The sequence below is a fragment of the Scardinius erythrophthalmus genome (assembly GCF_964197995.2).
Source record: "Scardinius erythrophthalmus genome assembly, chromosome: 9".
In the NCBI taxonomy this organism is placed as follows: Eukaryota; Metazoa; Chordata; class Actinopteri; order Cypriniformes; family Leuciscidae; genus Scardinius; species Scardinius erythrophthalmus.
Genome location: NC_138229.1, coordinates 6,802,050 through 6,925,681, shown reverse-complemented (window position 1 = coordinate 6,925,681; position 123,632 = coordinate 6,802,050). Strand labels below are relative to the sequence as shown.

The window sequence follows — 123,632 nt, the reverse complement described above, 5'->3', positions numbered from 1 at the left end:
TATAGGCTATCTATCCCCTAACCCTACCCATCACAGAAAACTTTCTGCATTTTTACATTTTCAAAAAATATCACTGTGTGATTTACAACATGTTTTCCCTGGACCAACAAAATGTATTAAAAAAAAGAAGAGAAAATTATGTATTGGTCTTTTAAAGGTCTTGACTTAACCAATTTAATAACAATTCATGTGTCAGGAAATTAGCAAGAATTGCACAAATATGTAGATAAAGTAACTTAGCCCGGAATAGCCTCCTCTTAGTTTTCTTTTACTGCAGGCCTATAAGCCATAACTTGCAAACAGCTTTTTACAGGAAGAAGAGTCAGTGTTGTTCCACTCAATGTTAATGGCTTCAAACTGTTCATAGTTGAAACATGTCCACCAGTTCGTTTGAGTTTAATGTGAGACCAAAATTCACTATAGGGTTCAGATTTGGACTCTAACCAAGTTAAAACATGAGCCTGATGGACTTGTTCTCAAGCCATTTCTTGGTTGTCTATGCAATCTGGGCAGAAGCATTGTCTTGTTGAAAAATATCTGATCATTCCTCTTTAGATAACTTTTCATTTGTGGGAAGCAAGCAATTCTGCAATATTCCCATGTACACCAAAACATTAAATTACTTTTAACAGTAAAGCATTTCACCAATGCCAGCAGCCAGGAGTGCCACTAGCAAGTTTAGGCCATATGAAAGAATGAGTTTGGGCCCCCACCGCACCCATTCCATTAATAAAATTGATTTCTGGAGGCCCCAAAAGTGTGTGGGCCCTTAGAATCGTCCTAAATTTCCCCTGCCAGCAGCTGAAAAGACTGAAAAATGAAAATGACACACTTCCTCCATGCTTCAATGTGGGATGCATTTATTATTATATTTCTCAGCAGGTTTTCAAAGACACCGCTCTGGAGCATCACCATACAATTGGTGTTTCATTGTGATTCATCACTCCAACACAACTTCCCTAATTCTACCAAAAACTTTCTGTCTTTGATGTTTTTCTGAAACAGAAGTGGCTTTCTAAGTAGCACATTTGCTTAAATTTAACTAATTTTCTGACTTTGTGGTTAAGACCATATATATAGCCAATAGGGTATATGTTTATTTTTTTATTAACCTATTTTTGCATACATAAATGTTTACCACACAATTTATAACTAGGTACTTCCTTGAGTTGTGTTTTTAAATAAATGCAATTTACAAAGCAATTTCTTTGATCAGTGTAATCATTAGTTTTAAAACACATAATACAGAAATGTTATTTGTTTGCTATTATATGCATTTAAGATGTTAAACTCAATTTATTTTTGTCTGCAAATCAAGAAAACAGCTTAAAATTAAATCATAAATGTTCTATTTAATCAGTGAACATCATAATTCTCTTTCTTCCTCTGGAAACATATCACTAACCTTGATAAGATATCATCTCTATCTGAAACCAAGCACGAACAGACAAATGTGTTGTGTCAGTCAGGCAAAAAAAAAAACATTTTGAGAAACGGCACATATAATACTTTAAAGTATCTACTCCATGTTATGTACTGCCCCCAAAACAGTCAAAACAAATTTCCTCTGAATTGTAATTGTGATCCTCTTTGCCTTCCATACAAGCGATGACGTATGTACGACTAAGTCCTTTTTTTAATCATTTATGTTGCCTGATAATTGCCTGTAATTCATATGCTTTTCAACCTTTTTTGTCCTTCCAGTGAACATATTTCAAAACATTATTTATAAATCATTTTCCGTCAGTTATCATTAGTCAGTAAAAAAAAAAAAGAAAGATCATTAGTAAGTTGTGTGTGATTAATTTTTTGAGACACTGATAAAAAAAAATTATATTAATGAAATTATATTTTATTATAAAATATTATTTATTAATATTTTTATTTTTTATTAATTGTGTGATATGCATTTTAAAAGAATAGTCTTGCATGAGCTCACCAAAGCCGCATGCTGTTAAAGATGAAGTATAGTATATATTACACCACAGGGCATGTTAACTTCCCAAAAGCATTTCACATCAACTATACCCATATGATCTGTAATTATACTGACTAAGAGAAAATGAAGTAGCCATACAGGCTAACAGGAAGATATCAGAAAAGTACCATAGCAATGTGTCTGTTAGCAAGGATGTGGTCACAGGCAAAACCTCTGAAAACAGAAGTGCTTATAGCATTTAGGGGAAAGTATCATCCTGGTAAGACACTCCATATTTAATTCAGCAATTCTTATTTTGTGTGTGTTGTGTCTGTGTGTGTGTGTGTGTGTGTGTGTGTGTGTGTGTGTGTGTGTGTGTGTGTGTGTGTGTGTGTGTGTGTGTGTGTTCAGGTCATAACCTTTTCATGAAGTCAGTTTAGACCTTACACAGAGGCATAGTTTCAGTAAATGTATTCTCTTATCCAGCAAAGTTTAGAAGATTGCTTGCAGGTTCATTGTAAGCGTGTGGAAAATTTTTATGAAAAATTGTTAGTAATATAGTCTGTAAATACCAGTTATTCATTATAGTGTACAGGTGGAACAAAACTAGACCTCACTTCCTGCAAGGGACTGTCAGTAAAGGTGATTTTGTGCACCAGACATGATTTCGTGAGAGATGCAGCCCACATGTCTAAAAAGGGGAAAGACTGTGGTTTATTGACACGAGTCTCAAGACTTAGATGTAGAAACATATGAAACGTCAAAAAGGTTTAACGATTCAGAGACATTACATGTATGAGAGGGACGCTTAAAAATTGGCTGTAGTTCATAGATAATGCAGGAAGAAAAAAGACATCCGTCAGTTTGTCCTGCTTAGGTCATGTTCAACGGATTTTGTTCTTGTGGTTTATTGCTTCGAGAAAATATTGCTGATCTTTGGCAGCAGAGGTACGTATCATACAACTACACTAATCTTTATGGGTGTTGTAAGATTAATGCAGGTTTTGTGTGTGCTTGTGTTTGCTAGCATGCGTCCAAAATTGAGGGTATTTTGTAATTTCATTGTTACACATTCACCATTTCCTTGCCAATTTTTTCTAACGGTCATATTTTGTTTCTCAACAAAGATTTTCTTCATGAGTGTGTATATACCACGAAAAACTACCCCCAGTTTCACTCTAGAAGAAATGTTACTTTGAAGTCATCAGCTAAGGTAAGAAAATACTAGAGAGCGGCAAGAATTATACGCAGAACAATTGAATGAATTGCACAAAACTGTCACTCATTACATTTGCTCATGTTTTTTAATAATAAATGAATATTCCCATTTGTCCGCTGAAGAAAATGTACGTACATTTGTATTATATAAAATTTGTCAATCAACCAATGATACAATATATACTATAATGATAAAAGTAAACATTAATATTAATGCAGCAAAGTGCTTGTTGATTGCAGCAAGTTATATTTATTCATCTTGCTAATATTTGAGTACTATATGAAACAAGAATGCATGAGAGTCAGATCACAATTTTTATTTGCAAGAATTTTCATATCTGCCTCATTCTGTGGCGGCTGGTATGATCCGAAAGAATTTTTACAAATAAAATGAAGGGTTTATCATATAGAGTAAATAAATGTTTATTATCAGCATATTTTGTAAATGAGTGGAAACTTGTTCAAAGTGAAAAGAAGAATAGAAACTTAGCCCTGTAAGAGGTTTGATGCGTCCAAAATATGAAACATCATTATGAGAAATACGGTACTTTCTAAATTCTGCCTGATCTAAAACCAGATATTTTTAACAAAAATGTTTCCATTACAAAAGCACACTTTTTTAAATATATATATTTAACTTTTATTTAGAAAATGAGCAGTTCTGTGTTTAAAAGTTTGAGCAAGGCAGGTTTAAAAATACATTTTGCATTCACAACATTCAATATTCAAAACACTGCAGAGTTGCTCTTTTTATTCTTGAAGACTACATATTCTTAAAATCTAAAATGAATTCATAAACAAATCAATATAAATTTAAAAGTGAAAAAAGAAAGCATGACTAATATTATTCTGCATGTGAGTTATACATTTCATCTGTGAAAGTTAGAAATTTCACACAGACGTATGTGTTATTTTTCACATCTCTCTATAGTTTCACTATGAAGAACTGTTCAACTGAAGATGTGGACACTTTGACGCAGAAGTTGGACTTGGTGATTTACGTGCCCGTCTTGGTGTTCGGCTTGGCGTTAAACATTGCGGCATTGGTGGTGTTCTGTCGGCTGCTCAGAAAATGGACAGAGTCCTCAATCTACATGACCAACCTGGCCCTGATGGACCTGCTGTTGCTGCTGCAGCTGCCCTTCAAAATTCATGCGGCACACCACAAGTGGGAAGAAGACAAGGTGTTCTTTTGCTCTTTCCTAGAAAGCCTTTACTTTGTGGCTATGTACGGCAGCATCTACACAATTGCATGCATAGCCATAGACCGATACATCGCCATAAACCACCCGTTTCGTGCCAAGCAGGTGCGTTCGAAAAAAAACGCCTTGATTATTTGCGTTTTTATCTGGGTATTTGTTATGGCAGCGACTTCACCCATCTACACCTTCCGGGGTAAGGTTAATGGTAATTTCACTTGTTTCCACGGATTCTCTGAGAATGGTTGGAGCACTGCAATAATTGTGTGCCTGGAGGTCTTTGGTTTCCTGTTGCCTGCCGCTATACTGGTGGTTTGTTCCATTCAAAGCATCCGTACTCTCAAAGCCTCAAAAAGCAGCAACCCCAAGAGGCAAGCTGGTGTGAGAATCATCTACAGCAGCCTAGCAGCCTTCCTAGTGCCCTTCACCCCCTGTCACATAGCCATATTCCTGCAGTATCTGGTCCGTAATAAAATCATTGCAGACTGCAGACATCAAAAGAACATCGCCCTCTTCATACAGGTGTCGATGAACATTGCAAATGTGACCTGCTGCTTGGATGCGCTGTGTTACTATTTCATCGCGAAGGAAGTCCGATCCACCAAGGACACACTTAAAATGTCCATCAGCAGAGCGAGAACCACCAGCACCTCAGATGCTTGAGAAGTCAAATTCAGTTTATTAGTGTTTCAGAATGTGTGCTGAGGGCTTTCCAGCGGGAGTAAGAGACCTCTTGAACTGATTTTAATGGTCTTTGAGGTTTAATGCATTAATGGACGTAAACAGACAACATATTACTCATCTCATTCCAGTTAAAAAGATAGTGTAGATCATCCCTTAGTCCTCGAAACCCCGCCCTCCAAAGCCATGGCAACAAACCCACACACGGAATGATTGTTGAGATCATTTCTGATTGCATTTCCGCTCCCCTGACCCCTTTTTGCTGTTTTTGAGTCTAGGGTGATTGTGATTTCTAGATTTCACGTGTGGTTTTCAAAATGCTTACTGCATTTAATAGAGTGCTGCAGGGATGACATATTTTCTAGGCCAAAACCCTCTACATGAGTTTTAGCACTCCCACAGTCCTCAAGTCAATTGTTGATTTTGTTGTTGTTGTTTTTTATGTTTTTTTTATTAAATGCCTGAAATAACACCATGCAGAACCTCACTGTGTTTATATTCATACTCTTGCAAACTACCTCAAACTTTCAGGGAAAATGTGGCTTTAAACAAAGGCTGAAAGAGTTGCCGTTGAAATCATGCGGCCTTGGTGTAGTTCGTTTATATGGTTAGCTTTGTAGTTCTGTCAAGTGTGTTTAGACTTCAAAATTCATACAAGTTGTGTTTATTTGTGAAGATAATCACGATGAACAAAACATGTAAGAATCATAAACTTTCTGTTGGTTACAGAGCTTATTTTCTGCAATAATCCAAAAGCCAAATGAAAAATCCTATTTGTGTTTGTCAAGGGAACTAGGGCGATGCCAACTTCCAGGTTGGCATGCAAAAATGAATTTTATTTTAATTCTGAATGAAATCGTTTCTGTCCGTTTGCGATGTGATCAGGATTTTTACCAAAGATTCTGTATTTGTCTTTATCTAACAGCTCACTGTCAACATGAAAAACTTGGTGTTCCTGCTCACATGCGATGGTCGTCTGACAAACCATCTTGAAACCTTCACAATGACTCATAAACGTTTCTGATGCAACACTGGCAATGGCATTACAAACTTCCCAATTATCTCTTTTGTTCTGTAGTCTGCCTCCTAAATCAGAAGATTAAAATATTTGTGAAGACTTGTCTTACAAGAATCAACAAGAATTTCATTAGTGTTGTGTTAGTGTAAAACAGGTTCCCATTGGGCAAGAGTTTTGTCATTGATTTCCACTAGTTGTGGGTAAGCATGTGTGGGTACAGAGCCATATGCCACTAGTTTCACCTAGTCAGATGGTGAGTGTCTTATATCATACCTTATCATATCTATAATTCAGCTTTGTCTATATGAAGTGTGGCAAGCGTAGGTGAAACACGCACTGTGCATGCATCCTTACGCCAGGTTCACACATACTCTGTTTGTAGAGCTTTCTTTTTTATTGAGTGTTTTATTTAGGTGCTTATGGTATTTTAATTATTGTTCTTACAAAATTTGCATTAAAAAGGACCAAAAACTTAAGAAACAATGATTTTTTTTTAGAGATGGAAAATATATGCATTTTCTAGCCTTAAATGAAGTCAGCATGTGGCCTAACATGTGCTAATGTCTCATTCACTTCCTTGTTGCCAACAATTTCAAGCACACTGCAAATAGATTTAATTTTATTGGCTGAAAGGGATGTCTTATGATATTACTAAAATTTTTGCATCATTTATAAATGACGATGTCACATGGACGGTTAAAATGTTTGTGGTTTTATCATAAGAAAAGTATGTTTAAATGTCTTGCCACTTGCTTGAGCAACTTAATGAATATAATATAGAAGTAATAAATTGAATAATACATTGTTTAAATTTAGTTTGAATGTGAATATGTCAGTGAATGATTGTATAACTGTACCGTGTACAAAAAGAATCACATTGCTGAACAAACTTTTGGATTTGAAATTAAAATAATGAACAAATGTTGTGTTTGTGGTACACAGCTGCAATCAGTTGATCACTGCAAATGCGTCAAATGTGAAAGAATAATGAGCTGGTGCTACTTCTGCACCGCATAGCCTACTACAATAACTTCAAACGGAGTATGTTTGAACCTAGCATAAGTCAGAAGTTACATGATAAACGGTTATGAACACATGCACAAACATGTTCCTCTTTCAGGCTAATCAGAATAAAACATTCTGCACATGCATAGAGTAATATAGGAAAAATACCTAACTGTGTTTTGAACCAACAAAAGCCTGGAGATCACAAAAACACCAGCTTGTGGTTACACCAGGACATGCTGCGGTATATGTTGTTGTTGTTGTTTAGTGCTACTGCCAGCTACTAAAATTACTCCTGATAGTCAGTCACAATAAAACTTTTTTTTTTTTGGATAATGATAAAGAGAAAAATAAAACTGGAGTTCTTGATGAAGCCATTTAGATCAAACTGAACTACTGAAGTCTGTGTGTATGTTTTGCATCCACTGTGCTTCCTTTGACTTTTTTAAACGGTTGCTCATACATCCTTGACCACATGCTCTTGATGCACTTTAACCTATTTTACTGCTCGGCTTGCCTTCTGTTTAGGGACAAAACTAGTAGAATGAGAAGCTTCAAAGGGACATTTTTTCGACAGTTGTTGAAGGTTTATGTGAATTATTGTTATATTTTAATCAAATTTTGTAAAATCTTTCAGTTATTGTCATAAAGCTTTGACGTGTTTGTAGGCTGTGCTAGTTCCTCCTTTTTATGGTATAGATTGAACGTTTTCTTCCTTCTATGACCAGCAGATGGTGCCGGAATAACATATATCTGAACAGAAAAAAAAAAATAGGCTACAGTAATTTAGAGGACAGGTAAAGTCGTCTTGCTGCTCCCTCCCCGTTCTGTGATTGGTTCCCTATAATACTAATGGGGCCCATCAACTGTTTGGTTATCGACATTCTTCAAAATATAATATTTTCTGTTCAGCAGAAGAAAGAAATTCTTACAGGTTTGGAACAACTTGAGGGTGAGTAAATTATGACATCATTTTCAGTTTTGGTGAACTAGGCTATCCCTTAAGGCAATGATATGCCGCCACCTATTGGCGGTTTCATATTTAAAAGTAGGCTATTATTTCATTTTATCTGAGATAGTGACGATTTAGCTGTTTTTGATTTTGGTCATGATTGTAACATATAGGCTAGTTTTGGTTAAAGAGACAGAATGTGTTTATAAATAGACTATTAAGAGTGAAATAAGAGATAGGCCTAACATTTAAAGGGCCCCTATTATGGATTTTTGAAAATTACCTTTCATGAATGTAACATAGCTCTAAGTGAATGAAAACACCCTGCAAAGTTTTAAATTTGAAAGTGCACCGTATATAAAGTTATTGTCTTTCAAAAGTAAGAGTCGACTCTGAGTCAATGAAATCAATCGTTTTTCAAAGGAGTCATAAGCAGTTCCCTCAAGACGAAACATTAGCATATTGCTCGCATATTGCTCGCCCACTTATTGCGCGTGCAGATTACCATGGAAAACTTGAACCTCAAACACAGCTGATTCCTGTGGAATAAGTGTAAGTGTAAGTCCTCTTCAGTATTTTGTTCCAATCACCTAAATTTGCTAATTAGCACAATTTGTCAGCCAGGAGATAGAACTAATTAGTGAAATAAACATATGGCAGGACTTTTACTTTCTGACCCCTGAGCTGTACACCTCTGCTGTTTTACTGAGGAGAAGAAACAGCTCCAAACTATTCATTGCGCATGTCCTTATGATGTTCGACATACCTGTGCAACAATGACCTCTAGGTGGCGCCACGACAACACAACTTTTCTGCAGTGCAAAACAATCATCTCTGGTATTTAACATGGCAAGTATACAGTATACTGCAATGTGACATGCTTTAAATTTAAAACAATTAAAAACATTATTTGATATTATGTAGGGCTATATTAATAATATTTGCTAATTTATTCTTTAAATGTAATTAATTATTAGAATGTGTGTGTGTGTGTGTGTATATATAAAAATATATATATATGAATACATATCTATCTATCTATCTATCTATCTATCTATCTATCTATCTATCTATCTATCTATCTATCTATCTATCTATCTATCTATCTATCTATCTATCTGTCTGTCTATAAAATGTGTGTGTGTGTGTGTGTGTGTGTGTGTGTGTGTGTGTGTGTGTGTGTGTTTGTTGCAGTGTTATCCAGTTTGCATTGAGCACCTTTCACCCACGACACTTTCAAAAAGCTCTCGCATCTGCGCTTGCATTGCTTAACTGACCTTTACATTATTGTCTATTGTGGTTAGGCAAGCCAGTTAGTTGTTTTTCTCTGCTCTGAAAGCAGATGTAAGATTGTGAGACTTTAGCCTATGCATTCATAAATGATTTGTATCTACAATTTTATCATGTACTGAATGTTGTCAGTGTGTATTGTGTGTTCTGTGCATGGCATTACAGCTAAACAACATACAAAAACACATCAGGTCTGAATAAAATAGTTCACATTCATGGCGACCATGCTGACTTTACCAAGCATTGTTTTGTTGCTATCAGTATACCTCATTTATAAAACCATTAGCTGTTATCTGCAACACAATCACTGCTGTTGACATGCAGAGATGTTTAACTTGTGCTTGACAGGGACATGTACATGCTGAATGTTAATCTCAGTTTCTAAAAAGTGATTTTGAGTCCAAAACCTGTGGTAAACAAGAGCATCCTTTAAAGTTTGCATCCGACACAACCTAATTTCAACAGTTTGCATTTGACCACACGTCAGAACATCTTTAACCTTTAATACTTTTCGATTTTTGCGTGTAAATGTAATTCGCATGCTGACGCCTCCCACAGTTTCCTGTTGCCACCAAGTGGAACTTAAAAAAAAAAAGGTACCTCACAGGAAAAAAATCGTTACAGAGCCGTTGCACATCTCAGCACAGCACTTCTCTTAAATCCGCTCGTCTCTTTGGAAAATGCAACCAAACAATACAGACTGTAGTTTAACACATTTTAGATATCCACTTTTCACTTCCACCTACAGCATTGTGCTGCTGTTCGGTTTTCCTCTGAACTCCGTGTCTCTTTGGATACTGCTATGTCGAAATGGCTTGAAGAAATCCGTTCCGGTGATCTACATGGCCAACCTGGCCTTATCGGACCTTCTTTTCACGCTCTCCCTGCCCTTTCGGATCATCTACTTTGCCACTGGGCGGTGGACGTTTGGAAATGCTCTATGCATGATTCCAGGCACCCTCTTTGCCGTCAACATCTATTCAAGCTCCTTGTTCATCACGCTGATCAGTGTGGACCGGATGCTGGCCGTGGTGTATCCCATAAGATCTCGGTCGCTCCGGACGGTACCGGTGGCCTGGGCGCTGAGTGTGACTGTGTGGCTGCTCATTATTGGTTTGGCAGTGCCAACTGCCATTAACCACCCCGAAAATGAGGATAAAGACTGTAACGTTACACGTTGTTTTGAAAAATACACACCAGGCGAATGGAAAAATGGCTTCATCATACTCTGCATTACCACTTTCTTCGGTATTTTAGTACCTTTCGGCATCATTCTGAGCTGTACGGTGGCAGTCGTGAGGCAGTTGAGAGGCTACAGTATGACTTCCTCGTGCAACACCGAGCTGAGCAAAAGCAAGATTGTGAATCTCTTTCTATCCAACTTGCTCATCTATGCTATTTGTTTTATCCCCTTTCACATTGCTTTCATCCTCTTAGGCCTGATCAGAAATAAATACTTGCCTGGAGATCAATCTAGCGATTTTTACTTGGACCTGCAAACTGTTACCATGTGCATGGCCAGCACCAACAGCTGTCTGGACCCCTTGATTTACTACTTCAGCTCAAAGAGAATACAAGGGAGGAGCAGATGCGATTCTTCGTCCAAAAGCATCGGCCTCGGCCTGGTCCAGAGCATGAGTTGGACAGGACACTGAAGCAACAAACTATCACAATAACTTGAGTTATTGAAGTAAACAAGAGGAAATGATTATGCAAAAAGGCCAAGCTTAAAACCAAAAGCTGACTCACGCAAGAGCGTGTTGCACATCTCCGCTCATGTGCATCGCCTGAAAAGCTGCAAATTTGATTTGTTCGCTTGGTGGGTGAAAAGGGAAGAACATGCTGAAGTGGTTCTCTTACAGGAATCAGTACCTGCCAATGTGACATACTTTAATGTGTATTTGGAAAACTTAATTGTTGAAAATGTAGCAAATCGTCAACAAAGCTGTATAGTTGCTGATCACTGAGAGCCTGTGAAACTCTTCGTATTTTGCTGTGGTTTCCTTTTTTACCGCATTAGCTACCTTGTATTTTCTACCAGCATTATCATTTGACATTTTTTGGTTTGTCTTTTTTATAATTGTTTCTGTGTCATTGAGGTGTACTGAGTTTATATTTAAACAAGACTGCATTGAGTGTTTTTGTGTAGACGCATGTATATACTTATACTTTTGTGTCATGCATTGTTAGCAGAAATAAACTGATCATACTTCTGCAAGTTTAATCAACAACTTTTATTTCTCCGATGATACCATCAATGTAATGGTTCATTACTTTAACCTGACTTCAACTGAGATGTATGTATGTATGTATGTGTGTGTGTGTGTGTGAAGCTGGCAAAGGAAATGAAAGTTGAATTTTTGAGTAAACAACAGGGTTAAACTCCACACCCACTTCTGATGTTCCACACGAGAGAACTTTTTTAGTTTTGTGGTTTGTTGGGCAAGTGTAAAAGGTCTCTTGCATGCAATCACTTAAAGTAGCTGTAATGATCAACAGAGCGCGAGTAGGGTTTCAGCAGTTTATTGATGGATTTTACAAGCGATTATTATTTACAAAGCGAGAGCAGCTGAATAGAGTGCATCAAATCAAACGCCTCATTTATTTCAGACAAAACTTGCTACACCAGTGTGTGGAAGAGGAACAAATACATATAAATGATACAATAAAAAAAAAGTGCAAGCAATATGAAATGATTCCAACTCAGACGAGGTCTAAGGATCTACAATTTTTTCATGGGCGAATCGTACATACAAAAGGAAAAGGAATAGCAAGAAACAGATTTTTGCACATCTGTGCCTAAGAAGATTCACCTTTAATGAAATTCAAAACAATATGAAACAGCCCATTTTGATCAGTATGGACACACTGCGTTTAGAGATAACAAAACATTTCAAACCAACATCTGGTGGCTAGTTTTTCACATTTTTCTACAAACTTTATTAAAGAGCAATACACATTTGAACATGATAAACCGCTCAGTTAAATCAACATTAATACAAAGAAATGGACGACAAGTTAGGAAATCCAAGAAAAGAAAACTTATATTGCTTAGATCACGTTCAAAAACCCACGCTATGACTTAAATAACAGGCTTCAAGTCATACATTTCGAAAATAATGAGGTATACATCTTTTGGCATTGAAGACAATTTTCTAATACTGGATTTCTTCTATATAATACAGGAGGAAATGAACAACAGGTCTGGACAGATGAAACAAACCACAGGAACTGCCATCAGTCTACACAAACTGAGGCTTTACAGATAAAGAAAAAGAAATAAACGCAAATCATTCGTCAGTGCACGGGAGAGTAAAGACAAGGCTGAGACTAACCTCACAGTTATTTTGGAGGAAACCTCCCCAATGACAAAAAAAACAAAAACAAAAAAAGCATAAAACCGAATAACCTGAGAGTGAAATAAAACTACAGACAATGTGCTTCAGAATATGCAAATCAAAACTTCATAATGTAATTTAGACAAAGACAAAACAACACATACCAAAGATGGCATTATGTAACATTATGTACAGGTTTATCATGCTGATAAAGTGCTGTTAAGCTGGACAGATGGGGAAGGGTCGCTTTTGGGTTTTGCTCAGTAGAGTTGAGGAGAAAGGAGTAAAACTACAGCAGGAGTCGATCGCAAATCATCGTCTCCACCACAAACGTGTTCTCGAAGTGCCGGATGCTGTGGCAGTTCCTGGTCTCTCTCTTATCGATGTCTGAGGAAGAAGCAGATTCAAGTTGTATTAAAACGACGATATCTTACGGGACTCGCACGCTATGTAAGTGTTGGATCAACATCATAGTTAAGGATGGATTTTTGTGCTGCCTAGTTTGAAAGTATGTTACACTAAAGTTTGGGTCTTTTAAAACTGGTTTTTGAAAGAAGTCTCTTATATGCTCACAAAGGCTGCATTTATTTGATCAAAAATACAGTAAAAAAAAAATTTGTGGAATATTATTAAAATTTAAAATAACTGCGTTTATTTTAAAATGTAATTTATTTCTGTGATTGCAGAGCTGAATTTTCAGCATAATTTACTCCAAACTTCAGTAGCCTGGTTCCATTACAGATTTGCGCAAAACTCTTTTTTTGTATATATATATATATATAAAAAAAGTGATATTTTCTAAATGTCCATACAAAACTATTGCGAAATGATGCCGTTTCTTATACGACTAAATTGTAATTTTTCATTTTAATATCACATGACCAATCAGAAATCCCTCTAATATGCTATTTGCATTTCTTTTTATAATCAAAGCTGAAAAGAGTTGAGCTGCTTCATATTTTTGTGGAAACGGATGCAGTTTTTTCTGGATTATTTCATGTTCAAGAGTTCAAAATGTCAAATGTCTTGCCACTTTTCATCACTGTAATGGATCATTGCTGAAAGTATTAATAAAAAACAAAACCCTTACTGACCCTGAACTTTTGTTGTGTATTTTATCCATAGAGAAATGTTATGTATAAACAATTCAAAACAGGCTTCCATGACTTGTCAAACAATAGTAACCACTACTAACTAGGCTACTCTGAAAGAAATACTAGACTACCCACAATCCTGCAGAGATCCAAATCAAAGAAAAGACTTTGCAACCCACCTAATGTTAAATAATTCTGCCACCTTAGACTATTACCTTAGACAACCAATTTGGTTTTAAACCTAAACATGGCACAGATATGGCCATATATTCCTTAAAGGAAATTGTTAATACGTATAGAGATAAGAACTCCTCAGTTTTCTAAATGTATTGTGAGAATTCTGTCCTACTGGTATGCCAACTAGTCTATGTTTATAAAATGGGGCCACTGTGTTTCTGCCCCTTTTGGGGTCAGGAACGGGGTCAGACAAGGTGGAATCCTCTCCCCTATTCTTTTTAACATGTATGTTGATGAGCTCTCTGTCTGCCTGAATTCGTGTAACACTGGGTGTATGATAGGCAACACTTTAGTGAATCATATTATGTATGCAGATGACCTTGTGGTCTTCAGTCCTAGCAGTGCTGGTCTTCAACATCTTGGGCATCTCATTACAGACCAGCTGAAGGATGACCTTGACGTTTACAGGCAATGCCGTTCTTTATATGCTCAGGCGAATAGTTTGGTGGGTGCACGCACGGATAGAGTGAAAGTTGCTTTGTTCAGAGCATACTGCACTCATCTTTACAATGCACACTTGTGGTCTAGTTTCAGCAAAGCTAGCTAACTCCAGGTAGCTTACAATGATGCACTGAGAATTCTGCTGAGAAGACCACGCTGGTGTAGTGCCAGTGAGATGTTTGTGGCTGCGGGTGTGAATACACTGCAAGCCACATTGAGAAATGTTATGTACAAATTTATATGTCGGCTGAATAACTCGGAGAATTACATAATTATGGCATTGACCAGCATCAAGTTTAGCACTACACAGTATAAGTCCAAGTTATGGAAGCATTGGTATAGTTGTCTCCTCTGAAGTTTTTATTGTATTGTGTGTATTGTCTTGTTTTTATTTGGACCTGTGAGTCTGTAATAAAGTTTATTATTATTATTATTATTAAAATCATACATTTAAAAAGAAAAGGAGTGATTGAAAGTGTACACTGTTTTGTACCCATGCCTTTTTATTTCTTTTTTCTTTAATATCTTTTTGTGTCTTAATCTCTGGCCTGGTCGTTTGGAACACAAAGAATTGTGAAATTTCTATGTAAAAAAAAAGAAGCTTTTTTTGAGAGATTGAACTAAGGTTACATTCTTTGTGTGGCACAAATCTTGCAAGTCACTGCATTTCTATTTCCTGTGGTCTCCCAGACACCATCTACACACAGTGGAGTGAGAAGTAGCCCTTACGGAGCCAAACTACAGCTCCCACACTGCATCACTACCCACACCTCGGCCTCTGCATCACACGAGAGAGATGCCCCTCTGATCCGGCAACTCCCACAATGCATCAGATCCCTGACGTGCATCACATCCCCCTCTGTGTGGTTTCCTAACTGGAGACGTTCTGTGTACTATACAAACGTGAGTCACACTCGCACACCCACGTTCACACGCATAAATCAGGATCAATGATGCCACACGCACCAGACTAAAAGGAACGCAGCACATGCCCAATACCCTCTGAATGCAATATTTCATATTAGACCAAAGTACTCCAACTCACAAAAAGAGGAAGATGTTGCTGTTGTTATCGGGCAACAGTTCATGTGGTTGATTTTCGCAAGATAACTGGACGCACAGAAAATATGAAGAAACAGGAACGGGAAGATGAGCAGATAGACCACAGTCACATCTGTGTGTGCGTGCGTGTGTGCGTGTGCAGGTGCCAGTAACAAATAATGTATGTATTACAATAAAATAAAAACCATACTTTTACATCTTCTGAACAAAATATCAGTGGGGCTTATATGCGAAAGCTTGGATGTTGTTATACATTCACTAGGATGTAGACTTTAAAGCAAGCCTTGTGGATTTTTTCACTCTTTTTATGGCCATGCAGGCAAAAATGTTTTTACTTAAGAATATTCATTAGCACATCTTTTCTCAATAAGCCGAATAATTTATGAGATCATTCATCTATCAGAGCACTTACAGAGCAGAATAAAAAAAGTAGTAGGGTTACTTGTTTGGAATTATAAAGACTTCCTTTATTAAAATTTTTCTCTTCTGCTCACCAAATATTTCTGCTCTTCTGCTACATTTATTTGATCATAAATACAGTAATATTGTCAAATAATATTACAACTTAAAATAGGCATTTTCTATTTGAATATATTTTAAAATGTAATGTATTTCTGTGATGCAAAGCTGAGTTTGTGGATCACAATCCTTTAGAAATCCTTCTAATATGCTGATTTGCTGCTCAAGAAGCATTTCTTATTATTATCATCAATGTTGAAAACAGTTGTGCTGTGCTGTGAGTTTAGATTTAAATGAGTGAGTTAAGATGTTGAGTAAGATTAAAAAAAAAAAAAAAAAAAACAACACATTAAACTAATCAAAGGTGACAGTAAAGACATGTATAGTGTTACAAAAGATTTCTATTTCAAATAAATGCTGTTCAATGAACTTTCTATTCAAAGCATCCCCCAAAATTTTATCACGGTTTTCAGCCTTAATGAGCATAAGGACTTTTCAAAAACATTACAAAATCGTAATTATTACAAAATATTTGAGTGATACTGTAAGTTGAACACCAAAGTTTAATACTTAGTTTTAAGGGTTTGCTCAAATCACTAACACAAAGTATGAGCAATGATAATAATCATAGTGAAGTTTGACTTAACAAACACCATAATAAATAAAGTCATGAAACTCACGTTTTTGGCCACTACGGCGTCTCAGCCTGTAGGTTTCTTTCCCGTAACAGAGCCGGTGGATGAAGGGTCCCAGCTGACGCATGTTCCGAACGCGTCCCGTCACCACCATCTCCTCCTGAATGATGTAGGTCTGGGGCAAATACATCCCCCGCTGCAGAAACACAAATACATACAAACGGTCACATGAGACTGCAGACTTCATTCCATCAACATTGACACATTGGCTATGACGAACCAAACATTAGAAATCTGTGTGCCGCCTCTGCAAGGGAAGTGACAAGGGAAGTGACAAGGGATGCACACATTTTGAAAAATTAAATTCCATGATTTTTTCCCTTCATTTTTGGATTACATAAATTCAATTAGAAGAAATGTATATATATATATATAAAAAAAAAAAAAGTAAAGTAAATTTAAAACAATTTTTTTATTTATTACATTTTCAAAAAAATATATAAAAATGTCTATTCATAAAGGCATTTCCATGACACTACCCTGCTTTATCATTCCCTGATTTTTCCAGGTTTCCATGATCATAGGAACACTGTCCTTGGCTTGTGGATAAAAAAAAAATCCACACATCAAATGTGTGACTCACAAACTGAGACCATTTGTTCAGGAGTTACATAAAATGTTATACAATCTTGTTACCTTGACATTAACGAGCATCTCCCACAGGTTCCTGGGCGGCATGACGATTGTCGTGTTGAGCTCAATGACGTAGCATTTATCCAACGCAATGTCGTAGTAAGCTGTGAGTCCCTGTGTTAATGAGAAACACCTCCGTTAAAAACGACTCTAGAACTTGCTAAATAATCTGAGACGTTCATGTTAATGTTCAATACAGTTACAAGACTACGGTGTAAAAGTTTGGGGGGGGGGGGTCTTTTTACTCAGCAAGGACACATCTAATTGATCAAAAGTGACAATATAGACAATCATAATTTCACAAAAGATTTCCATTTCTAAAAAAATGCTGTTCTTTTGAACTTTCTATGCATCCATATAATGATTTCAACAAAAATACTAACAGTTTTCAACATGATAATAATAATAATAATATTTAATGTTTCTTGAGCAGCAAATCAGCATATTAGAATGATTTCTGAAGGATCGTGTGACACTCAAGCCTGGAGTAATGATGCTGAAAATTCAGCTTTGCATTTTGAATGGTAATAATATTTCACAATATTATTATTGAGTTTCTGATCAATTAAACCCATTTGGGAGAACAAAATGTTCTGCTTTGTACCAGACTGACACAGATTATAGCTGCCGGGGAACTTGGGAATGTGTCTTTCACAGAAACATTTGCTTGTACTCCTGTGCCTGGCACATTGCGCTGAATATTAAACAATGATTTCAGCAGACAAAAGGTTTCCTCAGAGATGGTTCACAGTCCATCTGGGGAAGCAGTGATGACTAACGGCGTCTTTTGTACAACCAAAGAACTAGAAGAAACTGTTCAAGAGCTAAATGGGCAGAACTTCACTTCAAGCGCTTCTTGGAAAGATCCTCACCCTGTGAAAGTCGTGAATGATGTCAGCCGGGTCACTGCTTCCAAAGTCGGGCACAGGCACGCTGATCTGCTCGTAGTTATCATCCAGGTAGATGCCCACGTTTTCCTCGATCTCCTGCCGTCCGAGTAACGGGGCGAACAGAGGGTCCTCGTACATCACCCGACAGTGGAACAAACTGTCCTCTGGGATCTGGGGAAAGAAAGCGGAGCAGATTAAAAGAGGCCACTTGAACTACTCTAGTGAATGGAAGACTGAGTAAAAGATCCAGCAAGTGTTGCTATGGTGATCGCCATGGCAATGAACTTCAATAGTCTTATTCGTGAATAAAAGATGATTAACAGATTCAGTGACGTCTAGAGTCTCACCTGAGGGCTGAAGTGGTATCGGTACAGGCATACAGATGCCATGATCAAGCCTGACAGGAAGATCACAAGGCCGAGCACGACGCACCAAAGGCCACTGCAGGGAGACTTCTTAGATCTTACTGGAAGCACCAACTCATCCTTCTGGGAAACACAAAACAAATTCAATTAGCACTGTGGATGCTTTTCATGGGATTTTTGGGTCTGGACTGATTCATACTTGACAAGACAAGTCAAATATACCATGCATACTCACTTTAATTTCAAAACGATAGGCACTGATAAGGCTTAGGGTACGTTTACACAACAATGATGTACTAAAAACTGAAAAGGTTTTCAATCGCATTATTTTTGTCATTTTTTTTTTGTTCCACAGACAATCAGTCAGTTTGTAAAGAAACAATACACACCTGAACACATAATACACATGTGCATTACATCACCGTTTTCACAAAATCAAGTTTTTGTAGTTCAAAAGGAGATGAAAATGGTATAGTACTCAAAAACTTGCACTTTAAAACCCGTTTTCAAAAGTTTTCAGGCCCCCAAAACACCATTCTCGTGCAAACGGCCCCTTAAGAGTTTAGCTACAGATCTCAGGGTTTTTTTTAATACCAAAATCTGTATGAGCAAGCTGCCAAATATCACTCTCCAAAAGATAATTTTCGTACTTTCTTATTCATTTTTTCCCAGTATAACTACCTAAACATTCTTTAATCATGATACATTTACTTGAGATGCAAAATGCCCTAAGATAACAGAAGGATGGTTCACCCAAAAATTAAAAATGGTCATGTTTGGCAGCAACCATCCCATAAAACTTTGGATAATCTATAAAACACAAATTAGGATATTTTTAATGAAAACTGGGAGGTTTTCCCTGTCCCTCCATTGAACGTTCAGGAAGCCAAAACTGACAACATATGCAATGCACAAAGTATGAGTGTTTATATGAGGATAAAATTAAAACTATCATCATAGAAATCTATTATTAATTATACATCTTATGACTTTTAATTGTACTGAAATCCAACTAATATGTCACTTGCATAATAATTTGGAACAATGAAAGCCATTTTTGCAGTGCTTTACTTTCAGCATCTAACTGCGCCACAAACATTAGTCAGAGCAGCGTCTCAAGACGTCAGGTGGCGTGAGCAATCCATCCGCCTCCAGTCTCTCAGAGACGCTGGTGCCGAGGACACCAGCTCGGATCAGCCCACGCAAGCTCTGGATTATCGTGAATCAAACAGACTGCTGACAGAGCTACTATCTCCTCCTGGCAGAGCGATATTTTTAGGCATATACAGCACTTCCAATCTACGCTCCTTATTTGTACAGGAGTTCCTCTCTACGTAGGGAGGACACACAGTAGCAGCGAGTAGGAGACAGTGTGTGGGTACCAGGCTGAAAATAACAGCTCTAGTATCAGATTAGATGAATCCACGTCATATTCACTCTAGTAGGGAAAATGAATGCAGGCACATGAGGTCAAATTGAAAATGTGACGCACTTGCAGCCTAAAGAAGGGAATGTTCTACGTCGCCCACAACATACGTCTATGTCCCAGTTTTTAATGCATTTAGATTTCAGTGAGCTGAATTCTGATAAATGGTACTTTGTTATTTTGGGTATAAGCCTTTTAGTCACAACCCCAACGATTTGATGCATATTAACAGCCTGCAGTGACACTGAATTGATGCATTCTCAGAAATGAGACAGCAGAAATCAGACAAAAAAAGAAATAAAAATGGATATCAGGCATCCATTTTGTGAAGGCAAAGATCCAATTTCACCCCGGCTGGCAGGATCAAGCGTGTGCCTATCTGGGTTGGAGCGAGGACTGAGTGTTCCAGGCACATAAAAACAAAAAGCTGCGGTCATCTGCTCTGTTACAGCTCAAGTCAAGTGGCGATAAAAGGATTTGCAGTTAAATAACCACTACTATCATGGGAACACACGGCAAGCATCAATATAGAGAACACACACAAATATAGCTCAAGACGATTTGTTCGGCACTAATCTGCAGTGGCGGCTACACGCTGAGGGATGATGATGATGTAATGTCATCCTGTCATGCATCTCAATACTGGCTTGCATCCATCAGCTTTAAACCAATTCAGAACTGCATGTCTGAGCCTGTCAAAGTGTTTAATACTGTATGCTTTTATTTTAATATATTTATAAATCTGTGAGCTGTTCAGTTAGAAATAAGCCATCTGATACTTATGATCAGTCTGTAATAATAGAATAAAGACAGAAACTCATGCATTCTCATAAATGAGAAAATTCTGAATTTTTTTTTGATTCAGCATCATTTTCCTCTCTGGCGATGAGACAAAAGAATTAATGTGTTCCTGTGCATCTCAATACTGGCTCACATCTATCAAGTGCAACCCATTGAAGAATGATTGATCTCCTAATCTTACTTTAAACATGCACAACAAGCCTAACAAAGTAAATAATAATAATATATAATTGCATTAATTTGATAATAAATATTAGTAATAATAGTATATTTTATTACATACCCATTACAGTTGTGCCTACTGAACGCCTAATTGGTTTAGACTAGATACAAAATAAAGGAAATGACAAAGCCCAATTATTACATTTTTTTTAAGCATAGTTAAAAATAAATAAAAATAAAAATAAATGCTTGTTGCATTTTCGATTCCGTTTTGCAGGGAGGAACATGACAAAACAAATGATGGTTTCACAGCAGACAACAAAACAAAGACAATAATGTATATAAATAGGAAGCTATAACTCACGTGAGAGTATGGCATGTGAATTTCCTCTTTGTCTCCATCGTTCTCCTTTTCCGGCTTCTGTACAGTTACTTGTTGAAACGATATCTTCACCATTTTGACGTTTCTTCCTACTTTTCTGCGGTTAGGACGTCCAGTAGTGATTGAACCACCAAGGACGGTTCAGAGCTGTGAATGAAACGCTCGACAGAGGGCGAACTTAAAGAGGATTCCCTCGCTTCCGGTACACACTTCAAAGTAAGAGTCCACCAATCGGCGTCTATCGTCTAAAATTAGTATCACTCACAATTTCCACATAAAAAAACAGGTCTAGTCTATTAACCCTTCCAATCCGAATTATGTTGCAAGGGACAAAAAATTATATGCTTTATTTTACTCTAAATGCAACCATAAATCATAATCTTCTTGGGGGGAAATCATTTTAATAGTTATTTCTAATGTCTATTAAAAATAAATAAAAAAATACTGGTTAAACATGCAGATTGTTATACATATGATTTTTTTTTGTTATCCCAAGAAAAGTCTTTTTTTCCCCACACAGTTCCACACCACCAACAAGAGAAACGCAGTAAGTATCCATGTACAAGTAGCCTATATGATCCATCTATCCAATCAGTCTTTCTTTTAAAATTTTCATTCTTCATTTTTCCCCATAAGATTTTTTACTGAGATCACATATAGCATTTTTTTCTGTAGTTTACAGAACTTTGTGTTTAAACGTAATAATAATAATAATATTAAATGTAACTCTTCAATATGATATTATTGGTACAGTTTAAAGATACAGTTATTATTTTCTATTGTATCATTATGCATTGATGTACTGATATTTTAATTATGTTCATACATTGTTGAGATGTACATTTAATGTGTAAGTTGTATAATTAACAATGCATGTGAGAATTCTTAATGTACCATGTTTATTTGCCAAATTGATTACCTTGAATGATATATCAAAAAGCTTATTTCACCATGAATGTGATCATACTTGAACAGGAAATATCTATATAATTTGATAATTTCCACAGATTTAAAATGAAATGAAAACCAGCTCTTCATCTCCCTCTGGTCACGTCTTTGACTTTTATTGTAGAAATCTCCACAAATGGATGTCCATTCCGGTTCTATTTTAGCCGTTTACGGTGTTCTACTACGCGTTCTGATTTGCATCAGACTGCCGGAAGTCAATAAATAACCTGACACTGAATAATGCTTTTTATGGCTATGATGCAGGTTATAATATATAAATTATAATATACAAACAGCGCAAATAAATAATAACCAAGTGTTTTCAAGCTATAAAAAAGAGAATCGTTTTGAATTTCATGTTTTATCTGAACATTTTAAAAGATTGATTTGGTGGGATTAAACGGGATTTTGTTGAACGTCCATTTAATTAACAAATGAAGTAAACAACTGCATGTCGTCAAATGTATTAAATGTAATATAAAATATTAAAATGAGGCAAACAATGAGATTTGCTATCTGGGGTTCATATATAGGCTACCCTATTATATTATTTATGTAAATATGATATTGAATTGTGGAGTTTAGTTTTCAGTAGTCCTACATGATTGTTGCATTTTAACACAACAGTAGGCTATGCTTTCCTATGATTTGCATTACATGTAGCTTCATGGATGGCCTCATAAACGAGCATGACGATGTCCCACATACGCACACTGCTGGTAAAGAAGGACATCGTGAATTAGATCAACTCCGCACTGATATAAATGATGCCGTGAGTGTGCACTGAATTCCAGTAGAGGGTGCATTTTTGCAATTTAGATTATGTAGACCTATTTGCCATTTAGGCTATTTGATTATAGGCCTATTTATCCTCTTAGTAAGATATAAGGTCAGGATAAAATAGGAAGTTAGAGTTTATTGTGTAGGGCTATACAAACATGTCAACCTCATTACATGTGACAGATGAAGTTGCTTTAGAGAACTACCTGTAGCCTACCATTTGCTTTGATAATGATAAATAATATCTCTACAGCTGAAGTTTCCACATTCTATCTCTTCTCATTTATGAGGTCACTTCTCATTCCATGTCCCTTTACCTTTCTGAAGAGTTTAATTTCATCTGTAATTTCCAAGGTGGCATCAAGTTTCATCCCTAAACTTGAAAACCTATAAGTTTGATTATTCGATTTTGGGAGTGAAAATAAATAGGCCTAAATAAAATGGTTCCACGGTTAAAAGCGAAATCATTATCATTTAACTTTGAAATTAATTTGAAGAAAATTTATTTGAAAAACTATAATATGCTGTTGGTTTCACCACTTTGTCCACTGACAGGAATAAATCTGAAAATCTCTAAATTTGACACAGTTTGCTAATACATAGCCTACTTATATACTAATACATTAGCTACTTGCAGTAGCTTCTTTTACCTTAAGAAAAATATGATCGAAACATAAAAATTAACAATAAACCATAAACAGTTTTTTTTTTTTGACAGGCGAATACAATGAAAAGTGTAACAAAGAAGCAGTGTCCAGGAAAGACATTCATTTTGTCTGTCAATAAATTATTCTAACTTATCTATCTATCTATCTATCTATCTATCTATCTATCTATCTATCTATCTATCTATCTATCTATCTATCTATCTATCTATCTATCTATCTATCTATCTATCTATCTATCTATCTATCTATATATCTATCTATATCCATCATCTATCTATCTATCTATCTATCTATCTATCTATCTATCTATCTATCTATCTATCTATCTATCTATCTATCTATCTATCTATCTATCTATCTATCTATCTATCTATCTATCTATATCCGCCTAATATTTCTAATCTAGCTAATCTATCTATCTAATATTTCTAATCTATCTATCAAGGGTACTTGAGCTTAATTTTATTCAGTAAATTGTCCTTATGGTCCATACAGGTTCACAGGGTGGGTTGGTTTACAGTGCACAGACAAAGGCATGGCTGTTGATTGGTTCCCAGTCGGTCCATTCACATGTAAATAAGACCTCATAAATGTCCCTCTTCAATCGCCCACTTTACACAGTATATGTAGTGCTTGTTAGCGCAGACTTTTGTCTCGAATTGAACCCGCCGACCATCTGCCCCTCATTCAGGCGTCCTCTCAGCGGTCTCAACTGCAGCAACATGGCCCCTGCGTCCCGCAGCAACAGCCACGAGGAGGACTATTACGGGATAAAAGACAGAAAGGTACGCAACACGTCTTTTTAATAGCACAAGGAAAAGTTTATCGACGGTTTCCCGCTACTTAACCGCATTTCTCTCTCCCCCTCAGACGAGGAAACCGCTGGTGGAGAAAAAGAGACGCGCCCGAATAAATGAAAGTTTACAGGAGCTGAGGCTACTGCTAGCCGACCCGGATGTAAGTTCATCTATCACTTCTTAAAGCATCTCTATCCACCGCCAACATACAGTGCAAAGAGAGTCTCACTAACATCGCACTTTGCGTCATTTTATTTAGGCGCAGGTGAAAATGGAGAATGCCGAGGTGTTGGAAATGACCGTGAAGCGCGTGGAAAGTATTCTACAAAACAAAGCGACGGGTAAGAGCTGTTCCAAGATCAAGTTTCACACAGGCCGCATTTAAAATGTATGTAGCCTATTTGGGTGCTGACGTCATGCCGCTTTTCTCCTCCGCAGAGGCTGACAGCGTGAGCCGCGAGGCTAACGAGCGATTCGCCGCGGGTTACATCCAGTGCATGCACGAGGTGCACACCTTCGTGTCCAGCTGCCCGGGCATCGACGCGACCATAGCCGCAGACCTGCTGAACCACCTCCTGGAGTGCATGCCTCTGAACGACGAGAATCGCTTTCAGGACATCCTGTCAGATCTCATGACGGACTCTAGCATTGGAGACAGGAGCACCTCCTCTGCCTTGTCCCCGGCCCCTTCAACCACCTCCTCCAGCAGCGATGACCTTTGCTCTGACCTGGATGACACGGACACGGAGCAAAGCCGCATCTCGGTGGATGCGAGGGATCAAGCGCCAAGCATGTACCTCACCAAGTCCATCTGGAGACCCTGGTAGACAGATGCGCACCCCTGTCGATTCATGAACATTTGAGTGTATTGTTTTTTTAGTTTAAAGCTATTAAAACCTGCAGTAGTCCAGGATTGAGCACCTTTGTTGATAGACAGTTCTACAGTTGGAATAGGGCAGCTGCAACGTTGCCTTTTGTCATTTGTCATCGACCAGTGGATACCCCTCAGAAAGCTCTTCTTGGTGCAACAGTGTGCATTTCAATCCAGTTTCACACAGTTAGTTAGTATTTTTATTTAATTGTTTTCTTTTGTATAAGCTAAGTTAAAACAACACTGTAAGGATAAATAATATTTAGGGAGTGTCTTCCCATATCTAATTATTGTGCACTCTTAAAATTAAAGGGTATTTATTGGCATTTCATGAAGAACCGTTAACATCCATGAAATCTTTCCATTGCACAAGTTTCTTTATAGTTTTTTTTTTTTTTAATTTTAAGAACTGTTCACTGAAACGTTCTAAATGTGGAACCCAAAGTTATTATATGACATCACTGTGAAAACTCCCTTTTTATGGAACCTTTATTTTTAAGAGTGTTGGTTAGGATGTAAATATTTCAATGTCGTGGCTGTAGATATAGATCTCTGACATTTAAACGTAGCCTATGTAATCTTTGTGATAAAGGAATTTAAAATAAATAAAAGTCAGATGTAATGACATTTAATGTGTTTTATATGTGATTGTGACTTCACCCTTCATTAAAATATCATTTTGATTTTCTTACTGTAAAGAGTGTCATGATATTTCTTTAAATATGCGTACCAGTAACACGAATCTTAAGAATCAGAAGTTATAGATTCTTTAGGCAGCTGCAGTTGCTTTGATGAAATAATAAGAGTATGTAACCTGTTTTTATCACACCTTCGTATACATGTCTTAAAGTGTGAATGTCCGCTTTGGGTTTTTGACCCTTCAGACGTGTAAAACTTGACACATCATGCCGATTAGCCACAGTATTGCGGTCAGAAAGAATGACTATAGCGCTATGTGTCGTGCTGCTGATCATGTCTACTAAAGACTAGCCTACGTGCTGCTGGCCAAGTTTGTCATAAAAAATAAGTAAAGCAAAAATAGCATTTGAACGGAAACTACGGTTGCCAAGGGACAACAATAAAACCATCATGCCAAGCCTAGGCTACTCGATCGGTCGCCAACACCCGGTTTCCCGTAACTTTCACTCCTTATTACGGCAGATATAGACTATTAGTATTAAAAAACATGGAATCTTCCAGAGTTGAGCACAGAAAAAATATATATTCACTATTGTCCATGATTTAAGATGATTTTCTATGACTTTTCCATGGCGTGGAGCGGAGGCCTCGAACATCTCTGAAGTCGAAAAAGGCTAGGCTACTAATTATAAACATAGCTATTTTTCCCCAGAACGGTTCAGTGGCTAACAATGCAAAATTAGCCTACTTGTCTACATATTTAGCTGGGCACTCTGAAAAGCAAAAGCTAATTGCTACAAAAGTCAGTGTTTTGACGCTCGCGAAGTCACTTCAGCTGAGTAGCGATACTCTCGCGGTTTATCAGACGTCGAAAAAACAGAAGTCGCACTTTTTAGGCTACGTTATATATCACAAATACTGCCTACCACAAAACCACTTTGTGTTTTATTTAACATGTGTAGAGATTAGCAAACTGCATGCTATAGGGCTGCGCGAGAAACAGAAACTGATTGCAGCTGTAAACCTGTAACGTCGACGCTGCTAAAATCACTGATGACTGATTAAAAAAAATAGCCTAATAGACTAAGTAGTCCAAATGAGTGACCTATAGTTCCGTCTTAGTTTATATAAACCATTAACTGCAGTTTTCCACAACCAAGATTAAAGCACGTTTGATGTAAATACGTATTAACTCTTTTAAATCCACATGTAAGGTTCGCACTTCGCAGACTGTTGACAGGTTGTATCACCACTGCTTTCATCGGACCAGGGCCGGATTTTCGGCGTCTGAAGGTTGTTGTCCTGGTAGGAGGCCTGCGAGAGCCATTCACACCTTATCCTCAAATTGGCGCAGGTGTGAACTAGAGGAACTAGCGCGCCTTTCATGTGCGGTGGCAGAGAGCCCTGTCTGGGCGCAGTGAGGAGAGTCTGGTCACATGAAGGGAAGCTGTGCGTCGGATGTGCGCTGTATAATAATAAAAACTGTTGTAACGGTCGTCAGACTTTGAACATATGGCGTAGGATGGGCCCCTCTGTACCAACGGCCCGTTTGCGCAAGACTGGGCTGTACACTGGAAAGCAAAGCTGTCTTATTCAGCTCAATAAGATACAGGGAATAAGCATTTTATTCACAAAAGTAGGCTATGGCATGGTTTAAAGCGAAACGTTATATCCTCCCGAGACCCAGAAAAGTTTTTTTTTTTTTTTTTTTACCAGCCTAGTTCTTCATGTCATGACGTTTAGAGTAGCCTATCATAAACAAATTGGGAAAAAAACATAAAAAAGTTTTTTTTTTTTCACTGTTTCACTGTAGTGGACAACAGGAGTTGTTTAAAAAAAATAAAAAGACATGAGATGACATGTATAGGCAAAATCAATTTTTGAAAAAAATATATTTTTATTCACCGATACATTTTTAAGTTTCATTATTTTATTTTGTATTTTTTTTTTAACAAAAAAAAATTGTTATGAATGATATGAATGATATAAAGAAATGAATTGATATACAATTTTACTTTATGCAATATGTGGACAAAATGGCCATAAATGGATAGTCCCATTGTATCCATACACTGTATTTAATTAGCATATTAATGTGTTCTTGGGGCAACATGTAATGAAAAAAGTTGTTAGCAATATTTTGATTAGAAACCACATAACGTTTTCCTGAGATGTTGATTTATGACAAACAATTTGAAAATTATGATTACAAAATAAGATCATATTTTCATTAGAGTGCTAAATTTGATCACTAAATTAATGTTCGTCATTTTTAAAGACCAAGGGAGTAGTTGTTGTCATGATAAAACCTCCAAACATTTGGTTAAAGCCCTGTGACGTGTATGGTGTCAGAGAAATTCACAAAAATATAATGTTAAAATAAATAAATAAATAAAAAATCTGACCTTTCATTTAATTCCATGCAAGATTCTGACTTTTTATGTGGACTCTGGAACTTTAAATAAATACAAAACAAAAAAAATAGTAAAAATCAACATACTCCGGGAAAATGCATTTGAAATAACATCTGATTCATATAAATGTATTTTACATTAAATGAAATAAAGTATATTGAACATTTATTTTTAAAATCTATATTTTTAATAGACATTTTAATGCTTATCTAAATGATTCACCAAAAAGTGGTCAGATTTAGCCTGTACTAAATTCATACACTGTATTTTAAATCTTGATAACCTTGAACATAAAGACACATGCAGCCAAGAGTAATTTCTTTCTAAAAAATAGACTTTATTCCAAATTATTAAACAACAAATAGGGCAGCATAAAGGAATACCACAAGTTAGAAAGTGACAGAATGCAGGACATTTATTTACAACATGGGCTAAATGTTGTGAAACAGTTTCCTCAATACTAAAAGCTTAATGCCAAGTTGACCTCCACATGGACTTTTGAATCTGATATTTAAACCCCATATGTTGTTTTTGAGCTGTAGTAATTGGGGATTTATGGTAATTGTGGTTGTACGGCAAGATTAGGTGGGGACAGTCAGAAAGATCAGGGTTAGACCTCAGTCTCAGTAGATTCAACCTACGCTTGAGCTTATAATAGAGGAGAAATTTAACACTGAGGTTCTATAAAGCAACAGACCATCAGACAGGCGAGCAGTCTGAACAAAACAATAGCACCTAAACTCTTTAGCCCCAAATACTTCTCAGATAAATTCACCTAATGCTACTAATGCAATGCACTTGAGCTCTTAATACATTCACTATCTGATCAAATAAGCTGCAAGTGCAAAGGAAATTGTGGTTTGTGCAAAAAATGTGGAGCGTCTTTCAACTGCCCTTGTTTAATAAAAAAACATCTCAGCTCATAAACTACAAGTCCACAGTGTAGAATTGTGAATTTGAAAGGATATCAGAAATCTGTCCCACAACACAACTATCAAACACCAGAAGAACTGTGTCAAGTGCTTATTCGTCTATTCAGAAGAAAATAAAACAAAATATTTTCCTTTTTTAGAAAAAGAGAGTTAAATAAACTAAAATAAATTAGTTTGTATATTTACAGGGAAAAACTGTCATGGAAACACTGACAAGAAAATATTATTCCACTGAACAGCACAAAGTCTGGCTTTAAAAACAGTTTAGACTGTCTGGAAATAATCGGTTTACTTTGAAATGGTCCCGCATTCAAGTATCATGTATTTCACTCATGTATTTACACATCTGTACACACTCACACAAACTAGCAGCCAGAACTAGTCTTCTTGAAGGTCTGTGGCTGCGGCAGAAGCATTTTCTCAATGCTAAAATGTCCGCATTATCCGATCAGACGAGGTCTGTATTCTTACAGGTGTAATAAAGAGGTTTGGTTCAGGTGACAGGACCCAGACAGCCATGTGCTTCTGAGAGTGCCGTGTCTTCACTGCTATTGGCCAGAGGCGCCGTGACATCACTGGTTTCTGATTCCCCCATGTGCAGGTCTGGTGGATCCTCCTCAGTCAGGGTTTCACTGACCTCTTCACAACTGACACACGCCTGCAAATAAACACTTGTATTAGCCAACAAGGAACCCATTTTACTTCCTTAATGTGATGTAGTCTCTAATCTAGATTTAAAAAATGTAGCGCTTGATTTTATCCACCTGGAATTAACTAGTGAAATGTGGTAAAAGTTATTATTTTTGATGAAAGTAATGCCTTATACTTTGCGCGTATGGTACGTACATATTGCGTACTTAATTGTTACGGATTAACCCCCCCAAAACAAAAATAATAATATGCTACCGTTCAAAACTTTGGGGTCAATAAGAATACTTTTATTCATCAAAAGTGATACTAAAGCTATTTATGTTACAAAAGATGTCTATTTTACTGTATTGCTATATTTTTGATCAAATAAATGCAGCCTTGCTCACATAATTTTTTTTAACTTTTGAATGTTAGTGAATATACACAATTTATGCATAAAAAATCGGTATAGATTAGATCAAATATCAACGTATCCAGACCTTGACGTCGATGGCTTTGGGCAGTCCGGCTCTTCTTATCCAGGGATGCACTTCCGCCAGCTCTCTCTTCTGCTCTTCTGTAAAGCGCGGCTGATGTTTCTGCATCTGCCGCAGCTTCTCCCTGTCCTCTCTCAGAACCGTCTGGATGTCACTGCAAAAGGGAACAATTTGTTTGGGATTTAATGCCATGCCAGCTTCCACAGTTATTATCATGGCAAAAATACAATACAAGATTAAAACCTATCCACCTTTTTCCTAACGAGCCTACTGTGTGTTAGATTATGGAAGGCACTTCCGATTTGTGGAAGTTCCACTCAAAAAGACTGAACAAATCATTTCAAATCATAAAAAAAAAAAATACAAAAAATCATTCTTATCCATCAGTTTGACTGAATGAGCAGGAACATTTTGTTCATGTTCTATTTTCGGATATCAGGAGAGTAACGTAACGCTTGGTATTTAAATGTGATAAGAACATCTATGGCAGGAGCTCTTTTCAGTCGCTGCATTCTTTTCCACCCGATCATATTATTCTTCTGTAACAGTATGAAAAAGGACAGCATATACTGTGCATTTGTGGTCTGCTCTCCTGATTTCCTGTATGATATATCCTAAATCCCCAAATCCTCATGTCTCGATTCAGGTTTGTTTACACATGCAGACGTCACCCCCCTTTTTGAGAATAGACGTGAAATGCACTATCCGAACTTGTAGATCAAGAATGCTTTGGAATATAGACCTAAGTTTGGTCTTGTTTTAAAGAAAACACTCAGCAGATTATTGCACTTCAAAAAACGAAAGAATGAAACAGTTATTATGGAAGTTTAAATTTACTGTAAATCAAATGTACTGTACTAAATATTTGTTACTTTACATAAAATATATATTTTACAAAAAAAACACTCTAAAATTACAAGAAAAATCAAAACCATATGTCTAACCAAGTTGTATTCCAAATTTGAAATTGATATCACAAAAATGTAAGTTCCTATGAGATTTTGTTTAGATGCTGTACCAAAAATAGCCACAGGGTGTCACCCATTGAATTCCATTGAATTTTGTTTTAATGCATTCTCCTGTAAAAAAAAACAAAAACAAAATGAAATCCCTTCTATTAAAAAATATGGAACCTTGAGACTCAGATCTTTCCGACGATATGCGTGTTGTCAAGATTAGAAAAGGTTTTGATTATAAAGTATTTCAAATAGATTTTGTAATATGAAACTGGACACCGCCCACTAGGGGAGGAGCCCGCTAAAATAATTTAGAGTATAGAGCTGGTAAGTCCCGCCCCTTCCGCTAATCCCCCTGGACCTCTAGGTTGAAAAATCGTCAATGCAAGTGAATGGGAGAAAATAATTATTTTCTGGTCCCGTTTGAATTGTGCCATGAATGTGAACATATGTTGTCTGTGAATTTTTAATATAATTTTTCGTGTAAAGAATGCTAGAATTTAGCGTGTAGAAGTTTGATACGGTTAGACTTTGTGTGAGAGCACTTTGTGGACTACAACTCTTCGCTGCTTTCGACGCGTTTGAAACGTCACCACCACTCGCACACGGACACTAGCTCACGGATCCCGCTAAACATGGCTGTGTCTTTGGTGCACTTCACCGCCTTCTTTCAGGGAGAGGACAAAATCGTTGAGGTTGGTGAAAACCACGGGTAAGTCAACTTTATGGGGTGACGTCACATAGGCGACATGTAGTCTTTCTCGTTATGTCTTTTCCACAACTGCTAGCCGAAGAATCATACCATATACTGTCAAACTCGTAACATGAAAAATTATATAAAAAATTCACAGACAACATATGTTCACATTCATGGCACAATTCAAACGGGACCAGAAAATAATTATTTTCTCCCATTCACTTGCATTGACGATTTTTCAACTTTGAGGTCCAGCGGGGTTTTACAGAAGGGGTGGGACTTACCAACTCTATACAGTTTCGAGACAGAGCGCTTTTAGGCCACACCCACCACGGCTTTTAGACATTGTTTTGTTTTTGTTATAAGTCAGAAATGACAAGGAGGCAGCTTCTCGCAATGCAGTCAATGGAGACAGTTGGATTGTTTCCCCCTGGTGGGCGTGGTTTTCAGATTATGAAGCGTGTCCCTCTGTCTCTATACACTGAAAAGGTATTTCAAACTTCTTTTTACCCCTAAGCGAAGAATGAAAAAGAACATTTAAATACCAAGAGCTCTGTGAGTATATGCCTTAAAGGTCTAAAGATAAAGGGACGGAAGGCAGGGGGGGGAGAGTTTACTGGTAAGCGGGCATAACTGGTAGTGGTGGGGTGTGTGTGTGTCTATTTCTCCCTTGTCCACTCACTCACCGAGATGGTAACTGATATGTCATCATAACATCTTCGTCTGCGTTAGCCATGAGCAGCCACGTTGGGTCCTGCAGTACATACTTCAGTTTCTCCTTCCCATCCAGCGCCAGCGCCACAGAGCGCAAAACAGAGCCTTGCCCCTTGGCCTTATGGGATTTCTGGGAGGAATCCACACTGCCGAAGTAGTTACTGCTGTTGTTACTTCCTGAGAAAGAAAAAAACAGCAGAAAGGGGTGGTGAGGGAAGTGGACCTTTTGAAAAGCACTATTTTATAAGCACTATTTTAATGGAAAGTCTGTATTTGTAGAAACCAAACATAATATGAAATAATTTAGAGGAAGTGGGAAAACATTTTTGGTACATTTTGATTAACGTGAGCTTAGAATATGGGATTCTTCCTTTTCTAGGGTTCCTTTCACGTTCTTGTTTATAAAGAATGTCAAAAAAACATATAACTGCATTATTTTAATCAAATTTTTGGGTAGGTAAGATTTTTTTTTTTTTTTTTTTTTTCAAAAAACAGTAAAAACAGTAATATTGTGAAATATTGTTACAATTTAAATATTTTTTTTCTATTTGAATATATTTTAAAATGCAGTTTATTCCAGTGACAGCAAAGCTGAATTTTCAGCATCATTACAGTCTTCAGTGTCACATGATCTTTCAGAATGATTCATTCTAATATGCTGATTTGTTACTTTTTAGTTCTTATTATTATCACTGTTGAAAACAGTTGTGCTGCTTCATATTTTGCAGAGACTGTGACAGTTTGTTCAGGAGTCTTCAAGAACAGCACTCGTAATATAACTTTTTGGTAACATTATAAATGTCTTTACTGTCACTTTTGATCAATTTAATGAATCCTTGCTGAATAAAAGAATCTTACAGACCCCAAACTTTAGAACGGTAGTGAATATCAATGTTTAATGTTTTAAGAAGTGTGTTCAATAGCATATTAGTTTTTGCTGCAGCATCAAAAATCATGACTTTTCTCTGATATGGCATAGTGACAACCCTGCACTACAATCTGCACACTACAAAGGACACTTCAGTTTAGCAATTAACAGGACACAAGTGTCATATCAGATCTACCACTATAAACTCCCATTCTCACCAGTTCTACTGGCAGATCCGCCACTGGCAGACGTTCCACAGCCGTTAGAGCCAGAGCGCATGGAGCCGGAGGTGGCAGAGCTGGTGCCGGAGTGCGAGTCCTCTGGGAGAATGTCCAGCAGGTCACTAGATGATGAGAACTCATCGCTATGTTGACCATCGACAGGTGACCCTTCATACTAGAAAAACAACAAAAACAGAGTATAACATTAACATTCATTTGACAGATTTATACACAGCTTTATGTAAAGCTAAATGCATTAAATGCACATGTACACACTATAGCAACTCTTCACTATTCACACATTCAGAACTATATTAATTGCCAATTTCTATCCCCTGTGTACCAGTTGTATTCAGAAATGATATACTTGAGGATCTAAATGTCCAAGAATGACCTCTGGGCTCAATGTGAAGTAAACAAAACTTTTATTCTTGCAGCATTACAGGAAAGTGGAGTTAGTTTGTTTTAATGTATTATTAAATAATAAATGAATTACTTATTAATACATTTATTTTTAATACAGAAGGACTTGGGTGTCACATCATATACTGTTGGGAGATCCTAAATAGGCTAATGTGAAGAATAAAAACTTTTAAGCTGCATGGTTTATTGCAGCACGGAAAGTGGAGTGGATGGCATAACATTTTTTAATTAATTAATTTATAATTTTTAAAAACAGATATTAATTTTGCAATAATTTTCATGCAACAATTTTGCATGCTTTAAGCCTAATGATGCAAGAATGCAAAGCTTAATTTTGGATAGTCTTGCTTACATTTTTTTGTAAACACTGCCACCTGTTGGTCAATCCAAAGTTTTGCATTTGCTATTTTCTGGGGGATTTTTTTTTTTTTTTCATGTTATTTGGATGAAACACATAATGAAAGAATGAGAAGTGAGAGTAAGAAAATAATTTGAAAAGGGCACCATGGTATTATCATGTAATCATGTACAAAAATGCACTGTAATATGATGGTAGAAAGTGAGAAAAAGAGTCCCAACCTGTTGCACATCCTTGTCAGTTTTGGTTTGCCCGGTTGCGCTCCCTGATTTCTCCACACTACTGCTGTAGTTGCCCTGCAGTACAACAGATGGCGCCGTGCTCTCCTGCCTCTCAGCACAGCGTTGGGTCTCCTCTAACTGTAACAGGTTGAGCTGTAAAGGCGAGCTGCAGCGCGACTGGAACAAAGGCGGTGATGGCGGGCCACTTCCTCCTATAGACTGCGGAGTGGGGCTTCTCAACAGCTCCTCCCTCAGCTCAGGCTCGGATGGTTTTGGGGGTTCCTTGGGGCTAGCGAACTGGAATGGCTGTGGCTGAAATGGAGCCTGTGAGGTAAAGAGATTCTGGGAGGTGAACTGGGTCTGTATGGTAAAGTTCGACTGCGGAGGGAATGGTGCCTGTGTGGTGAAACTAGGCTGAGGTTGAAAGGAAGGCTGCGCAGGGAAACCTCCCTCTTTGGTGAAGAAAGGCTGCTGTGGAGGGCTGCCCATCTGTGGGAACATGTAATTGGGCAGTACAAGCGCCACCATGGGCGTGACCAGAGGAGCCGAGTACGGCGTCTGGATGGGCTGCATTGGGATGCATGGATCCTGGCTGCACTGACTCTCCCTGAAGCCTGGCATCTGAGCCTCCACCCTGGGCTGCATGCCGCCGGCTCCTGGGTACATCTGCAGTGGGTACGCGGGCATCACAGCGGGATAGGCGATGGGGAAGGTGGATTGGGATGTGTCAGAGGGAGACCAGGAGGTCTGGTTGAGTCCCTGTAACTGAGGTCTGGGTGTCGACCTACGGCCCGAAGGAGTGCTGTCGGAGGACTCATTAGGCTTGATCCGCTTGGACTTGGTCTTCTTGTTGCGACCCCGGCGGGTACCGGTGGTCTCCGGTGCACCACGTCCACCATGCCTACATGAGCGAGCAGCAGGAACAGCTGGAGAGAAAGATGAGAAGCTGTTATTGACTTAAAATACATTTTGATTGAATTTTTTAGTTATTAAAAGTAGCTATGTAAAAAGTGTAGTTCGGAAGTACTACATGAAGTAAGGAACAAAACTCTGTATATAAATTAATTATTAAATGGAAAAATTAATTAATTAATTATTAATATTATGGTATTAAATGAAAAAACTGTTTCAGGTTTGCTGTGCTTGTTTGTAGGGCTGCACAATTTGGGTACAATGTAGTGATTATAAGTCAATATAACTATAAAATAATAATGTACTTACTATACCAATAAGAGAAAATTATACAAAATTACATGCAACTAATCAAACCCTAATCCTAACCCTATATTAACAACATGTTGTTAATATTACCAAGTACTTAAATGCAAAATTACACTGCAAAGTGTGCAGGAGACCTTAAAGTCTAACCATAATATATATATATATATATATATATATATATATATATATATATATATATATATACACAGTGCAATGCATAAGTGAATACACCCATGCTAAAGTTGACTAAAAAGAGGAATAAAAAATCATATTTTGGAAATTGAAATTAATGCCTTAATTTAAAAAATTAGGAAAAATCCAACCTTTAAGGACACCAATTTTCTTTGTGAATGAATAATGTATCGTAAATAAATAAATGTTCTTCCTTAAAATACATGGTGCATAAGTGAGTACACCCCTATGTTAAATTCCCATAGAGGCAGGCAGATTTTTAATTTTAAGTATTTTTTTTTAAAAATGTTTAGGATACTATGCATCCTGATAAAGTTCCCTTGGCCTTTGGAATTAAAATAGCCCCACATCATCACATAGCCTTCACCATACCTAGAGATTGGCATGGAGAACTTTCCATAAGATCATCTCTCGATGCAAATCAAACTAGCTATTAGGCTAACTGAAATAAAACCATGGCAAAAAATACTTAAAAATAAAAATCTGCCTGCCTCTATGGGAATTTAACATAGGGGTGTACTCACTTATGCACCATGTATTTTAAGGAAGAACATTTATTTATTTACGATACATTATTCATTCACAAAGAAAATTGGTGTCCTTAAAGGTTGGATTTTTCCTAATTTTTTTAATAAAGGCATTAAGTTCAATTTCCAAAATATGATTTTTTATTCCTCTTTTTAGTCAACTTTAGCATGGGTGTATTCACTTATGCATTGCACTGTATATATATATATATATATATATATATATATATATATATATATATATATATATATATATATTAGGGCTGTCAAAAGATTAATCGCGATTAATCGCATCCAAAATAAAAGTTTGTGTTTAAATAATATATGTGTGTGTACTGTGTATAATTAAATTTGTATATATAAATACACACACATGCTTGTATATATTTAAGAAAAATGTGTAATTTATATATAAAAAAATTATATTTATATATAATATAAATTATATATAAATATATACAGTATATGTATGCAAATAATTCTTAAATATATACATGCATGTGTGTGTATTTATATATACAAAATAATTATACAGAGTACACACACAAATATATTATGTAAACACAAACATTTATTTTGGATGCGATTAATCGCGATTAATCTTTTGACAGCCCTATATATATATATAAATATATATATATATATATAATTATTTTTATTATTATTATTATTTTTTATTATAATTACTAAATAAATATTTTAAACAAAATAAAAAATATTACAATTGTAATTGAAAAAAAGTATTGAAAATAAATTATATACAAAATTATTTACAGTACAACTGTAAAATTACAATATTGATATTCACAGCAGTCTTAATTTCTTCATTTTCAAATGTTAAACCACCAAGCATTTATTTTGGTTGGAAAAACACAGAAAGCCCTTAAAACATCTCGTTTGTTGACAACAGCTGGATTATAAGCACTTCTCATTCAAAGTGATCGACTGCACGTTGCATACCCAAACGCACATAAGCGACTCAAACTCAGAGCAGAACAGAGCTGCATTGAGACGCTAAAAAACACAGAATCACAAGCTGCTCGCATGTAAAAGAACACAGTGCTGTGCTTCACTCTGAAACACACAGTGCATATATTTATTTAAATCACAGTCTTTGCGATTTTACAATCACAATAAATTTGGTTTTATTTCGATTTGCCGTTTTAAATTCTCTATTCTGATGTTATACTCTATTTCAATGACACAAGCAGCAAATAGAAAATTTCTGTGAACACAAGAAGCTTCCACCTCAGGTTTAGACTTAAATCCTTCCTTACCCTCAGATGTAACTTGTCCTTTCTGTCTCTCCAGATAGAGGGAGCAGTCGGCTTTAAAAGCATGCACACCTCGCAGCTCTCGGAAGCGGCTGAGGAACGTCTGCTCTTCCTTCTGGGTGTGTGCCGCCAGAACCTGCTTGGTCAGGCCCAGTTTCTTGTAAGCCTCTCGCTCTGGATTGTGCGGCAAGAGTGCGGCCAGAGGGACAGCGAGACCCTGACCTTCAGTGCCTTCAGCGCTGGGGACGTCTTCAATGATCTCTACAAAGAACAAAAAAGACGTTTAACTCGACAATGAGTGCAGTGTTCTCTTACAGGTGACACGACCAGCACTTGTTTATGAGCTGCCTCACAGATTTCTCAAGTGCATCTCATGCATGTTGGGATGGGAACATGGGGAAATGCAAGTAGGATGCTCCAATCTATGGAGTCCTGCATGGCTGATTTGCACCTTTATTTTACTCATCAATTCAATCAAAAGTCTTTCCAATCAATTTTTTGTCCCCATGGTAAGATTTTACTAACTTTGCAAGTGAAGTTTGGAAGAGAATTCTTGCTTTGCAGAGATGTGTCTTGTTGAGGATACAACTAAAACAAAAAAGGTGTTTTACCAAGGAACAGAGAAAACACATACAGCTCTAATACAGATAAACGTATCCAAAACCTAGTGAGCTGCATAGGCAGCATATAGGCAATTTCCTACGCAGGCAGCAGACATCAAGGCAGCTCACTAGGTTTTGGAATAGAAACATTATTTATAAGAATAGACAGACAGGGAAGACAGACAGGCTAGACAGACAGAGACACACAGACAGACAGACAGACAGGAACAAATCAATTTACCTTTCTTGTCTCCCACGTGTACAATTGTGCTGCTGTAGCTGCACTGGCTGGTAATGGACACAACGCTTTCGGGTTTACTGGGCAGCGGGAGAGGGGTCAGAGATGGAGTCACTACACCAGAGCCTGGAGGCTTCTTAGATACATCTAATGACGAAAGGCCTGGTTGGTTCTTTAGATGGCCTGTCGCTGATTACAGCCAAAATGCAGAATAAACAAGTTAGCCGTCACTCAACAACCCTCACACAGAACTGTTGTAAATACAGGATTAACACCAAAGATGGCCTGATAATCCATTGTATATTTGTTATTCTTGTAAATGTTTTGTTAAAATGGTCTGATACAGTAACAAAATTGTGTTCATGAATTAATAACTGTCATGGCATAATATAGCAGTATTCAATTCAGATATTATTGCAAATTTAAAAATCAAATACACTTCTTAAGGACAATCTCCAAATAAAGAATAAATAAAATAATATTTAAAAATTAATTTTGAATTTTTTAAATAAATGATTGGGTTAACTATTTCTTTAAAATATCAGAGCTGGTCTGTTTTAAACATTTTATATGTTACTGTTGAAAATTATATCTAAATACAATATATGGGTTTTTATCTTCTTCTTTGGACCTTTCCATTACCTTCAGACTCTTGCATGGAGCTCTCGACTCCTCTCTGCTTGTCCTCGTCTGAGTTTGAGGATGTCGTGTTTGAGGAGGATTGGCACTTTCTCTTCACTATTATAGGCACGTTACAGCTCTCCAAATATCTGAAGACATAATCGATGGAAACAAGGTATACAAATGACTAAGCAGGATGAATGTAGAATAAAAGCATGTCTGATCTTCTCTGTGTTGTCTTTATAACACTGTTAATCATTAAGTCCCTAAAATAATGTTCGTTGTGATTTACGTGTACGACACAATCCTATTACTTTTGCTCTAATCTCTTCGAAACCCCTTACTGAAAATAAAGGTCTCCGATTACCCTACAGGAGGCAGGATGGGCAAATCGCCGATGAAAATCTCAGGTGTATATTTGTAGTAAATATTTGATTTCAACCTTTTTGAGGGAATTTTTTAAACTATATAAAACACAACATAGCCAAAATGCATTAAAACTGAGCATGGTGTGATTTTGTGTTACTTTTGTGTAATTTTTAGGCTATTATGCTGATGTGAAAAGGTGCTAATGAGATTCCACATCCAGCAAAACTTAATGTTCTCTGCCATCTCATGAAAACAAGTTCTCATTATTCTTCATAGCATGCTTAATTCAGTTGCTCATACTCTCTTTGCACCACAGGATCAATACGTCTATTGAATTTGTCGACACCATGCCCCATCAGTTCTCACAGTGCCGTGACTTTGTGTCTTTGTACCTGATTACGCTGTCCAGGCAACTAATCTGCTGATAGGAGTAGACGGTCTGGTCTTTGAAGGCCAGCTCCTCTTGCACAGTGGCACGCTGCTCCTCAGGAAACTCTTTCCCGATGGCGTGACACGCCGAGTCTTTGGGCCGAACCACTGGACTTTTCTGTTGAAACTCTGCAGGAAATAAAGTAGGGTTTTCAGAAAGGGTTCCACAATTAGTCTAATTAAAATCAGAATTGCTTTATGGCCTAGTGTGATTATTAATTATTGAAATTTAATTAAACAAATTTTATATTATATTTATATTATATTAAAGAGAATAGATATTAAATATATGCTTGCATTAAAAGTTTGGGGTCAGTAAGATTTTTTTTATGTTTTTTGATAGAATCTCGTATGCTCACCAAGACTGCATTTATTTGATCAAAACACAGTTAAAACAATATTATTGTGAAATATTATTACAATTTAAAATATCTTTTTTCTATTTTAATATATTTTAAAATGTAATTTATTCCTGTGATGCAAAGCTGAATTTTCAGCATCATTACTTCAGTCTTCTGTGTCACATGTAAAATAATTCCTGAAAACAGTTGTGCCGCTTAATATTTTTGTGGACACATGATACATGTCCTTTCAGGATTCTTTAATTAATAGAAAAATTCAAAAGAACAGCATTTAAATAAAATAAAAATGCATGCTTGCTGAATAAAAGTATTTATTTCTTCAAAAAAAATTGAATTTTGAATGATACAGTATTTTAAACGATATAAGTAAATAATATATAAAATAAATTATAATATATTAATTACATTATATCATACATCATATTGTATTATATTCAAGTTAAAATCATTAACATGTTGCATGTGACAACAGATGTTGGATGTTTTTCACTCAGAGAAAATTTTCTTTTTAGAGGAAAAGGTGTGAAGGGTTTTAACATGCATGATGTTTCAATGTGATTTGACGAATTTTTGTTCCACAGTTCAAATCACAATTGCAATACTTGTTGATATAATCTCACTATAATACTTTGGTACCATATCATGGAAGCCATAGTTTCACATTTCTGTTGCACACAAAAAGACACACAGACTTTGATGACAGACGAGGGTGCACAGATGGTGGTGGATATTGGTACATACTTGTAGGGCTCTTCTTCAACTGCTGCTCTTGGTTTTTCTGCATGTGAACTCCTTTGCAGATCTCCTGAAAGCTCCTCTGAGAAAACAAATGCATACAAACATAAATAAATCCACCAGAGCCCCTTTTGGTTCTAATTGCATGAATAAAAAAAGCTATGGTTAAATGCAGGTGACCGTGAAGCATTTGACTTGTAAAAATGGCTCCTCTGATAATTTAAAAACAAAAACAGTTGGGAACCAGTTATCTAGAATTCATCATGTGACTCACCGGTTTGGCTCTCCTGCCATCCTCTTCCTCTTGCCGCTGACGTGTTCCGTTGCCGTTACTGTCACTAGACGACGCCACACTCATCAGGTGATCGTTACTGCCCAGACTCCCAAAGCCACTAGAGCCGTTGTTGTGCACCGGCTACAAAACACAAAAACAAGATTTAACAGGTAATTTTAATTTCTCTCATTCTAAAGACTGGAATACACAACTCTAGGAGGTTTTAAAACACTAGGCATCCTAAACTTGTCGACTTTGGACAAAAACTGGACATCATACACTAAACGACTGAGGATCACGCACTACAAGACTTTCAAGGCGTTCCGAACACAACAAACTCACGCAGAAACAGGCATATGTGATAAAACTCTTTGTTTCCCAGGCTGTTACTGTCTATTCCACTGCCTTTTTATGTGAGAAGATGTCAAAACCCTCTTATTTCAATTGAATCCATTAATCTGCCTCTTTCAATGGTGAATGAGTTTCCGCACCTGCACCAGGAGTCGGTGAATTTGCTCAGTGATTTCCTGGATGTCTGAGTCTATGGATTTGCCCTCAGCAGTGGTCGGAGCTGCAAACACATCTTCATTCACTGGACCCCTGGTAGTATGGAAGAAAATCACAGTTACACTACCGTTCAAAAGTTTGGGGTCGGTAAGATTTTTTTGAAAAAAGTCTCTTATGCTCACCAAGGCTGCATTAATTTGAGTAATGTAAAAACAGTAATATTGTGAAATATTGTTAAGATAATTAAGATAAGATAATGTTTTCTATTTGAATATATATATTAAAATGTCATTTATTCCTGTGATCTAATTTTCAGCATCATTACTCAAGATTTGCTGCTCAAGAAACATTTATTATTATTATCAATGTTAAAAACAGTTCTGCTGCTTAATTTTTTAGCATACTTTGATGAATAGAAAAAAGAACAGCATTTATTTGAAACTTAAATGTTTTGTAACATTATAAATGTCTTTACTGTTACTTTTAATCAATTTAATGCATCCTTGCTAGATTAAAGTATTCATTTCTTTCCCCCAAAAAATCGTACAAACCACAAACTTTGAACAGTAGTATATATCTGCAATTATAATTGGATTTGTACAGAAAAGTGATACAATATTCTGTTACCTTGAATTTCAGCATTACATTTTTAAACAAATATTAAGCTTATCTTGGGACATTTAGACACATTCACCCTGTGCACTCACATGCGAACTTTGTGTCTGCCGATGATGAAGGACATTTTGCGGCTCCAGGGATTGACAAAGCTAGACCAGCTAGTGTCTATGGTGATGTACTCTCCATTCCGAGCACAGAAGCGGATCGCGTGATCAAACGGCTGGCCAGCATACTGCAAGACTGATGAGACAAAAAAGATGATTTTATTCGCAAATGAGATATTTAAAGATACACCATGTAACTTTTTTTGTTAAAAATCAAAAAAAAATTATATAACAAGTACATCATAATATCCATCGTCCATTGGATTTTGTTTTGTTTTGTTTTGTCTTATCCTGAATCACTACGGAACATCCATAATAAGTGTTTATATTCTGACTATTCAAGCTAGTGGAGTAGCTTGCATGAATCGTCATATCCTACATAAACAGAGAGAAGTAGCTCCGGCTACAACGTTCTCCCAAAAGACTCATGCAGTTGTTTATTAACCACAAGAGTGCCGAAAGTTACAAAGTGTACCTTTAAAACCCATTTTACTAATAAACAAATGGATCTGCCTCAATTTGTTCCAAAAAATTGGATTAAGATGCGATAGGAGAAAGTACCTTCCAATAAACATATTAACACATTCAATGAACAAAATGGGTACATTTTTTGGTTGCATGACTTTATAAGCTGTCTCTGCCTTTTCTTGTAAAAAACAAAAACAAAAAAAAACGCCAAAAATAGCACTCACTCTTCTTATGGATGCCTAGCATGGCTGGTCGATCACTGGGATGCAGGTGCAGAAGGACAGGTGTGCCAATCAAATCCTGTGGAAGATATCCTAGTAATGGAACAGCCCTACAGGAAAAAAACATCACATAATCAATTCTGATTAGTCTGAACAACAACTGTTTTTTGCCTTTAATATTCATGATTATGAGAAATGGAAAAAAGCAGGTGTGCTGGCACAGCTGTTGCATGAAACACCCTGTGCTTAAAATTTCCAGCTAATCTTCATCTAGTTCGTCAACAGTGAAGCATTAACACCCGTACCTCTCATCCACATCCTGAAACACACAGCTGGGTGTGTGTGTTGTGGTGAAGATTCGTTTGTCTGTGGGGATCCTGGGAGCTGAGGAATGAACAGTTTCTGACAATTTATTACATGAAAAAGTACATTTCCACATATACACATGCTGAGGAAGCTACTTTAAAACTGTGACTTGCCAATTTAAAAGCTAATCAGAATTTTAAGTAGTTAAGTCAACCTTTAGTTAAATATACAACAAGTTAACAAACCATAGCTGTCTACACTGAATCTATTGTTGTATATATTTGAGTATATACTACAATTCAAAACTTTGGGGTCAGTAATATTTTCCTTGTTTTGTTTTTGAAAGAAATTAATAATTTTATTCAACAAGAATGCAACTGATAAAAAGTGGCAGTAAAGTTATTTATAATGTTACAAAAGATTTCCATTTGAAAAATCCATTCAATTTTTTTCCCTTTCTATTTAATCAAAGAATCCTGAAAAATATCAATCATGGTTTCCACAAAAATATATCAAGCAGCATTTTTTAACATTGATAATAGTAATAAATGTTTCTTGAGCAGCAAATCAGCATATTAGAAAGAAGGAAATGCTGAAAATTCAGTTTTGCCATCACAGTTTTGAGTTGACTGTATTTTCAAATTAAATTAATATTTTTATATTAAAACATATTTATTTGGAACCAATCACAACACAAATAATAATCAATAAATTAATTCTTTTTTAACCATTATTCAAATGAATCAATTTGCTAAAATTATTGGTAGATTGTAAGGCTGCATGTGCAGTATAATATGATATTAATAAAAATGCACCACTTCTTACATGAAAAAAATATGTTGTACAAGAAAAACTTGTAAAAGAACTGACCTTCGTAGCCGGAGTGCACTCTCTCGGCCAGCAGGAGGCAGCAGAACTGATCTTCAGAGTGCTCTGTGTCCTGAACCTTCATCAGATACGGAGTCATTCTGAAGGGATAGTACTGAAGATCTCCTTCACACTCTTTACCACCACTGGAGAAGAAAACAACAGAGCGTTTCATACACATTCAACAAAAACCTGCTAATAAACTTTGGATTAGTCAAAACCTTTTTCTTTTCCTATCCATTCCAAAACAAAAAAATTTTTTTTTTTTAAACTTTTGAAAAGGAACTCATATTTTATGTCTACAAAACTAATTTCAAGCAATAAAGCATAAACTTTTAAGTCAAACATTCTTTTAAGGGTGTGTTCACACTTGTAGTTTGGTTCTCTTGGTTCTTTCAGACTTAGCATTTAAAACAATCGAACTAAGTGTGAAACAAGTGTGAACATACCCTAAGAAGCTCAAATTCGTAAACTGTGTCCAAATTGTGACTGGTTTTACTGTATTTTTTATTTATTTGCAGATTGTTTAAGATCTGGCCTGCACGTAAAAGTTGCCAGTTTCTCGGGTAGGGGTGAAGAAAGGATTGTAAAGTTACAGAAATCCTGGTAACACTTTACTATAAGGTCCCACTCGTTAACGTTAGTAAATGCATTAAATAATAATAATTAACAATGCACAATACATTTGATACAGTTTTTATTAACCTTTGTTAGCGTTAGTTAATAAGAATACAACTGTTCATTGTTAGTTCATGTTAGCTCAGGTACATTAAATTAAATAATATAAACAGAAACAACTTTTGATTTTAATAATCTATAAGTAAATGCTAAATTAAATCTGTTCTACCACCCAAGTGCTCAATCCAAGTTTTCATTAGTAACTGACTGCACTACTTTGCTTAAGAGTTGTGTCTACTGAATGCATGTTTTCCATTGTAATATCAAACGCATTAGTAATCAAATCTTCCTATTTACAAGGACAAAAGTTCACCAGAATTAATAATTAATAAGGTAAATCTATGAATAAAATCATGCCGAGCAGATGGTGTACAGGATGCAGTCAGTATAAATTTACTTTCTAACCCTCACAAACTCACCTAATACGACAGAAGAAGGATTTCTCCTGCATGCAGTCTGCCGGTGACGACTCTTTAGGAAGGGAAAAACAAGAGTGGGATGAGTTCAGGTTTAATTCAACAGCATGTGAATTAATGAATAAGAAACAGGATGTCTTTTGAGTCGTCTGAGCCTGTTTTGCCTATTGCTAGTTTAATTTGAATGTTTCTTAAGGTAATTTTGAGAATTTCCTTGGCAAATCAGAGGACTGTACTGTATTCGCAGTGTGGAAAATGGGACAGATTAAAGGGATATTTTTCTTATTTGTTTCACCCAAACCTGTATGAGTTTCTTTCTTCTGTTGAACACAAAAGAAGATATTTTGTAGAATGTTGGTAACCAGACGGTAGCCAGTGACCATAGTATTTATATTTCTTACTATGAAAGTCAATGGCTACCGTCAACTAAATATCTTATTTTGTGTTCAATTAAAGAAAGAAACTCATACAGGTTAGGGTGAGTAAATGATGACAGTGTGAACTATCCCTTTTAGGCCTTTGGTGTGAAACAAGTCTATATGACACCTGAGTTCAGATCGATTGGTTGGTGTGATGGTGTTTTTAAAGATGCTTAACTTATCTGTAGACATTGCTACTGATCGTGTGCATTTGTGTCATACCTGCGCCAGTGCACATGCTCCAGGATGGCAGTCTGTACGGTGTGGTGAAGCTATAAAACACGCTAACGTCCTGCGGTGTAAGAAACTCCACAAACTTAGCGTTCTTGAACACATCCCGCTTGCAGTTCAAGATGGAGGCGGCCTGGTCCGAAATGTAGACGATCTTCCCGGTGATGAGGGAGACCGCCACTGCAAAGATATCCTGCGCAACAAAGATCCCACAATACATTTTCTTTTTACAAAAGAGAACAACTGAAATATCCAATCATGCAAATGTTTCTGTAAAATAATTCAATATTGACTGGAACACCTTAAATAAATGAATGGATAAATAAATAAATGAATAAAATGGATAAATACATGCACGCACGCATACATTAAACAAACAAACAAAAAAACGTACTGTGTTTTTGAGGGTGTATTCAGATGTGATGCTGTCTATCTCCTCGATGGTATATGATGAGACATCAAGCCCTGATGGCTGACTGTCATTAATCATAAGCAGCTGATAGTATTCTTCATTTGCTGAAATAGAAATGCAGAAAAAAAAAAGATAAATTCATGGTGCAAATCCAATTCACAAATCTGGTGTAATGTATTACAGATTAAATATGTGACGTACCCCTAATAGTTAATAAAAAACAATGCAATGCATGTAAATTTGACTCTCAAAAATAAAAATTACTGTATGAAAGCTAAGTTTTGATTGGTTGCCTGTATTCTATGCACTAAATAACACATAACAAACAGCCTATATTAGATATATTATCATACTACACTAATAATAAGCCAACAAAGATATAAATATACATAGTCCTTTACAATAATTGATTATTATTAATTGAGATGAGAAAGGGGCAGATACATTATTAAATGTATCAGCATATTAATCACATGACGTGATGTTCACCAAGTAGTTCTACCCTGATTTGCTGAAATACTGCTTGCACTGCTTCCATGTTGCAATGCATTTGTTTGGTCTTAAAGTTGTTGTTTTATGTGCCTAGCTACATTTTCATTGTAGTAAAGCAAAATAAAACTCAGAAAATAGATTGATAATTTAACAGAATGTCACTGTGGCGAAGCAAGTGCTTCTGCATTATGGATGACTTGTGTAAAGATAATTTAAAGGCCTTGCTCACCCTCCACCTGTCTGACGCAGCGCAGGGCATATTTCAGAGTGTTGAGCGTTGTCGACTTGCTGCCCTTGTTCCGCTTCTCTTGCGGCAAATGAAGCTTCAGCTCCTTCAGAGTTTTGATCAACTCTTTCTGCGTCTTTGCCTTGGCAGACTCTTCGCTGCTGCAGGTGCGCAAAACACACACATGTCAGCAATAGAACCCATTTTAAAAAGCATTAAAATCAAATGTTAACAACATGCGTACAAATGATTCATAAAGTACGTAACTCCTCATTCCACCAAACCACTGTCTACACATGATTCTGCACTACTGTTAAACATAACTGGAATTGATATATATATATATTTGTGTTTGTGTATATATATATATATATATATATATATATACACACACACACACAGTTTATGTCTATATATGCAAATAATAAAAGATAAATAGGTCGTTATAATCTGAAAATAAAATAAACTGAAATATTATATTATATATTAGAAAATAATAATAGTATAATATAATATATTAAATCTAATATAATTAATATAATTACATAAAATATATAAAATATAATATAATGAATATATATTTGTATATTGTATATAAAAAATACAAATAAAATTAAAATAAAATTAATAATATTCCTGGTAGAAGGCTAGTCTGGTGTGTTCGTGTCTAACCTGCAGCCGCTGGTAGACGGGTTGTCTTGTTCTGAACTGGCACTCAGGAGGCTGAAGGCGTTTGAGCTGCTGGGTGGTGAGGGACTGTGAGAGTTAGAGCTGTAAAAAGAGTACACATACAATAAGCCATCATAAAACAAGTCATAAACTACAGACAGACACTTTATGACTAGTAATCAGGCAGATGCTATTTTAACAGGCATGTCTACCTTTGATTGCTTTACTATTGTGATTAAGTGAGATATAAAGTGAATTGCCCATCCCTCAAACCAATGAGGAATCGCACACAGAACATCCCTGAATTAATTGCAAACTGTTCAACATCTTATCCAGCACTTGGAAACCCTGCAAGCCATTGCAATAAACATGACGGCATTGCTGAGAAACGATTCATTCAGTATACCAGCTGAAGCTAGTCAGAACCGGCTGTTGCAAGAGAATAAAGTGACAAGAAAAATAATGCTTCAGTAGCTTCAGGTCAAAACTTCCTTCACACACACAACATTTTCAATCACTGTGGACAATGGAACAAGAAATGGGTGCTCCTCTTCCACATGGAGGTCACTTGGACGTTTCCGTCCATCAATCTTCATCTGTTTGCCCTTTAAAAACACTATGACTTGTGCCATTCCCAGCCATGCTCCATTAGCACGGCTAAGAATGGCTTGTATTGCAGGCTTCTAGTAACTGAGATAGACTTAGATGGATTAAACCGCTCAGTTTAGCGCACTGATACTATTGCGAGTCCAACAACCAGTTGCATAAATACACCAGGAGTAATTACAAATAGCCCACTAAGTAGCTTAGAATAGAAACAGGCTTCACATGTTGCAGCTATTAGCAGTAGGTGAGCTAATTATATAAAGCACATCTGTGTTAATCTAGCAGGGCAAAGTGTTTCGATGCTATTGATACAGTCAGTAATTTCAGGAGACTAATGAGATCGGAGAATTTGGCAGATTATTATACAACTGCACATGCAGGAAAGTTTCTTCCTTTACAAGGAATACATTTTTAGACCTTGAAGAGGATAATTTTGTGTAAAATGACCTAAATGGTTAAACCCAATGCAAACTAGCATGTCTATGAAGTTAAGATATTTTTGGAAAAAGAAGTCTACAAATCATTCATTCCTTAAATATTAATTTAATCAATATCCAGTAGCCAGTAAGACTGTTGTGCTTTCCATTCCATTATAGGCATTTTACCATGTTTAAATCCATCCATCTCCAAAAATCAGTGCAGAAAACATGACGAAAGTTTTCATCTCTTTAGTGAATTCTCAATTATCCAGTGACCTTACGATTACCCCAGAAATAGTCGGTAAGAACTGAGGCTAGAAATGACGTCAAAGATCCTTACACACGCAAGGACGCACCGACGGGGATGAATGGTTATACAAATGTTATGGTTTACTGTCTATTGCCAAACCAAAACAATTCCAGATGGCTTTAATCTTTAAACAAATCGCACAAGTGTCTGCATGCAACCTCTTGGCATAGAGCTGAGATCGTCACACAAACAAACGGTCTCCATGGTGATTAGAAACTGTGCAATCCAAATTATGCTTGGCTTTAAATAAATGTTACAGTGTAATGGAAATGTAAAAAAATATATTTTATTTTACGCCAACATCAAGGTTTGATGTTAAAATCAAATGTATCAGAAATGTATTTCTGAAGGATCACGTGACACTGAAAACTGGAGTGATATCTGCTGAAAAAAAATGGATGACTAGTAAATTCTGAAAAAAAACATAGGTTTTAATTATTGGACCCATAATGTCCACAATGGTGTGCTCTTTGATACTTGCTAATTACTTACCAAGTACTAAATGGTTTAGCTCCCCAGAACTTGAGCGAGCTACTACATGTGGTACATCCTTTTCCTATTTAGCACCAAACTCTGGGATAGTCTTCCTAGCCTTGTTCAGGAAGCAGACACACTAAATCTAGACAAAAACCACATCTCTTTAACCTGTCATGCACATTATCACATTTCTATAATTCACATCCGTTAAAGGATTGTTAGGCTGCACAAACTAGGTCAACCAAACCAGACACACTTCCCTTAACACACGATGTACTTGTTACATCGTAAGAAGAATGGCATCTATGCTAATATTAGTCTCTCTGTTTATCCCGAGGTTACCGTAGTCAGCCGTATCCGGTCGGTATCCAGATCAGATGGTGGACCTGCACCTAGACACGACCACAACGAAGCCCTGAATGTCAGCAGAGATCCTGCTACTAGACAACGACAGCCATCGGCACAGATCCTCAGCAAAGCCCACGAGAACCTGACAGGTCCTCTGCACAGACCTATGACCAGCTGCGTCTCCGTACTGGCGTGATGAATCCAATCTTCAAGAAAAAGGAACTGGATGAAATGTTGAATGCTAAAATCCACAATCTGAATTCTGACTTGTGATGCTGCCTGAATCACAATAACACAGTGTTCCTTCGTTAGCCAGAGATCTGCCCCTCCCGGACTGATCCTGGTTTCTCCCACGGTCTTTTTCTCCATTCTTTCACCTGAAGGAGTTTGGGTTCCTTGCCACTGTCGTCTCTGGCTTGCTTAGTTGGGGACACTTAATATTCAACAATATTATTGACTTGACTGCACTGACGCTGTTGAATGAGAACTGGAAAATGCACAATGTGCTTTTTTATGCACAGCTTCTTTAATCAATGATCTTTAAAACAGAACTGAATCAACACTGAACCGACACTATTTTCTTTTAGAGCTGCTGTACAGCCCAAATGAACTGTTTGCATCATTGAATCGCTTTCCTATTATCACTGTTTTGAAACAATCTGTATTGTATAAAGTGCTACATAAATAAAGGTGATATGACTTGAAAATTCAGCTTTGCCATTCCCGGAATAAATTATTTTAAAATATATGAAAATTGAAAAGATATTTTATAGTTTAATTGTTATAATATTTCACAATATTGCTATTATTGATCAAATAAATGCAGCCTTGGTGAGTATAAGAGAATTTTCATAAACATTTTACTGATCCCAACCTTTTGAAAGATGGTGTATACAGATCCAGAACAATCAGTTCTAGGGACGTTTATTAAAATTTCACCCACAAAAATATATTAAGGGCCCCAAAAATAATTTGGAAACTTAAGTGCTTGATTATAAATGCATCAGATTGCTAAATCAGGTAGCACAAGCACACTTTTTTGCAAAAAAATAAAAAAGTTTGTAAGGTATACATGATAAACCAATAGATATAATGTGCAAAATAAAGTTAAAAAGTATTGGGCCACTTTGTCAAAAGTTTTGTCAAAGCTGTCCAAATGGGTCCAAATATTTTCTGGGACCATTGCATGTCACAGACAAACAGAATATCACTAAATTACCTTTTGTTACTCTCCGATGACTCTATTAGTGCCGAGTCCTTGCTTCGGCTATTGGAACTCCCCGAAGACTCATTGCCATGGGACTCATTTCCATGGGAATCATTACCGTGGGACTCGTTACCATGAGACTCTGTTCCACTCCCACTGGACCCGCTACTCTTCATATCCACATCCTCATGGAGGGAATGTTTCATCTTCCGGTTGTTATGGGGCGAAGCGGGAGGGTCTTGGCTACTGTCACTTCCTTCGGACGCCAGGCCAAGTTCGGCCCCCTTCGCGAAACTGCCCATGCGATGCAACGTTGCCATCGAACTGCAGCCGGCTGCCTCGTTCTGCCCCTCCAGGGAGGAGAACAGGTACGGTTTGGAATCTGAATCCTCAGACATCAGACTTGGTTTGAAGAAGTGAAGCAAGTGTGTGTGGCGTTCAGAGGGAATTCAGATGAGCACACGGTTTGCTATGGGAATAAGAAAGACAAAACATGAGTCATTAAAATTAAATGCATTTTTCATCTGAAAACATCAGGAAATCTTGTCTATAAACCACAGTCAAACTAGACTTTGAGAACACTTTTTTTTAATGGAAATTGCAATGCTCACAAATTCACGAGTTCACAAGTCTAAGTACACAAACCTGAACTTTGGAACGCAGCGAAATTCAAATCTGAATTGATGTCAATGGAAAGTGTGACCATCCCTTTAGACAAAGGAACAAGATGATGCACTTAAGCACGTCAAAAGAAACCAGGGCAAGACGGGACAGAGAAAATCTGCATGCCATCCCTGTACAGGAGATACAATCATGTTTTAGTTCCACAATCTTCTTCTATAACAGCAAAAGTTGAAAGTCAAATTCATGACTATTCATCACTAAGCCAGATCAAGCATCAAAGTAAAGCATGCAAAACACTGTCTGATTAAATACTGAGGTAAAATCTATAGGCAGGTCGGCCTCTGTCTGGACCCAAAGAGTTCAAAGGTGGACGATCCTGGTGTCCCCTTGTGTCCTTTAACTAAACAGATGTGGCATTTCGGCTTGTAAACACGGCCTCCTTCAAAGGATTAATCCCAGCATGTGCACATTAAAGGTGTTGGCCTAGACAGGACCAACAGCAGGCCATGGCTGGTTTTTATCCCTTCATGTTTCCATGAAAATGGCAGGGGAAAAAAATAAACTCTTATCCCTTTACTCTAAAGAAATAAATAGCTGTCTGAACAGAGTAGAGAAGACTGAGCCAAGTTTCCTGGTCAGGACCTAAGATGGACCATATTAAGGAAAGACACCTTCAAGACTCACAACTCTTTTACTCAAGAGCTTAAAATACACCTGTAGGATTGCCAGAGAGTAGAGTACGTTAGTGGATTTCCTGTGTGACCAAGACCTGAATAGATTTACCATGCATGACTGATATATTGTTTCAGGTAGACCCATTACATACATTGTAACACACATATATATATATAAATATATACACAGTACTGCAAAAACACCTGTGTGAACTTGAAAGGTAATTACAAAATACAAATTACATCATACACCCACTAAAAATGACTTTGGGGCCAGTTGATTATCCTCATTGAAATTATTAAATAATTATGTGGCAATGCATATGTTTGAAAAATATAGTGAATTGCACTTTAAAAATGCATACTTTTTTAACTCATTCAGATTGGATTAGCCACTTATATTTTTGCATTAATTTTGCAGTATTTATAATCTACATTAATATTCCATGTTGCATGGTTGCTGGTCAATCTCTGCCACTTAACAACTTTTTTTTCATCATTACATGTTTGGCACATGTTATTATTATTATTCTTTTTTTTTTGTCATTCTCACATGTAAATTAAGCAGTCCTACCCATATAAAAAGTACAGCAAAATATATAATTGATATAATCACAAACGGCTAACGTAAGACCTGCCCTACCAGTATCAATAACTTTTTGACGCATATCACTTGGTGCTCCACCCAAATCACACCTGTCTGACTTATGAGCACATATAATCTTATGTCTGGCTGAGTGCCTTACTGTAACCTAGTAACCCACAGGGCGATGACACAACAACGCTAACCTTTGTATTTTCTGTTGCATAGTGACACACTAGCCAAGCACTGACACTGTTGAATGAGAAAGAAAATTAAGTAAACATTAACAGAATTTTTTAATATGCCATATATTTGACGCAAGCAAAAAAGCTGTAAACCTCAGCATGTGTAAATGTGGCATTCAGCCTTTTATATGACTCTTTTAACTGTAACCTTTTAACCTAGAGAAAATGACAGTGCCAGTTCTCTAGATCTTTCTTAAAGTCAGAGTAAGTGCTCTCTAGTCATGACCTGCAGCTGACACATTATAATCCATTAATGCGGATTTTATTCAAACCCTAGGGGCATCTTCATGTGATATAGTTGCCTGCATGGGGACCATAAAGCAGAACACTGCAATTTAATATAATTACAGCTGACAGGCTTATATTGTTATCTCTTTATAATACAATCATAGGTGCCCATGGGAAAAGCACACTGGCTAACACATGGGATCAGATCTACAGTCTAAAAATCAATGATTAATAAAAATGTGTGTTAATAATGAAAAATAAACTGCAATGTCAATTGTATCCATTAGATGTAAAACGTACATCTGAACCAATGTTGCATTGTTAAAAGACACAAAGACAAATTATGCAATGATATTCAAAGCAGTCAGGCCAATAATATTCAAAATCCTTACTTTACGAGGCAAATTCATGTACCTTTCCTGGCCTTTTAAGTAAACGTAACCTGCTAAAAATATAATGTCAAAGACCACAGCCAGCATTGCTTAACAAGTTCAAAGTCACAATCTCACTGCTGATTCAGCACTTTTATTCTGGGCACTGAGCTCAAAGACCAACGACTAGGGTAAACGTACCTATTAAGCTCACCAAAATCTACATTGAGACATTTTTAGTGCACAAGATATTGGTTTTAGTACAAGAAGTTATTTTAAAATAAAATATTAATCTCTCACACTATAATATTTCATTTTATTTTAAATGACAAAAGTATTTCAATTAAGATGTACATCATTAAATATAAAAAGTCTGGCTGTGCTTAATGGGTACGTTTTGTACCCTTTAAGCACACCCCTGTTCCCAATAAGCTCACAACAAGTTTTATTAAAAATTCTTGTTTATTTTAAACAACCTTTTTAAGGAATAATTGAAAAAAGTTTTATTTGAAGGTACAGAGTCAATCACAAAAAAACAGAACACTAAAATCAAGCAACAAGGCATTCAATTTGATCAGGTAGCCTATCCTACTACCCCATATACTGTGCAAAAACTTGGTGTAATTAGCTGAATTCAACAGTTTCTTCTACAAAAAAGACTATATAAAAAGAACATTCACTAAGTAGTCATATGATAAATGACAAATACGATAAATATATGATAAACTACTTAATAATATGTTTCTTAATTATATTTTGACTAATTTGAATAATAAGCATTGCAATTAATTCAATCAATTGCACATTTAATATTAATATTCCACTCAACACCAAAAAATTATAATCTACTGTAATGTTAACCAAGTAAAGATCAGACAAACAAAGCCTAAACCTAATGATATACAAATGAACCTTACAACCAACCACCTTGCAGACGGTTTTATAACTCAGTATCAAGTGAGACATTTACGTAATTGAATGTGTAGCAGTGGCACATGGGCTACTACTTATAAGGACTTACATAAGTTTACAGACAGCTCTGAAAGGAAATAGATAATATTGCTTGGATGCTTGCATTTTAATACAATTTTACACAATTAGCACAAATTAAAGTAGGTGGTGACACAAATATGCATCTTTTATGGTGCAAATATTTCTTAGGCTACAAAACCTGATTCATATCAAAACCCTCTGACACACTTCAGTACTTGCATTTGGCATCAAAACCAAATTTACAATATGTAAAATTCAATGTATGATTTTCATCAAATATTCCAGGAGTTCAAAACAATTCAACATTATTTCATATAGGCCTACTTAAATAAGTGATTATTATTTATTAGCATATGTTTTGACTCAAGTCTTGATATTTGATTTAGACATAAGAGTTCAACAATCCTGAAAAGATTAGACACAGAGATTGATGTCTGTGTTCCATGATGTCATGATGTAAATCCTCTGTCACCAGGTCACGGCTTAAGAGCACACTCTTCCGGAGTAGCGTGTGTGTGTGTTGTTAGGTGTTGTAAAACTGTTGTTAGGCTGTACTACACAATCTGCTGACTAGGGCTGGGTATCGATTCAAATGTTCCAGTTCGATTCGATTTCGATTCGCAAATCGCAAGCTCTAAATTCGATTCGATTTAGATTTGGTTTCGATTCTAAGTTCGATTTCGATTCCCGATTCGACTCAATGAATATAGATTTAATACAAATCCTATATTTATAAAAAAGAACAGTGAACATAAGTTTACAAGTGGTTAATTAATAAAAAGAAATTAAGAGCCACAAACCTGTATATTAAACACTTTTTATTTTAGGGACACTTGGGTATATAACCCAACTTCAAATGCATACAATGAATGGACAGGGTTTTGATACAAGATGAAAAAAATTTATGCTGAAATTTGACAAGTCAGAACAATCGCACGCCTTGATCAATCAGGATCAGATTATTTTATGTTTAAGATAAAACACACATAAAATCTCACAGCATTAGCTGTAACAAGGCTATAAACAGTGCTAATACTGGCTTTTGGGTGATAGATAAACAAATACGGAAAAAAATCAATTTGTGGCTTTTGAGTATAGATTTTGAATCGTCCACATTTTAAAAAACGATTAATCGAAAAATCGATTTTTTTGCCCAGTCCTACTGCTGACACACATTTGTGCTTCTGGATGGATAAAATTTAAATAGTTTGAAACTGTACAGATTCATGAACTTACAGTGTTGCTATGCAATACCACAATATACATCATCCTAGTTTTGTACTTTCAGTTTGAGTATCATCAGTACCAAAACTCAAACAGGTTGAAGAGTGAAAATTGAACTGGTCCAATCAGACTAGCAGAAATCTTTAGCATTGAGCCCTGATGTTGTTTGGGGAAATTTTATTTTATTAACTACATGATTGCGACTCATTTCAGTCAGTAAATACTTTGTTTATAAATGTTGCTTACTTTGTAAAAGTAGAAAGCAAGCACATTAAAACTACCTACGCACATGGCTGAATAACTTTCATTCCCTATAATGTGACTCACAAAAATGTTCGTAATGATGTAGCTGCTTGAGTGTCGCCTGCACTTACATAATACTAAGGTCTTTCTGGTAGTCATATTGCAAAGTGCCCTTGTAAACAGCTGTTTGGTAATAATGCTGGCAGCAGGTAGCTGGCTAACCAAATCTTTCCAAGAAGACACATGTGAGACCTCCAGATTAGGTTGTGTAAGTGTCTTCATCCTCCTGCTAAAGCTAAATTCAGCATGTTTTATTTACTCTGTGCATTATTGCAATGCATAGCCGAGAATTTGGGACTTTTTGAGCTCTCTGAAACAACTTTAAAAATTGGGTTTCAGACAGGTGAGCAAACGAATAGTAACTTGTTTAATAAGAGTTTCTTGTGGCTTCTGGTGACCTCCAAACCCAGCGTGCATAGCAAAGAAAGGCAAAGGGTTTATCCTGATTTTACTACAAGAGTATCCAGCTGTAACTGGTTTCAGCCAACACAGGATGACCTTATGTCGTTTCCAGTCTCTAGTACGCCAAGGAAATAAAAGCACTATCAATCAGTTTCTTATCTGCACTCATGCTTGTCTATCTACTGTATGGATAGCCAACAGAGAAGGTGAAAGCAGCAGGACCAGGGCAGTAGCTGGAAAACCCCTCCAGGGAAATCAATGCATGTATTTGCAGTGGTTTCACACGCAGTGCGTGGGTCAGACTAATTTCTAGAAGGGGAGGCTTTTCTCAAGTTACACACTAATAAAATCTAATGAGATTGCAGTGTATGATATACATGTCTATGAGATTCTGTTTGCACAAGTCAGTTATGTAATGCAGTAAAACCAAATTTGCAAGCCAAGCACTTGTAATAGTTGAAAGTTAGCCACAAATGAAACAGCACTCACTTTGATTGCCATATATTCTTCACATGAAAATACTTACAGAAGACACTTTTTTCACAATTAGCCTACAATTGTACAAATAAACTAAATGTGCAATCAATAATTTTGCAACAGCCGTTTTTCTTTTTTTCTTTTGGCTACAAATGCCCAATATTAATTAATTAGATTTATTATTATTTTATTATGTTATTTTATTCCATGAAGGCTTTATGTCGAACATCACATGAACAAATGTGATGAATGAGAACATGTCTCATTACATCCGCTTGTTGGAGGAAGCAAAGCAGTTTAAACTGATGGCGATATATGGACTTTTAAGGTAATCAGCTTACCTAGTTTAATTAACCACATGATAGTGTGAAGAAGAAAACTGAAACACACTTTTAGATATCAATCTGCATATGCGATGGACATTGATTATGCTCATCTTTAGCAGCTCCTTTGAAGGCATCTTGAGTAAAACAACTCTATATTTAATGAAGCACATACAAAAGAACTGTACCACAAACGATGCAACCATGTTTACCCCAAAAACCCCCATTAGTTGATGGTCTTCTTGTTATCTTAATATGTCTTCCCTCCTAAGGTGAACGACTCCATGTAGAATAAAATGACTTTTATTAGGCTACCAATATGACGCCATTCCGCATTTTATGTGAATGTGCATAATTTTAAACATAATACTGTGCATTTCTTTAAAGGTTAAATGATTTAATGCAGAAAAATACTTTTAAAGCCTTCAAACAAACCCAAAAAAAAAAAAAAAAAACTCAAAACTGGCAATAAAACTGTAGTTTAACACAAATCGCATCCTCTGCGTAATCTAATTCCATGACCGTTCTGTTTCTCATCTAATTCCCATCCAACCACAAAATAATGCTGCAACTTGGAATGATAGCATCAATGAAAGTTTTGGACTGTTCGTGTGGCTCTGAGCCAGGAATAGTCTAAATGCATAAAAATGCACCCGAGGACACTCTTCGTGCGTCATCACTTCCTACCCTCCCACTGCATACTCTGCCCCAGCAGCCAATCCCATCTCAAGTGCCAACGCTTTCAGCCTATCCTGTTGAGCAACTCCGGACATATCACGTAAAACTGCTCGCCCACACTTTCTCTTTTATAGTCAGAGTGAGTTCAACAACGACCCATGTGGCCCTACAACATGTATATTTGAAGAAAGATAATGTTTCCACTCAGACAGATCACCCAAAGCACATCCTTTATTGCATTTATTGGGTTAGTTCACCCAAAAATTAAAATTCTGTCAGTAATTACTCACCCTCAAGCGACAAGAATACTTTTAGTGTGCTAAAAAAAAAAGTTAAAGCTACAAAAAGTATTCTCGTCGCTTACCACTGTAGTCACTTGAACTATTATAATGATGTCTTTACTAACTTTTCTGGGCCAGCAGATGAAATTACCTAGCAGCCTATAAAGAAGTGAGCCAGCTCTCAGATTTCATCAAAAATATCTTCATTTGTGTGCCGAAGATGAACGAAAGTCTTATGGGGTTGGAAAAACATGAGGGCGAGTAATTACTGACAGAATTTTAATTTTTGGGTGAACTACCCCTTTAAAGAATCCATTACAGATACTATCTATGCATTTATCCTTAATTTATTCTTAATAGTGGTGTCCAACCACTGTTTAGAGAAGATGATGATCAGTTTCTGATTACGTCAGTGCGCAACCATTATTCCAGCATCACCAAAATTAGATCTAATAATTACATGTCTCTAGGTTCTCATTTGGATCAAGCTCTGCAACATTCACTGTCTTGGCCAAGAAAATTGATTAAATACGAGACAAAAAAGCAAGAAAATTGGCATTCTATTTCTGGAAAATCAAAGCAGATGTGGAATGAAAACATCTACAAAACTGTATATTCTCAAAATGTACTTTAAACCTGTACATTTTAGATGGAATAGATCATGACATATGCGAATTAAAATGCAAATTAGCTTATATCACACAAAAGATTTTGGGAAATGATTGCAAACAAATTATGATGAATACAATTAGAGGTCAGCTTTGAGAAAAAGACCAGTTAAACAAAAACCAGGGATACAAAGGTGCTGAAAAACAGCATGAGAAAGATCTCAACTACCTGATTTTCTTTAATTTTGTCGCAAAATGTTACTATATTATTGCTCAGCTCTTTATTTAAAGTTGGATATTTAGTCCAACTTTATCCACCTACACTATACTCGAGTATAGTGTAGATGGATAAAGTTGGACATACTAAGGTAATATATAGAAAATTTAAACTACTTGCTTGTATAGGTAAATGTAAACTGCATTATCACCCAGCTCAAATCTGCTAAATGCAAATAAAGGATGAAGATATTATAAAAATTAACATCATGATTTTCTATAAAGCTGCTTTGAAACAGAAAAGTGCTATAAAACAGTTTATGCAATGAAATAAACAGTTTGCAGAAACACAATGCACATGCAGAGTTTATGTGCTCATTACATTAGAGGCAGATTAAGGTATTTGGAGCACCTCTAGTATGAGTAGGTCAGTTTTAATAGCCTACAAACAACTTACCCAGCATACACTGTGACATAAGTGGTCAACTGCCAACTTCAAGCTATTTTTACTCCTTTAAAATCAATTTAAAGTCAACATATACTCATCGTCATGTTGTTCCAAACCAGTCACCATTCACTTTCATTGTATGGCAAAAAGATTCAAATTAAAGTGAATGGTGACTGAGACTATAATTCTGGCTAACATTTATTTGAAAATATAACTATAGGTTTCCAGTATTAGTTAAAATGACCACATACTGTTTTTTGAATTAATTAATGTAAACTAGAACTTATGCAATAAGTGCCTCATTGTCATAAGTCTGATGTGTGTATCAGTGGCATGTGTTACAGCAAGGCATTATCTAACATACGTGACTCTACCCCTGACAATTATATATGTAGCCTGCAATGACATAATGTTCACATCCAGATCCAGATTGAGATTCATTCATTTAGGGAGGGAAATGTGTGGCAGGCTATTTTAGCAATTATTCTTTTATCACTAGTGTATATTTTTGCTATGAGTACTTCTCTTTTTAAAATACTAGTAAGTAATTTATGGTACAAAATTGTTTTTACATTTTACTTGAAACTATTAATTGGCAAAGGTATTTATCCACAAACTATTACTTATTCCTCCTTATATAAATATTCATTAGGAAAGAATAAATACTTCTTAGTTACTAGAATAAGTACTAGCATATATTGTAGTTACAACAAACTGAATAGACACTTAAACTTATAATTTATTAAACACTAGTATGTATTCCAGTTGTTTATTGGAAGATTTTTAGAGAAGTGACTACTAAAGAAGTCAGTATTAGAAGATAGAATACACAATGAATAGCTGCAAGTTATTATACACTATTGGATTTATTACAAAAAATGCTAAAATAAGTACTAGTTACAAAAACAGATACCAGTGAGTCAAGGAATAAATGTTAAAATGGCTGTACATGACAAACGAGGCTAGGCTGTTTCATAACCTACAGAGTTCGCTTTTTAGCAAAATATTTTGCAGTTTCATAGTCTCAGTAACTAGGGTGAATAAAAAAAAAAAAAAAAAAAAAAAAAACCGTTATATGGCATTTCTTCGTCTAGGTAAACAAGGAGGACAAAACTAGTAATTTAAAGGGCTTTGGTCTGGAGCACTGACCGAACATGACCTAATCACTGACACAGTTATGCAACGCGTAACGTTAAGCTTAATACATAACATACATATTTGACATATATATGAATGAACCGATGTATATCACATATGTGTTACAGTGTATATGTACGAACACCACTTTGTGTTTACGACATAAACTTGTTTAAGAGAATGGTTCACATTGCAGTCAATGGAAAATGTTATACAACTCAACAGCCGAGTCTTCTAAACGACATGAATGTATCTTACCTGACAACTTAAACAGTCTTCTTTTTCGTACAGGTTGGCTGCCTCAAAACAGGTCTCCGTCCTGTCCGGCTAAATTAAACATAGTCCTGAAATTCCAGTCAAGCCACAGCGTCAGTTTGACACACATCGCTGGAGACTGCTCTCTAGTCTCTCACACCGGTGCCCTGGATCTCTCGAGCTCGCAGCATGACCTGCATTCAAACTCCTCCCACCGTACACTCCTATTGGCCAAACGCCGCGAATTTGCATGCGAAAAATGCGGAAATGCCAGGAACGCACTGTGATTGGCTCAGAGGGCCGCCAGTCTTTTTACATAAGTATGTCATACGCCTCACGTGGACAACAATGACCAGTGACGACTACGTGCGTTGCGTATGGACAAATCAGTAGTAAGAGAGAGCTAGTGAATGGGACACCGAAGAGGGAAAAGCCTGTGGTTGGTCCTAGGAAGCTGAGTACGCCGAACGTTATACAAACGGTTATACAAGTGTGTGTACAGTCAATGTGGTCTCGCCCTGTATGAGCGAAACACGGCATGTGAGCCTGTTGTTATATGGTGGATGCTCGAAATTATCCAGTAGGTTTTATAGGTATATCAAGGGACTGTTTTCTTGCAGTGAGTGAAGTTCATCTACGTTAGAGTAATGTACACATACACATACACATATAATATATAACCCGACTGCACTCTGGTTTATTTCAATCACTTTCATAACATTTCATAACACATAGGCTACATAACATCTCATACAGATGCTATTGCATAACATCTCATGTAGGCTATTCATTGTTTTGCCCTTAGTAGTCAAAGTGCCTACTGCATACTGCCTATGTTTGAGCTGCAATGTTGATATTTTACTGTCACACTGAGCATCCTCTGCAACAAATCCATTTTCCCAAGCAGGCTTTTTATTTGTACCATGAAATACAGTATAAGGCTATGTGTTTTAAAGCACCCAGGATATGTGAGTTTATTAGAGCCCACAATAATAAACAGTAGAGTAGTGAAAAACACTCTCTCTTTCTCTGTTTGGACTCTCTCCATGCCCGTCTGTTAGAAGAAGAGTCATCTTCCCTTTTGCCAATAATTGTTTTTCTCTTCCTGCATTCGTTTATTTTTACTTCAAGGCAATGTTCTTGTCTGACCTGCTGAAACAGCTATTTATGTGATGGTAAACCCGTTTTATTCTTTGGTGAAGTATGCCGATTGTGATTCTTGTGATTATGATTTCCAATCAGTTGTGTTTGCGTAGCTCATTATATCTGTTCCATCTTCCATTTAAGCAATATCATAAGTAATAGTGCTGTTGTACTGAATATGGCACTAGGCTGCATTTTGCAAAAAAAAAAAAAAAAAAAAAACTGCAAGGACAAGACCTCTTGAGGTGATTGAACACAAATTTCTCAAAGAAGATGAATGGAATGTTTTCTGTCATATTTTTCTCACATGCACACAAATCTCTTTAAAATAAATCTCAATAACACCAGATGGCCCAGATGGCTTCTATCTCTTCCAATATGGATCCACAAGATTGGACACCAAATCACACCAGACCATTTCTAAAAACTCTCACAGATCCAGAAACACTATCTTTCTGTTTCTCACTCCTCTTTCTGAGAATATTAAGCAAAAACATAGTCACAATAAATCCATAGAAGCTTTCTGATATATGCACAATAAGCAGCAGGTGTTTTGTTATACAAGCAAAGACATATTAATTATTAATAGCTGATCATTAGTGTGTTCCCAGCAGTTGCTGAGCACTAATGAACTCTGAAAGTGCAAAAGGCCATTGCATTTGTTCCAGATAGATAATATATGCACTTGACAGACGCTTTTATCCAAACAACTTACATTTCATGGTACAGACTTACATTCTTATCAGTTCTTGCTTTCCCTGGGAATCAAACCCATGACTTCGGCGTTGCAAGCACCAACGCTCCACTGTTTGAGCTACAGGAAAGTGATTGTGTTCTCCAGTGAAATGAAAATATTAGAATAAAACATTGAAAAATTAAGTGAAATTAAAATATTAGAATAAAACATTGCAAAATGAAATGTTATTCTCAGTGATGGAAATTGCCGAGATTCACTACAGGGGGACCCTAAACATATTTTATATTTTTAAAACAGAGATTCAGAAAATCTATTACATTGATAAAATATGTAAATCCTTTACATTTTGAACTGAAACTCCGTCTCCCGAATTCCAGCCCAGGTTATAATTGAGGTCTGATAGTGAGTATACAAATGAATAGCACGACAGATCAAACGGGAAGTCCTCATTCATGGGCTGAATGAGGATGCAAGCAAAAATACACTCTAAAAACGTTCAATCGATCCAACAGGGACATGTGGGTGTAATGTTTACAGTGCTGGCGGAAGCACTTTATAACTGAAAAAACCATGAGTCAGTGAATTGAGTGGACCATCTTTAATAGTTCCACTTTTATCAGATGCACGACAGATCAAGGCTGTTTGAGTGGTGTTTGAGTGTGTTTGTCATTGGTTCTTTTGGGTTTTGTGAAATGGTGTGAAAGTGACGCACATAAAAGACAACCGAGGGCCAAAACAATCCTTTAACAAGACTCTTAAATGACGCATTGTTTGAGTGGTGTTCAGTAAAAAGTGCACTTATTGTTTTATTATGGGGTGACCATTTGTTTTTTGGGGTTTTGTTTTCCAATGAATGACATTTATAGACAACGAAATGTCATATTTCTGCATGTAAAATCTAAGAGACCAACTTTTGGTTGAAATCATAGGTAGAATGTATCCTTCATTGAGAAAACGATCTCATAATGCATTATGACTTCCCTGGTGGGGAAAAAAATCCATCCAAGATGGTGAATGCAGCAAAAATATTAATTATAATTACAATTACAATTAATTTAATGTTTAAAAGCATTAATTGCATTAAAAGGCTTGATGCCCTATACTGAACTCACACTCAGTAACCTTTCATATTAGCTATTTTTAATGTCAACTGTTTGGCCTAATTTGATCAAAACTGCCATACTGAGCTCCATTCTCATGACATAAACTCTGTAACATGATCTCTTCTTGTCTCATAAAATAACACAATAAAAATGCTGAAACATATTTAAGATCAGAAATCAGGTGAAATGAGGCATGCTTTTTTTGTCTGTTTGCTGTAACTAATTGTGAATTGTATTTAAACTAACTGTACCTACATATTTCATATACTACAGAGTTTCCCATTTCTTTGGCCCTAAATTAAGAAGCTATGATTTCCTAAAGGTTCCAAACGGGTTCTGAAAGGGTTTTTTGGCTGCGATGCTATTTTGTCTAACCTTTCAGTAATCAGAACGAACCATTTTTCTTAGTGTGAAGAACATTTTTATAATCTAAAGAACACTTTTCCATTATAAAGAACATTTTGTGCAATGAAAGGTTCCATTGATGTTAAAAGTTCTTTATGGAATCATAGCTGTCAATCAAGAACTGTATTTTTAAGAGTGTATTTAAAAGAACACACTATAGGATTCAGTTTCATTGGGGGAAATTAAATCACTTATCAGATTCTTAATTTATGTTCCTGCATTGTAAGACAAAACTCTATTAAACTTCTTTGATATATGGCATATTCAGCACTTTTAAAGAATCATTTTGGGATCACATGACGTAGCCAGTCATGGGAGGAGCCAGGTGTCCTCAGGTTGCACCAAATGATTGATTAGCTGCATTTGTTTGGTATGTGTTTTTGTATACAACAAACACACACCATACCATATGTTTATAGACACCATACGAATACAAGATTATGGATTTAGTATTAGATCCACTGTGTTTTAATGGACACACCATGGTAGCGCATTCCTGAACCAAATCACCTCTAAACTTTACAAGCACATTTTGAACTCCCCCGCAGTAAGCTCTTATTGCCTGGATTTTCCATTACATCTGTCTGGAATAGGGAGAGGGGAGTTGTCTTTTGGATCCTGTCCTAAGCATTACATCACCAAACGTAAATATAACCCAGCAGCAGACATGACCGAGACGGAAAAGGTTCTGGCTTGATGCCTGGCGAAAGCATGCTGTCCTCCTCCCTCAAACTTCCTGGAGTGACCACCCTTTTCCTCACCTCACCTCACTTCACTTTTGCGCTTATAGTGGAGTTTGGTATGAGTTAAGCAGACAGCAGTGTCCGTATGTGCCATACACGAGCCAAAAGCAAATGTACTTTGTCATTATTTGTGGAGCGATGTCATAGACCTCAGTCACACAGCCTTTTATGTCATCTAAATGATGTTACAAAATAACAGAACATTTTATTCTGCCAGCATTTTTGCCACAGTGCAACAGAAATAGCCTAATCCATAAATAAAAACCCTAATTTTCTCCCCAAAAAATGGTTTTAGCTAACATTTAACATTCAAAGAAAAAAACAACAACCAGATATACATGCTTCTGTAAAAGTGACCTCTCCCACCATGAAGCATTGCGAGTGACAATCAAATTATGAGTCGTTCTCCCTGCATGTGCAATTACTGCGTTTATTTGTATACTGTATCGGATTCTAAATAATTGTATGTAAAATTATGTTTTATACTTTTAATCAATGGCTATTGGTGAAAAGTTTTATAATCTTTTCCACATGATCACATCATATACAGACTGATTGATTGATTGATTGATTGATTGATTGATTGATTGATTGACTGAAGGACAGATAGATAAAGAGTACTGTGAGTTCTATTTAAATGATTAAATTCATAAGCAATTGCAGAGTTTATACTATAAAACAATATGTCAGAGGATCAGAATATGACATAATATATTTAATCAGTGATTGTAAAAAAAAAATGTATGTTATATTTTTACATGTCATTCACAATGGTAGAAGGATGAAGTACACACAATTCTTTATTGAAGTTTTAAATAAATAAATAAATAGATAAAATATAAACCCTGAAGTTGCGAGCTCCTTTTAAAGGATTTAAATGATTATGTTAAGCATTTTCAGGGTTGTAGCTTAACAATATGTCAAAGGATCAGATATGACATCATTCCCCTTCAGACATAGAAAACTGATTCCACTGACAAAAGTGTTAATGAAGGACAACAGGCAGAGAGGCATGAACAAGAATCAACTGTATATGCCCACCTCTGCATGACGTAAATCCTTAGATGCGTGGGTTTGTTCATGGCTTATCAGTAGGAGTGGAGATCTGTGGAGTGCTTAAGGAAGAGGACATGTAAAAACCAACACACAACAATGACAATCAAACAACAACCACAATGTACTGTTTTAGCATTAAGATGTTCCCATTATGTAATATCAGAAACTTGCATTTCCTTACAAGGTCCCAGGATTTTATTCCCCCATCTGAGGTTGGTGATTTAGCCAAAACTAATTTTTTAGGCCTGTTCATCAAATATATTTTATAGTACTTAAAAAGCACCCTAATGCTGCTTTTTTGAATCACCATTTAAAAAAAAAAAAAAAAAAAAAAAAAGGTTTAATAGGATTCTGGTACTTGGTAGTTGTGTTCTTGTTGTCATGACAACTAGATCTTTAAGTAGCTTAAGATGTTGTCAGCTTGTTTGAGTGCATGCTACACTCTTGGAAAAAAGTTCAAATGGGGTTCTATGGAACCCTAATGTTCTTGACTCAACTAAAATGATGGCTTTTAGGTACTAAAGTAGCTTATTAAAATAATGCACAAGATTTTATGACAAAATAAACATTGTGCTAGAATATGATTTTAGAATATAGTAGAATATAAAGGCCCCGGTTTCATAGACTTAGATTAAGCCAGGATCATGCCTTAGTTCAATTAGAACATTTAAGTAGCTTTTTAAAACATGCCTTGGAAAAAAAAAATGCTATTGTGCATCTTGAGACAAAATAAATGTATCTGAAATGTTTAGTTCTAGATTAACTAGATTAACTTAAGCCTCGTCTGTGAAACCAGGGGGAAGTGGTTTCAGGGGTGATTTGAGATCTAGAACTAAACATTTCAGATACATTTATCTCTGAGACAGTTAATTCCGATATCTGACAGCTACAGGTGCTTGCAGGGGAAATAAAGCCATATCTATAGGCCTGGAGTAAATATTATGAAAAATGTCAAATGTTAAAGTGGCCATGTAGTGTTCCTTATTGGCCAACTTATTGATCGTGCTCGCACTTGCAAACAAGAAACTGAAGGTGATTTAAGATCACGATTACTCACGGCCAAGTTCTTATTCGTTCTTTGCTTCGGAGTAAAAATTAGTTGGAAATACCTTTTTATAAATACCTTTATAATTGAACGCTGCAGTTAAGAAAGCATAGCAATGTGGACATCCATATGCACGAGCTCTGCAATTCACCAGCATCATGTGTTGATGGATGAGGTAATTAAAAATTAAAAAATCAATTGTTTTGATAGTTTGATTCTAAAGTATATTTGAGGCTATAGACTATATAGGTCTGTTCCTGAGATCAACCTGTCTCCCAATTCAGGGGCTGCATCCTTTGCAACCTGACTGTAATTAAGTTGTGTTTTATCAGAGTTCGAGCTAAAATTTGCAGGAAGGTAGATCTCTAGGAACACTATGGGTTATTACAGATCTTGCTAAATTTGAATTAATCCCTTTTATTTGTATGACACATTGACAGTTGACAGAATGGCTCTTTCGTATGAGGCGCCACGTAGGATTTAAATCAAACTTCCTTATCAATACATACATAACACACGTGCATATACACCTATTAATTACTCGCATATACATGTATACTATTGGATGTTCAAAATACATATATGAAATACACGTGCACACTAATATGAAATCCATACCAATACATATTATGTTAGTCATGAATGCATATACACTTGTGAATAACTTGCATATAAACTTGACGCACGCATACACCTATAAACACTCGCATATACATATAAACTTCCATGCATATACACCTATAAACACTCGCATATACATATACACTTCCATGCATATACACCTATAAACACTCGCACATACATATAAACTTCCATGCATATACACCTATAAACACTCGCACATACATATAAACTTCCATGCATATACACCTATAAACACTCACACATATAAACTTCCATGCATATACACCTATAAACACTCATACATACATATAAACTTCCATGCATATACACCTATAAACACTCGCACATACATATAAACTTCCATGCATATACACCTATAAACACTCGCATATACATATAAACTTCCATGCATATACACCTATAAACACTCGCATATACATATAAACTTCCATGTATATACACCTATAAACACTCACACATACATATAAACTTCCATGTATACACCTATAAACACTCGCGCATACATATAAAATAAAACGTGGATGCATGCTTTGTGTGTATATGCGAGTGATTTCATATGTGGATGTGTGTGAACTTTTCAGTGTAAAAGGAAGGCATTTGTGCGTACACGGAATTAACCTGCCTTTTTGATAGTTTGTTTTCCAATTTGAAATGAAATAAGCATAAACGAGAAAACGGCCCCTTATTCGTTTTTTTTCGTAAAAAAAAAAAAAAAGCCTAAAGAATCCGTGTATCATTCGTTCAGTCGTTTTTTTATTTAATATTGAAAGTAGAAAAATGAGAAAACAGTTCCTTTTTCGATTTTCATTTTTTCCAAAACGAAGAAAAACAAGAATTCAGCTTGAGTTTTCGTTTTTTCGTTCTGATGTAGAAAAATGTATAAACAGCTGGAATATTCTAATTTTACACGTGGGTGGGAATGAAACGCCCCTTTCATTTGATTTGTCAGCCGAAGATCAAACTGTCCCGTCATCAGTTCTTCCTCAGTTCTGCACTGCAGAATAAGAGTCCTCGCGTTGTGATTCTTAACGCGTTTATCGCAACTACATTTCATCTTTTTTTTTCATCAAATAACCAGACTAACATGACTCGACACAACCCGTACTGGGAAAAACACTAGACAGGGCTTTCTTCTGTGTAGACCAGGAGTTCTCAAGTGCCAGGGGTTTGCTATTTTCCTATTTCCGAACTGTAAAGTCACGTTTTTTTTTTTTTTTTAATCATGAACCACGCTGTGTTTTATTCTTGAGTGACTATATAATGCATTTTACTTAAAATAATCTAAATGTTGACTTTGAAAAGTAGGTGCGTCAGAAGGCTATTCACTCTATTTTGGTTCATTTTTGGTGTGCGCCAGAAAGATGTTCAAGGAGACAGAGACGCGCTAAAGCAGCGCATCATATTGTTTTCTTTATTTTCCAAAGGCATGACATTTTGTAGTCATTTTGAATGTACAAAAATAAAAATATAAATGTTACTGTTTCGAATGACAGAGTATTAAACGACAGAATATTATTATTTCCCCTGTTGAGCAACAAATCCAAGTGATGTCGCCGGCGCATCGCTCGCTTACACAGCATCTCTAGGCTATTATCAGTTCACTTCTGGCATGGCTAACATCGCAGCCTGTTCATTATTAAAATAAAACACAGTCAACCAAACATATAAAAAGTTATTCTGCTTAATTTAATTGGTCTGTTGTACAATATAAAGGCTGTGCCGCACAGTAGGCTACTTGCTGTTATTCCAAACTCATTTCCCTTGCTGTGAAGATGCTGATTTAGCCTATACATGTATTGGGACCCGACTTAAGTATAAAGCCTTCTTTACATTACTAGTTAGCATCCAAATGTTACATTGCAAATATGGAAACTTTGGACCGAATGAGAGATGCGCGAAACCAACGTCGGTACAGTTTCAGTTTCGATTCAAATAAATTCGTTTAGGCTTGGCGTTTAAAATTGGCTAAATGTTGTTTATAATAAAGGACAAAATAGGCTATTTTTATAAGCTATTAGGCTATATTTTTATTATACGTGGCTACTTATTTTTCATTCTTGTTGTTTTCTGAATAGGCCTACCATTCATTTAAGGATTTGACATAGGCTACAGTAAGGGGAAGTAAAATACCCATAGACATAGCCTATATGTTATTAATAGTGTTTATAATGTTAATGTTGCATTTTATTTACCGATCTTTTACACTATTTCTGAATAGGCTAATAATAAAATGCGTTTGTTTCCCTCTCAACATGACCCGGTGCGCTGCGTACAAGCGCACATCTTTGAGATATAAATTAATAAATTTTAATAAAACACAAGGCCTACATCATAAAACTCAAAAGAGTGTGTATTTTAATATCTCTGTTGTTCTCTGTTCTCCGGTTGTTAGATAGTCAGTCTGAATGTCATGCGTTTACGTTAATATAGAAATATTATATTGTCAATGCATTATTCTTCTCTTTTTGTATTAGTGTTAAAAATATTAAATTTACAACTAATTATATTGATTTATATCTTCATTTATTATATATTTTTTTAATTACTGGGCGAGGGCGACCATGTAGGCTAACAGCCGTCATTTAGGCATACCCAGCTGATGCAAAGCGTAGGTGAATTTATATCTACACAGAAGAAAGCCCTGTCTAGTGTTTTTCCCAGTACGGGTTGTGTCGAGCCATGTTAGTCTGGTTATATGATGGGAAAAAAAGATGAAATGTAGTTGCAAAAAACGTGTTAGGAATCACAACGCGAGGACTTTTATTCTGCAGTGCAGAACTGAGGAAGAACTGATGACGGGACAGCTTGATCTTCGGCTGACAAATCAAAGGAAAGGGGCGTTTCATTCCCACCCACGTGTAAAATTCGAATATTCCAGCTGTTTATACATTTTTCTACCCCAGAACGAAAAACGAAAAATCAAGCTGAATTCTTGTTTTTCGTTTTTTTGGAAAAAATGAAAATCGAAAAAGGAACTGTTTTCTCATTTTTCTACTTTCAATATTAAATAAAAAAACGACTGAACGAATGATACACGGATTCTAAAGCCTCTTACGTTGTTGATTTATATTTCAAACAAGAATTCGACATTTGCTCGCAATGTTTTTCTTACAAAAAACCTCATCGTTTTGCAGGACAATTGTCTATTACAGTATACAACACAGATAGAAGGGTGCCAATAAATCTGTGGTGATATAGGCTACAACACGCTTTAAGAAAAGTTTATTTCCATCACACTGTAAAGTGTTTTTAGATGTTAGCCTACATATAGATTACATATACCAAAGATTTTACATATAAACTGGGTCAGCATACTGTTAATTACAGTTAGTACCACGGGAAGTAGGGGTGCTGATGTGACCCCTGGAGTGGAGCCCATGAATAAATATGGTTGGGGATAAAAGTTCACACAAACAAAACCAAAAAACTGTGGTGTTTAGCCTATAGGCATACATATTACGTGTGTTTGTTTTTATTTATGCAGTATTATAAAATACCCATATTATAACAAATAAATATATTTGGAAATTGCCCTTTAAAACGAAGGCTCAGTTTGTGGTTCACAATTATTTGATTAAAAACAACAAAAACAATAAAACAAAGACAAAGTCACTTATATTAAACACTTTTTTATTTTTTATTTTGTTAACAGAAGTTATCTTGCACCTTTAATTGCCTTCGCTATCGTCCTGTCAATCATCTGTCTCATTCTCGCGGGTCGCGGATATGATTACAGTTTCAGTAAAACTGTATTTCACCATCATCGGTATACCAACCTCAGCCGATTGGCATTACAGTATTTGCAATCACCATCCCGTTTCAAAACGGAGCGTCTAAAAGAAAAGTTCTGACTGCTGACTGATGGTCAGTGAGCCTCTCCCGCTCGGCGCTGTCAAGCGCAGCTTCACCACACAGATTTAACTCCGCACAGCTAAATAAAACAGGCTGGTGGCAGACTAATAATTAATATATCTGATGTAAAGATTTCTGTGAAATGCGTAAAGTTACACAGAAGAAAGCCCAATAGGACCTGCCCTGTACAGTTTAAGAATCTGTAGCCATAGTACTACAGGACTATTATTTTGTAGAACAGACCCGAGCGACAACTGATGACGTCACATGCTCAGACTTGCTTGACCAATCGGCGGAAGGGGGCGTGTCAGGCCGCCCACATGTGGAAAATGAATTTTGAAGTAATTTATTCGTTTTTTGCCTGTGAACTAAAAAACGAAAAATCAAGCCGAAATCTCATTTTTTTTCGGTTTTTTTTTTATTTATATATTTTTTTAACGAAAAAACGAATAAAGGGGCCGTTTTCTCGTTTATGCTTATTTCATTTCAAATTGGACAACAAACTATCAAAATGACACAAATGACTTTTACACTGAAATGCCTTCCGGTTACACTGAAATGCCTTCCTTTTACACTGAAATGCCTTCCGGTTACACTGAAATGCCTTCCGTTTGCACCTTTTACTGTCTATGGTTTGCACTGAAAAGTTCACGCACATACACATATGAAATCACTCGCATATACATATATACACAAAGCACACATCCACGTTATGTATGCGCGAGTGTTTTATGGATGTGTATGCGCGCATCGAGTTTATATGTATGTGCGAGTGTTTATAGGTGTATATGCATGGAAGTTATATGTATGTGCGAGTGTTTATAGGTGTATATGCATGGAAGTTATATGTATGTGCGAGTGTTTATAGGTGTATATGCATGGAAGTTTATATGTATGTGCGAGTGTTTATAGGTGTATATGCATGGAAGTTTATATGTATGTGTGAGTGTTTATAGGTGTATATGCATGGAAGTTTATATGTATGTGCGAGTGTTTAGGTGTATATGCATGGAAGTTTATATGTATGTGCGAGTGTTTATAGGTGTATATGCATGGAAGTTTATATGTATGTGTGAGTGTTTATAGGTGTATATGCATGGAAGTTTATATGTATGTGCGAGTGTTTATAGGTGTATATGCATGGAAGTTTATATGTATATGCGAGTGTTTATAGGTGTATATGCATGGAAGTTTATATGTATATGCGAGTGTTTATAGGTGTATATGCATGGAAGTTTATATGTATATGCGAGTGTTTATAGGTGTATATGCATGGAAGTTTATATGTATATGCGAGTGTTTATAGGTGTATATGCATGGAAGTTTATATGTATATGCGAGTGTTTATAGGTGTATGCGTGCGTCAAGTTTATATGTATATGCAAGTTATTCACAAGTGTATATGCATTCATGACTAACATAATATGTATTGGTATGGATTTCATATTAGTGTGCACGTGTATTTCATATATGTATTTTGAACATCCAATAGTATACATGTATATGCGAGTAATTTATAGGTGTATATGCACGTGTGTTATGTATGTATTGATAAGGAAGTTTGATTTAAATCCTACGTGGCGCCTCATACTTTCGGCATTATCCTAAACATTGTAGGCCTATATGTGCAACATTAATTGTGTTTTCTGTAGATCTCTGTTTTAGATCTTATTGTGAACAGTTCATCCATGTGTATGTGTTTTTTATATCTCGCAATTGTTATAATAATTGGATCTTCTGTTGAAAACAATAGATTTGTCACTGTTGAGGTATGCATGACTTCTCCAATCATTTTGTCTGGTTGAACTCGGCCTTGAAAGCTCATGTTCATATGTCTCCCTTTTCCAGTGCAATGCTTAAATATCATTTATTTCTTTTTAATTATTCTGTCAAACTTGGATGTACTTTGCAATACGGAGGGGAAGATCTGACACTACTTCCGTTTCATAGCAACTTTAAAACACAGAGGCTGAGCCAATCTGAGTGTAAAAACAGTCACGGTCCAGAAAAAATGCAGTTCTTTCCTGTAATGATTGATGTCAGTAGGATGCATCATGGATCTGAGCTGATGCAAAAAGGAGAGTTCCCCTTCTTTAAATTCATGCTCATATCAAGTCATTAGTCTAAACACAGAGAGTTGTTTCTGCCTCCCACTCCTAATGAACTGGCGGAAATGCATCACAATTTACCCACTTTAAAAATGCATATCTTCTTACCTCCCCTGCACACAGACACACACGATCACGCCAGAGCCGTTTCAACGATCACGCGCCACCACACTCCTACTAACACAAACCCACGGCTCTGGCATCCTTCATTTGCCCACTGAATCATTACATGTGTTGTAGTTTTCATGTCAGTCAATAAAGTCAAATCATCCAACAAAAGTCTCAACCAGTGTTGTGTATATATATATGAAGAGTTATATGAAGTATATGAAGTGCCATTTGAAATTTTCTTCTAGAATGATAATTTTTATCAAGCTTGTATATTTAAGTTCAGTAATTTCACTTAAATGACAATTCATAGGTAATTTTCATTGCAATTTAAGTGAAATTACTGAACTTAAATATACAAGCCTGATAAAAATGATCATTCTAGAAGAAAATATCAGATGGCACTTAGAGGCTTTTGCATCTTAACTCTTCATATATATATATATGTAAATGTAAGTATGTATGTATGTATGTATGTATGTAGGCTATTATGTGTTAAAAAAATTGAAAATGTTAAAAAGGCTTGCATGTTGGTATGCCCCATTTTGCCTTAATGACAGCAAGCAACTAAGCTGGCATTGCCAGAATAATCATTTGATACTGACGCTAACATTTTTGCAAATCCTAAAACTTTATTTGCAGGTTTAATTTAATGAAAAAATCCCAATGTGGCCTGAAAGTCAAGGAAACTTGTTCAAACAAATAAAGTAAGTAAAGCATCAATCAGATGTCACTATTGTAGAAGTTAACCGACTGTGCTATCATGGAGGAGGTGGGAGCTTCAAAATCCCACATTTGTGAAAACGCTTGGAAACCACACACGGTGTGACTTGACGCAGATGGTGGGCAGGGTTTGCTTTTTTTCCTCCTCAGAATGTCGTATTATGTGCGTCACAGACATACATTTTCGATTAGGCCCACAGCTGATATGTTTTAAAATTGCATGGGATAGCTTTCAGATTATACACACAACAAACTATTACAAACATGCAATGATTGTATTTACTCAGAACAACACCATTTAAGCTATTTGGGACTGGCTATTATTGTTGATAAAGAGCACTAATACGATATTATGACTGTGATCATTGACAATTCTAGCTGTTATTGGTTTCTACACAACATGTTGTGCAAATGATCCCTTATTAGTGCTCACTTTAAGGAAAGAACCTGAACCTTTTTCTTTTTCTTGAAGGAGGAAACAGGGCCATGCTAACCAGCCAAATCACTGAGACTAAGTCTGTTTTATAATGCCTTTGATTTATCATTATTTATATTGTACACAATGTCTTTGTTTTTGCTGACCTGAATATCAGCACAAATAAGTCTTTATATTTCTGTGTGCAAGTTTGTTTTGAATGAAACTGGCCACTCACTCTCGGTCTGTGCTGCTATCTGATAGGCCAATGACGCACGTGAAGAAAAAAAACAAAACAAAAAAACACTTTTTTTTAATTAATACATTTTATTTCCATTGAGGTCTTTCAAAACAATATTTCTATACTAGGCTATGATGATATAGGCTAACCGTGCTGAGCGTGAATACGGCCGTGATCTGTGTGATAGCGCCCTCTGCTGACTGATAGAAGGATTGTCCCTAAACCGACAACTAAAAGAAAACATGATTAAATGACTAAATTCACAGTTTACACAATTCAATTTGCAATAACGACCGACTGCCTGTACTTTATCCCTCTTACTGCACAGTTACGATGAAAACAATCCGAACGCTGGAAAAAATCCGCAGTTCACACTACTTCCGATGTCTGTTGACCATCAGAACCAGTAGCCTACTACGTATTCATAAAAGCTCAAGCTTCCTGTAAGTTATCATATACATTCTACGATTAAAATAGTAAAATAGTTGTTTTAGAAAAATATCAATACAACTAGGCTACTGTTCATTTAATATGAAGTGACGGTTTTCTAACAAACCTTGCTTAATGTAGGCCTATTGATAACCTAAAATGCTCTGTAGGCCTAGACTAAGTTTACAGTGTGTAAATTATACAATGAATGGCATAACTAGTCATTAGCATATACAAAATTATTGCAGTTGTATTTTACAAATTAATTCAAAATAATAATAAAAACTACTTATGTGCAGGTTTCATTTGCTCAGTTTTTCTCCACTGTTTCTTGCTTTGTGATAAACCGTATTTTGATAGCATCACCAAACCCAATTTCGTTGAATTTCTCGTTGATCTGAAGGGAAAAAAGGACTATAATGGAATAACAAACCCACTTTTGACAAATATATTGCTATATTTCATCATGAAATGATATGTGATGACATTAAAACATTTGGCTTCGAAGCATTTAAGAGCACACAGAAGAAATCACTTTTACCTTAGCTAAGATGTTCGATCTTATTTCAGGGTCATTGAGGTCAAGTTGTCCATCTGGATTCAATTTCATTCGCAACGTCACCCTTTTGCCTTGACCTAAGGACACAGGTACAAACAAACATGCAGCAAAGAAAACGAAATATGGTCAGATCTAATTTTACCATTACATTTGCCAAAATGCAGAGAGATACTCACTTTGACTACAGAAAAATGGAAATGTCTGTGCGCAACTCTTTTTGTCCAGTTTCCAGGTATCAGTGTCTATTGCGAGACATTTCTGAGTCACGGTTTGTCCACTCTCCGTAATGTTTTCTGGGTCAGACTGATTCAGATTAAACCCCCCTATCCATGCCTTATCCTCAATCCCAGGAAGAAGAATAGCCCTCATTTTGTCTAGATCCTCCTCATTGTACGCAAAAAGCAGATCTGTGTATTTCAGTCTGCAGTAGTTCTCAGCTTGTGTCCAAGTCTTTTGATTAGATACATAATAGAACTGCCTAGGAAGAAGAGAGTAACCCCCAAAAAGACCTGTAAGAGAGGATATGAATCAAAACTCGGAATGACAGACTAAACCCATTTAGAACATTGTAAATCCATTCCACAGAATCATCGACATCTCTGTGGTCCACTTGTAAAATTTAAATAACAAAAATTTGTTACCTGAGAGAAAAAATAGCAGTGCCGTTATCAGATTCATGTCTGCAGTGTGTCAAAGCTCACGTCGTCTTGTGTTTGGAGTAATATTGCATCTGAACCAAGCATGCATGTGTGATGATTATATATGTTGTAGCGATTGGTTGACATGTCAGCATCATGTGGTTTTGAATAGGACACAGTGTCCTTCACAGGCATCTTGCAAACAAAAATACCCCATTTGTTTCTTCCATACCCATCCTGCAATTGGGACTGCTGACATTTGATCAGATGTAGCCAATATTTTTGTCTAAATTTAGATTAATATAATTTTATGCATTTGACAGGAAATGCTGGGCAGTTATATGTGGAAGATTCAAGTTGTTCAATGTTTTTGTAGTTTGAAACAAACAAAGGTTGTACAGTAAATTCGATCTTTTATACACTACAATGAGTCAAGTCTTAACTGTAACTGTTGATGTCAAAATCCAACAAAAACATCGACATTTCTACTAAATTACATTTAGTTCAAGTCACTTTGTTATATGGCGGTCAGTAAAATAAGAATGTGTATGTAATATATGATGGAAAAACCAGACATCACAGCAATTTCAGTTTAAAATATGAATTAATAGCAAACAATAAAGATACAGTACCTTTTATTGGGACAAATATATAGACTGTAAAATATGATCAGGACCCTATTAGAGATTTGTAAATTGGTAAACATATTTTTTTTTTAAATATGGATCTACATTTTACCATGTATTGCTACCGAGTCTCGAGATTAAATTATTTGATGTTAAAGCAAAGAAAAGACGAATAAGATTTATCCTGAGTGAATATAATTAATATAATATAATATAATATAATATAATATAATATAATATATATTGTATTATAGAATATAATACAATATAGAATATTGTAATATATTGTATACTGTATTATATAGAATATAATACAATACAGAGATGAGCAGGCATGCAAATATTTTTTCTTTTTGAATTCTCCATATATTGTGATTCAGTTTTGTCCTGTGCTTTCATTGAAAAGTGATACACTATGTTACACTAATGCAAATATGGCATTTGTTTGATAGCTGACCTGTTCTTGTTTGCATCTTTCTCTGAATGGACTATCTATCTATCTATCTATCTATCTATCTATCTATCTATCTATCTATCTATCTATCTATCTATCTATCTATCTATCTATCTGTCTATCTGTCTGTCTGTCTGTCTGTCTGTCTGTCTGTCTGTGTCTGTCTGTCTGTCTGTCTGTCTGTCTGTCTGTCTGTCTATCTATCAAGTTGTTTAAGAGTGACACATTATTACTATACACATTACTACTGTATAAATACACATTACTATTAACTCTTTCACCGCCATTGACTGAAATTTCCGGCTTTCCATGTTATCACTGTTATATGGTAGGGGGAGCTATTACGCATCTTCTGAAAGAGTACAGAATCTCCAGATCAAAGGACATGTGAAGAAGCAGAAACAAGCGATATCATATGCATATGTAAAATAACGTTATCATCATCAACCAGCATATAAATCAAAACGGTCTAATGTTGCCGAATGAAATGTCAACCCAGGATGAGTTATAGGACTGTGAAGCTTTGGCGGTGTTGATAGACGCTATCTACTCCACCTACCTTTTGATCATCCGATCAAGACGTAGTCTTTGACAGAAATGCGATTTTCTCAGCTTTTTGCTCAAAATATTGCTGTTTTATTAAACTTACCCACATTCAAGTGCTGATAGAAAAGGAATATATGAAGCTAGAATAAAACATGTGCTCTGTTCTCTCTTTTGATATATTGCTTATTCCATATAGCCGGTAGCTGGAAACATTTTTCAAAAACGCTGTCGGGAAAAGAATTAAAGTAGCATTGCATCAAAAGAACCATGGTGTGTTTCCACAAGATTCATACCAAACTGTTGATACTCTTGTATGACCTGGAACAGGAACACCACACAAAGGGAGCTGTGTTTATGTGGTCTGTCTGAGCTCAAGACTTATCCAGGTGAATTTAAATCTCTTGATTTGCTAATTACATTGCTAATTTAATACATTCCACAAGAAGATTTTTTGTGTGAGCTCCGTGACCACAGGGAGTGGCAGGATCCTCACAGGTGGTTTTGAATAGGTCACAAAGTCCTTCACAGATATTTTGTTAACAAAATCATAGTTGCTTCTTTTTTTTTCTTTTTTTTTTTTTTGCAAGTCAAACATGGGAGTGAATACTTCAGCACACACAAAAAGAAATAGCAATATAGGTCACATAATAGGTAATAGATTAGTGCTCATTTTCATTTTAGTTTTCTTTTCCTCCTTTTCTCCAGTTTAATTTGCTGTCACTTTCCAACCCCATGCTTTTCACTGATCTGGAAGACCAAGCAAATAAAACTTGGAAGGTCATCTTCATTTACACATTTAAACACTTCTCAACACACCAATACATCAGGTGTCAAAACATTAGCAAAACACTAGATCAGCTTGGAATGGGGTTGGGAATTTAGAATTGAGCATCAGTTCTTGTTTAGAACCATTTCATGTTTTGACTGAATTCAACTGATGAACTGACCAAGTTGCCTCCTGCTTCAGGATTGGTTAAATCATTTTCTCAAGAAATTTAGTAATGAGCATAAAAAGATCCATCCGTACCATAAAACAAAAATGTAAAAAAATTATTTTACGTACCGTAAAATAAAGGGGAACTCACCCAGCATGCAAAATGACATGTCATGCCAAACCCCAAAATAAGTTTTTGGTCCTCTGTGGAGTTTGTCAGATATATTTTATTTACTAGTATAAACAGTTGTATGAAAATTGACTCTGCATGCTTTTCATTCCTAATGGGTTTTCAATATTTATTGTTGTTGCAGAATACTTATAAAGAGTCATTTCCATGAAAGGGTAATTTACTTTTTTTAAAGACGCAGACAGCTTTGCATAATAGCTAGCCAAATGCCAACAGAAAAATGCTAATACCATGCTGAATTCATGGAGTTCGAATTTCCAACATTTAGTTTTACAATGCAAATGTTCTGTCTTTTTGCATATGCAAAAAAACAAATAGTTTATTTGAGTTATTGTATTAAATTACTCATCAATTTAAGAAGAAAGGCAGTGTTTTTCTAAATTTTAAATTGGACATAAGCATCATCTGAAAATAATATGTACAGAATATTTCCTGCCCTATTTCCCTCAAATTTATTATAAGAATGATATCATCTTGGCAGTCAATCATTCCATTGTACTCACTCGTAGGAATCTGTGTTTGGTATCACTGAGACTGCATTAAACGGGTTTAAGTCTTACCCATCAGACCGGCAGTTTGTTGCCATGGGTGGAAACAAGTCCAAAATTGGCTCAGTCAAATTTTGTTCCATAGGGATCGACTTGAAGTCCATTACTTTTTAACATATAACTCTTGGACTTAAGTATCACATGACACTCAAAACCGGGTGATCATGCGGCTGTTGTTTTTCTGTAACACTGGATAAAAATTTGGATGAATCAAAATGGTCTTTGCCTTAACAGTAATAAAAACAGAGGTTATAATAATTGGTTCAACCCACCAGTTACGTAAAGCTGGATCTTTAACGCTTAATGTTGATGGCTCTGTCTTGGAGTTCCAAACGAAACATTGATTTTTGACGCTTACTTAACATTTGACCCTCATGTCAGAACACACTGTTAAAACGTAATTTTTTCATCTCAGAAATATTGCAAGATTGTGCCCCCATGCATGTGTGGCAGAGAAATTGATCTATATTTGTTTTCTCCTATATTGATTATCACAATGCTTTGCTTGCAGGGGTCTCGAAATCAATTGCATTTTGCATTGGACATAAATTGCATTTTGTCCAAAATTCAGCTGCCAGAATCCTGACAGGTACCAGGACTAGAGAGCACATCACCCCAATTTTTAATCCCTACACTGGCTCCCTGTCAGGTTTCGTACTTATAAGGCCTTGCATGGCCTAGCACCCCATTATTTATCTGAACTCTTAACTGTATACACTCCAAGGCTGATCTCCGCTCCTCTGACTCTGGCCTTGACTGTTCCTTCAACTCGCTTGACCTCTGGGTGTCCATGCAGACATGCTGAATCTTTTAGTGCTTTTTTAGACTTGCTTATATGTGATTTTGTAGTGTATTAGTATATTGTATATGTTGTATTTTGTACATTGGATGTTTGTAGTATATTAAATTTATTGTTTTAATGTTTTTATTTCTCTTATTATTTGAATTTACTTTTTACCTTTACATTGTATCCTTTTCTGTGTAAATTTGAGAAGTAATATTTAAAGGTGCTATATAAAACAAAGTTTATTATTATTATTATTATATTTTACATATCAAATGGGGGAATGCACTAGTTCACACATCTCAAACTGTTCACTATCAGAAAAAAGATACAAAAGCGGTCATTTTGACAAATGTGGTAGGCTAACTAAGGTACAAAGGTGAACCTTTTGAAAGGGTAAGACTCCCCCCGTGACAGCTTTTGTTCCCTTTTCGGAGAGGATACTCCTAGAACTTTTTAAAGTCATTATACTTTTAATGTTTATTTTAATGTTCAATTTCATGTTGTTGTTACATCAATATTCACACATAAGTAAAAAACTAAATGTAAAAATGTAAGAATAGCTATATCTAAGTTAAGCTAGAATCATTTATGTAGGCAGGCTGGTTATTGAAGGCCAACAACGTTTGAGAAAAATCATTTCACAATCAATTTCAATAATTTAGTAATTAAATATGACCATTTATGATTTTTAAATAATGGATCGTAGGCTACAGCTATGGTCCAACCCTGATCCGCATCAATCATTTAAAATGTACACAAATTACATACCTACAGTACATTTACATTTTTTGGATTCTTTCCTGACTAATTACTGGGTTGAATTAGGTGTTACAAAAAAATGCATCAATGTGAAATGTGTTGTTTTTTGGAGCTTTGGAGTCAAACATAACATTGTATTCAATTTTCATTTTAAAGAGGCACACTGAAGGTATCCATTGAGGTACATTTAGCCTATTATTTGAAACTGCTGTCCTGATGAAACACCTCTTTGCCTTCCTCCTTTCTCCAGCTTATTTTGCTGTCACTTTCCAGCCCCATGCTCTTTAGCTTTTCACTTATCTGAAAGTTAAATAAAAGTTTATTTAAAAGTCAAATAAAACTTAAAATTATGCCACACCTTTTTAGGCTGCATTTCATCTTTAACTCTAAAAAACAACAACAACAACAACAATGAAGGCTGGATGTAAGGTAATGTAACCTATTGTAACACATTGTTGTTTCTTAACACCATTTCATCCAGTACATACTCAGCAAACTGTGTTGCTGCACCTGAATTTGAAACTGAACATGATGTTTAAGGCAGAAACAAACCTCATTCAGAATAGCAGTCTGTAGTGAAGGATCATTCAGTGTGCATTCTCCATTACAGGACAATTTCAGTCTGACAATCTGCTTTGTAATGTTCTTGCCCTCTAGAGAAATACAGAGTTAAAGTCATCCTCAACATAGAAGATAACTGTTTCAAGAGTGATCTCTTGTTTTAATAATTTGACTCTGATTACTCACCTCCATGGCAGATAAAAGGATGCTTTAGATCACAGCTTTCATGAGCCCATTTCCCAGAATCGATTGTTGACATGCCGACACAGTCACCAGATCCTGAACTCTGGGATGGTTGTCCTGCTGCCCAGTTTCTAAAGAAGAGGCTCCACTTGTCAGACCATTCCCAAGAGTCCTGGAACAGCCCAATCCAGACCCATGATCCCGATGGAACAATACTCTTTATCGTATTCTGTTCCTCAGAGTTGTGGATAGTGATCAGATCTGTGTGATGCTGTCTGCAGTAGCTCTGAGCATCACTCCAGTTCTTAGAAGTCTGTACCCTGATGTATTCACTTTCTATTGAAGAATGGAAAAGAAGAATCATCCTCAACCCAAGATATCACATTTACACAGATAACAACTTAAAACTCACCACTGTAGCAAACATAGTGTAAACGTGATGAGCATGGATAACTATACCAAACTCCAGAGGCAAAATAACCACATTCGTTATGACTGTTTGGTTCTATTTTATCCCATGCACTAAACTGTGTGAGTGTGTTTTCTCCATTAGACCAAGCCCAGCGTTTCTGTGTCCCTCTCTTCAGTCCAATCCACACTGATCCACTGTATCCAGCATCCACTATATTCACCAGCCTGTTCACATCATCCATGGTGTCTACAGTAGCCAGGTCAGTGTACTTCGCACTGCAGTAACTCTGAGCCTCTGGCCACGACATTCTCACATTTATATAGTGGTACTGACGAGAAAGAGCAGAACTGCTCCAGAAGAGCCCTGTTAAAATCAACATGTTAAACCATCTATGTGTGTATACATCATCATAAATACAGATTACAAATGATCACACCAACCTGACAGCAGCAGCACAAACAGACTCCCGTCCATGACTGCTCACACGGATCCTCTCTGCTGTTTATGTGTGCTGCTGTTCTAGGAAAAGAAGAGGAACTGAAAAATGATTAAACAAGTCATTGATAAGTGTGGTGGTGAATGCACACAGAACACTGTATGTACTGTACACATGCTTTTAGAGGCAGATTACAAGTTTTCTTAATTAAACAGACAGTGTGGGCTTTGCAAGCTTGGAGCTGGTAACTGGAAGGTTGCTGCCTTTATCTTCATAGACTGCAAGCCTAAAAAGAAGCACAATTAAGCATATTTTTAAACTTTATTAGCACATAAAGCCAAGTATATCATTTTGTAAAGCCGGGTGCACACTGTACAATTTCAGCCACGATTTGGTCGTCAAAGACATTTTTTGCTAATCCTAAAAGATTCCTCAGATCCTAGGCCAAAATCAGAAGTCTATGATCATTAGTTTGACATGTTCACCGACAGCCGAATAATGATCATTGCGCTAAAATTTTACCTCTGACGAAATTCTGGCAGTGCCAGAAGATTGGACTCACAGTCCTGCAGTGTTGACTTCTTCCACGACGACTGTCAAATTGTCTTAGTTTTTCATGACAAGCCATGACCAAATTAAAGGGGTGGTATAATGCCTTTTTGCGCATATCGACCGCAAAGGGGGGCGCTCGCAAGGACCCTTCTGAGGCCTAAAGTGACAAATGGGACACCCTACGGTCTCACGGACTGAACGGACACGCGCACGTGGCAGCCATTGTAAGTCCACAAGGCCGAAAGTGCATATGAAGTGTGCGATTTGGGACAGGGCCTCTAAATGGCGTTCCCGGGGGAGGGGTTTATATAAATTTTAGGGTTGGTGAAATCACTTACCTGGGAGGAATGTCGTGTAGTTCCTACCAGCCGTTTGTTGTATTCCTTAAAAAACGATTTCTTTAAAAGCAAATATCTTCCTTTGCTTTGAACTTTGAGCTTCATAACTTTGCAGATGTTGTTTATGCTCAAACAGAAACATTAGCCTACACACTAACTAAAGTTAAGAAAGTGAAATCATATTCAACCATCGCTTTAACATTAAATATTTATCTTTAGCCACCATTCAATCCCGCATGTATTGCAGCTCACAGTCACCGAACGTGTGATTGATTGATGATGTAAATCTCTGGACGAGTCAGTGTGCAACCGGCTTAACACAACTTAAAACGAAAACAGAGTATTTCATCAAATTTTGCTGAAAAATGGTTCATTACTCGAAGTTTTTAACACAGTACGCATTAGCGACATCTGGTGGTCAGACTTGTTTTCTCCATCATATCTAACAAATCACCGCAGAGCCGAAAAAGCATGTGACCAAACAAAGTTTCGGAAGTCTGTGACACAAGAGTGGAATCAATCTGGGATCAATACAGTTCTATCTAATCTCATCTAATCTCTTCTAAATGAATCTGTGCCAATGAGACCACAACTCGTCATGTGTAGCCTGGTCAACGGATTCACGTATTGATCAATATAAAAAATACAAGTGATCATAATTAGGACTGACATGAGTAGAAATCTTTTGGGTGTTTTTTTTTTATTATTTTATTTTTTTCTTACAATTTATGTTATAGGGAAGTATAGTGTTAAATAATTTAAATAAGTAATGCTTCTTCGATAATCATTTTCCTTTTTATACATCGTGAAGCGCCAGTTTTTTCAAACCAGCAGTTCCGACCTTCCAACTCATGACGTTCAAAGCTTCAAACGTCATCAATCACATGGTATTGTCATTTTGATACAAGCATCGGTACAGTGTGTGATACAATATAATAGTGGTTTGAAAACTGCGTCGGAGCGACGGAGCCCCGGTATCAACCGTCCCATCACTACTGAAGACTGAGTAATGAGGCTGAAGATGGAGCTTTGCCATCATAGAAAGAGATACATAGATAACAGTAATTTTATATTGTAATAATATATCAGAATAATTCCTGTTTTTGACTGTATTTTTGAGTGATTTTCTTTAGTGTAAAATGTAAGGTTATATCAGTTTTCCTTGTATATAGTAAAGGATATAGTCTTTTACAGTTAAAATTGCGATATTTTTTTTTTTAATCGTTGGTATAGGCTACTTGTTATGGCGATTTAACAAAAATATTTTTGCTTTTAAAACTAGAGCATTAATAAATAAAACCTATAATACACAATTATTACAACTATTATTTTATTACTATTAATAGAGCTGTTGACAGAACAACATTCAGAAAAATAATGTCATAAATGAATAGTGTAAAATATACAATATTTTACAATATGGCTATTAATGTTTACAAACTTGTGGACGGAATCAGGTGTGTTCTGATTAGGGAGACATGTTCAGTGCTTGGGAGCAACATGATGCTTTAAAACAGTTCATTTCTCTGCACTTCTCAAACCGGTGTAATATGTGGTCATCTGGTGGTGAAAGGATGAATAACAACTAACCTGAGTGCTGTTGGTACACCTAACCCAGTATACCCGGGTACATGCGATTTAAAATGACTGAAAATATATTAAAGATGGGCTAAGAATAACAATAGTATAAATGACAAAAGCAGCAACAACAAAAAAACAAAACACAGTGTAGGCTATGCGCATACAATTATATCAAATGCAAGACATGAACATGAGAATAAATCTTTATTTAGGCTACTTATTATATATTATTTATGTTATTATTAGTTAAGAATGCAGAGACAAAGAGAGAGAGAGAGAGAGAGAGATAGAGAGAGAGAGATTTCCATGCAAGAGTTCCAATGCTAATAATAATAATAATAATAATAATAAAAATAGTCGAACTCCAAATCTTTAGTTTTACAAAGTAAATTTTATTTTAAACACATATAGCATATCTTTATTTACTTTATGTTATTTACTCATTAAATTTCTTATCTTTAGTTTTACAAAGTGAATAAAATTTACTTAAATCTCTCATCAATTTCAAAATAAAAGCACAACAAAAATAATATATATATATATATATATATATATATATATATATATATATATATATATATATATATATATATATATATGAATGCAAATTTGGAAACATCTAGGTATCACCCGAAAATGGAAATAATATGCTCAGGTTGATTTCTGCCAATCAAATTTCCTTCAGATTCATTACTAGAAAGATATCATTATACTTAAGTATAAAAGGTTTTCAAGCAGTATTTCATCCAATTAATAATTTGTCTTTCAATTCAGTTTACCATTATTTGTTTTATTTTTCAAATAATATTTTTTTCGTTCAAAACATAGTTAAATATAAATAAATATTTTTCATTAAGAGCTCAAATAAGAAATATTTGTTTCGACGAATGTACAATTTCAAGGTTACACACAGGATTGCGCATGGGCATTAAACAGAAAATTTCTCGACGACCACGACCAGTCAGCAGACCGATGTAACCGCTCTTCTACGTTCCGTGGATCACTTTGCTGCTCCAGAGAGAATCAGATTTCATCGCGGATAAACTGAAGTAAGTGAAACAAACAACCATTTAAATGTGCTGTTGTGTAAATGTGCTGAAACTTTAGTAATAGGCGTACATTTTTTCGTGGCGTTAGTAATAGGATTGACACACTATTGAATCATAGGCTATATTGTAATGATTATTATATCAACTGATAACGTATATTGTGCTAAAGTTTGTTGACCATAATGTACCCTCATGCCAAATTTGTACTATCTTGATGCAGGATACTGACACTGCTACAAAGAGCACTTAAATATCTCATCCTTTATGGGAGAAACAGTGGAGGACCTCATCAAAGATTTCTGGTAAGGCCAGATTACTTTAGAGATGTGAAAACGCTAGATATGGCTGTCCACTTCAAAATTAGCCATCAGACTATGTTCAGATATATGTCTGAAAACAGTCTGAAGGCTAATTTCAAATATAGAAACAATTACTTTCAGCTAAAATCAGAGTCCCATGTGCTGGAAAGTTTGTGCAACTTATATTTATGTCAACAACAAATTGGAGTAAATTTTATAATTAGTTAGAAGTATTAGTATTATGTAAACTAATTTGGGGGGAAACCCAAGCTGTATTGATTCCTTATTCTTTTTTTTCTTTTTCTTTTCTCCTTCCTAAATTCTTTTCCAGGTGTTGGAGAAGGAAGAGGCTGAAAAAACTCTTCAGCAGAAACCATGGAAATCTTTGTCATCAGAGATGCACAAGCTGTATACCCACAAACATTGGAATCATACTTGAGGGCCAAGAGGTTCTGAGGGACTTGCCGTCTGTCGCAAATGTTGAAAATCTGACACGAAATTGTGGATGTGTGGAAGTAATGTATATAATAATTCAATAAATATCGATTTAATGAAAATTATGTGTCTTTTTTATTTGATTTTGGACAAGATTAATTAATGTTCCTTAATGGGAAATATGTTTTATTGGATCCATACCTTTTTGTTTGTTTAAAATAAATAATTTCTATTAACTTGTATTTTTAAAAATGAGAAATAATTGTTTTATTAAATCAGTATCTATTTAATTGGAGAAAACAAATAATTTCTAATACATATTTATTAAATGAGAATTTTTGTTTTGATTAAATCTATATATTTTTGTTTAGATCAAAAATAGAATTTAAATTAATTGATTTTTTTTCAACAAGAAAAATATGCTTTGTGCCAAGTGTTATAAAATAGTTTTCATTGACATAGAAAATATTGGTAAGGGCAAGTTATTTATTTTTCATTGGCTCAAGTTATAAAATATAGATGTGAACCATTACCCTAAATTTTTTTAATTGGATGAATGAAAATCTTTTATCAGTTTATTTCTGCAGAACCTATATAAAATTCTGTATACTTTTAATGATGATTTTACAAAAAAAATCACCTTTCAAAACTATAGTAAATGGTAAACACAGTATACTAAACTACTTTACAATTCCTTTAATCAATCTACTTTTACTAAAAATAAATACACCTTTATATTCTTTTCGAGTCTTATATTCTTCGAAATTTGATATAAAGATATAAATGAAAGATTACTCCTCATTACATTAATTATTGGAACTCGCTGTACGGTTGATCTTCTGATGAAACACCTCTTCACCTTCCTCTTTTCTCCAGCTTATTTTGCTGTCACTCTCCAGTCCCATGATCTTTAGCTTTTCACTGATCTAGAGAAGACCAAAAAAAAAAAAACAGTCAAATGAGAGTTGCTTGCCTGCTCAAAACTCACAAGCACAATGCTATGATGTTGTGGGCGGCTGTCATGGTACTGTTATGCATTCAGAATTTGACACTGAAACTGAACACAGTTTTTAAGGCACATACAAACCTGATTCAGAATGGCAGTCTGTAGTGAAGGATCATTCAATGTGCATTCTCCATTACAGGAGAACTTCAGTCTGATGATCTGCTTTTTAATTAACGTGTCATCTAGAAAAATAAAGAGTTCGTCATTATCAACACAGAAGATACATCAATAAATGAAAAGATATGAGTTGTTTGTAATGTCTGCTTCAAGAATGATCTATAAATCTCTTGTTTGAATCATTTGATTCTGTTTACTGTGGAAACTCACCTCCATGGCAGATAAAAGGATGCTTTAGATCACAGCTGTATTGAGCCCATTTCCCAGAATCAGTTGTTGACATGCCAACACAGTCACCAGATCCTGAACTCTGGGATGGTTGACCTTCTGCCCAGTTTCTGAAACTGAGATTCCACTGCTCAGGCCATTCCCAAGAGTCCAGGAACAGACCAATCCAGAGCGATGCTTGATCACTGATCAGATTCTGCTGCTCTGCGCTGCTGATACTCACCAAATCAATGTGGTGTTGTCTGCAGTAACTCTGAGCATCTCTCCATGTCATAGCAGTCTCAGTGATGATGAAACCAGTGCTATCTGTTCAGAAACACCAGATAAAGACCAGCCCTTAGTCCAGGATCAGCTAAAGTATGGGGGAAAAAATGAGCCAGATTTGAGGACTCACCATTGAAACACACAAATGGGAGAACGGTGCTGCAGCTCTCATCGTACCACTTTCCATTAAAACTCCTCACACACTCCCCATCACCATCTGGTTCTCCTTGATTCCAGTTACTGTACTGGGACAGTGGGCCCAAAGACCAGACCCAGCGATACTCTGCTCCATTGTGGAGACCTATCCATACTGAACCACTGTATCCAGCATCCACTGTATTTAGCAGCAAACTCGCGTCGCTCATGTTGTCAGCAGTGGCCAGATCAGTGAATCTCGCTCTGCAGTAACTCTGAGCATCTTGCCATGTCATGCTTTCATTTAGAAAGTGGTACTGGTACTTGCGCCCTTTAGGAGGGAAATGACAGGATTGAAAAGATAATATATACTTGAAGATACAATCATGATTAAAAAGCATTGCTCTAAAACACATAACATTTTTGTGAGCAATTTAAAAGCTGAAACTGAGCCAATTCAATTAGTAGTATTCTGAATTTTACTAGTCTAATAATAAAGATGGCCTAAACATTTTTTTGGAACTGAACTGACACATTTGGGAGACATATTGATCCAAAACGACTGAAATTGAAAATGTTCAAATCCAAAAAATTGAAAATGTTACAATGTGTTGTTATTCGATTCAAATAGCTTTTTTCCATTGGCTTTTGGATAATTTCAGAAAATAAGGTCTGTGACTAACAGAAGCTTATGGTTCTTATACTCTTGTTAATCATGATAATTTTTACAAATGAACACAACTATTGAATTTTGAAGCAAATACAAAAAGCTAAAGGTATGCGATAAACAAACTACTCCATGGACTCATCACTTCAAGGACATCACTAAGCCTCCTACAATTCTTTCAGTCTTAGTTTAGACCGTTTTCAAAAACTTGCACTTTTGAAACCCATTTTCAAAAGTTTGTGTTTTTGGCACCCAAAATGCTGTTGTCGTGTAAATAAATGGCCAAAATGCATAAAAAGTGTTTACTTTTTTTGGGCGGTAAATAATGGCGCAAACACCAGTAAATTGATGAGCACAAACCTTAGTAAATCACCTTGCATTATTCGTTTATTTTTTTAAATATTCTTTTCCCATAAATTTGCCATCTGATAGGGAAATTACTACAAATGCATATGCAATATGGCCAGCCACAAAAATAACTGTTTCCATGCCTTTTCAGCGATCATTTTTCACTGCGAGTCTTTAGTAAATCCTGACAGCAGTTTTTTAACACCAAAAGAGGGTTTGTGCTTGCGCAAGCTGTTTGTAAATTTGGCCCTTAATGTCCCAGACAACCTCTGCTGTCCATTGAGTAGTCTTGAGATTTTTTTAAAGCTTTTACTTGTCTTAGAAAAGGCTGTTACTTACAAGTGGCTAAATTGGACCACAGAGGTTGTCGGGGACATTAACGTCATCAGCCAAACAGGTAAAAATGTCTCTGGTTGCTTTCACAGCCTCATTGTGTTTATAATCGCACTCTTGCAAACTATTATAACTCAAACTTTCAGGGAAAATGTTTTTAAACAAAGACTGAAAGAGTTTTCGGAAGCTTAGTGATGGTGAAGTTGAACTCATGCCACCGTGGAGTAGTTTGTTTATAACCTACTCTTAGCTTTCGACTTCTGCTGATTGTATTAATGCTTCAAAATTCATAAAAGTTTTGTTCATTTGTGAAGGTGATCAAAATACACCTTCAATCTTTTAATATAATATTATAAATAATACAAATTCATACAAAATCACCAACTCAGATAATAGCTAAATCTTCTCATGAGATCTGGTTGTTTGGGAATAGTCACAGCTTCCTTGCACACTTTCTGGATAGGTTAGTCTACAATTTTTCGCAATTTGAAATTATTTTTTTTTTGTGCTGTTTTGAGTGTCAGGTTTTTAGATTTTTTTTTAATATAGTGATCAGTGCTTGTACACACTCACTGTTAAACACAGTAATGCACAATACTTCTATACAGAACATGAAATGATATCATTCTGTCTAACATGATCTAATTTATTAGATGCTCACCTCCATGGCAGATAAAAGGATGCTTTAGATCACAGCTTTCATGAGCCCATTTCCCAGAATTGGTTCTTGACATGCCAACACAGTCACCAGATCCTGAACTCTGGGATGGTTGACCTTGTGTCCAGTATCTAAAGAAGCGGCTCCATTTATCAGACCATTCCCAAGAGTCCTGGTACAGCCCAAACCAGATGTAATATCCAGGTAAAAGAATCTTAGTTATCTGTTTATTTTCTTTAGAGTTGTGGATAGTGGGCAGATCTATGTAATTCTGTCTGCAGTAGCTCTGAGCATCACTCCAACTTTTAGTGCTCTGTACCAAGGTGTATCCATTATTTTCTATTGAGAAAAAAGAATAAGTTCATAGCTCTCCTTTCCCAGTTAAACTGCTCAATAATAAATTTAAAAGAACAGGGAACTCACCCTTGTAGCAAGTAAAATACCGTCTATAGCTACAATCATGATCATATCAGAACCCGTTACAATAAGCTACACAATCTGCATTCTCATCTGGCTCTCCTGAAGCCCAGTTAGAGTACTGAGAAGATTTGTTTTCTCCATTAGACCAAGCCCAGCGTTTCTGTGTCCCTCTCTTCAGTCCAATCCACACTGATCCACTGTATCCAGCATCCACTATATTCACCAGTCTGTTCACATCATCCATGGTGTCTACAGTAGCCAGGTCAGTGTACTTCGCTCTGCAGTAACTCTGAGCCTCTGGCCACGACATTCTCACATTTATATAGTGGTACTGACGAGAAAGAGCAGAACTGCTCCAGAAGAGCCCTGTTAAAATCAGCATGTTAAACCATCTACGTGTGTATACATCATCATAAATACAGATTACACATGACCACACCAACCTAACAGCAGCAGCACAAACAGACTCCTGTCCATGACTGCTCACACAGATCCTCTCTGCTGGATTCTAATAAGAGATGATCAAGCATTAATCAAAAATTTCTGTCACAGTTCTGTAAGGAGTGAATACAAACAGTACATTGCAAATTTATTGCGACTTCACATACTTCATGTTAAGAAATGCACCTCAAATATGTTTAATTATACATTAGAACTTACCAAACCCTTTGGTTTATATTCATTACTTTTTCTTTTAACAATTTCTGCATTTTATTCTCCAACTTTTAATTATTGTACCAATTACATTAAGTTTTGAAAAGGTACTATTTAAACAATCTGCAGTCTAAAACTGGTCCATGCAGTTTTTGAAAGAGTGTAGAGTGTAACCTTTGATGGAACTGGTACTTTCTTGGTCTAAGATTTAATCTGCTGGAACATACAGGATTAAAGGCAGATACTTTTATCCAAAGTAACGTCTCGGTTACGTATGGTAACCCTCGTTCCCTGAAGGAGGGAACGGAGACATCACGTCGGAGTGATCCGACTGTATAGGAATCTCGCTAGAGAGCCAATCTACTTTGAGTGAAACTAAACGAGCCAATGCACATTGGCGTACAATCATTTGCAGCAGCTGCTCTGCCACGCAGTGCGGGTATATAATGAGCAGCAGGTTCCTCCAGTGGAACGAGGGTTACCATATGTAACCAAGATGTTCCCTTTCAATCGGTCACGTTGGACGCCACGTCGGAGTGATCCGACTGTATTGGAATCCCCACCAAAGCACCACAGCAGCTGCCCCCTTCTAGTGCCCTGAGCAAGCCTCCTGCCCCTTCTTGCCTGGAAGGACGATAGGAGAGGGCTAACACAGAGAATGTCTGACACTGGTGTTCCATGGTAACCCATACAGTGAGACTATTGAATAACACTGGGAAAGCATGCCCTTACCGTTTAGGAAGGAGAACACTGCTGAAGCCACATTCTTCCCTGAAGGAGTTATGTGGAGATATACATATGGACTAACCTGAAAGTTGTACTGCATATGAAATACTGAGGTGATTTAGCCCAAGAGAAAGACACAGGCTTCCGTTTAGGAGCAGCTGTGGAAGAATACACATATGTATGGAATCTCCGCAGGGTCGCACAAATGGAACCCAGCCTAGACCTGGTTCTCAAGGATTCAACAGATAAAGGCCTAAAGGAAGTTATAGGCTCCGAGGGTGGTGGATGACTCAACAGGTTTTTCACTCTGGAGCAATAAGCGCACAGTAGGGTGCAGAAGCCGACAGAGCCGGGCCTCTCAGTGCTTCTACCATTTTAGGGTGAGAACACAGGAGGAGACGGGGTCTACATGTAGGCTATAAAATCTAGCGAACGTTTTAGGTGTCGCCCAGCCTGCAGCTCTAAAGATATATATTAGTGAGGCGCCACGCGCCAACACCCAGGAGGATGCAACGCCTCTCGTAGAGTGAGGCACACCTTGTGCTTGGTAAGCCAAGGCGATGGCATCCACTATCCAGTGGGCCAACCTCTGCTTGGAGACAGCCTTTCCCTTCTGCTGGCCTGCGTAACAGACAAAGAGCTGGTCTGAGGTCCTGAGGCTTCGACTTCTGTCCACGTACAGTCGCAGAGTGTGGACAGGACAGAGCAAAGCCAGGGCTGAGTCTGCCTCCTCCAGGGGCAGCGCTTGCAGGTTCACTACCTGGCCCCTGAAGGGAGTGGAAAGAACCTTGGGCACATAGCTAGGCCGGGGTCTCAATACTACATGGTCGTCATCTGGCCCGAACTCTAGGCACGATTCATCGACCGAAAATGCCTGCAGGTCCCCTACTCTCTTGATAGAGGCCAGTGCAACCAGCAACAATGTCTTCATGGACTTTAAGTCTGCTGACTGCAGAGGCTCAAAGGGAGCATCCTGAAGTGCTCTAAACACCAGGGCAAGGTCCCGAGGGGGGCCGAGGAGGATTTAATCGTCTCACCACCCTGATCATTACCACCCTTGTGCAGGTCCTTCTGTGCCTTGGCTTGATGGACCTGCAACAACGCCATGGCGTGTAAGGCAGAGGTAGCTTTCCCACAGGCCTGGTAAGCCTTGCCGGTTAAGTCCAACGAGTGCTTACAGGCCCGGGAAGGGAGACACCACTCCTGAAGAGCTGCTCGTTGAATGTCAACACTCTTAGTAAGATCAGCATTCGAAACACTCGGCTCCGAAGCGAAAAGCTGAAGTGCAATCGCACCTGCTGCTCATTATATACCCGCACTGTGTGGCAGAGCAGCTGCTGCAAATGATTGTACGCCAATGTGCATTGGCTCGTTTAGTTTCAAAGTAGATTGGCTCTCTAGAGAGATTCCTACAGTCGGATCACTCTGACGTGGCGTCGTACATGAGTACGAGACAGTATACTTTTGTGATCAGTTCATGCATTCTCTGGGAATCGAACCCATGTTGTTAGTAACATGCTCTCATTTTTGAGATACAGGAATATAGCTGTACTTGAATATTGTTGGTTCTTATGACAATTTGCTGGTGATGTTACTCATTCGTTAGTCACTTTGGATAAAAGTAATATATCTACATGTAGATGTAAGTTGTCCATGTCCATGTAAATATATGCAAATTTTTGTGATGTCATGACGCAAGTAATTTTCATATTTAAATTGATATTTCATTGAAGATATTTTTGCACGTAGCATCTTGTCGATGGACAAAACTTTCCATCATGCGCAAAAAAATCCACATGTGCAAAAAACATAATCTTGAAGATATCTTGACACTACTGTTTAACACAAAATTCTAACATATAAAAAAGAATATAAGTTATGCCATTAAAAGGATAATTCACCCCAAATATTTCATTTTGTCATTACTTGCTAACCCTCAAGTTGTCCAAAACCTGTATGTGTTACTGAGTTCTGTTGAACACAAAAGAAGATATTTTAAAGAATGTTGGTAACCAGACAGTTGACAGTAGCCACTGAAAAAAATACAATACATCAACTTTTGATTACCAACATTCTTCAAAATATCCTCTTTTGTGTTCAGCAGAATAAAGAAATTCATACAGGTTTGGAACAACATGAGGGTGAGTTTTTTGGATAAACTATCCCTTTAAATTATCATCATTAATAATATTACTATTATTACTATTATTATTATTTACATTGTTGATCGGGGTGACCAATAAGTGTTGCAACAGTTCATTTCAAATATTAGTATGTTATGTTAGTATGTAACAAAGAGAAAACAAACATTTTAAATCTTGAGCATGCATATACTCTGGAAATCAAATGTACTTGTTCAAATTTTTTTATTTTTTAAGCCATTCTCCATCACCAACCCCCCATTCCTATTTCATTTTAAACATTTTAATTTACAATGGTAAACATAAGAGACAACAGCAATTTGGAAACAAATGGAAATACTCACAACATATTGTCTATTAAGTTTATAGAGTTTAGCCTTCTGTGTTTTTGGCAATTGCTGTTTGTAAACAGTAAAAATTGTTGATTTAACTTAGTGTTCAATTGTAAAATTTTAAGTCAACTTGAAATATGAAGTTGTATTATGTGACAACTTGGATATTTGAGTTATCTGAACAAGTTAAATTCGGGAAAGTAAAATGTTTTTTGTTTTTTTTTCCTACAGCATTAACATGAGTGTAAATTACGGTCAAATGTAAAATTGTAATGTCTTACCTCAACTTTTTTTTTTTTTTTTTATCCTTTAGATTTTTTCACAGAGACGTACGCTAAAGTCACCTCTGGAGGGTCATATATGTACAAGTGTGATGTTGCAGCACTGGTTATTTCAGGTTAAACCTGCCCATAAATGGCAAGTAAAACAAAATAATCTATCTTTGGTTACTTTACATGTTTTTCTCCGTTCTTGTCCAGAACAGAATAAGCTGCAATATGGACCAGACCATTTAGTCAAAACAACCCCTCTGCCATTTGCATATTTGTTTATTAGATGTTTTGATAAATACTGTATGCTTCCAGATAGAGTGCAGTACTCCCTGCACTATTTAACACAGTAAATTGAGTGTTTACATACATAGCTTTCCTTCATATTAGCCTGGAACAGAATGTGAGACATTATATAAACATCTGAAACAGAATCTGACCCACCTGAACCCAACAAATTACAATTATATTAACATTTAAACTTACCTGTTTATTGCTGCATTAAAGAGACAGTTCACACAAAACATGAAAATTCTTTCATAATTTACTCACCATCAAGTTGTTCCAAACCTGTATAAATTTCTTTGTTCTGCTGAACACAAAGGAAGATATTTTGAAGAAAGTTTGTAACCAGGACACTTTGGGGCACCACTGACTTCCATAGTAGGAAAAAAAGTACTCTGGAAGTCAATGGGATTCTCGATTTGACTCAAATAATAATTTTCACTTGCTCCACCACAAAAAAGTAATTAATAAAATATTATTTTTAGGGCCCAAGCACCGATGGCACGAGGACCTGCTCGGAATTGCTCTGTTTATTGTTTGTGTTGTATGTGACCCATGTAAACTATATGAAATAAATGTTATGACACCAAAATGTTAGATTCCAAAAATTGAAATTTCACAAATTTCGATACCACAGCTAAACTACTAACTAATATAAGTTCCAAACATTATTAAAGACAAGTAAATGGCAAACTTCAAGCAGTAGCGCAAATAAATACAATACACTACAAAGATACAAATGAAATAAACACTCTTGCTTTTCAGGATTTTCCGGTAGGTTAAAAAGTATTTTTCAGTTAGAGAAATTAAATAAAGTAATCGAATGTAACAAAGCACAGTCTTCATTGTATAAATTAAACATTGATTCATCCTTATTAAAGTTACAAGAGTTATTCAGTCAAGAGATCAGCCAATGGTGGCGTACAGACAGCCTTCTGATGTTTGATTGACACCCTCTCATTAGCATGTTTGGCCAATAAATAAATACAGAGCTATATTCAAAAAATGAATAAATGGTTTGAAGGACAAAAGACAACTTTCAGTTTAGCATTTCCTTTAACATGTTGTTAATTTCCCCTTACATTGGGTTTCATTTATTTAATTATTTTTCTCCTGGCACATTTATTTATTTATATTTATTTATGCAGGAATATGTGGATTTATGTATTTATTTGCACATTTATTTATTTATATATTTATCTATGAAAAATTTTGTGGATTTATTGATATCTTTATACATTTATTTGTGCATTTATTTATTTATTTATGTTTTTTTTTTTCAGGTTTTGTCCTCCACAATTTTCAACATTTATTTTTGTTCCAGAATATTTAGTCATTTCCATGAAAGGGTCATTTATTTTAAAGGAACAGCTTTGCATAATAGCTAGCCTGAACAGGGCTACAGTCAACAGGAACATGCTAATACCATGCTGAATTCATAGAGTTAGAATTTCCAACATTTAGATTTACAATGTAAATTTTCTCTCTCTTTGCATATGCAAAAAAACAAATAGTATATTTAAGTTATTGTATTTAATTACTCTTAATTTTTTTTACTTAACTTAATTTTAAAAGAAAGGCAGTGTATTTCTAATATTTAAATTGTAAGTAAGTAAGCTTTATTTCTATATAAAGACAAAAGGGTCACAAAGTGCTTCACAAAATTAAAATATACACATAACAGATATACACATAACATACAAATATACACATACACAAAAACATACAAAACCATATTGCTAATTAAATGCTTGTCTAAAAAGATGCATCTTAAGACGTTTTTTAAAAGGTTCCACAGAGCCCAAAGCTTTCAAGGCTAATGGAAGAGAGTTCCAGAGCCTTGGAGCCACCACACAAAAGGCTCGGTCACCTCTTGTTTTAAAACGTGTTCTAGGAACAATTAAAAGGTCTTGGCCTGAAGACCTCAAAGAGCGACCAGAAGTGTATACATGCAGTATATCCTGGATACAAGAGGGAGCTTGATCATGCAAGGCTCTGTAAGTAATGGTTACAATTTTAAACTGTACTCTAAAACTAATTGGAAGCCAATGTAGAGCCTTAAGGTGTAATATGTGATCTCCTGTTGGTCTTATTCAAAAGTCTTGCAGCTGCATTCTGTACCACTTGCAATTTGTCCATGGAGGATTTGTTTAAACAAGTGTACAGTACATTGCAAAAGTCAAGACGAGAAGAAATAAAAGCGTGAATAAGCATCTCCATCTCTTTTTTGGAAACCACAGATCTAATCTTAGCGATGTTCCTGAGATGGAAAAAACAGGAACGAACCACAGATTTAACATGACTGCTAAAACACATAGATTTATCAAAAATGACACCCAAATTTCGCACAACATTACAGTCCGAGGATGATAGAGCCTCAATTGCCTGCCTAATCCTAGGAATAATGTTGTCCGGTGCAAAAATCAGCACCTCAGTTTTGTCTGGGTTTAGTTGCAGAAAGTTGTCTGCCATCCAATTTTTAATGGAGGCTAAGCAATTGTGCAACAAGGACAGTTTGTCCAACCTATCAGGGCTAAAAGATAAATATAATTGAATATCATCAGCATAACAATGGTATATTTCTCCAAAGCTATCTTCCCAAGACGAAGCATATAGGCTGTACATATATAAACATCATCTGAAAATAATATGTAGGCTACTGAATATTTCCTGCCCTATTTCACTCAAATTTTATATAAGAATGATATCATCATATCATGGGTAGACAAGTCCATGATTGATGATGTCTGTTTTCAACGTAGCCTACCTTGACTGCTGTACAGTCTGACATTGACAACTGAGATCCATTAATGATCACGTTTGTACAGTCTGACAAGCAAAAATCATAAAGGACTTTTATAAATCAGCTTAACACAACTTAAAATGCACTTAAAATTACCTTTGTTTGGCAAATAAATAAACGAGGGACATTACATACTGTACGTATTACCAACATTTTATCATGTAAGCTTTATGGTACACCTAAACCAAGGGCATAGTCATTTATAGTGTTAAAGGTGCTGTATGTAACTTTTTTACTCTACTAAAGCATACCATAATATGTTTGAAGATATTTAGAAAACATGTTTAGTTCAAATACTCGTTTCTCTGAAAAACACTTTTACGGCCAGTTATTATATTACACGTTCCGTGTTGTCAGTCGGTTTTTGTAAGTATCCTCGGCTTTCATTGTCAAATTGCGGTCGTTCCTGTTGCGTGTCCTCAAACCGGCAACTTGCTTGAGCGTCGAGTCTGGAGGACGGGGCAGAGGAAACAACGATCTCTGATATTTTGAATTTGGATTGCAGTAACTTATCTCGACCACTAGCTGTCATTCTTACCGACAGAACCTTTATTATTAATTAACGAGTCAGCGAATGGCTTGGGTATGCAGAGCATTCGCAGTTCACTGTATATGGACTGCACACCACTGGTAAATATACACAGGCAAACAAGAGGCTAACAAGGAACAAGTGTGGGTAATTAGTTACTATGGTGACAAACAATAACTAAGGAAACAAATGCAAACAGGAACTGAATCACAGGGGGAAAAACAGAAACAGAAAGACAATAGAGAATCAAAATAACAAAACAGAGGAAATCATGACAATGACACTGAAGAGGCTGAAGATGGAGCTTTGCCATCACAGAAAGAGTTAAATAGATAAGTTATTTTATATTGTAATAATATATCAGAATAATTACCGTTTTTGACTGTATTTTTGAGTGCTTTTCTTTAGTGTAAAATGTAAGTTTATATCAGTTGTCCTTGTATATAGTAAAGGATATAATGAACAACACCTAACCTGAGTGCTGTTGGTACAACCTAACCCAGTATACCTGGGTATATCCGATTAAAAAATAAAAATAAAAATAAACATTAACATGGCTGAGAATATATTATAGATGGGGTAAGATTAATAATAGTATAAACAACAAAAACAGCATCTACCATTAATGTTATTATTATTTCAGAATGCATAGAGAGAGAGAGAAAGAGAGAGAGAGAGAGAGAGAGAGAGAGAGAGATTTCCATTAAATAGTTAATACAATATTAATAAAAAAATAAAAGTCGAATTCCCAATCTTTAGTTTTACAAAGTAAATTTTATTTTGAACACATATAGCATATCTACTTATATACTATAGTATATCTATACTTACTATATCTATAGTATATCTAAGTGAATTAGATTTTAAACACATAGCATAAAGTTACTTAAATGTGTAACCAATTTCAAAAGAAAACCTCAAAAATATTCATAATTTCAAATTTAAAAACATCTAGGCATCACCCGAAAATGGAAATAACCTAATATGCTCATTGATTTCTGCCAATCAAATTTCCTTCAGATTCATTACGAGAAAGAAATCATCATACTTTCACTCTTTATTTCTGCATATACTCTAGAAACAAGAAACTATAGACTCTAGAAGCTAGTAAATGGTAGGCTATATTTTACATAAAATGACACTTCATTGTGTTTAAATAATATAGATAATTATTATAGTAACTACTTCACAATTCCTTAAAACAATCTACTTTAACTAAAAATAAAACCCCCTTTATATTCTTCAAGGCTGTTTTGAATTTTGATATAAAGATGTAAATAATAGATTACTTTTCATTACATTTATCATTGGAACTCGCTGTACTTCCGATGAAAAACATCTTCATCTTCACCTTCACCTTTTCTCCAGTTTATTTTGCTGTCACTTTCCAGCCCCAAGCTCTTCAGCTTTTCACTGATCTGGAAAATAATAATAACAGCAAAATAATAATTAAAAAAAAGTCCAAACCTAAAAATGTGATACGAAAGTTGCTTGCCTGCTCAAAACTCACAAGCACAATGCTATATGATGTTGTGGGCGGCTGTCATGCATCCAAAGTTTGACACTGAAACCTTCTCGGTTACTAACGTAACCTCGGTTCTCTCTAGAGAGGGAACGAGTACTTGCGTAATATCTTACGCTAGGGGAAAACCTCTTTTCCTCGAGATACTGAAGCCAAAAAATTATCCTTAATTTTGCAATAATGTAAAACGCATTGCAGCAGCATGCAGACATGGGCGAGACAGCTCGCGCGCCCATTGGCTGCTCTGCGGCAACTGCACCAGCCTATCGAGAGAGGCCCCTCATGACGTCAGAACCAATGAGGGCGCTTCGCGCCCAATACGTCATGTCCCGCCAAAAGAGGGTGGGGCTCAGCTATAAATATAGCCTCGAAGGGCTGGTTTGACCAGTTTTTTATCGCCGAAGCGAACCGGAGCGTGATGCATGCACGGCAAGATACGCAAGTACTCGTTCCCTCTCTAGAGAGAACCGAGGTTACGTTAGTAACCGAGTACGTTCTCTTACGAGAGTTTCTCTCGTACTTGCGTAATATCTTACGCTAGGGGAATACAGTGTAAAACGCCGTGCGTGCTTGAGATACAACACTAAAGTCCCAAGGGCAGGTGCCCGGGGCTCATACAGTGCCTAATCACACGGGACTCACAGAGAATCCGGGAAGAGGGGCTAGAATAGCATCATTCCTGTAATATAGAGCTCTAATAAGAGCAGATTATATCAAGCGTTCCACACAGCCAGGGCGAACTCGGCCTGGACTGATAAACATGGGGGACTTACACACTGCCCACAGAAGTATACAGACGATCAGTGATCGACGCTCTAGTAATTTCAGCATCCTGGGCCGATAGCATCGGGCAGGCCATACTGAAAATTTAGACCGAGAGCAACTTAGCTTGTAAAGCGGGAACCTCGAGGTTATAAAACCTTATAAATGTAGACGGGGAGGCCCAGCCTGCCGCCATACAGATATCTTGCAAGGCAATCCCACTAGACCAAGCCCACGACGAAGCCATGCCTCTCGTGGAGTGCGCTTTGACACCTAACGGGCATTGCAGGCCCTTAGATGTATAAGCTAGCGCTATAGCATCAACTATCCATCTGGATAAACTCTGTTTTGATGCGGCTAGTTCCTTAGAACGTCCGCTGAACAAAACAAAGAGCTGCTCCGTCTGTCTGAAAACGGATGAGCAAGACACATAGGCTCTTAACGCCCTGACCGGGCAAAAGAAGCCTGCGTCCCCTTCCTCTTCGGACACGGGCAGGGCCGACAGGGAGATCACCTGTGCCCTAAACGGTGTATTGAGGGATTTAGGAACATATCCGTGCTTTGGTTTGAGTATGACTCTCGAGTCATTAGGTCCAAACTCCATACACGTTGCGCTCACTGAGAGCGCTTGCAAGTCCCCTATGCGCTTCACTGAAGCGAGAGCCAGAAGAAACACTGTTTTGAGAGACAAGTGTTTTAGGTCTATTGATTGTATTGGCTCGAATGGGGCACCTTTCATGGCATCCAGAACCGTGGAAAGGTCCCAAACGGGAACCGAGGGAGGTCTGGGAGGATTCAGCCTCTTAGCTCCTCTAAGGAAGCGAATGACCAGAACGTTCCTTCCTAATGACTGGCCAATCGCTGGTTCAGCGAACGCTGCTATGGCCGCCACATAAACTTTGAGCGTGGATGGGGCTCTGCCCTTATCCAGAAGCTCTTGTAAAAAGGAAAGAACCTCCGACACCCCACAGTGTGAGGGTGAAGTGCCACGCGCTGTACACCAGCTAGTGAACACAGACCATTTTGAGGAATAGAGCCGTCTCATAGATGGAGCTCTAGCCTGCGTGATCATGTTTAACACTCCCCCTGGGAGGTTAACAGGTACCCGTTGATGGCCCACACGTGTAGGGACCAAAGCTCCGGGCAAGGATGCCAGATCGAGCCGTTCGCCTGCGAGAGGAGATCCCTCCTCACCGGTATCGGCCACGGGGCGGTACTCGTCAGCTGCATCAGGACTGGAAACCAGGCTTTGTTCGTCCATAATGGGGCGACGAGTAGCACCGAGCATCCGCTTTCCCTGATTCGCTCTAACACCTGGGGCAGAAGCGTGACAGGGGGAAACGCATAGAGCGGGCAGCGGGGCCAGACGCGGGCCAGCGCATCCCTGCTCTTGGCGAGAAATTCCTGACAGTGAGCGTTCTCTTGAGACGCAAATAGGTCTATTTTCGCACTGCCAAATGTCCTCCACAGCAGTTTGACTGTCTGCGGGTGTAAAGACCATTCTCCTGCCGGAAGATCGTTCCTGGACAGTCTGTCTGGTCTCACATTCAGGTGGCCGGGCACTTGCGCTGCTCTGAGCGAGCGCAAATTGTGCTGAGCCCAGACCAGGAGGCGTTCCGTCAGCCTGTGAAGGGCTCTGGATCTGATACCTCCTTGGTGATTTATATAAGCCACCACTGACATGTTGCCCGAACGGACCAGGACGTGGTGTCCTTTTATATGGGGACAAAAACGCCTCAGCGCGTTGTCGACTGCCATCATTTCCAGAAAGTTTATGTGTAGAAGCTTCTCCCGTTCTGACCACAGGCCGAAGAACGGTCTGCCTTCTAGCAGCGCTCCCCATCTCGAGGTTGAGGCATCCGTAGACACCACCTTCACACTCGAGGAAGTCCCCAGGCTTACACCTGACCGGTACCAATCGGTCACTGTCCAAGGTTTCAGAGCTGCGATGCATTTCTGATCGACCTTGAGGCGCAAGAGACCGGATGTCCACGCTCTGCGCGGAACGCGCGGTTTTAACCAGTACTGCAGCAGCTGAAGCACTGAAGATGCTGAAGCCATGAGACCCAGCATTTTCTGAAACCTTTTGAGCGGGACTAAAGTGCCGTGGCGAAAAGTTTCTGTCATGCGCCGAATACTCAGCCTGCGCTGCGGTGACAGTTGCGCTGTCATAGACAGCAAGTCCAGTTCTGTACCCAGAAAGGATATTTTCTGACTGGGAGACAGCGAACTCTTCGCCCAATTGACTCTGAGACCCAAATTCTCGAGGTGGTCAAGTAATATGGTTCTGTGTTCTATGAGCTCTGACTGTGATCGAGCTAGAACCTGCCAATCGTCCAAATAATTCAGCACTCGTATGCCTCGGAGTTTGAGGGGTACGAGCGCTGCATCCATGCACATCGTGAATGCACGAGGTGCCAGGGATAGGCCAAACGGCAGGACTGTGTACTGATATGCCTGGCCCTCGAAGGCGAATCTCAAAAATCGCCTGTGACGTGACGCTATTTGTATTTGAAAATAAGCGTCTTTCAGATCTATCGACATGAACCAGTCCCCTTGGCAAATTTGCGAGAGGATTTTCCTGGTCGTGAGCATTCTGAACCGTCTTTTCAGAAAGTGCTTTGTTTAGCCGTCTTAGATCTAGAATGGGTCTGAGACCCCCATCTTTTTTGGGTACCAGAAAATATCTGCTGTACATGCCCCCTTCGCTCTGAGCCTGTGATAAGGGTTCTATAGCCCCTTTGCTCAGTAACTTCGCTATTTCGGCTCGAAGTACGTGTGCTACTTCCTCTTTCACCGTAGTTTCGATTCGCGCCGCTTGGCATTGCGGGCGTCGACCGAACTGTAGCGAATAGCCTCTTTCTATAGTGTTCAGCACCCACTTTGATACCCTGGGAAGCTCTGCCCACGCTTTCGCGTGAGTGGCTAAGGGTAGAATGATATCTGGGCTCTGGTCGCGACCTAGTGGCGAGCGGAGAGCACCGGTGTGCTGTAACATGAGCGCCACACTTGCAGCGTGTGAGACTGGGGGTGCGCTGATCAGAGCGGGCAGCCTGCCCGCGCTCAGTTCTCCTACAGCGGTGTGCTGAGAGAGCGAGCGGGGCGAACCCCTTGGGGTTTATTATGTCTGTGAGCGAATGAGGGCGCAGGACATCGGGCCCATGCAAAACGCTGAGAACACCGTCTGTTTGTGCAGACTGTATGTGCGTTGGTTTCGTTTTTACGAAAACCGTGAGACATGTAGTGTGTAGTGTTTGCGGGCACTGGGACGTAAGCACAATCACTACATTTGGTGCACAATCGACATGAGTCGATTTTATTTGTGCGGGCCGTGTGTGGCGGGCCGTGTTTGTGTGTAGGAATGGGCACTGGGCAGTGGGCATTTTTACTACACTCCTAACACCATCGACCGTGGCCGGAATACCAGAAAATACACTCTTTATGGGATTTATCTGGGTCGTCGTAAAAACGGCGTTTGTGTGCAGGCAAGCGGGCTGTGTTGCCGACTTGTTTACTGCAGAATACGCTGGAACAGTCGCAATTACTGGAACTGAGCGAGCGAGAAGTTTTGGTGGGAGTCCAGCCGCAGCGGCTAGGAATCCTTTGTGTTGCCATAGAAACAGTGTTTGGGTGTAGGCGAGCGGGTAGTACAATGCGCTTGTTGGCTGCAAAATACACATCTGCAGTCGCCTTTAAGGAAACTGACAGAACGAAAGCATTGATGGCATAATTTACATTCTAGTAGACCTGGGATTCCAACACGGGTCTCTCGTGCGAAAGCCTAAGATTCTGCCACTGAGCCACAGGGGGAGAATACACGTTTTCAGTTAGCACGACCATATAACAGAGCGTCAACATGCTTGAATGGGTGCAGGCGAGCGGGTTGTACAACGCGCTCGTTGGCTGCAAAATACACATCTGCAGTCGCCTTTTAAGGGAACTGACAGAGCGAAGCACTGACGGCATAATTTTATGTGTCGGTAAACCCGGGATTCGAACACGGTTCTCTCGTGCGACTGCCTAAGATTCTGCCGCTGAGCCACAGGGGGAGAATACATAAGTTTTCAGTTAGCACGAGCATATAACAGAGCGTCAACATGCTTGAATGGGTGCAGGCGAGCGGGTTGTACAACGCGCTCGTTGGCTGCAAAATACACGTCTGCAGTCGCCTTTTAAGGGAACTGACAGAGCGAAGCACTGACGGCATAATTTTATGCGTCGGTAGACCTGGGATTCGAACACGGTTCTCTCGTGCGACTGCCTAAGATTCTGCCGCTGAGCCACAGGGGGAGAATACATAAGTTTTCAGTTAGCACGAGCATATAACAGAGCGTCAACATGCTTGAATGGGAGCAGGCGAGCGGGTTGTACAACGCGCTCGTTGGCTGCAAAATACACATCTGCAGTCGCCTTTTAAGGGAACTGACAGAGTGAAGCATTGACGGCATATTATGAATGGGGCGCAACTAGGGCGGGGCGGGGCGGCTTTTCTTATAACATAAAGAAAAAACTAACCCCGTGACCGTACGCTTCCGGTCTCCCTTGTGAACGGCGCAGTTTGCGCGGCTCGAACAGAGGGAGAGAGAAAGCTAGCCCCGTGATCGTCCGCTCCTGACATCCCCTGTGAACGGCGCAGTTTGCGCGGCTCGAACAGACGGAGAACAGATATCATCCCCCACAGACGCGGCTTCTTGGTCTACATCCACGACGGAAGCGGCGGCACGCGGCGGCCACTGTCCATCAGGAAGAGACTCAGCAAAGCAGGTGAAGCAGGCGGGCGCACCGGCGAGCTTTGCGGGGTGGGGGAGGTTGCGGAGGTGCAGTCTCGGAGAAGGATGCCAGGCGAGTCCTCAGAGTCACCGTAGGCATTAGCTTGCTGAGGGCAGCGCCGTCAGCGAGCGCGAGAGCTGCGTGATCCTTACCAGGAAAAAGGGGTGTCTTGATAAAGACGCCCGGCTCTTTTAGTGCAAAGGGAGTGTGTGTCGCGGCGGCGAACACACACATACACAAAACACAGTAGCAGAGAAAGGATATGTACGCCGGAAAGCGTGCGCAGGAACGGCGACTGAAGGCGGCGAGTTGTCGTCCAGCAGCTTCAGATGTGGCGCTAATCCCGCTCAGTGCTTCTATCAGACGGCGCGGCTTCTTCCTCTCGGGATCCAGCGAAGCGTGAGTTTCGCTGAAGAGATAAAAAACTGGTCAAACCAGCCCTTCGAGGCTATATTTATAGCTCAGCCCCACCCTCTTTTGGCGGGACATGACGTATTGGGCGCGAAGCGCCCTCATTGGTTCTGACGTCATGAGGGGCCTCTCTCGATAGGCTGGTGCAGTTGCCGCAGAGCAGCCAATGGGCGCGCGAGCTGTCTCGCCCATGTCTGCATGCTGCTGCAATGCGTTTTACATTATTGCAAAATTAAGGATAATTTTTTGGCTTCAGTATCTCGAGGAAAAGAGGTTTTCCCCTAGCGTAAGATATTACGCAAGTACGAGAGAAACTCTCGTAAGAGAACTAAACACAGTTTTTAAGGCAGATACAAACCTGATTCAGAATGGCAGTCTGTAGTGAAGGATCATTCAATGTGCATTCTCCATTACAGGAGAATTCCAGTCTGACGATCTGCTTTTTAATTAACGTGTCATCTAGAGAAATTAAAAGTTCGTCATCATCAACAAAGAAGATATATCAAAAGGGATGTAACGATTCACCCCGAGCCGGTTGAAATGAATCGATAATAACATGTCACGATTCAAGCTAGTCGGTTGAGATGTTTAACGAATCGCGATACACATTTTAATCAGAAGGGGCGTTTACTATATACTGTGAACTCGCTTTACAGGCACGCTAGCAGCAAGCAAGTTGTAGCTAGCTTTACGGACGATGTGTGCACACCAGGAGGCTAATGTTTCATAAAAAACTGAAGCTTCCCCGGGCGCCGCCATTGATTAGCAGACCATCACCTGCTGTTAGCATTCCATTGACTCACATTCATTTTGGCGTCACTTTGACAGCGAATAACTATACATCTGAGGCGTTTAAAGACTCCATTTGTCCATTATTTATTTCTAAAGAAACACGAAAATGTATAAAAGGCTCCATTACCCTGTATCTTACGTTATGTCCCCGACGAAGCAGTTTTTGTAAAAATAGGCTAACGATTGCGTCATTACCACGCAACTCTCTGTTGCACAGTAGAGAAATTACCGTATAGACAGGAGGAGAAGCTCGCGGGCAATCGGGGGGACGTGGAGGCAAAATGACAAAATAATTAATCAGAATACTTAGCAAAAGTTTCTCCTGCTCCCAGTGCCGGCCCGAGCCTTTTGGGGGCCCTAAGCAGAATTTGATTTGGGGGCCCCCTCCCACCACGCGGAGTCACCTTTGCTTGACGATTATTGACACAATGTCACTCTATAATGTTACATTATAAATTAATACAATGAGGTTATGTATTAATACAAAATAAATACTTAATAAAAAATAGATACTTAAATTAAAATGTTTTAACTTTTTCTTTACTCTTTTACTAACTCTTTGAAACTTCTGAAAACAAATTGTCAAAAAACATCTAAAAAAATAAATATTTGCAAAATATCCTACAACGTTTGGCAACACTTTGCAGTTTGAATGATGTCTTATATGAACATGATGGAGTATGGGTTTGTTTCCACTGTTCGATCGCGCCCGCGCCTCACACACACACACACACACACACACACACACACACACACACACACACACACACACACACACACACACACACACACACACACACACACACACACACACACACACACACACACACACACACACACACACACAACATATTCCAGCATTGCAATCTTGACATCGCAGCCTGTTCGTTATAGCCGTAATAAAATATAATAATAAAATAGTCAAACTAACATATAAAAATTACACTGCTCTGTTTAAATAGTCGGTAGTAGCCTACAATTCGTACCATTCAGCGCTGCCTAGCCTAAGCAACGCTCCACTGTGATGTTTGCAAGCACATTTTTGCGCATATGAAGAGAATGATTTTTTCCCTCGATATTGGAACGTGGGTGAAGTACAAAGAAGCCTATAATAAAGAATAGTTTACCATCCAAATCTATCGCGAATGTTGAAACATTTTGATTCTAATGAGAGAGATCCGCTTTCACTTTCGCTTTAAATTATTTTGTTTTGGCTTGTTTATAGTTATTTTTTTATTCTTGTTCTGTTCTGAATATCATTAAATTTAAAGGATAAATCATTGATCAAATCAAATTTGTGTGACATGGCTTAACATTACCGTGACTTTGCGCACAAATTGTCTATGCACGCGAGGTTATGCGCATGAATCAAACACTGGTAGACACAGCAGCAGTTGTAGGCAGGTATATTGATCATGAAATCAGAATTTTCTTGTCTTGAATTATTAATCCATTCATTCATTTATGTCACTTGTTTAATTTAATTCATATGTAAAAAAAAGAAAAAAAAAACCTTGCTTGGGGGCCCCCTGGTGGCGAGGGGGCACCAAGCAGCCGCTTAATTCGTTTATGCCTCGGGCCGGCCCTGCCTGCTCCTAGCTCATGGACACCTCCTTACTCACGCTCTCCGTCTCTGCAAGTTTCGGAAGGGAATGATTCAGATTTCTCTTGGCACAGCTACTAGACTAGAAGACAGACGGGTTGCTCACGTCACATCTACATCGTCAAGCTCAGTTTGAGTCTGCGCAGTACGCTCGACCATCAGGAAGTGAGTGCTTCTAATTGACTTCACTTTTCTCTGTTGAATCCAATGGGGTCGCTGTGTCCATTTCTTTAGTGTATATTGGCGCTTTTCCACTGCACAGTACCAGCTCGCCTCGGCTCACCTCGACTCGACTCGGCTCTGTTTGGTTTTCCACTGTGTGAAAGTTGTACCTGTACCTGCTTCCAGGTACTTTTTTTCGTACCACCTCCGGCGAGGTTCTAAGTGAGCTGAGGCGATACTAAAATGTGACGTGAAAACACGGCAGACTGCTGATTGGTCAGAGAGAATCGTCACTATTCACTGCGTCATCATTGCACGCGCCAGACGGAGTATCCTGAATAAAAAACAACAAAAACAGCATACACTCGATTTCCTCCATTGTCCTGTGTGTGTGGGTAGCGGGTGTGTCTCTTGCGTCGCACGTAAAAGATTAAGTCACAGCAGTTTCCTGCAGCGTCGCTATGACGACCCGGTACTATTGTGGAGGTACTATCTGCAATGGAAAAAGGAGCGAAAAGCGAGTCGAGTCGAGTTGAGCTGGTACTGGTAATGGAAAAGCGCCATAAGGTGCACACCGGTGCCGAGCAGAACAAGCGTTTTCAGTTCATTCCAATGGAAGATGAGTTTGTGAGTACGCGTGAAGCTCAACTTCCTTGAATTAATTGAAAAAGCTCGTCTGCGCCGCGCCAGTGTGCACGCACCGTCAAACAGTAGCAAACATGGCAAGAGCGTAGTTGACACTGAATTATTATTCAATGTGTTCTGTTTTTCTAACTTTTGCAAGTGTAATGATACAAATGATAAGAAAAAATATTAAAACCTTGCCTTTATCACAGTGTGAAAAGCCTGTCACTGCTGTATTTAAATTATTTTACATTTTAATTAAATTACACTTTGTGCAGAAGGAGGGTGAAGAAGGTGCCAGTATCCACCGCCTACAACAGACAGACTGAGCTGAAACAAGAAAACAGCTTTGAAAGATCTTCCTGGATCTCCCTTTTTGGGGATTTGTTTTAAAATGTCAATTTAGTGTTATTATTTGGCATAAAAGGACTCTTGTTCAATTTGTCTTAAATCACATTTTGTTAAAAAAATTGTGAATCATATCGTATCGCATTGTGTGTTGAGTGAATCGTTACATCCCTATATATCAGTAACAGTTGTTTGTAATTTCTATTTCAAGAATGATCTATAAATCTCTTGTTTGAATCATTTGATTCTGTTAACTGTGGAAACTCACCTCCATGGCAGATAAAAGGACGCTTTAGATCACAGCTGTATTGAGCCCATTTCCCAGAATCAGTTGTTGACATGCCGACACAGTCACCAGATCCTGAACTCTGGGATGGTTGACCTTCTGCCCAGTTTCTGAAACTGAGATTCCACTGCTCAGGCCATTCCCAAGAGTCCAGGAACAGACCAATCCAGAGCGATGCTTGATCACTGATCAGATTCTGCTGCTCTGCGCTGCTGATACTCACCAAATCAGTGTGGTGTTGTCTGCAGTAACTCTGAGCATCTCTCCATGTCATAGCAGTCTCAGTGATGATGAAACCAGTGCGATCTGTTCAGAAACACCAGATAAAGACCAGCCCTTAGTCCAGGATCAGCTAAAGTGTGGGGGAAAAAATTAACCCATTTTGAGGACTCACCATTGAAACACACAAATGGGAGAACGGTGCTGCATTTCTCATCGTACCACTTTCCATTAAAACTCCTCACACACTCCCCATCACCATCTGGTTCTCCGTGATTCCAGTTACTGTACTGGGACAGTGGGCCCAAAGACCAGACCCAGCGATACTCTGCTCCATTGTGGAGACCTATCCATACTGAACCACTGTATCCAGCATCCACTGTATTTAGCAGCAAACTCGCGTCGTTCATGTTGTCAGCAGTGGCCAGATCAGTGAATCTCGCTCTGCAGTAACTCTGAGCATCTTGCCATGTCATGCTTTCTTTTATAAAGTGGTACTGGTACTGGTACTTGCGCCCTTTAGGATGGAAATGACAGGATTGTAAAGATAATAGATATTTGAAGATACAAATATGTTTAAAAAGCATAATGCTCTAAAACACAAGATATTTTTGGGAGCAATTTATAAGCTGAAACTGAACAAATTAAATTTATAATAGACTGATTATTACTAGTCTAATAATAAAGATGGCCTAAAAATATTCAGAACTGAACTGACACATTTGGGACACAAATTGATCCAAAATGATTGACATTAAAGATATTCGTTTTATCAAACCTGATCTCACAGGGAACATGTTCTGAGGTGGTGATTTCATATGAATTTGTACGATGTGAATTGCACAAAAACGTATTATTAGAATAAAAACTAAGCATGAAGATCCAACGCTAAAGATACCCGTCACTAAGGAGTAAGCAGATAGTCAGAAAACTTACGAATGTGATTGTACGAATTCATACAAATTAGAGATGAAATCCATAGAGACTAAGAATGTTCCAAAGGTTACTCCTCAAAAAGCGACTTTTTATTATATGAAATCGCTGTCAATCAAAAGGAGATGCAGCCTTTCGACAGACCCTCCAATCATCACGCAGAAGCCCGGAGTCCAGGCCAGCCCACTCCTCCATTCACCCCCAGAGACGGTGAGTGTCCGTGGGCGGGACATAATCGCAGCATTTATCCAATGACCGTCTAGTTTCGAAGCGCTGAAAAAAAAACTGTTCAAAGCAGCCTCATTGAAGTCAATGGACGCTGGGCTTCAACCGGGAAATGCACTGTGACGCCCCCATGCTGTGACGCTACGGGAATGTATGAGAAGGAAATCGAGTCAGCCGACCTGCTATATGTAACTGATTCTGAACGAACTCGTCTTTGAGATGAACGTTTCTAACGCATTTTTAGTCAATAAAATGTTAAAGGTGGTATCAGTGATTTCAGGCCCAAAAATATTTTATCACATTCATCTAATCTTTCCTAACGATCCGCTAGCTGCCCGCCCCATAAGCATGCCGTCAAAAAAACGCGTCTCTGTAGGCAGCCTAGGCTCTGAGATCTGCACACAAAAACAAATGGTTTAGCCAAACACTCAAAACCAAAACAAATAGTGTTCCAACCAATCACCGACAGGGGGAGGGTGTTGTGAGGTTTTGAGCCAGCTTTTTCTTCAGCTCTGACATCGCGTGCAGCCGTGCAGGAGCACAAAACCTCACAACACCCTCCCCCTGTCGGTGATTGGTTGGAACACTATTTGTTTTGGTTTTGAGTGTTTGGCTAAACCATTTGTTTTTGTGTGCAGATCTCAGAGCCTAGGCTGCCTACAGAGACGCGTTTTTTTGACGGCATGCTTATGGGGCGGGCAGCTAGCGGATCGTTAGGAAAGATTAGATGAATGTGATAAAAATATTTTTGGGCCTGAAATCACTGATACCACCTTTAACACAATAGTACATATTTGACCATTAATTTTTTTTTTTACATTATAGGGGAAGTCGAGCTTCACTTGCAGTCTTAAAGAAACCCCCACTGCCTGGTTCACTCGACAAAAAAAACACAATGATTTTTCCATTGGCTTTTTTATTGCAGAAAATAAGGTCTGTGACTCATAGAAGCTCATGATTCTTACATATTTGTTAATCATGATAATCTTCACACATAACTTTTATGAAATTTTAAGCAAATACAATCTGCAGAAGTCAAAAGTTAAATGCAGGCTATAAACAAACTACTCCACGGTATCATCACTTCAACATCACCATCAAGACTGCGACTATAAACACAACAAGGCTATAAAAACTAGTGTATAGATGAGTTTACCTGTTCAGCTGATGACATTTAATGTCCCAGACAACCTCTGTAGTCTGTAGCCTTTTAAAGCTTTTACTCGTCTTATAAAAGGCTATAGCTAAATGGGACCAGTTGTCGGGGACATTAAACATCAGACTAACAGGTAAAAACTTCTAATGACTAGTTGCTTTCACAGCCTCATTGTGTTTACTCTGTTAATATTTATTCTGTTTATTCTGTTATTGTGTTAAGTTCACTCTTGCAAACTATTAAAACTCAAACTTTCAGGGAAAATGTTTTTAAACAAAGACTGAAAGAGTTGTCAGAAGCTTAGTGATGGTGAAGTTGAACTCATGCGACCGTGGAGTAGTTTGTTTATAACCTACGCTTAGCTTTTGACTTCTGCTGATTGTATTTACTTTTCAAAATGTATAAAAGTTGTGTTCATTTGTATAGATTATCAAAATGCACCTTCACGCTTTTTGAATAATAATATAAATTATACGAATTCAAACGAAATCAACAACTCAGAAAATAACAACATTTTCTCTTGAGATCTGATTGTTTGGGAATAGTCACAGCTTCCTTGCTTTCTATATAGGTTAGTCTATAATTTATTCCCAAAAAAATAAAATAAATGGTGCTGTTTTGAGTTCCAGATTTTTAGAATAATTTTTTTTTTTTATCGTGATCAGTGCATTGTTGTGCTTGTACACTCTCAGTGTTAAATACAGTAATTAACAATATTTCTATTCAGAACATGAAATTATAGTCATTCTGTCTAACATAATCTAATTTATTAGATGCTCACCTCCATGGCAGATAAAAGGATGCTTTAGATCACAGCTTTCATGAGCCCATTTCCCAGAATTGGTTGTTGACATGCCGACACAGTCACCAGATCCTGAACTCTGGGATGGTTGACCTTGTGTCCAGTATCTAAAGAAGAGGCTCCATTTATCAGACCATTCCCAAGAGTCCTGGTACAGCCCAAACCAGATGTAATATCCAGTTCTAAGAATCTTAGTTATCTGTTTATTTTCCTCAGAGTTGTGGATAGTGGGCAGATCTATGTAATTCTGTCTGCAGTAGCTCTGAGCATCACTCCAACTTTTAGCGATCTGTACCAAGATGTATCCATTATTTTCTATTGAGAAAAAAGAATAAGTTCATAGCTCTCCTTTCCCAGTTAAACTGCTCAATAATAAATATAAAAGAACGGTGAACTCACCCTTGTAGCAAGTAAAATATCGGCCATAACTACATCCCGTATCACACCAAAACCCGTTACGATAAGCTACACAATCTGCATTCTCATCTGGCTCTCCTGAAGCCCAGTTAGAGTACTGAGAAGATTTGTTTTCTCCATTAGACCAAGCCCAGCGTTTCTGTGTCCCTCTCTTCAGTCCAATCCACACTGATCCACTGTATCCAGCATCCACTATATTCACCAGTCTGTTCACATCATCCATGGTGTCTACAGTAGCCAGGTCAATGTACTTCGCTCTGCAGTAACTCTGAGCCTCTGGCCACGACATTCTCACATTTATATTGTGGTACTGACGAGAAAGAGCAGAACTGCTCCAGAAGAGCCCTGTTAAAATCAGCATGTTAAACCATCTATGTGTGTATACATCATCATAAATACAGATTACACATGACCACACCAACCTAACAGCAGCAGCACAAACAGACTCCCGTCCATGACTGCTCACACAGATCCTCTCTGCTGGATTCTAACAAGAGATGATCAAGCATTAATCAAAAATGTCTGTCACAGTTCTGTAAGGAGTGAATACAAACAGTACAATGAAAATGTATCATGACCTTACATACTTCATGTCAAGAAATGCACCTCAAATAGGCCTATGTTTAATTAAACATTAGAACTTAGCAAACCCTTTTTTTCAATTAACAATCTCTGCATTTTATTCTCTAAGTTTTAATTATTGTACCAATTACATTAAGTTTTTAAAAGGTACTATTTTAACAATCTGCATAGCATAAAAATGGCCCATACAGTTTTTGAAAGACTTTGATGGAACTGATACTTTCTCGGTGTAGTAAGACTGAATCTGCTGAAACATACAGGATTAAAGGCAGATACTTTTATCCAAAGTGACTTACAGTATACTTTACATTTGATCTGTTCATGCAATTTCTGGGAATCGAACCCATGTTGTTGGTGACATAATGCTGTTCACTGCTCCAGTTTGCATGTCAGCGAACCCTAGAGGTAATATAAACCATTTTGTTGTGAGGCATTTGAGAGAGCACACATTTTATATCCATCATCATCCATACTTTACTCTTGAAAAGGCATTGTCTTTAATGGTTAAGTCTATAAATCAATAATGTTATGAATGTTCTTTCGTGTTTATCATATATCATGGTGTTGTATTTGAAGATGTTAGATGTGCATATAGATATGACTACCAAGCACATTTTACATGCTTGTTGGATTTGCGTTGTAATTTGGGTATTTAAGAATCTTTTGGTTTAATTTCAAATTTGTGTAAATTAAGATATTTTTTATTAAATCTGAGAGCTGGATCACAGATTTCTATAGACAGTATAACTTGCTGGCCCAGAAAATGTAGACATCGTTAAAGGGTTAGTTCACCCAAAAATGAAAATTATGTCATTAATGACTCACCCTCATGTCGTTCCAAGCCCGTAAGACCTTCGTTCGTCTTCAGAACACAGTTTAAGATATTTTAGTTTTAGTCCGAGAGCTTTCTGTCACTCCATTGAAAACCTATGTACGGTATTCTGTCCATGTCCAGAAAGGCAATACAGACATCATCAAAATAGTCCATGTGACTACAGTGGCTCAATCTTAAGTTTATCAAGCGATGAGAATACTTTTGCTGCGCAAAAAGTAAACAAAAATAACGACTTTATTCCACTATTCATTTCCTTCTCTCTGGGCCTCGAGTGAGTTCACGTAGTGTTTTAGCGCAGTGTGTCTGTGTTGTACGTCACATGGCTCTGGTCACACGTAGACTCACTATTGGCCGACGCTGGTCATGTGTGTGATGCGTGTGACTTACAACAAAGAAGCACTGCGCTAAAACACTACGTGAACTCACTCGAGGCCCAGAGAGAAGGAAATGAATAGTGGAATAAAGTCGTTATTTTTGTTTACTTTTTGCGCACAAAAAGTATTCTCGTCACTTGATAAACTTAAGATTGAGCCACTGTAGTCACTTGGACTATATTAATGATGTCTTTAATACATTTTCTGGGCCAGCAAGTTATAATGTCTATAGAAGTCTATGGAGGAGTGATCCAGCTCTCAGATTAAATAAAAAATATCTTAAAGCCAAATATTAAAGGTGAAATTGTATATGACTACCAACTGAATATTACTTTCTAGCCCCTCCCATTCCAAAGGCGTTTTAACTCCTACGGTGGCCGTGTTATTTCAAATCTGCCGGCAGTCGCGGGTAATCTCCCTCTCACATTCGTCACGGTGCCACTGCGTGTTAAAACGCGAAAGGCGAAGCTTGTATGTCCCTCTTTGGCTAATGTAGTTTCAAGATGGAGGGGCAACATGGCGACCGGCATTCGAACCCCTCACCCGTATGTACTTTCAATGGCAGATTATAAACTTTCGAGAATACTTTATTACTTGAAAGAAGTAAATATACATTAATGAGCACATATATTTTTGAAAGAACTAAGTGTTTTTTGCTAAGAATTAACGAAAAAAATTACACAGTGTAGCTTTAATTTGTGTTCCGAAGATGAACGAAGGTCTTACGGGGTTGGTACAACATGAGGGTGAGTAATTACTGACATCATTTTCATTTTTGGGTGAACTAACCCTTTAAGCTTTCTGCATAGACATGCTCTAGTTTTTGAGCTACAGGAATACAGAGTTGCTGTACTTGAATATCATTGGTTCTTATGAGAATTTGCTGGTGATATTACTCATTCGTTGGATTGAAAGAAGACAAATATACATGTAAATGTAAGTTGTCCAGGTTAGTGACATCAAGTCTTTGAAAAAGTGCACAGATGCCTGAGACACAAGTATGTCACAGATTACTACATATTAGCCTGGAACTAAAATAAAAGTAACCTCCAGAGTCTGACCCACCTGAACGCACCAAATTACACTATTTATATTTAAACTTCAGAATGAGCATCAGAATGAGATTATCAGGTTCAGTCTGCACTATAATATGGCTTTTGGCCTCATGTAGGTCTAACACAAAAAATATATACAAATTTTTGTGATGTCAAGATGCTAGTAATTTTAATATTCAAATAGCTAATTTTCATCGAAGATGTTTCAGCACGTATGTTGTATTGTATGTAAAATGTTATATTTTGAGAGATAATTCCAACTTTTTTTTACAGCATTAACATCATTGTAAACTACGTTCAAACATAAACTTGTCATTTCTTACCTCCATTTTATTTTATTTTTTTATTTTTTTGTAAATCCTTTATATTTTTACACAGAGACGTATGTAAAACTGCTAAAGTCACCCCAGGAGGTTCATAGACATACACACGTACAAGTGTGATGTCACAGCACTGGTTATTTCAGGTTAACCCTGCCCATAAATGTCAAGTAAAACAAAACAAACTGTCTTTAGGTGCTTTACATGTTCGTCTCAGTTTTTGTCCAGAACAAAAAAAGCTGGAATGTGGACGAGACTTTTAGCTATTTATTCTAACAAACCCCCAGCCTCAAAAAGGGACGATTTTAACATGCTGTAAAAAATGATATGTTTGGGTATTTTGAGCTAAAACTTTACATACACACTCTGGGGACATCAGAGACTTGCTAAAAAATATTTTTAAGCCACTCTACATCACCAAACCCCCTTTTCCTATTTCATTTTAAACATTTTAATTCACAATGGTAAACATAAGAGACAACAGCAATTTGGAAACACATGGACACAAAACATACTATCTATTAAGTTTATAGAGTTTAGCCCACTATGTGTTTGGCAATTGCTGGCTGTAAACTGAAAAATTGTTGATTTAAATTTGTGTTCATTTGTAAAAAATTTAAGTAAACTTGAAATGTGAAGTTGTATTGTGACAACTTGGATATTTGAGTTATCTGAAGTTAAATCTGGGAAAGTAAAATGTTAAATTTCCATAGCTAACTCTATTTTTTACTCTAAAACTCTAAAAAAAATTTGTTTGTTTTTCTACAGTATTAACATGATCATAAATTATGGTCAAGCGTAAAAAAATTATTTCTTACCAAATTTTGTTGTTGTTGTTGTAAATCCTTTATATTTTTACACAGAGATGTACGTACAACTGCTAAAGTCACCTCTGGAGGGTCATACTGTAGATGTACAAGTGTGATTTCGCAGCACTGGATATTTCGGGTTAAACCTGCCCATAAATGGCAAGTAAAACTAAATAAACTATCTTTGGTTACTTTACATGTTTGTCTCAGTTATTGTTGTCCAGAACAGAGTAAGCTGCAATGTAGACCAGATTTAGTCAAAACAACCCCCCTGCCCTTTGCATATTTGTGATGTTTTGGTAAATACAGCACAGGGGTTTCCCTGGCTCAAAACAAGGCGGAGGTGGTAAAACCATTATCATATTTACTGATTGTATTGTAAGATAGTTCGATAGTTCTATATATTGCCTTTCCCACAGTATTTGAATGGTAGACTGTGGTCTAATGGTTCATGGTCTAATGTTTAGTCATGGCCTAATGGTTACAGAGTTGGCGATCCAAAGGTTGCTGGTTTGATTCCAGTACCGGCAGGAAATGACTCAGGTGCCCTTGAGCGAGGCACCTAACCCCCAATCGCTCCCTGGGCGCCACACAGGCTGCCTGCTGCTCTGGGTGTGTGTATCCACGTTTGCAGTGTGTGTGTTCACTACTCACTACTTTGCTCCTAATGTGTGTGCACTAACTTTACAGGGTTAAATTCTGCATTCAGTATAGGGGGGTCCGGCTGATCCGGGCGCAGGTGAGGTAAAGCGGAAATAAGGGGAGGTAAAGTGGCAATAAATCACTTGGTATCAAAGTGTGGAGACAAAGATAAAATGTGCAGATGATTATCAAATTCACAAAGAAGCCTCACCCGCTTTGATTGAATCACAACTTCTATCATCTGATTTGGCTTAGCATCATCACACTCTAATGTCAAGAAATTGAAGAGCCCTTTAAAATCAACATGTTAAAACATCTGTGTGTACACATCATCATAAATACAGATTATAAATGATCACACCAACCTGACTGTGTGCTGCTGTTCTAGGAAAAGAAGAGGAACTGAAATATGATTAAACAAAACATTGATAAGGGTGGTGGTGGTGAATGCATACAGAACACTGTACAGTACATGTACTAGGGCTGGGTAAAAAATATAGATTTCTCAATTTTAATTGATTCTCAGTTTTACGAACCGATATCGATTCTTAAATCCCAAGAAACGATTAGTCATCCTGGTTTCAGTTGATGAATGATTGGAACATTGTAGCGCGCATCTCATCCAATAAATCGCAATAATCTTTGTGCTTTGATACTATTGATATGAAACAAAGTCTCAGATTTCAAATTACGTCCATTTTCTTACAAAATTCAAAAACATATCGTTTTGGCGCTGTGGTGTGAGATTGCTCTAGAGAGCAGCAGCAGGTACCTTAATAATACCAGTTACAGCACGAAATAAACATGAATGACCGTCTGTAAGTGTGTTAAAAGATAGAGTACAACTTATCGAAATCCAGGTAACACTTTATTTTACAGTGACTGTGTTACATATGTTACATGTACTTACTGTAGTAATAACAGTAAATTATGCATAATTACATGCAACTAACCCTCAACCAAACCCTAATCCTGTAACCCTATAGTAAGTACATGTAGTTACTTAATATTACTCAGAACTTAAATATATAATTACACTGTAACAATGACACCTTAAAATAAAGTGTAACCGAAATCCGTATCATGTCACGTGGAATCCCTCAATCAGTGTTTCAACCGTGGAAAGACGTCAGTAAACAGCTGGTAAACAATGTCATGTAACGTCACATTTACCTCAGAAAAACCATATCCAGTGACCATAAACTCGTTAGTCAGCTAGAAAAATTAACTCTAGAGAGGAGCATTTTGCTAAATATATGCACCATATTACATATTCATTATAATTTTTAATGTTCTTCAACATTTGCATGTTTGAATAAATCTGGCAAGTTTTTATGACACCCACCATTTAAATGTTTATATTTAATATAACTTTTATTATTATAAAATAAATAAGTGTAATTTAAGTGTTTGTATACAAATCAGTTAATTTTTACCTTCAATACTATAGGCTAATGAAGTAGGCTACAACTGACTCCCATAGTTTTCAGTAGGCTATTAGTTAAGAGATTTGTTTCCCTTGAGAAAATTTGCTATGTATTGTACCTGATATCCAAAATAATCAATATTGAATCGAATCGAATTGCAAGCTTGTGAATCAGAAATCGAATCGAATTGTGAAAATTGTGTCAATACCCAGCCCTAACAAGTACTGTACACATGCTTTGAGAGGCAGATTACACATTTGCTTAAATAAACAGACAGTGTGGGCTTTGCAAGCTTGGAGCTGGTAACTGGAAGGTTGCTGCTTTTATCTTCATAGACTGCAAGCCTAAAAAGAAGCACAATTAAGCATATTTTTAAACTTTATTAGCACATAAAGCCAAGTATATCATTTTGTAAAGCCAGGTACACACTGTACAATTTCAGCCACGATTTGGTCGTCAAAGACAAATTTTGCTAATCCTAAAAGATTCCTCAGATCCTAGGCCAAAATCAGAAGTCTATGATCATTAGTTTGACATGTTCACCGACAGCCGAATAATGATCATTGCGCTAAAATGTTACCTCTGACGAAATTCTGGCAGTGCCAGAAGATTGGACTCACAGTCCTGCAGTGTTGACTTCTTCCACGACGACTGTCAAATTGTCTTAGTTTTTCATGACAAGCCATGACCAAATTAATGGGGTGTTCACAAGATGTAAAATAAGTCTTTGATGTGTCCAGAGTGTGTATGTGAAGTTTTAGCTAAAAAAAAAAAAAAAACCCACAGATATTTTTATATAGCATGTTAAAATACATTTTTGAGGGTGAGCAAAAACTCTGTTATTGTGTGTGTCCCTTTAAATTCAAATGAGCTGCTACTCTCAGCACAGGGGGCGGAGCTACAACAGCTTATGTCCTTTTACATCACACTGACATGCACTGAAAATGTCATTGTTTATGTTCAAACCGGAGTCAGACAATAATGGAGAGACTCAAGAAGAAGTGACAACATGTAGAATGCAACAGGACATTTCTGAATGGTTAGTTGATGAATTTAGGTAGCTTGTGTATAGTTATCTTCTAGCCATTGATTAGCATATTCTGTCATGATAATCTATGGCCCTGTCCCAAATGACACCCTAAGCACTCGTGGTCTTCCTACTAGTCCGCACTTTCGTGACATAATGCCGCTTTGATTTTTGGGAGGTAGTCTGCTGCGGAGCCCCCATCAGTGCGGGCTCGGCAAAAGTGCGCATCAAGGGCGCACATCGGCGCTCGCGAGCACCCTTCTGAGGCCTAAAGTGACAAATGGGACACCCTACGATCTGACGGACTTAACGGACATGCGCACGCGGCAGCAAGTCCACAAGACTGAAAGTGCATGAAGTGTGCCATTTGGGACAGGGCCTCTAAATCGCGTTCCCGGGGGAGGGGTTTATGTAAATTTTAGGGTTGGTGATATCACTTACCTAGTTCCTACCAGCCGTTTTGACTTCTTCCACGACGACTGTCAAATTGTCTTAGTTTTTCATGACAAGGCATTACCAGATTAACATTAGAGATTTATTTTTAGCCACCATTCAATCCTGCATAATGCAGCTCACAGTCACCGAACGTGTGATTGATTGATGATGTAAATCTCTGGACAAGTCAGTGTGCAACTGGCTTAACACAATTTAAAACAAAAACAGAGTCTTTCATCAAATTTTGCCGAAAAATGGTTCATTACTCGAAGTTTTTAACACAGTACGCATTAGCGACATCTGGTGGTCAGACTTGTTTTCTCCATCATATCTAACAAATCACCGCAGAGCCGAAAAAGCACGTGACCAAACAAAGTTTCGGAAGTCTGTGATACAAGAGTGGAATCAATCTGGGATCAAGACAGTTCTATCTAATCTCATCTAATCTCTTCTAAATGAATCTGTGTCAATGAGACCACAACTCGTGTCATGTGTAGCCTGGTCAACGGATTCACGTATTGATCAATATAAAAAAATACAAGTGATCATAATTAGGACTGACATGAGTAGAAATCTTTAGGGTGGTTTTTTTTTTTTTTTTTTTTACAATTTATGTTATAGGGAAGAATGGTGTTAAATAATTTAAGTAATGCTTCTTCGATAATTGTTTTCCCTTTTATACATCGCGAAGCGCCAGTTTTTTCAAACCAGCAGTTCCGACCTTCCAACGCATGACGTTCAAAGCTTCAAACGTCATCAATCAC

The 123,632-nt window shown here is 37.2% G+C and overlaps 5 protein-coding genes across 12 annotated transcripts; 3 read left to right on the top strand and 2 right to left on the bottom strand.

Moving 5' to 3' along the window:
- Positions 1–2,125: 2,125 nt before the first annotated feature.
- Positions 2,126–5,490, top strand: LOC308695924 (G-protein coupled receptor 55). Of its 2 annotated transcripts, none has more exons than XM_081374194.1 (3): positions 2,126–2,198; positions 3,046–3,131; positions 4,068–5,490. In XM_081374194.1, exon 3 carries the CDS (start codon positions 4,075–4,077, stop codon positions 4,996–4,998), a length of 924 nt encoding a protein of 307 aa, XP_081230320.1. In that variant the 5' UTR covers positions 2,126–2,198; positions 3,046–3,131; positions 4,068–4,074; the 3' UTR covers positions 4,999–5,490. The 2 variants fall into 2 exon arrangements, with proteins under 2 accessions (XP_081230320.1, XP_081230319.1); XM_081374193.1 differs by lacking the exon at positions 2,126–2,198 and adding an exon at positions 2,361–2,866.
- A 4,400-nt stretch (positions 5,491–9,890) lies between these two features.
- On the top strand, positions 9,891–11,939 carry lpar5a (lysophosphatidic acid receptor 5a). 2 transcript variants are annotated; one of them, XM_081375360.1, is made up of 2 exons: positions 9,899–10,642; positions 10,719–11,503. In XM_081375360.1, exons 1-2 carry the CDS (start codon positions 9,962–9,964, stop codon positions 10,722–10,724), a joined length of 687 nt encoding a protein of 228 aa, XP_081231486.1. In that variant the 5' UTR covers positions 9,899–9,961; the 3' UTR covers positions 10,725–11,503. The 2 variants fall into 2 exon arrangements, with proteins under 2 accessions (XP_081231485.1, XP_081231486.1); XM_081375359.1 differs by having other exon boundaries at positions 9,891–11,939.
- itm2cb (integral membrane protein 2Cb) lies at positions 11,790–21,492 on the bottom strand. Of its 2 annotated transcripts, none has more exons than XM_081375361.1 (6): positions 21,249–21,492; positions 18,478–18,618; positions 18,113–18,301; positions 17,244–17,354; positions 16,593–16,743; positions 11,790–13,006 (listed from the first exon to the last, which is right to left on the bottom strand). In XM_081375361.1, the coding sequence occupies exons 1-6, from the start codon at positions 21,339–21,341 to the stop codon at positions 12,909–12,911; spliced, it is 783 nt and encodes a 260-aa protein (XP_081231487.1). In that variant the 5' UTR covers positions 21,342–21,492; the 3' UTR covers positions 11,790–12,908. The 2 variants fall into 2 exon arrangements, with proteins under 2 accessions (XP_081231487.1, XP_081231488.1); XM_081375362.1 differs by having other exon boundaries at positions 18,478–18,615; positions 21,249–21,422.
- A 2,652-nt stretch (positions 21,493–24,144) lies between these two features.
- Positions 24,145–26,027, top strand: hes6 (hes family bHLH transcription factor 6). Of its 3 annotated transcripts, XM_081375364.1 has the most exons (5): positions 24,145–24,234; positions 24,354–24,447; positions 24,533–24,619; positions 24,719–24,800; positions 24,898–26,027. In XM_081375364.1, coding segments are annotated over exons 1-5 (654 nt in total). In that variant the 5' UTR covers positions 24,145–24,232; the 3' UTR covers positions 25,287–26,027. The 3 variants fall into 3 exon arrangements, with proteins under 3 accessions (XP_081231490.1, XP_081231491.1, XP_081231489.1); XM_081375365.1 differs by lacking the exon at positions 24,145–24,234 and having other exon boundaries at positions 24,267–24,447; positions 24,725–24,800; XM_081375363.1 differs by lacking the exon at positions 24,145–24,234 and having other exon boundaries at positions 24,267–24,447.
- A 2,679-nt stretch (positions 26,028–28,706) lies between these two features.
- Positions 28,707–61,984, bottom strand: per2 (period circadian clock 2). 3 transcript variants are annotated; one of them, XM_081375300.1, is made up of 25 exons: positions 61,819–61,983; positions 52,391–52,539; positions 51,758–52,214; positions 48,382–48,480; positions 47,713–47,870; positions 46,974–47,095; positions 46,571–46,772; positions 45,933–45,984; positions 44,839–44,981; positions 43,968–44,046; positions 43,666–43,772; positions 42,959–43,109; positions 42,236–42,344; positions 41,745–41,885; positions 41,477–41,552; positions 40,337–40,502; positions 39,597–39,724; positions 38,958–39,143; positions 38,640–38,702; positions 38,118–38,375; positions 34,901–35,826; positions 33,896–34,073; positions 32,782–32,986; positions 30,446–30,596; positions 28,707–29,973 (listed from the first exon to the last, which is right to left on the bottom strand). In XM_081375300.1, exons 3-25 carry the CDS (start codon positions 52,141–52,143, stop codon positions 29,809–29,811), a joined length of 4,251 nt encoding a protein of 1,416 aa, XP_081231426.1. In that variant the 5' UTR covers positions 52,144–52,214; positions 52,391–52,539; positions 61,819–61,983; the 3' UTR covers positions 28,707–29,808. The 3 variants fall into 3 exon arrangements, with proteins under 3 accessions (XP_081231426.1, XP_081231425.1, XP_081231427.1); XM_081375299.1 differs by lacking the exon at positions 52,391–52,539 and having other exon boundaries at positions 61,819–61,984; XM_081375301.1 differs by lacking the exons at positions 38,640–38,702; positions 52,391–52,539 and having other exon boundaries at positions 61,819–61,971.
- Positions 61,985–123,632: the final 61,648 nt, after the last annotated feature.

Excerpts from the sequence above, each read along its gene's own strand:
- LOC308695924 (XM_081374194.1), top strand. The coding sequence starts at position 4,075 with ATGAAGAACTGTTCAACTGAAGATGTGGACACTTTGACGCAGAAGTTG.
- lpar5a (XM_081375359.1), top strand. The coding sequence starts at position 9,962 with ATGCAACCAAACAATACAGACTGTAGTTTAACACATTTTAGATATCCA.
- itm2cb (XM_081375361.1), bottom strand. The coding sequence starts at position 21,341 with ATGGTGAAGATATCGTTTCAACAAGTAACTGTACAGAAGCCGGAAAAG. Across the intron at positions 18,302-18,477 it reads GATACCACTTCAGCCCTCAG|ATCCCAGAGGACAGTTTGTT; the intron begins GTGAGACTCTAG and ends TTCTTTCCCCAG. Across the intron at positions 16,744-17,243 it reads AGATGCTCGTTAATGTCAAG|CGGGGGATGTATTTGCCCCA; the intron begins GTAACAAGATTG and ends GTGTTTCTGCAG.
- hes6 (XM_081375364.1), top strand. Across the intron at positions 24,448-24,532 it reads ACGGGATAAAAGACAGAAAG|ACGAGGAAACCGCTGGTGGA; the intron begins GTACGCAACACG and ends TCTCCCCCTCAG. Across the intron at positions 24,801-24,897 it reads TCTACAAAACAAAGCGACGG|AGGCTGACAGCGTGAGCCGC; the intron begins GTAAGAGCTGTT and ends TCTCCTCCGCAG.
- per2 (XM_081375299.1), bottom strand. The coding sequence starts at position 52,143 with ATGTCTGAGGATTCAGATTCCAAACCGTACCTGTTCTCCTCCCTGGAG. Across the intron at positions 44,047-44,838 it reads AGTGCACTCCGGCTACGAAG|CTCCCAGGATCCCCACAGAC; the intron begins GTCAGTTCTTTT and ends TTCATTCCTCAG. Across the intron at positions 41,553-41,744 it reads ATGGCAGGAGAGCCAAACCG|AGGAGCTTTCAGGAGATCTG; the intron begins GTGAGTCACATG and ends TTGTTTTCTCAG.